The 101563-nt window shown below is 47.2% G+C and overlaps 7 protein-coding genes across 20 annotated transcripts; 5 read left to right on the top strand and 2 right to left on the bottom strand.

Annotated features, from left to right (window-relative positions):
• The first annotated feature begins 5618 nt into the window (after window positions 1-5618).
• On the top strand, window positions 5619-31572 carry LOC124485359 (DDB1- and CUL4-associated factor 17-like). 2 transcript variants are annotated; one of them, XR_006958055.1, is made up of 16 exons: window positions 5619-5926; window positions 6161-6352; window positions 6498-6601; window positions 6749-6839; window positions 7031-7167; window positions 7494-7569; window positions 7690-7779; window positions 7878-7985; window positions 8089-8191; window positions 8587-8717; window positions 9595-9707; window positions 9808-9895; window positions 10112-10195; window positions 10497-10652; window positions 11148-11904; window positions 31477-31572. XR_006958055.1 is itself a non-coding variant. In XM_047046940.1 (15 exons), the coding sequence occupies exons 1-15, from the start codon at window positions 5903-5905 to the stop codon at window positions 11262-11264; spliced, it is 1614 nt and encodes a 537-aa protein (XP_046902896.1). In that variant the 5' UTR covers window positions 5619-5902; the 3' UTR covers window positions 11265-13460. The 2 variants fall into 2 exon arrangements, 1 of the variants encoding a protein (XP_046902896.1); XM_047046940.1 differs by lacking the exon at window positions 31477-31572 and having other exon boundaries at window positions 11148-13460.
• On the bottom strand, window positions 22062-30403 carry LOC124485363. 2 transcript variants are annotated; one of them, XM_047046944.1, is made up of 2 exons: window positions 30271-30403; window positions 22062-24651 (listed from the first exon to the last, which is right to left on the bottom strand). In XM_047046944.1, the coding sequence occupies exon 2, from the start codon at window positions 24585-24587 to the stop codon at window positions 23235-23237; it is 1353 nt and encodes a 450-aa protein (XP_046902900.1). In that variant the 5' UTR covers window positions 24588-24651; window positions 30271-30403; the 3' UTR covers window positions 22062-23234. The 2 variants fall into 2 exon arrangements, with proteins under 2 accessions (XP_046902900.1, XP_046902899.1); XM_047046943.1 differs by lacking the exon at window positions 30271-30403 and adding an exon at window positions 25341-25472.
• Window positions 31573-34059: 2487 nt separating the features above from the next.
• On the top strand, window positions 34060-37323 carry LOC124484896 (DDB1- and CUL4-associated factor 17-like). The gene is given in 10 exon segments (XM_047046014.1): window positions 34060-34065; window positions 34275-34364; window positions 34463-34570; window positions 34673-34775; window positions 34862-35007; window positions 35690-35802; window positions 35905-35992; window positions 36207-36290; window positions 36592-36747; window positions 37207-37323. Coding segments are annotated over 10 exon segments (1011 nt in total).
• A 262-nt stretch (window positions 37324-37585) lies between these two features.
• LOC124485375 (plasma membrane ascorbate-dependent reductase CYBRD1) lies at window positions 37586-40112 on the top strand. The gene is made up of 4 exons (XM_047046959.1): window positions 37586-37961; window positions 38465-38673; window positions 39003-39157; window positions 39282-40112. Exons 1-4 carry the CDS (start codon window positions 37769-37771, stop codon window positions 39568-39570), a joined length of 846 nt encoding a protein of 281 aa, XP_046902915.1. The 5' UTR covers window positions 37586-37768; the 3' UTR covers window positions 39571-40112.
• Window positions 40113-42376: 2264 nt separating this feature from the next.
• On the top strand, window positions 42377-62045 carry dync1i2a (dynein, cytoplasmic 1, intermediate chain 2a). Of its 11 annotated transcripts, XM_047046923.1 has the most exons (19): window positions 42377-42450; window positions 43547-43664; window positions 44605-44716; window positions 45413-45503; window positions 45958-46032; window positions 46862-46921; window positions 47355-47470; window positions 52641-52733; window positions 53577-53739; window positions 53882-53981; window positions 55220-55345; window positions 56776-56922; window positions 57142-57255; window positions 58572-58708; window positions 59421-59565; window positions 59880-60020; window positions 60250-60439; window positions 60488-60565; window positions 60614-60854. In XM_047046923.1, the coding sequence occupies exons 2-19, from the start codon at window positions 43557-43559 to the stop codon at window positions 60682-60684; spliced, it is 2067 nt and encodes a 688-aa protein (XP_046902879.1). In that variant the 5' UTR covers window positions 42377-42450; window positions 43547-43556; the 3' UTR covers window positions 60685-60854. The 11 variants fall into 11 exon arrangements, with proteins under 11 accessions (XP_046902879.1, XP_046902884.1, XP_046902883.1 ...); XM_047046928.1 differs by lacking the exons at window positions 60488-60565; window positions 60614-60854 and adding an exon at window positions 60984-62045 and having other exon boundaries at window positions 60250-60375; XM_047046927.1 differs by lacking the exons at window positions 60488-60565; window positions 60614-60854 and adding an exon at window positions 60981-62045 and having other exon boundaries at window positions 60250-60375.
• On the bottom strand, window positions 61994-82103 carry LOC124485353 (calcium-binding mitochondrial carrier protein Aralar1-like). Its single transcript, XM_047046933.1, has 18 exons — window positions 81963-82103; window positions 81399-81452; window positions 78749-78891; window positions 78381-78496; window positions 77405-77544; window positions 75876-76022; window positions 74486-74624; window positions 73971-74064; window positions 73058-73142; window positions 70495-70579; window positions 69035-69193; window positions 67717-67769; window positions 67440-67520; window positions 65301-65441; window positions 63710-63848; window positions 63075-63233; window positions 62755-62845; window positions 61994-62656 (listed from the first exon to the last, which is right to left on the bottom strand). The coding sequence occupies exons 1-18, from the start codon at window positions 81972-81974 to the stop codon at window positions 62443-62445; spliced, it is 2052 nt and encodes a 683-aa protein (XP_046902889.1). The 5' UTR covers window positions 81975-82103; the 3' UTR covers window positions 61994-62442.
• A 1254-nt stretch (window positions 82104-83357) lies between these two features.
• On the top strand, window positions 83358-95809 carry hat1 (histone acetyltransferase 1). 2 transcript variants are annotated; one of them, XM_047046947.1, is made up of 11 exons: window positions 83358-83431; window positions 84045-84116; window positions 84227-84302; window positions 84498-84618; window positions 88731-88910; window positions 89759-89880; window positions 90470-90574; window positions 90968-91074; window positions 91947-92098; window positions 92595-92711; window positions 94668-95809. In XM_047046947.1, exons 1-11 carry the CDS (start codon window positions 83410-83412, stop codon window positions 94833-94835), a joined length of 1242 nt encoding a protein of 413 aa, XP_046902903.1. In that variant the 5' UTR covers window positions 83358-83409; the 3' UTR covers window positions 94836-95809. The 2 variants fall into 2 exon arrangements, with proteins under 2 accessions (XP_046902903.1, XP_046902904.1); XM_047046948.1 differs by having other exon boundaries at window positions 83409-83478.
• Window positions 95810-101563: the final 5754 nt, after the last annotated feature.

The following is a 101563-nucleotide window of genomic DNA, read 5'->3' as shown; positions in this document are numbered from 1 at the left end:
CCTGTACAACCTGCCATTAATGGATTACTTCTTCACATCTTTGAGCTCAATATTCTAAACAGACAAATATGACAGTGCAGCAGAAAAGCATGGAGCATGGTTACAATGGTGGATGTGGTTTTCTGAACTTGCTCTGCATCCACACTCTTTGCATTACTACTTTCTTTCCTCGGTTCACCTGTAGTCGCCTGTCCTCAAGATTTTGAATTTCCTCTAATCCCGAGTTGGTAAATAAACGGTGGACTTCATCTATGGAGAAACAAGGAGAAGAATACCATGATTGTAGATTGGAAAAACACTTTTAACTCAGATTAGACAAGTGTCAAAACCATACGATATATACTTCTACCTTTTGTAAAGAAATAAACACAAGTTCCATCTCTTCGTATGTAGAAATTCTCAGACAAGCACTGGCCTGTTGTACACAAAAGACACCACTTTTGTAATCAATATTACAAATCCACAGTTTAAAAACTCTGTGTGTGTAAGTGTGTGTGCATCAAGTAAAACACATAGGAATCAATAACATTCTCCATACTTTGTATCAACACAACACAAAGAGGTTTCACAATGCAACCACTGTGCAGTTTCCCAACAGTCTTTCAAAAACCGTTTCAAAGTAGAGATGTACCTTTCTTCAACCTGAGTTGTGACAAGTCATATCTGCCATAGTCTCGGAAGAGGAATGTCCCTCCATGCTTTAGGAATCCAGACAGTCGATTCACAACTCCTTGAACTCTGTCAATCAAACAAGCAGCATGATTCTGATAGTTTAATCGCAATATACAGCATACAGTGCATCCGGAAAGTATTCGCAGCGCTTCACTTCACATTTTGCTGAAAAGTGGAAAAAGTTTCATATTTAAAGAGATTTGCAAAAGATTTGAACGAAAATATAAGTATTCACAGACTTTGCTCAATACTTTGTTGAAGCACCTTCGGCAGCAATAACAGCCAAGCCTTTTTGAGTGTGATGCTATAAGCTTGGCACACCTATTTTATGGGCAGTTTCTCCCATTCTTCTTTGCAGGACCTCTCAAGCTCGATCAGGTTGGATGAGGAGCATCGGTGCACAGCTCTCAGATCTCTCCAGAGATGTTCAATCGGGTTCCAGTCTGGGCTCTGGCTGGGCCACTCAAGGACATTCACAGTGTCCCGAAGCCACTCCTTAGTTATCTTGTGTGCTTAGGGTCGTTGTCCTGATGGAAGATGAACCTTCGCCCAGTCTGAAGTCCAGACTGCTCCTGAGCAGGTTGTCATCAAAGACGTCTCTGTACATTGGGGCCTGGTTTCCTCCAGACATGAAGCTTGGCATTCAGGCCAAAGAGTTCAATCTTCTGTTTCAGAGAATGTAGTTTCTCATGGTCTAAGAGATCTTCAGGTGCCTTTTGGCAACTCGAGGCTGGTTGTCCCATGCCGTTTACTGAGGAGTGGCTTCCGTCTGGCCACTCTACCATACAGGCCTGATTGGTGGAGTGCTGCAAAGATGGTTGTCCTTCTGGAAGGTTCTCCTCTCTTCACGCAGCAACGCTGGAGCTCTGTCAGTCACCATCGGGTTCTTAGTCACCTCCCTGACTAAGGCCCTCCTGTACAATCCTGTCACGGAGGTCTACAGACAATTCCTTGGACTTCATGGCTTGGTTTGTGCTCTGACATGCACTGTGTCAACTGTGGGACCTAATATAGACACGTGTGTGCCTCTCCAAATCATGTGTAATAAACTGAGTTTACCCCAGGTGAACTCATATCGTGTTGTAGAAACATCTCAAGGATGATCAGTGGAAACAGGATGCATCAGAGTTCAAATTTTGATTGTCGTGGCAAAGGCTGCGAATAATTATGTACCATAATTTTCTGATTATGAACCGCGCCTTTTGTCGCATTTTTCGACCCTGCGGTTTATATAACGGTGCCGCTAATCTATGGATTTTTACAGCTAACGGTTAATACATGGGAACTTCCTCAATCAGCCATCTCTTTCCCGACAACTAATTACATATGGTAATTAAACATTAAAACACCTGCGGTTTATAGTCCAGTGCGGCTTATATATGTACACATCATTCAATTTAGCTGCTGCGGCTTATATAACGGTGCGCTTTATAGTCCGAAAATTACGGTACATGTGATTTTTTCGTTTTTAATTTTTAATAGATAAAATAGACACAAATAAAATACAAACCTTTTCACATTATCATTATGGGGTATTGTGTAGAATTTTAAGGGAAAATAATTAATTTGATCAATTTTGGAATATAGCTGTAACATAACATGTGGAAAAAGTGAAGCGCTGTGAATACTTTCCGGATACACTGTATCAAATTCAAATAAGCCAACAATATATGTAATAACAATAAATCCACCAAAATCAATAGTAATGTCCTATATAGAGAAAGACTGTAAGGCTGATCCTGTGTCTGAAACCGAGAGGTGAGGCATGAACTGGCATTTAGATTAAGCTTGAGGAAAGTGGGGTTACACCATGGCAGGGGTGCGTATTGTGGGAATTCTTTGAGTGTGTGTGTTTATGTGTGCACATTGGTTTGTGTGTGCATGCATGCATGCCTGGGTGTGTGCAGAGGAGGGAGGGTGGATGCGGGCAGCTGGCAGATGATAAATGGTAGTAGGAGCTCCTGTCTTTGTCCCCTAACCTTCACCTACCGCTCAGGGTGAATGGAGGAGAGCACAAAGACCACCAGAATAACATCCAGGCTCAGCGGAGGGACAGGAAAAGAGGCCACCTCATCACAAATGTCATGGACAAAGGCATGACACACTGACTGGTCGTAGGCTGGGTGTTCCTATGCAAGGTATAATAGATTAAAGGACACATGACAATACATATCTGCATGAAGGTAATGATCCAGATGTTGGGTATGAATATGGAAACAGTTCTGTGGATGGTCTCTTGGATCGCTCACAACAAAACCAAAATGATGTCATGTACAATAACAGCATAAAGCCACATTAACCATCATATTTTTGGTAGAAAATGAGCAGTGGCAGTTGTACACAGATGGATTCAGGTTAAAGGGGATGACTTTTCAACACCAGCAGACAAATTATTTGACTGAGAATCACAGGAGGAGTTTCTATGGAAACAGAGCAACGTCTCCCCTGCCTTCCCACCACAACCTCCACTATCAAACACACACACACACACACACACACACACACACACACACACACACACACACGCACACACACACACACACACACACACGCTGATTATCATGCAAACATTGCCTAAAACTACAATGGTGTGTCGCAAGCAATGCATCTGAACCGTTGTGGAGATCCTAGATTTAATTCTATGGTGAAAATGCACAAACCTATTTTTTTATTGTGTGATAGTTAAAGCTCATTTTCACCAAGTGAACGTGTGTGATAGTTAAAGCTCACCTTCACCAACTGAACGGCACGAGGGGAGAAATCACAGCAGTAAAGAAAAACTCCTCTATCTCTGTGGGAGAAGAGAAACACAGAAGGCATGGAGACGTGACACGTATTCAGCTGGATTATATTCTCATCGATTGAAAGGTTAATATAGATATACTTTGCATACACGTGTGTGTGTATGGTCAATTATACATCTATTAGTTGAAGTTGATTACATAAAAAATGAATTCTGATATATTACATATCATTCCAATGCCCAGCAGCACAAAGACTTAAGGAGTAGCTGTTCGTAAATATACAACTGTTTTCCTTTCATTCAAGAGTCCTTCATAGGTGTATACCAGAGGTCAAGTTTAATGACTTCCTCCTCATTATTTTCTTGTCCTGGCCTTGCTGAATACTCAGGACAAAATGTTCTTTGCAAGATGACGTTATACTTTGGCACCAGTCATATGCTAGGCAAAGCACGTATTCATCTAATTCCTCTCCAGTTAGACAGGATGCATTAAAGTAAAAGTAAACAATCTTTCAACACAGGATTCCCATTGTTTTGTACCAATTACGGAAAATCTGCCACAAATCATTATTAGGTTTTACTTACTTTATAGAGCCAATGATGGGAAAGACACTATTACCAGCACCACAGCCAACCTGATCAAAAATGGAGTGTGCGTATTAATATCCCACATTCATCTATAAAAATCTCACCCGCCCAAGCTTCTGTTATTTAGCACCAAACAAAAACGCACCTCTAATATCCTGAGAGATGCATGTCGGCCTGGAAAAGAGTCTGCAGCCTCTGCAGTTGGTCTCTCATCTTGGCAACAGGAGGGCTGGCTTCCAACAATCTCTGCATAATTGGCCGAGGGAGGATGCTTCTGCACTGTGTGTGTGTCCCTGTCATACTCTCTGAGGTCTGGGCATGGGGCAGCCTGCCCAGGGTTACACTCTCTGGGGTCTGGGCATGGAGCAGCCTGCCCAGGGTCACACTCTCTGGGGTCTGGGCATGGAGCAGCCTGCCCAGGGTCACACTCTCTGGGGTCTGGGCATGGAGCAGCCTGCCCAGGGTCACACTCTCTGGGGTCTGGGCATGGAGCAGCCTGCCCAGGGTCACACTCTCTGGGGTCTGGGCATGGAGCAGCCTGCCCAGGGTCACACTCTCTGGGGTCTGGGCATGGAGCAGCCTGCCCAGGGTCACACTCTCTGGGGTCTGGGCATGGAGCAGCCTGCCCAGGGTCACAGTCTTCTGTGCCAGTCCTGTCTGGTTCCATGGGGAGGAGCTCTGGGAACTCCACAAACAGCCACTTGCGATCTTTGAAGAACTTGTTCTGATGCCTCTCGTAAAAGTGTTCCCAGTACGTAGAAGCTGCTGTGTCATATTTGCCTGTGCGTGTGTGTGCGTGTGCGTGTGTGTGTGGGGGGGGGGGGGTCAAAAGAGGAAACATGAAGTAGGTTGAATGAATCCAAATCAAGAAGGCAGAATGTGTTTTTAATTACAGCATTCTTGCCTTGCTCCTCCACAGGAATTCTGGGGCTTGAATTTTCTTCTGCTCTCTGGCGAGCCTGTTCTGTCTCCTCGTCGGTCCACTGCACATGGTCCCTGTTAAGCACATGTCAGCAGGCTTAGTTTGACTGTTCAGCAAACATGTTACACAGATTTCAAAGTACTACTCATTTTGGCTTTTTGCCCATCCATGCACTAATTATAACTCTGCACAAAAGTGGACAAGTGGACACAATAGGATTTTGTTTTGGTATGGTTAAGTATTTGATTAGTTCCATTACCTTTGCATTACAATGTCATGTGTTGTAATGTACTACATGCACTTTACGATATCAATGGATCATCTAGGAAGACTAAACGTGTTAAAAATGTTCTAAAATACCACATGTTGTGCTGAAAAACGTCATCGGAGTTGGTAAGAATTCTTGCTCCAAGGGGAGCAGGGGGTCGTCCTCTCGTGCTGTTCAGTCTTCTCAGAAACATCGCGACTGATGTTCGGGACAGGCTTCGGAAACCACGCATTTTGTCTGTCAAGTTGACCCAAAAAGCAAGTAATCTGATAACAGACTGCAGGACATTTCTGAAGACAAATGGGTTTGTGCAGGGTCTCTGTTAATTAATATCATCATTAACACAGGTCACCATAGGTCTGGCGACAGGTAGTGGTACAATACTGTAACTTAATGGCAGAATAAAAGAGCCTGACAACGTATTGGGTTGAGGCAAAATAGAACACATCTAAAAATATTTTTGAATGTGTAAAATGTAATTGTGCTGTTGTCAAATTAACCATGTAACAGTGGTGACAAAGGCAAAACGTTTGTAAATTGACAACATTTCATTGGATGCCTGCCAGAAGACCTATGCACTCGGATAAGGAAGTGAATTGTTAAAAACACTGTGACTACAAAAATGGAGAGCATCTGTCAAATGGCTAGCTAAAAAAATGAGACATGATCCTTTAAAATCCAAAAATTACATATTTGGAGAATCTGCGCGATGTCGACTGCAACCAGTTGTCAGGTAGCCTACTTTAAATGCACCTTGCGATGCTTCGACTGCGTTCCAAACGGTACTCTAAATACGACTAGTTGCTAGTTATCTTTGCTGTAGTTTTTACAGTGTCCTTAACAGTTTGCAGCCTGTATCCTTAATCGATCGAAAGTGTTAATGGTGAATCCAGACAGCTACAGTATTTTATTCTGAATTGGCTGAATGTAGTGTACAATAAAACATTGCATTACCTTTTGTTTTTAGCAACCTAGCCAGCCGGCGGATTATCGTGTTGTTCAAGACCAGCCCTCGTGTACTAAACGCCATCTAGTGCTGCCACAACGTAAAAGAAAAATAAATGCGATTGACCTTTTGAGCCGGAGATCCCGAGGCATACCAGATTCTGGGACGTTGTCAAGACACAACCTGAATATTCTGAGGGGTATCGTGCTTCAGGTATGTGCAGGGTCCCAAATACTGATAGTACAGTAATAACCCTACTCTTGATACACACTCAAGTTTGAAATGATTTACCCAGTGATGATGGTGTGAAGGCTACAATTGTGATGCTTACAAAAATATTATTTTTTGTAAATTCCAGGACAGTCGAAACTTCATCAAGGTCTGGACCAAGACATCGAAGTCTACAATACGTTATGAGAGCGGAAAGATCTATTTCGAAAATTATCAGCGCTGCTACAGTTGGTAATACGTTTGAACCGTAGAGAATTATTTAATTTCTACTATTGTATTGAATCATGTTGTATTATTTTCTAATAATTCCAGTAGACATGGAGTGTGGGTTATGACCGAGGTTCCTGTTTGGACATTAAATGACCCCTCTCTCCTCAGCCTCCCATCTGAACCTCAGCTCCTGTACGAGTTACCCAAGCGGGCCAAAGCAGAGAAAATCGAAGATGCGCTATTATGTCAAAGTCCACTGGTAAGGGAGGATTTTTTTCACTATTCTTAACTAGTCAGGTTCCTTCAATAAACAGCTCATAACAGCTCTGCATTCCCCAAGAGGTCAGACAAACCTTGTTCTGGGAGTCCTGGTCACAGATACATGAGTGAAGATGCCTGTCTGAATGTTTGTTGTCAGCCGTACCGTTCTAAAATGTTTCCCCCTCACAGGACAAAGTGTTGCCTACACGGTCTGATCACAAACCAAGTCTCTTGGCGTTGACAGCCAACAATTGGCTGTATCGCTTGTCAACTGAAACGGGTGAACAGCTGCAAAAAATCTTCTTGTCCCCACATCATAAGTTCAGGTAAAACGAGTTGGGAATCAGGTGCTTTTCACGTGACTTGTTTGGATCTTTATTACAGTACATGCATAAATTCAAGTGAGCTTTTTGATGTTATAAACAAGAGGTCTTCAACCCTGGTCCTCAGGGACCCCCTGCCCTACATGTTTTAGATGTTTCCCTGCGCCAACACACCTGATTCAAATTAATGGGTCTTTATCTAAGCCTGATAATGAGCATTCATTTGAATCAGGTGTGTTGGAGCAGGGAAACATCTAAATCATGCATGGCAGGGGGTCCCTGAGGACCAGGGTTGGAGACCTCTGTTATAAACGTATCATCTTTGACAGATACATCAACTGGGATGTGGACCAGGAGACGTTCTATGTCAAGTCCACTCTTAAAAAGGCACCCTTCACCCAGCAGGTTAGTACTCCATCAGTCAGATGTATGTATTCTTCTATAATTTATATCTCATCCATTTATTGTATCACTTAATGCTCAGTGTGATACTACAATAATCTTTTCCTCTTCGCCTCCTAACAGGCAGGACTCAACGAGAACACCCTGGTACACATGGCTGTCTTCCATGTCTCACCACTGCAACTTGTTGGTTCTCTGGAGATAAACAAGAACGTAGGATTTCTTCCCCTTCATAGATTTCACTCTCTCGATTTTAACAAAAACCATGGAGTTGTGTTGTGATTTTCATTCGTGTGGCTTTGTCATTACAGGTATTTGGGAACACTGTCATAGATGTCAGTCTTTCTCAAGGAGTACTAGCTGTGTCTCACAGCACAAAGGTCGTAAAGCTCTATAGTTTTGAACACATCTTGAAAAAGGTATTGATTAAAACAATAACTTTGTTTTTTAAATATGGGACCATTTTGGCTGTTCGTACTGTATGACAGCCAACACTGTTTACTATGTATTTTTCTCTGCCAGTTTATGATGAAGAGATGGGAGCTTGGAGATCCATGCCACTTAAAGAGCACTGACGTTGTGGGAGATGCACCTTGTGGTATTCCAGTCAATATTGACATCAAGGGTAGGTTATGTTCATCTGTTTGTCGGATGTTACGACCATTAGAACTTCATCCCTCCATCAGTACTCTGTTAGAATTGTAATCAAGGGACAAAATGCCCTGTTCTTTACTCTGCAGAAACAGAATGCCCTCTTCTTTACTCTGCAGAAACAGAATGCCCTGTTCTTTACTCTACAGAAACAGAATGCCCTGTTCTTTACTCTGCAGTAACAGAATGCCCTGTTCTTTACTCTGCAGAAACAGAATGCCCTGTTCTTTACTCTGCAGAAACAGAATGCCCTGTTCTCTGCAGAAACAGAATGCCCTGTTCTCTGCAGAAACAGAATGCCCTGTTCTCTGCAGAAAAAGAATGCCCTGTTCTTTGCAGAAACAGAATGCCCTGTTCTTTACTCTGCAGAGAGCCCACCTGTGCTGTTTGAGGTGCCGTGCTTTGACAACGGTATTCAGATCGGAGGCCATCCATGGCACTACATCTACACCTCACGCCAAGGCGCCCACCACATCTGCTCACTGAAGGACAAAGCTCTGGTACTGTCTGTGTTGCTCTCTAGCATGATGGGGATCTGTGCTGCTCCCCTCAGCTGATTGGATGTTTGGTTGCAAGTGGGTCAAACCCTGTTCAGTGAGCCACTTCAGGAAAGACACAGATGGTGCAGACAGTTATTGTCCTTAGCTGCCAGGAGAGCTGTTGTATGATGGAGGAACATACTTTAACCAGGATTTGCAGCAAGTATCTAGATTCTGTAGACATTTTATCATGGCTAAAGAGTGTTCCTATTATGTGCCTAAAGTGATACACGTGAGAAATGGTTGCTCATGATCATGGCTGGAGAGTACTTTTATATTCAGGAATGTTATTCACACACAAATTGCATACTGACATGACAGGACTTTCTAAAGGCCCCGTCAAACCATAAAGTTCTGGTCAACGTTCTCTGAACGTTCTAATCGTTTACTTTTATATACAGGAATGTTATTCACACACAAACTGCATACTCTGCTTTATATAAAAAACATCTCATGTCTTAATGTGAAAGCAACAGGTTGCAATTTGAGATAAAATCTGTGTCCATCATGACATGACTTTCTAAAGGCCCCGTCACACCATAACGTTCTGGTCAACGTTCTCTGAACGTTCTAATCGTTCAATTTCGAGCATTCTAGGGCGGGTGACTAACGTGTGACTATTGCATGCGGTCTCTGCCGGGATTGACGATTAACGACAATAGCGTCACCAGTGTCCACACAACGCTCTTCTAGCGCTATACCAGCGACCATGGACGATTACCATTGTTTCCTCTAGCATCATAGAACGTTGACCAGAACGTTAAGGTGTGACAGGAGCTTTAGGAACATTGTCACTTGTGTGTGATGGTTTGAGTTTGTATTGTATTCTACAAACAAGGTAAATTTTCATGGAATTCAAGACATGAAAAGTTGCTCTCTGGAGTCCGACTGGATCTACTTTCACCCTGATGACTCGGGCAGAATAATCCATGTTGGGCCTAGCACCATTAAGTAAGATAACATCACTTCCTGTCCTCTGTGTTTACCTGCTATCTGGTTATGGATGGGGAATCATCAACTGTAAATTGCGTCATTTTCATTTTTTCCCCAGTATGCTGAAGATCCAAGGTGGGCTAGAGACTAACATGTCATCTCGAGTAGTTCAGGACTTTTCCATCACAGCGCACAGAGATAACAGAGTGAGTTGAATCTCAGAAGATTCGTTTTTAGAGTCTAGCATATTGTCTGTGTCAATTGCATATGTTAAAAGATGCAGCCTTATGTAAAATATAATATATCCACCATGTAAATATTAATTGTTAAAGATCTTTAGTTGAGTTTTGCACTGGATAAAAAAGTTTTTTAATCCTCCGGAAATGGATTTACTCAAACCTTTTTGGTTGTGTTTTTACCAGGCTGCTGCCCAGGTCACTGTGACCTCCTCGGGCCGTACGGTGAAGAGGAGATTCCATCAGCTGGATGATGACCCAGAACAGGAGGTACAATGTCTGGCATTGCCTTTTCATCCAATATTAAGGACAGAAAACTGTAATGGAAATGATGAATACAAACTGTCTGACATGTTACACTGGCTCAAGTAGACAGTATTTCTGCGTTCTCTGGCTGTATTTGCAGTATAACATTCAATTGAATTGTTCATCCCTGTTTTCATAATTGGTTAATAATCACAAATTCCTTTACATTTACAACACGGGGACCCCATCTGCAGTTGGCTGTTCCTGCTTAACCTTTTCAGAGTTAAGTCTTACTGTTGACTTGCCTTTTGCTGTAAATCTATAGACCTTCCGGATAGTTGAGTTTGAGGATGAACTGGACCTCCTGGCAGTCGTGGAGGTGACCAGCTGTGCTGATGAAGGAAGAGCGCAAGTCCGTCTCCATGACAACCAGAGTGGGATGTTACTGAAGAGGATCCCTCTCATGGAGTCCTGGGACGAGGTGAGCGCTTCAGTGCATGCCTTTAGATATCACGAGTGCAGTGCCCGTGATGTGCGTTTAGATATCACGAGTGCAGTGCCCGTGATGCCCCTGGCGTGATGTAGCTGGTGATAAAGAGGTTGGTTGGTTTATTTGATGTTAACTTAATTGGAGTTTGTGCGTTTTCCGTAGTGCAGTGCCCACGGCTAATTTGTTAACATATTTAAATGTATTGTTGCGTCTATATATTCATTTTTATTTGTTACGGAACGTCAACACTGCATGTTCTTGAAGCCTGAGCCATATACTTGTCGCATACACTGCCCGGTTCTCCAGATAAGAACCACAGACGCACTTAAGAACACACACAGATTCCTGGAATTATAGTTAGATAGCCCCTGAATGCTCACACTGTACAAAACGTCTATCTGTCCTTGGCTTTGACTTTGCTTTTGATATCATGTTGCTGGCCTGGGATTAGGATTTGCAATAATGGGATTTTTTGTTTTGTTTCAGACCTACAGGCATGAACTGTTCTTCGATAAAGACACAATTGTTCACATTGGACAAACAAAGACCAACTTCTGCTGCAGTGTTTACAAAATTAGACACGGGACGGAGGAGCTAGATTGAAATGAGACTAGTCTGGACTCTAGACTAGAATTAAGGATTATAAAGACACATTTCTGGGTGTTTCACTTTTGAAAACTTGCCATGAACTACCTTTTCTAAATATTGAGTTATTGATGCTTTTGATACTTTTTAATTTTTTGCAAGAATTGTTTCTTTTACGTGCCTGATGTGTTGCCACGTGCAGTTAACTTTATATACGACGCGTAACTTTCCACGCCCCTAACTGTTGACATAAGCCTACTTTTTAGGCCAATGCGGCAATTTCGTAACAAGTGAAGTTACAAAACATCGGTTATGTGGAAGAGAGACGACGACAACGATCCCCTCGCCCCCACCCCCCCCTCATTTCCCTCGGTTAACCTCTTAAAATTCCTCTGCTTTGAGACATCACTTTTGAGTCACTTCCTCCGTTAAGCCAGTGGGTTCCTGGCGCAGACGCTGTCAGAGATGGCGATGGAGAGTTTCAGGCAGTTCTTATTCACTCTGTGCGTTGCTGTCTCTGTTGGGTTTGTGGCTATAATTTTTGTCCTGAGATGGGTATTTCACTTTAAGGAAGGTTTGGCATGGGATGGAGGACTCGCCGAATTCAACTGGCATCCGGTTTTAGTTGTTATTGGTTTTATTTTTATACAAGGAATTGGTGAGTGTAGTAATAAATGGGAGTCAGGTGGCTGAGTGGTTAGGGAATCCGAAGATTGCCAGTTCGATTCCTGGCCATGCAAAATGACGTTGTGTCCTTAGGCAAGGCACTTCACCCTAGTTGCCTCTGGGAAATGTCCCTGTACTTACTGTAAGTCGCTCTGGATAAGAGCGTCTGCTAAATGACTAAATGTAAATGTAATAAATACCAGAATACTATAAGGTGAGTTTCCCTTAGTTACTACCAAAAGTTAGAGAGAGTTTAAGATTTCTCGAAATCTAAACATTTTCTCAGTTACATTTGTGAAACGAAAATTGTAAAGTTGATTCTGTGCAACAACAAACCTTGAAAACTGATCAAAATTGGCAAATGCCACGAGTACTTTCAGTAATTCCTTCCAAGACTGTGTTAAGTGTTTTCAAGAGGATTTATGCAGATTCTATAATTCCCAAAATGTTATTCCACAACTAATTAATTTGCATCACAACAAATCTACTTGAATTTGCTTGTGCCTAAACTCCTGATCTACTACGCAACATGTCTTCAGTCTGGTGTTCCAGATGGTTCCAGTGGGAATGTGGGGTACACAGTTCACTCTGACCATCAGCAGATTCCAGCCTGAAGATGCTGCAGGTTATGACTGTCAGCAGTGTACTGAGTATCCATTCACAGTGTGTGCAGGAGATGATCAGAGCGCTCAGCAAACTGATCTGAGACCAGGTGCAGAGCTGCTACAGACGACTGAACTCAGCTCATGGTAGCAGCTCTTTACTGCTCAGCTCATGGTAACAGCTCTTTACTGAACTCAGCTCATGGTAGCAGCTCTTTACTGAACTCAGCTCATGGTAGCAGCTCTTTCAAAGGATGTGCACATGCTCTCAGTCTCACCAGTACAGCATGTTAATATAGATCTCACACCTCCTCTATTTTACTGACAGGTGTCCATCACCTCAGTAATTTAGAAACATCTAGGAGATCCACCCTCGTTTCCCCTCATATTCACAAGCAGGGGCAGTTCTACACGGGGGCCTACAGGGGCCAGTGCCCCTGTAAAAATGTCCCTGCCCCCCCCCCCCCCTGTGGCTCCCCTGAGCTGACTGAATAATTAAGATGTTATTTTTCTTCGAGTAGTCATTTTGAAACGAGGAAGGGACATAGCAGCCTTTGAGTGAGAGAAACATATCAAGGTATTGAGAGAGCTGAGGAGCTTGAAGAGGGAAAGCCAGAGCTGTTTCTATGATTTTAATGTAAAGCAAAATTAAAGTATTTAATGTTTAAATATCATTTGTTTCCGTTTTTTAATGTGCCCTTCTGATTAAACACTGCCCCCCCCCCTTAGCCTCCCCAGTAAAATGTGTCTAGAACCGCCACTGTCCACAAATAAGATGAATACCCATCATACACAATCTTAACCTTCACCTCCTTTACAATTGGTTTGATGTCTGGAGAAAACAGATGCAACAAAAGCCTTAATATTGAGGGAATTACAAATTGTTGATTGGTGAGTCGTCTTTGTCTTCAAGTCTCCCCCTTCATTACATAGTACACACACATGAAATCCTATATTGACATGAACATGAATGAGTTTTTCTGCATCTTGTAGAGATATAAACTCCTGATATTAAATCATTACAATGATGTATTCTCCCTTCATCCAGTGTGGGACATATGTGAAGCTTTTGGTTGAGAGGAGCTTTTGTTAAAGTCCTGATGAAATAAACACCCTTTTTTTGCAATAGAAATCTAACGTTTCTTGATGTAAGGCAACTCTGATATTTCTAGTCCGCTCAGCTCATAGAACCAACACCGGCTTTCCTTTGGCTGAGCTATTAGCCCGAAAGCTAACGTTATGCTAGCAAGATTCAAAGGCAATAACATTGTGTACGGTGTTAAGGCGTGTCAAACTGGGTAGTGGAGATGGATACAAGGTTAAATACCGGACCAAGTTATTTGTAGTTTAATAATAAGAAATGATGCAATCACAAGAATACACAATGAAAACAACACACCAGGATGTTCTTAGTCTAATACAGTGAATCAGTCAATGATGCCAATGCAGCTTCACAGAAACAGAGTCACAGAATAGAACAAACGAAAGCCTTCGTTGAGAAAGTGGTCGTGACAGAGATCAGAGAGAGTTCTGCCCATACCAAGTTCTGTCTCCCTGTCCTCAGGAGACAGGTCTTGTACCCCCCAGAGAGGGAGTGCCTTTGATGGGTGATTGGTCAGAAGACCATAGGGCGGGGCTGTGATAGTCCAATTAAATGTCCAGGGCGTTCGTGGTGGCACATGGTGGGCAGTCCAAGGGTCTGGTGTTGTTCAGAGAGGGAGGGAGCGAAGAAGACCCACAGGTATGATGCAATCAAGCAGGGGGGGGGGGGGGGGTTCTCCAGGGTAGGGAGTAGTTTACCTGACGTTTACGAGATCATCTTATCAATGACTCTCTTCGCTTCAACCTCGTCACCAGCAATAACATGAACAGCTGCACGAACTGGAGCAACAATTAAATTTCTCTCTGAATATTCCACCCAAGAATTCCCAGCACTCTCTGCACACGTTTTGGCAGCATCTGTAGCTCCTACAACAGCGCAAGAACCAGCTGCAACTATCTTCACAGTGCTCTCAACAACAGTGGCAATTTCCCCGATCACCGGAACTGACTTTACTGCACCCATTCCTGTGATCATAGAAAACAAACTATGAGACACACATTGAAACATTAAAACGTGAAAATTACCATACGATAGTGGGTTTAGTTAAACCCATATGATCTAACCTAACTAGTCAGTGAAACCACGACCCCTGGGCTTGAATCTCCCGGGCCACACCAGGGTGTCATCCAGAAAGAAACCAAGCTTGGAGACGGGCAGTGGGCATGATTAAAACCGGATCACTAGTCAAACCAATATTTTGAAGAAAATGTTAGTCAAAAATAGGAATCTTGTTAATTGGCTACTACTAACCCGACCCCGAAATAAGTCACTGGTAACCGGGGTTTTAACAGCATCAGCTAAGCTGTCTAAATTTTATACAAACCCGTTGACCTGTTGAGGGAAAAGGATGAGCTTGGGGGTATATCGGATCATATTCGTGCTGGACGTTTCCGTGAGGGATGGGCAATAACAGTGAAAGTGCCATAACTCACAATCTGCTCACGCTCACTAAAACGACATGTGTGAGTGTGTCAGCGTTCTCACACTATTTTCTCCTTGAATTTGCAAGGAGAGAGGCAATAAGCGATGTTCCAATATTCCAAGGGCCAGCATATATTCCAGCATGTGGAGAGATATTATTGCCTCCATTCTTGATAGTTTGAATATATTTCTTTTGAAACCCATATCAATAATATAATTAAAACAGATTGTTATCATATCAAGGCGTTTGTCTCTCAGGCTGACACTGAAAGACAGTGCAGGGGTGGACTGATGGAAAACAGTGGCCCGGGAGTTACTGTCAGACCGGCCCACTCACTCAATACACGGTGCACGGCCCACTCAGTACACGGCGCGTTGCCCACTCAGTACATCGCACGTATCGACTAGTCAGTGGCCTACTTGGAAAAATACCCATACGTTTTACATTATTTTGGATGATTACAAAAAAATTACATCATATGTTTTTTTTTTATAACATATGATGAATAATAAAATGATACTGGCTATTGTAACACTTCAAGGTAGGTATAGTTTGCTAGATGAATATGCTTAACTCTGGGCTAGTATCAGATGGTTAGGCCTATATGTATAACTACAGAGCCTTAAGGAATTAATGTCAGCAGAGAAAGACCACACATTAAAGAAACTGGAATCAGAGGATAGTATTAGTATGAACCAGTGGCGGCTCCTGAAAAAATTCTCAGGGGGGGCAATTTGATAATGATTGTGGCGACCCATTCAGTAGGTAAATTAAGCAAGACAATTGTATCAATTTGTAGTTAGCTGATTAACTCATACAGCAACATATTTTTGTTCACTAGATGACAGCACACATATTTCCCCTCTGCCGGATGGGCGATAACAATAATTTTATTTTCGATCCGATACCGTACTTTCAAGGCCCGTATCGTCAATATTGATACAGATACTTCTATGAAATATTTGATAGTTATTTACAATGCATTCTGAATGCCATCATTATTAATATTAAATAAACTGCAATAGACATTACGTGTCTGTGTTGCCTCCTCTGCTCGCACCAGGCTCTTTAGGGTGTTTAACTTTTAGATGCTTTGTCATGTTTGTGGTATTGCCACAATGGCGTATTGTTTTTTTGACAAATGTCACATGAAGCTTCATCGTTGTTAACTGGAGTGAAAGAACTCCAGATTATGCTTATTTTTATTTCAGTCATAAACGCAGCAGAGTGTGCTTTCACTGAGTGAGAGTGAGAGAGTGCGGCGCGCTGCCGCTGATGAACTCATGATAAGCACAGACACAGCGTAAGAAAAAATAGTTCCCAAGTACATTTCTATACTATACGTCCTACTACTATTATTAAAACATTCTAAAATCACTTGTTTAAAAGAAATCCCAGGTAGGATCGATATTTTAAATTGAGAATCGATCCTTTTAATGCAATGCCAGTATCGAAAATATAGATACTTTAGGATCGATCCGCCCATCCCTACTACATAGCTAGAGTAGCTAGTTACAGGTGGAAAGCTATGGAAGAAAGTTGCATCCAGGAGCCTTCAGAAGCAAACATGATGTGGCTCCACATTAAATGATCCCACTTTTTCATTATCCACACGTCTCAAATGTTGTATGATGTAATAGTAACAGGACACATGACCAACATTAGGAAGGGGGCAACATATAAGTCAAAACTAACAATAGTCATTGACTGATCTTGAAAGCGTCAGATGGCTGAGTGGGTAGGGAGTCGGGCTATTAATTAGAAGGTTGTTGGTTCGATTCCCGGTATGCAAAATGACGTTGTGTCCTAAAGGCACTTCACCCTACTTGCCTCGGTGAGAATGTCCCTGTACTTACTGAAAATCGCTCTGGATAAGAGCGTCTGCTAAATGACTACGGTAAATGTACATTTAAATTTGTGACACCTTTGATGAGAAAATCGTCCAACATCGAGTGAAATTCTAAGACTGAAATAACGCGATTAGAAAGTAAAACCCCTAGCCTATTCAGCCGCAGACATTAAATGTACACAGAAAACTTCTGATTTAGGAAATTTGTAGCAAATACTTACTCAAAGTATCCAGGTGAGATGAGATGAGCAACTGGTGTTTCTAGCAAAACTTCAGCAATGAGTAGCAGAGCAGAACTAGGATCTATGCAGTAGTGAAGGATTCTTTGTAACAAGAAGCTGTATTTAAATATAAGTGGAGGGGGTGTTGTTCAATGTTAAACATTAATTGTCATCGCAGTTATGTGATTTACAAGAAATGGCTATTCCTTAAGTGAAAATGAAAACAATCTTTATCTTGAATGTTTTTATTGATTAGGTTGATTGTAACTTAAAAAGATCAACCCTCGCAAGGCACCTGGCCCAGATGGTATATTAGGTAGCCCTCAGGCTCTCTCAGCCTGTCTACTACTCTCCACCTACTTCAGAAGGACCACCATTGTCCCTGTGCCCAAGAACACCAAGGTCACCTGCATGAAGGACTATCGCACGATTGCACCAACCTCTGTCATCATGAAGTGCTGTATGCATGTATGGACGGGGGGAATGCCTGGATGACAAACAATTCTGCCGACGTGCACCCCAAGTACGGATGTGACCCTACAAGCTCACACCCAGTTATATTACCACAAGCCTTAGGTGTGGCCTTACCCTCACACCCAGTTATATTACCCTAACCCTTAGGTGTGGCCTTACCCTCACACCCAGTTATATTACCACAAGCCTTAGGTGTGGCCTTACCCTCACACCCAGTTATATTACCACAAGCCTTAGGTGTGGCCTTACCCTCACACCCAGTTATATTACCACAAGCCTTAGGTGTGGCCTTACCCTCACACCCAGTTATATTACCACAAGCCTTAGGTGTGGCCTTACCCTCACACCCAGTTACATTACCACAAGCCTTAGGTGTGGCCTTACCCTCACACCCAGTTATATTACCACAAGCCTTAGGTGTGGCCTTACCCTCACACCCAGTTATATTACCACAAGCCTTAGGTGTGGCCTTACCCTCACACCCAGTTATATTACCACAAGCCTTAGGTGTGGCCTTACCCTCACACCCAGTTATATTACCACAAGCCTTAGGTGTGGCCTTACCCTCACACCCAGTTATATTACCACAAGCCTTAGGTGTGGCCTTACCCTCACACCCAGTTATATTACCCTAACCCTTAGGTGTGGCCTTACCCTCACACCCAGTTATATTACCCTAACCCTTAGGTGTGGCCTTACCCTCACACCCAGTTATATTACCCTAACCCTTAGGTGTGGCCTTACCCTCACACCCAGTTATATTACCCTAACCCTTAGGTGTGGCCTTACCCTCACACCCAGTTATATTACCCTAACCCTTAGGTGTGGCCTTACCCTCACACCCAGTTATATTACCCTAACCCTTAGGTGTGGCCTTACCCTCACACCCAGTTATATTACCCTAACCCTTAGGTGTGGCCTTACCCTCACACCCAGTTTTATTACCCTAACCCTTAGGTGTGGCCTTACCCTCACACCCAGTTATATTACCCTAACCCTTAGGTGTGGCCTTACCCTCACACCCAGTTATATTACCCTAACCCTTAGGTGTGGCCTTACCCTCACACCCAGTTATATTACCCTAACCCTTAGGTGTGGCCTTACCCTCACACCCAGTTATATTACCCTAACCCTTAGGTGTGGCCTTACCCTCACACCCAGTTATATTACCCTAACCCTTAGGTGTGGCCTTACCCTCACACCCAGTTATATTACCACAACCCTTAGGTGTGGCCTTACCCTCACACCCAGTTATATTACCCTAACCCTTAGGTGTGGCCTTACCCTCACACCCAGTTATATTACCCTAACCCTTAGGTGTGGCCTTACCCTCACACCCAGTTATATTACCACAACCCTTAGGTGTGGCCTTACCCTCACACCCAGTTATATTACCCTAACCCTTAGGTGTGGCCTTACCCTCACACCCAGTTATATTACCCTAACCCTTAGGTGTGGCCTTACCCTCACACCCAGTTATATTACCACAAGCCTTAGGTGTGGCCTTACCCTCACACCCAGTTATATTACCACAACCCTTAGGTGTGGCCTTACCCTCACACCCAGTTATATTACCACAAGCCTTAGGTGTGGCCTTACCCTCACACCCAGTTATATTACCACAAGCCTTAGGTGTGGCCTTACCCTCACACCCAGTTATATTACCCTAACCCTTAGGTGTGGCCTTACCCTCACACCCAGTTATATTACCCTAACCCTTAGGTGTGGCCTTACCCTCACACCCAGTTATATTACCCTAACCCTTAGGTGTGGCCTTACCCTCACACCCAGTTATATTACCCTAACCCTTAGGTGTGGCCTTACCCTCACACCCAGTTATATTACCCTAACCCTTAGGTGTGGCCTTACCCTCACACCCAGTTATATTACCCTAACCCTTAGGTGTGGCCTTACCCTCACACCCAGTTATATTACCCTAACCCTTAGGTGTGGCCTTACCCTCACACCCAGTTATATTACCCTAACCCTTAGGTGTGGCCTTACCCTCACACCCAGTTATATTACCCTAACCCTTAGGTGTGGCCTTACCCTCACACCCAGTTATATTACCCTAACCCTTAGGTGGGGCCTTACCCTCACACCCAGTTATATTACCCTAACCCTTAGGTGTGGCCTTACCCTCACACCCAGTTATATTACCACAAGCCTTAGGTGTGGCCTTACCCTCACACCCAGTTATATTACCACAACCCTTAGGTGTGGCCTTACCCTCACACCCAGTTATATTACCACAAGCCTTAGGTGTGGCCTTACCCTCACACCCAGTTATATTACCACAAGCCTTAGGTGTGGCCTTACCCTCACACCCAGTTATATTACCCTAACCCTTAGGTGTGGCCTTACCCTCACACCCAGTTATATTACCCTAACCCTTAGGTGTGGCCTTACCCTCACACCCAGTTATATTACCCTAACCCTTAGGTGTGGCCTTACCCTCACACCCAGTTATATTACCCTAACCCTTAGGTGTGGCCTTACCCTCACACCCAGTTATATTACCCTAACCCTTAGGTGTGGCCTTACCCTCACACCCAGTTATATTACCCTAACCCTTAGGTGTGGCCTTACCCTCACACCCAGTTATATTACCCTAACCCTTAGGTGTGGCCTTACCCTCACACCCAGTTATATTACCCTAACCCTTAGGTGTGGCCTTACCCTCACACCCAGTTATATTACCCTAACCCTTAGGTGTGGCCTTACCCTCACACCCAGTTATATTACCCTAACCCTTAGGTGTGGCCTTACCCTCACACCCTCTGCAGCCACATCCATATCACAATAATACATACCAGAATACTATTAAGTGAATTTCACTTATGACTCACTTATTTCACTTACTACCTAAAGTTAGAGACAGTTTAAGATTTCTTAAGAAGTCGAAACATTTTCTCTGTTAAATTTGTGAAGTTGATCCTCTGCAACAAACCTTGAAAACTGATGCGATTTGGCAAATGCTGCGAGTAGATTCAATAATTCCTTCCAAGACTGTGCTAAGTGTTCTCAAGAGAACTTATGTAGATTCCAGAATTCTCAAAATTGTATTTGACAAGGCTGGAGACTAATTAGCTTGCGTCACAACAAATCTACTTGAATTTGCTTGTAACAGTGTAACCTTGGCATACAAAGAAATAACAGTGAGTATCAAACCTGTAAGAGACTAACCTCATCGGAATAAGAAAATGTGGACTCGACCTAACTTTTATGATGGAAGGGTTGACAAAACAGTTCAACAGACCTTTACACGTATTGTGCAACCTGTTGCACCTGTTGTTGTGATTAAAGAGTGCTCCCTACTGGCAGACAGAATACATCAAAGTTTGGGTCTCCTGAAATCAACACTGTCCTTACTCGGCATCTGTAATTCCGCATTTGAGCGTTGTGATTGGTTACTGGAACACTTGCTGTGGACACATTTAAGGGTTGTGAACAAAGTGGCCCTAAATTAGATAAGTATAACTATTGTTGAATGAATAGATCAGGAGACGTTTTATGTCAAGTCCACTCTTCACCCATCAGGTTTGTACTCCATCAGTCAGATGTATGTATTCTTAGTAGTATCTCCTCTTAATATGCTGGGTTAGGGTTTCTGTACAGTTAGAATAATTTGATGCTGGGATATACAGAGCAGACAATAGAGGGGGTGCATTTCATGACAGGCTTAATGCCCCCCCTGCTAACTCTGACTAGGAAAGTGTCACTTGCCTGAAACTTACTGTGGTTACTCATACAATCTTAAATATTATAGTATATAACCTAATGCAGCAAAGCTACACACCAGAAAAAAATGGGCGAAAATGAAAAGACAAAGCATATTTTGGATTGTATCTAAGCCTTAGACAGCCTTATGGAGTCAGGCTTTGACTCTAAGCAGTACTACGTCACATTTTGTGGGTGGGTGTTTTTCTGTCTCTACTTGAAGTCTCTCCTCTTAATATCCAGGGTGCTGCAGGTGTCTGGTTCCCTTGTGTGGCCTCATAGGTCACTGTTGTTGCCTTCGTCGTGAAGGAGGGTCTTTACAGATCGCGGGTACAACATGTGGCGTGGGTCGTTTTCTGTCTCTTATAGCGTGACCTTTGCCGTGACCTTTGACCTTTGCCCGCAAATGCCGATGGCTGTGGAAACATCAGTCCTCATCACCACATCCATTGAGCACATACACACATATTAGGCAGCCCTCTCACTCTGTCCCTTTCTGCCCCCCTAGTCTAGACTATCTTTGCTGTGGGATGCTGCTGTAGTCTCGACACCTGATCTACTTGTAGAAACCCTCAGCCTACACGACCCACCCCCACCCCACTGTCATGCATGTATTCTACCCCATGTATGATAGCATGCCCGTCCTGATACGTGTATGATATCACCTGCGATGTTCCTGATTGTTTCCTCTCCCCTTCTCCTCCCTCTCCTTCTGCCACCAGCCCCCCCATCCCCCTTCCTTCTTCTTTTATCCCTACCTCTTTACCCGGTCGGCTCCAAGCGGATTGACCCCCTCGTGTGCTGCGGTTCTCCTTAAGGTTTCTTCCTGAACGGAGAGATGTTTTCTTTGCCCCTGTTGCCATTGTGCTCTATGGAGGGTTCAGGCACTGGGCTCTGTAAAGCGCCTTGAGGCAATTGTATTATTTAGACGCTATATAAATACAAAGTAATTGAATGTAATTGCATACCCTAACAAAACAGCAATACAATTACTGTATGCAAATGAAATGAGTAAGCTTTTTATTTTTGTCTGCAGTTCACAGAAAGCAACAAAACATATACAATACATATGGTAAAATATGAAAACACAAAGCATATTTAGGTTTATACCAGAACACAGTATGTATGTGTAACGGGTGTGAACCTGTGAAACTCACTCCTCAGGTATGTAATGGGCTACCCGCGTCAACGAATAGCTAGCTTTTCTTTGGCGTAGCTGGTAGTGGTCGCGCTTGGCAAGTCAGAGGTCATGCATTCGAGCCCAGCGAGTGGCGAACGACGCCTTGTAGTGACGGAGCGTGGCCACGTCCATTACATACCGTCACATATGTGAACAGGTAAGTGTATGTGTCTATCAGTCAGCATGTGTGTGTGTATGTGTGTGGGTGTATTTCTCCCTCTGAGTAAACGTATGTGAGTGTTCTGTCTCTTCTCGAAGCAGTCTTGAGACACAAGCTGAACTTTTGAACATAACTTGCTGATGCCATCACACATTGTTGCTGTCTGTGAGCTTCATCGTATTACGTCAGTCACAAGTTGAGAATTCAACCTTTAAGTTACAACTGTCCCTGTGCTACAACTGCACCGTAAAATATGATCAAATAGTATAATACATTATTATATGCGATAATATTTGGAGAATATATGGTCTTGCATTTTTTGGGGGGAAATACACACAAAATAAATCATGTTTGTTTTTTGTTTTTTTTACGCTTAAAATTGTGTAAAATCTATTTTGCCCACGTATACTTCTCTGGGCTCTACATAACACGACATGCCTTTGAAAGAATAGGTACTGTGTAGGACACACGTTTGCAGAAGAGGGACCAAGAGGAAATAATCCAGAGAGAGTAGGACAATATCAGGAAACTGAAGCATATATATAGTTCCTGTTTTGCACAGCACAGCACAACTCAATTGTTATTAACGAGTCATTGTTTTTCTTTTGTCCTGATAAAACGGATACCTTTTAAGCCTGAAACTTGGTACATCCGGTCTGCATTTTTGTTTTTTTCGCAGCTACAGTCATCACTTTCTTCACAGGCAACACACACTGCAACCGCGCCTAAACCATACTTAACAGCGCTTTTTATAGCGGGCACGGAAGTATCCAGAACGAACTGACGTGTAGGTACAGGCATCCCATGAATACCATCGGTGGGCACATCTCCCATCAGAAGGTCGAACTGTATACAGTTGTCGCATCTCTTTATAGCTGTGATCTGCCCATTATGAGACCTGACACTAGTTGTACGAATATTAGCTTTGGCTCCGTGAGTACCCAGATTCTCAATGGCATGATGTTCAGCACAAGTATTTATACCTCGATTCCTAACTCTTGGCTCAATATTCATATCCATCTCATTTGCAGTTTTTTCAAGGATTCCTTTCTGTCTTGGGAATTCACCGTAATGTCCTTTCCTAGCATTTGTTTTACTGGTGTATCCACTAGCTTCGCCTTTAGAGGCATACTCATTCATTCTGATCTCTTGTCTGCATCGTTCGTTTGTCCCGTAAGCTTCCTTTCCCGTTTCCAGGTGTTTGGCTTTCGTGCAAACGTGGTTATCTCCATTCACTTTCTTCCTTATTTTATCTAACTTCTTGCCAGTGTCAACAACATCCTTGGCGGCGTCCTTTCCAATTTTGCTTTTCAACACTTTCCTTTGCTTAGAAGCTTGATTCAGCTTCTTGGTGGCTTTTGCTGCACCAGCTCCGGTAAGAAAATCTCCGGTAACGGAGTATGCCACATTTATTGCTGAGTTGATAACACCGTGACCATCTCCCTTTTTATCAGATTTAATTGCCTGGTCGACAGATTCTATAATTCCATAAGGCTTATTTTCAATAGCAGATACCGTTGTATCGTACACAACTCCACCTGATGCGCCCGCTAGTCCACCAAGAACTAATCCTCCTCCAACTCCACCAGTTAGAGCTCCAGCTCCCACCACAGCCAGTGTGCGACTGGCACCTTTCATGCAATCATGACCATGTTCCGTATCCCCAATTGCATAGTGAACTACACCCTTTACGTGCCCTAAAACTGGAGTGCTGTCAATGACATTCAGAGAGGATTTTCCCATCTTCACCAGGACTCTCTCCGCTTCAGCCCCGTCACCAGCAATACCATGAACAACTGCACGAACTGGAGCAGCAATAAGACTTCTCTCTGAATATTCCACCCAAGAATTCCCAGCATTCTCTACAAATTTTATGGCAGCATCTTTAGCCTCCTGGTCGTTTAGTATCTCTCCTGCAAGAGCGCAAGAACCAGCTGCAACCATCTTCACACTGCTATCTACAACAGTGATGATTTCTCCGACCACCGGAATTGTGCTGCACCCATTCCTGTGAACACAGAAATATAAAATATGAAAATCACCATACAATAGTGGGTTTAGTTAAACCCATATTATCTAACCTAACTAGTCAGTGAAACCACGACCCCTGGGCTGGAATCTCCCGGGCCACACCAGGGTGTCATCCAGAAAGAAACCAAGCTTGGAGACGGGCAGTGGGCACAGATTAAAACCGGATCACTAGTCTCACTAATATTAATCTTGTTAATCGGCTACTACAAACCCGACCCCGAAATGAGTGTTATGATCAGAGACCTATGCACTTTTGTAAATCTCTCTCTTGGAAGTCGCTTTGGATAAAAGCGTCTGCTAAATGCATAAAAAAAATTTTTTTCAAATAATAATAATTGGGTTGGCAGTATTTTTTATTGCCACCCCTTGCCACCCCTTAGATCCGCCACTGTACACAACGTTTGTTGGATATAACTATTTTGTGCTGAAAGGCAGCTTACTGTTTATTTACTATTTCTAATGTCTCAGGTGACCGTATTATAAAAGCAATAAGGTACGAGAGGCGTACTGTATCGTCAATAAAGTATGTGTTCAAGGGTGTTGTTAGGCCCGACGCGCAGCACTTCCGCTTCTGGTTAGTTACTATGAAGTAACTTTGGAACATCACATTCTCTGTTAATGTATGTGCACAATGACACTGTGAAGGAATATTGTAAAATCACTTACTTTAAAGTCTGCTTTTCAGTATAAGAATCTGCTTTACCGATTCTTGTAGTCACAAAATGGATCCTGTCCTGTGTAAAATATTTAGACTTTCACTTTCACTTGTGCCTCTCCCCACGTCTCTCATGCATGCCCGACTCAGACTCAGACTCGGCTCCAGAACTAATTCAATGGCGGGGGCATTTTTTTCACAAGGGGGGCACGCATTTACAAAGCATGTATGAGAGTCAAAATAACAGCAGACCTGCATATTCTACATGAACGTGTAGCCATCTTGATATTTAATTTATAGCCAATGCCAGTATTTCTTATTTATACTTTATTTATACAATACAAAATACTGATTCAAATACAAAATACTCAATTTTTGAAGGGGCACAGCATTCCATTAGGGGGGGCATTGCCCACACCCCGCAGAACACAAACCATACCTATCCACAGGGGTGTATTAGTCCTTGAGTAGAAATACTTTCTTACTGTACTCAAGTATTATTTCTGAGTATCTGTACTTTTATTTAATGTTTTTTTATACATACTTTTTGCTTAATACTGCTCCACTACATTTTCCATATATTGATGTAACCTATGTAAGGAATAATGCACTGGAAGCAAGTCAGTTATGAGAAAAAAAAACGTAGACAGGGGGATGCTACCGTTGTTATTTTCCATAACTCACTTGCTCCCAGTGCATTATACACTTATATCACAGCTAACTTGCCAAAGTAATTTATGCATATGCTGTAAATTATGTTTAATGTGAACCAGAGGCGTTGTTAGACATAAAACTCTACTGGGGCACAGGCCCCTAATTCATATCCCTTTTTTTATTTCAAGCTTGCTGCGCTCAATGCATTACTAGGCTATAGAAAATCCCCTTGCTTAACCCTCTCTACAACAGTACAGGGATGCAAATTTGATATCAGCTTTGATAGGGACATCTCTCATTTAGAAACTATATCTTTAGTTTTGTAATGTTTTCTTAGCCTACCTCAATTCTGACTTGTGTGCTGAGTCCGACACCTGGGAGCTATTCCAGAAAGCAGGTTAAGTGATATACCTGGGTAAGTTAACTCCCCAGCTGAAACCCAGCTTTGTAGTAACATTGCAAATCAGCTGTTGGGTTAACTTATCCAGTTATGTTGCATAACCTGCTTTCTGGAATAACCAACTGGCGTTTTTTTTTAATGCATTTAGCAGACGCTTTTATCCAAAGCGACTTCCAAGAGAGAGCTTTACAAAAGTGCATAGGTCACTGATCATAACAACGAGATAACCCCAAACATTGCGGGTAGCCAAAACATGAAGCATACATTGTGAAAAAACAGTCCCAAAGGGAAGAACCATAAGAGCATGTAGTGAAACAAGTTACAATTAAATAACATGAACCTCAATCTTCCATGGAAATATATTATTTTTACATTACAGAACATTTCAATAAATAATATTAATATTACTGTTGAATTTAAACTTCAATATTCTAGCCTATTCATTTACCATAGTGAGTACTGTACCCCCCTACTTTGGGTTTGATTCGCCTCCAGGAGGCCACCCAACAACTTCCTTCTGCCACCCCATTGCCACCCCGAATGAAAATCTCTGGATCCGCCCCTGAAAAAGGGTCTAACGACGCCCCTGATGTGAACTTATGTTATTATAAATCATGAATTAATACAGTGCAGAACTATTGTTTTATCTTTTGTTGACCTTAATGAAATATCATTATCAATCTCAACAGGTATATCATTCATCTAAATCATAAGAAAGTTTATACATTTGGTACTTAAGTGGGATATGTAAGATATGTATAGAACGCCTGACTTTATTGGGAAAATAAGAATAATTGATGGATGCACTTGGGAAAATGCCGCCCCCCTCTTCATGCCGCCCTATGTCGCCTGTAGGAAGGACCGGCCCTATGTCGCCTGTAGGAAGGACCGGCCCTATGTCGCCTGTAGGAAGGACCGGCCCTATGTCGCCTGTAGGAAGGACCGGCCCTATGTCGCCTGTAGGAAGGACCGGCCCTATGTCGCCTGTAGGAAGGACCGGCCCTATGTCGCCTGTAGGAAGGACCGGCCCTGGAAATATGAATGGTAAAAACTTGTTGAAGTTTGTCCTCTTTCCTGATATCTTGCAATGACTTCTGGGAAATCAGAAGCGTTCTCGCTGGCCAATTCACCATCCGATGCATCCTCGATAAAAGGAGCGGATCATGAACATTTCCCGGTATTTTTGGCGTTCTTGGTGACTTGTGTCAGAGCCTGTTTAGGGAGAGCCTGTCCAATCCCTATTAAGCCCCATTGTACCAAATTTGTTTGCAGTTCCACCAGAGTTCCACTGGGGGTGATCGCGAGCAAGTGCAAAATTAATGGGAGTCTATGGAGCTAAACGGGTAAATTTGTCAATTTCACCTGATTGTCGTTTTTGCATGTTCAACCTGGATTACAGGTCGAAAGTTGAATGAACGAGTACTTATGTCCTTTCGATTTCTTACAAGGTAAGTCGTTGTTGCCCATAACACGCTAGCATTCTGCTTACGAATGCTGATTGGTTAGTGAAGGACTGACTACGACCAGAGATCCCGCTTGATGGCATCCGAAGCAGAACCAGAATGTGAGAACATTAGCAACATTAGCAACAGCATTAGCAAACCAAAACTTTTTCTAACATGTCAGCTGTGTTGTTGATGCCTCGAGAGAAAAATGGAAGTGACCAGAGCAGGGGCGTAGCCAGAATTTTTTTTGGGGGTAGGCCTAGAAAAATATGGATAGGCATCTTTTCATTTTTTTTTTACTTATTTACTTTGTGATGTGCACCCGGAGCATAAGTTTTCGGCAATATTTTCGTTTTTGGGTAGGCCTTAAAACAAATTGGGTAGGCCTGTGCCTACCCAGGCCTACCCGTGGCTACGCCTCTGGACCAGAGCTTGTCGTGAAGCAGTAGCCTATCTCTGGTCGTACAATGTGTATGACGTCATTCAAATTTTAAAAGTATTTTTAGAACAAAAAAAGCGACTTTAAAAAATCTAACACCCAGCAGTGAGTATTTTTTTTTTTTGGTCTCCCTTTTCAAATTCAACATTCAAATTACTAGACAAAAAGATAGATGATATCTATCGATTTTGAGGGGTATAGCTCCATAGACATCCATTCATTCTGCACTGGACTGTTAGCGCCCTCATATGGAACTAGGGTGGAACTGCAACCAGTTCGGAAGTTTCCCAAGTGGCAGTGCTCCAGCCTGACGTTTTTACATGTTTTTCTTCTTCTAGTAGTTATCATGAAACGAGGAAGGGACATTGCAGCCCTTTTTGCCCCAGTAAAAAATAAAGTTAGAAAAACATATCAAGGTATTGAGAGAGCTGAGGAGCTGGAAGAGGGAGAGCCAGAGCCGTTTGTATGATTTTAATTTTAAAATGTGTCTAGAACTGCCACTGGCCGGCCCTGCTGATAACACTCCGTTGGGCTGTGACTCGTGAGTAGTTACTGTTGATCATCTGTCCATCATCTATAAAGCCTGCCCTGAAAATTTGATTGGTATACGAACAGCTCTTGTTCGGGCATAGTTTTTCCCCAACCGAACAACCCCAGACCCAACTTCCAGACCAACATTTTCATAATAGACATTCTCTGCTCTTATCTTCCGCCGCTGGCGCTGTATGAGACACTGGTAGTGATTTGTGACTGACTGGTGAACTGAGGAAATATCCTCGATTAAAAAAATGTGCTGCCAGATGTCAAAAGAAATGCTTCGTTTAACAAGATAAATTAAATGTCAATCAGCATCCAATTGCCAGGGATAGCAAATGAAATTTTGGGGTGGCACCTGGGGTGGCCAGTCCGATATCAGGGGGGTCCAGTGCAGGGCCGTAATCATAATATATATTGGGGGGGACACATCCCCCCCAATATTCAAATCTGGTCAAAATGTCCCCCCCAATGTATTAATATAAACATATAAATAAAATATAAATGTGCTACGCTCTGACAGTCAACCACGCACGCTGTCCGAAATTATCATAAAAAATGTAATCATATTCATAACTACACTTTAAAAGTTTTCAGAGGGGACCCTCAGATTTAGTCCCCCCCAATGTTGACTCCATGGCTACGGCCTTGATCCAGTGCCACCCCGGCCACCCATCTGCCTCCTCGACTGGTCATGCCTTGGGTCAGAGAACTGTACATTTTCACGTGCACGCGCACTCTACAGGCATGAACTGTTCTTCGATAAAGACACAATTGTTCATATTGAACAAACAAAGACCAACTTCTGCTGCAGTGTGTAGTCTGCCAGAGCGGCTTCAAGGTCATCCGTCATCATTCTGCTGGACCTTTCTGCAGTTGAATATGAAGCAAATGAGTTTGCTCTGCTCCCAGAAGGCCCTCTCTTATCAGTCCTAACGTCTGGTTTTCGTTTGGTTAATATCTCTTTATCTAATGCGAGCGCCTGTCCTAAAATGGATGGAAGACGGATTTGTTTAATTTATAGTAGGCTACTCTGAACTTAGGGTGTGGGTGCTGAAAACAATTCACCGCCAGAACAGTAGGTGGAGAAGAACATAAACACAGAGAAATTCCTAAATCCTAAATTTCCCTCGGGATTAATAAAGTAGCCTATCTCTATCATTGTGGGAGATTCCTATAGGCAAGGCAAGGAAGGGCGCTTGAGGTCAAATTTTAGGCAAAAAATGGTTGATAGTTAACTGCTTAGTTAAAGAAAACTGCGCAGAAACTCCACTAAATGGCCTTCAGTGTGCAGGCCTTTAACCCGAACAAAAAATAACATTGGGACCTTTGACGAAAAAATCGTCCTACATCGAGTGAACTTCTTAGACAGACATGATTAGAAAGTGAAACCCCCTTGCTTATTCAGCCGCATACATTAAATGTACACAGAAAACTTATGATTTAGGACATTTATAGCAAACACTTACCCAAAGTATCCAGGTGAGATTAGATAAGAAACTGGTGAAGCAAAACTTCAGTAATGAGTAGCAGAGCAGAACTATGCAGTTCTGGAGGATTCTTCGTAACGAGCAGCTGCGGAGTTAAGGGGGGCGGGCGCTGGTTGAGGACGGAAAAAAACTAAAACCAGAACCGTAACTAACCAACTACATTACATTTAGTCATTTAGTAGACGCTCTTATCCAGAGCGACTTAAAGTAAGTACAGGGACATTCCCCGAGGCAAATAGGATGAAGTGCCTTGGACAAGGACAATTCCCTAATGTTAAGATAATTTATTTATCAAGTAATGCACAGAGTCGTCGGATTCAAAGAAAGTACAATAGTTTAATGCTTGCCTGCAAGGAGACAAAGTCTGATCGCAATCCAAAGTTTGTGTGATGCACAAATTGTCAATGAAGACCATGTATTGGTGAGAAGTCCCCTCCTCTGCATATCAGCTGTCAATATGATCGATCCCAGAGGTAGTGCTCGTGCACGTAGAAACTTACAGAGTTTTCTCACCCTAGGCTTGACCATATGATTCACTCAACACGATAAGGTTAAACACATTTATTGCACCTCTAGTATGCTAATGGTCAACCTAGGTCAGTTTGTTTACGTAAGCCTAGTGTCATCTATAGGTCATGGAAGGAGGGGGTTCTCTGCTGGCAAGGAATGCACCAATATGTTCAGAATGTAATGTTACATCCTAAATTTGTCCGACACTTAACTGCTCAGCCACCTGACTCCCACTCTACTTGCAAAGGTTCTAAATGGCATTGCACCTTCATACATATCTGAACTCTTAATATGTTATCAACCACAAAGGAACCTTAGATCCTCCAATGCCAATCTTGTGTGCCCAAAGTACTCCACAAGCAAAGGGGAGAAGCTGCTTTTATGCATTAAGCACCAAAGCTGGAACACCATGTATATCCAACAGGTCGTAACCCGCACGCAGGCCAGTAATTGTGCTTTTTCTGATAGCAAATGGCTTTACAACTGCAAAAAGCAGGTCATGGCTTTTATGGGCCCATACCATATATAATAACATAGAGAGTATCAAACCTGTAATAGACTAACTTCATCAGAATATTTTATTTTCTCTTGGCCAAACATAGATGTTTTGATTAATATTAGATTGACGTTTACAAACAACAGACATACTCAAATTTGAAATGGTATTTCTTTCAGCTATCATTGTATACAGACTGCCATGGAGCTGGAAATGCAGCAAGTTAATGATGAAGTTTATTCATGCTGGCCTCAATATACTGGCCTTTGGCTTTGCTGCTGCATCCATGGAAGCAGTCTTTGACTGGAAAGATCCCAAGTATAAGGACTCGGCCCCAAAAGCAGTGTTTGTGAATGTGCTAGGAGTGCTCACAGCACACTTAGAGGGTTGACCTGGAGGCCAGCGAAGATGCCAGGAAGAGAAATGGAAAACTAGAACACCCAGGACCGGCCAACTGACCGGCCAACTGACCGGCCAACTGACTGGCCAACTGACCGGCAAACTGACCGGCTAACTGACCGGCCAACTGAGTGCCTCAAGAAACCCACCTGCTGGTTCTGTCTGTCTTGCTTCATGCTGTCTCTAAAGTGTCTACTGTACTACTGAGAAAGTACCAAAACTAAAAGGAACTCCTGTTTTACAAACCTTTGCCTATTTAGTGAGCTCCTTGGAATTGTTTCCATCCTTTCCAGAATATTTGCCTTTGAGCTTTTAATTGAATTATTGATGTATATTTCAGAAGGGACTGCAGTATGATAAATAATAATTTCACAGCCCATATCATCAATGCATTTAATATCAAATCACATTGATACCTGGCAATATACACACAAAAGGTCAATTTACATAGCTTATCATGTGTTTTTTGTTATCTTTTGTTAGTATTTTTTCAAATTGTATTACCATGATTAAATGGTTAGAAATGTACAAAGCCAAGCAAAAGTTAACAATATGATATTTTCTTCTATTATTGTTATAAGGTTCTTGTAAAGAGTTTTTTATTATTATTTAATAAACAGTATATTTTACTGAAAACTGTTTACATGCAAGTCATGTTTGAATCAACATTTAAAGTTGCAGATCCAGGTTCCTGTCAGTCATATTGATAGGCTGCTTTTTTGGAGATTCATTTGAAGAGTCCCTTGGGACACAATCATCAAGTTAATCGCCATTTGTAACAGGTACAAGTATAACAGGTACAAGTATAACAGGTACAAGTATAACAGGTAGTAGTATAACAGGTACAAGTATAACAGGTAGTAGTATAACAGGTACAAGTATAACAGGTACAAGTATAACAGGTCGTAGTATAACAGGTATAAGTATAACAGGTACAAGTATAACAGGTAGTAGTATAACAGGTAGTAGTATAACAGGTAGTAGTATAACAGGTACAAGTATAACAGGTAGTAGTATAACAGGTACAAGTATAAAAGGTACAAGTATAACAGGTAGTAGTATAACAGGTAGTAGTATAACAGGTACAAGTATAACAGGTAGTAGTATAACAGGTACAAGTATAACAGGTACAAGTATAACAGGTACAAGTATAACAGGTAGTAGTATAACAGGTAGTAGTATAACAGGTACAAGTATAACAGGTAGTAGTATAACAGGTACAAGTATAACAGGTACAAGTATAACAGGTAGTAGTATAACAGGTACAAGTATAACAGGTACAAGTATAACAGGTAGTAGTATAACAGGTAGTAGTATAACAGGTACAAGTATAACAGGTACAAGTATAACAGGTAGTAGTATAACAGGTAGTAGTATAACAGGTAGTAGTATAACAAGTAGTAGTATAACAGGTACAAGTATAACAGGTACAAGTATAACAGGTACAAGTATAACAGGTAGTAGTATAACAGGTAGTAGTATAACAGGTAGTAGTATACTGGACCTTGTCCTTCTCCTCTTGACAATCCCTCACAGCCTATTTACACATCTTAAAAATTATTTACAGCTGTTTGCAATTTATCATCAACATGCATCATGTTTCAACAAACAATATTTCAGACTGTTGACAACTTAGTAAAGCATTTTGTTATCCTTTTAATTGAACGTGTAGCTTGTTGTGATTAAAGAGTGCTCCCTACTGGCAGACAGAATACATCAACGTTTAGGTCTCCTGAAATCAACACTGTCTTTACTCGGCATCTGTAATTCAGGAGACGTTTTATGTCCACTCTTAAAAAGGCACCTTGAGCGTTGTGTTTGGTTACTGGAACACTTGCTGTGGACACATTTAAGATTTGTGAACAAAATGGCCCTAAATTAGATAAGTATAACTGTTGTTGAATGAATAGATCAGGAGACGTTTTATGTCAAGTCCACTCTTAAAAAGGCACCCTTCACCCAGCAGGTTAGTACTCCATCAGTCAGATGTATGTATCACTTATTGCTCAGTGTGATACTTGTTGGAGAAATTGAAGATGTAACACATTTATCCTGTATAAGAATGATTCTGTGTTCAGCATTCCTTGTGTGTAGAGAGAAGTCTACCCCCAAATCTGGACTTTGGGTAACATGAGGCATATGTAAACAAGGTGACCTGGGCTGACCACTCTCTCTTACTGGAGAGGCCATAAAAGATGTCTGGCCTTATCTGTGTTGGGTGAATCATGTGGTCAAGCTTACAGGGGTCAAAAGGCACACACACGCACACACTCAAACACGCACGCACACACGCGCGTGCCAGGTCTATGCAAGGAGCCAATGAAGAAGAGCAATGGAACATTTGCATGCCTTTGTCTTAACCAATGACTGTAAAGAGCGGTTCTGGTTAAATAGGTAGCTAGCGCAACATGCTAGCGGACAAACTTGTAGCACAATGGGGTGTGATGTTTGTCTCCTTGTGGGCCGGCCGCAAGCAATAAAGCTTTCTTAAACTTGTTCACCGACTGACTGTGCAAGGCTTGATAGATTAGTATTTCTGACATACTATAAGAACCTTTTCCTCTTCGCCTACTAACAGGCAGGACTCAACCAGAACACCCTGGTACACATGGCTGTCTTCCATGTCTCACCACTGCAACTTGTTGGTTCTCTGGAGATAAACAAGAACGTAGGATTTCTTCCCCTTCATAGATTTCACTCTCTCGATTTTAACCGAAACCATGGAGTTGTGTTGTGATTTTCATACGTGTGGCTTTGTCATTACAGGTATTTGGGAACACTGTCATAGATGTCAGTCTTTCTCAAGGAGTACTAGCTGTGTCTCACAGCACAAAGGTCGTAAAACTCTATAGTTTTGAACACATCCTGAAAAAGGTATTTTGAGAAACAATAACTTGTTTTTTAAATATGGGACAATTTTGGCTGTTCGTACTGTATGACAGCCAACACCGTTTACTATGTATTTTTCTCTGCCAGTTCATGATGAAGAGATGGGAGCTTGGAGACCCATGCCACTTAAAGAGCACTGACGTTGTGGGAGATGCACCTTGTGGTATTCCAGTCAATATTGACATCAAGGGTAGGTTATGTTCATCTTTGTGTCTGATGTTCCGCCCATTAGAAACTTCATCCCTCCATCTGTACTCTGTTAGAATTGTAATCAAGGAACCGAATGCCCTGTTCTTTACGCTGTGCTGTTTGAGGTGCCGTGCTTTGACAACGGTATTCAGATCGAAGGCCATCCATGGCACTACGTCTACACGTCACGCCAAGGCGCCCACCACATCTGCTCACTGGAGGACAAAGCTCTGGTACTGTCTGTGTTGCTCTCTAGCATGATGGTGATCTGTGCTGCTCCCCTCAGCTGATTGGATATTCGCTTGCAAGTGGGTCAAACCCTTTTCAGTGAGCCACTTCAGGAAAGACACAGATGGTGCAGACAGTTATTGTCCTTAGCTGCCAGGAGAGCTGTTGTATGATGGAGGAACAGACTTAAACCAGGATTTACAGCAAGCTAGTATCTAGATTCTGTCGACATTTTATCATGGCTAAAGAGTGTTCCTATGTGCTTAAAGTGATACACGTGAGAAATGGTTGCTTATGATCATGGCTGGAGAGTACTCTTATATTCAGGAATGTTATTCACACACAAACTGCATACTGACATGACATGACTTTCTAAAGGCCCTGTCAAACCATAAAGTTCTGGTCAACGTTCTCTGAACGTTCTAATCGTTCAATTTCGAGCATTCTAGGGCGAGTGACTAACGTGTGACTATTGCATGCGGTCTCTGCCGGGATTGACGATTAACGACGATAGCGTCACCAGTGTCCACACAACGCTCTTCTGGCGCTATACCAGCGACCATGGACGATTACCATTGTTTCCTCTAACGTCATAGAACGTTGACCAGAACGTTAAGGTGTGACGGGGGCTTTAGGAACATTGTCACCTGTGTGATGGTTTGTGTTTTATTGTATTCTAAAAACAAGGTACATTTTCATGGAATTTAAGACATGAAAAGTTGCTCTCTGGAGTCCGACTGGATCTACTTCCACCCTGATGACTCAGGCAGGATCATCCATGTTGGGCCTAGCACCATTAAGTAAGATAACATCACTTCCTGTCCTCTCAGTGTTTACCTGCTATCTGGTTATGGTTGGGGAATCATCAACTGTAAATTGCGTCATTTTCATTTTTAACCCAGTATGCTGAAGATCCAAGGTGGGCTAGAGACTAACATGTCATCTCGAGTAGTTCAGGACTTTTCCATCACAGTGCACAGAGATAACAGAGTGAGTTGAATCTCAGAAGATTCGTTTTTAGAGATTAGCATATTGTCTGTGTCAATTGCATATGTTAAAAGATGCAGCCTTATGTAAATATAATATATCCACCATGTAAATATTAATTGTCAAAGATCTTTAGTTGAGTTTTGCACTGGATAAAAAGTTTTCCAATCCTCCGGAAATGGATTTACTCAAACCTTTTTGGTTGTGTTCATTCCAGGCTGCTGCCCAGGTCACTGTGACCTCCTCGGGCCGTACGGTAAAGAGGAGATTCCATCAGCTGGATGATGACCCAGAACAGGAGGTACAGTGTCTGGCATTGCCTTTTCATCCAATATTAAGGACAGAAAACTGTAATGGAAATGATAAATACAAACTGTCTGACATGTTACACTGGCTCAAGTAGACAGTATTTCAGCGTTCTCTGGCTGTATTTGCAGTATGACATTCAATTGAATTGTTCATCCCTGTTTTCATAATTGGTTAATAATCACAAATTCCTTTACATTTACAACACGGGGACCCCATCTGCAGTTGGCTGGTCCTGCTTAACCTTTTCAGAGTTAAATCTTACTGTTGACTTGCCTTTTGCTGTAAATCTATAGACCTTCCGGATAGTTGAGTTTGAGGATGAACTGGACCTCCTGGCAGTGGTGGAGGTGACCAGCAGTGCTGATGAAGGAAGAGCGCAAGTCCGTCTCCATGACAACCAGAGTGGGATGTTACTGAAGAGGATCCCTCTCATGGAGTCCTGGGACGAGGTGAGCGCTTCAGTGCATGCGTTTAGATATCACGAGTGCAGTGCCCGTGATGCCCCTGGCGTGATGTAGCTGGTGATAAAGAGGTTGGTTGGTTTATTTGATGTTAACTTAATTGGAGTTGGTGCGTTTTCCGTAGTGCAGTGCCCACGGCTAATTTGTTTACATATTTAAATGTATTGTTGCGTCTACATATTCATTTTTATTTGTTACGGAACGTCGGCACTGCATGTTCTTAAGGCCTGAGGCATATACTTGTCGCATACACTGCCCGGTTCTCCAGAAAGAACCACAGACGCACTTAAGAACACACACAGATTCCTGGAATTATAGTTAGATAGCCCCTGAATGCTCAGACTGTACAAATAGTCTATTTGTCCTCGGCTTTGACTTTGCTTTTGATATCATGTTGCTGGCCTGGGATTAGGATTTGCAATAATGGGATTTTTTGTTTTGTTTCAGACCTACAGGCATGAACTGTTCTTCGATAAAGACACAATTGTTCATATTGGACAAACAAAGACCAACTTCTGCTGCAGTGTTTACAAAATTAAACACGGGATGGAGGAGCTAGATTGAAATGAGACTAGTCTGGACTCTAGACTAGAATGAAGGATTATAAAAACACAGTTCTGGGTGTTTCACTTTTAAAACTTGCCATGAACTACCTTTTCTAAATATTGAGTTATTGATGCTTTTGATACTATAATATTTTGCTAGAATTGTTTATTTTACGTGCCTGATATGTTGCCACGTGCAGTTAACTTTATATACGACGCGTAACTTTCCACGCCCCTATCTGTTGACATAGGCCTACTTTTTAAGCCAATGCGGCAATTTCGTAACAAGTGAAGTTACAAAACATCGGTTATGTGGAAGAGAAAGACGACGACAACGATCCCCTCGCCCCCACCCCCCCTCATTTCCCTCGGTTAACCTCTTAAAATTCCTCTGCTTTGAGACATCACTTTTGAGTCACTTCCTCCGTTAAGCCAGTGGGTTCCTGGCGCAGACGCTGTCAGAGATGGCGATGGAGAGTTTCAGGCAGTTCTTATTCGCTCTGTGCGTTGCTGTCTCTGTTGGGTTTGTGGCTATAATTTTTGTCCTGAGATGGGTATTTCACTTTAAGGAAGGTTTGGCATGGGATGGAGGACTCGCCGAATTCAACTGGCATCCGGTTTTAGTCGTTATCGGTTTTATTTTTATACAAGGAATTGGTGAGTGTAATAATAAGTACCAGACGACTATTGAGTGAGTTTCCCTTAGGTAGTTACTACCAAAAGTTAGAGAGAGTTCAAGATTTCTTAAGAAGTCGAAATACTTTCTCAGTTACATTTGTGAAACAAAAACGGTGAAGTTGATCCTGTGCAACAACAAACCTTGAAAACTGATACGAATTGGTAAATGCTGCGAGTAGTTTCAGTAATTCCTTCCAAGACTGTGCTAACTAAGTGTTCTCAAGAGGATTTATGCAGATTCCAGAATTCCCCAAATTGTATTCCACAAGGCTGGAGACTAATTAGCTTGCGTCACAAATCTACTTGAATTTGCTTGTAACGGTGTAACCTTGGCATACAAATAAATAACATATCAAACCTGTAATAAACTAACCTCATCAGAATATTTTATTTTCTCTTGGCCAAACAGATGTTTTGATTAATATTAGATTGACGTTTACAAACAACAGACATACTCAAATTTGAAATTGTATTTCTTTCAGCTATCATTGTATACAGACTGCCATGGAGCTGGAAATGCAGCAAGTTAATGATGAAGTTTATTCATGCTGGCCTCAATATACTGGCCTTTGGCTTTGCTGCTGTGTCCATGGTAGCAGTCTTTGACTTCCATAATGCCCAAAACATCCCCAATATGTATAGCCTACACAGCTGGGTGGGGCTAGCAGCTGTCATACTATACTCAATACAGGTAACTTACCTTCAACATATTTCTATATGATAATAAATATATACGTTACTTATTCAACACTTCATACTTTATTCAAAGATTTATGTCTGCATGGAAATGTAAAATGTGGACTCAACCTAACTTTTATGATGGAAGGGTTGACAAAACAGTTAAACAGACCTTTACACGTATTGTGCTATGTGTGTATATATAATACAAATGTGAGAAAATATGTAATTTGGATAAATGGGAACCAATTCATCCTTTCAGCTGAAACGTGTCATGACTTTCTGCCAGTGCTCTTGGCTTGACGCCTTGTCCTGACATCTCTCTTATCCTACAATGAGCAGCTTGTTCTGGGACTCTGTGTGTACCTGATACCCATCACACCTCTATCCTGGAGAGCTGCTCTGATGCCCATGCACATCTACAGTGGCCTCTTCATCTTCACCAGCGTCATAGCAGCAGCCCTCATGGGCATCACAGAGAAACTGATTTTTGGCCTGTATGTTGTTTTTGTTCAAATACATACATTTACAAAATTGGGACATAAAGATTTCAAAGAACAAAGTAATCTTTATGTAAGTCATCTTTAGTAAAGACTAACATCTGGCTCTGTTTCATCTTAGGAAAGATCCCAAGTACAAGGACTCGCCCCCAGAAGCAGTGTTTGTGAATGTGCTAGGAGTCCTCATAGGAGTTTTTGGAGCAGCCATACTTTGGATCGCCACTCGGCCTGCTTGGAAGCGCCCCAGTGAGCAGGTCCTGCAGCGGCTGCATACCAACGCTGGACTGGCAGCTGGCCCGGGAGCTGGTGCTGCCGCCCTGTCACAGCACACTGAGAGGGTGGACCTGGAGGCCAGCGGAGATGCCAGGAGGAGAAATGGGAAACCGGACGACCCAGGACCGGCCAACTGACCGGGCAACTGACCGGCCAACTGACCGGCCAACTGACCGGCCAACTGACCGGCCAACTGAGTGCCTCAAGAAACCCACCTGCTGGTTCTGTCTGTCTTGCCTTATGCTGTCTCTAAAGTGTCTACTGTACTACTGAGAAAGTACCAAAACTGAATGGAACTCCTGTTTTACAAACCTTTGCTTATTTAGTGAGCTCCTTGGAATTGTTTCCATCCTTTTCAGAATATTTGCCTTTGAGCTTGTAATTTAATTATTTATGTATATTTCAGAAGGGACTATATAACATGATAAATAATAATTTCATAGCCCATATCATCAATGCATTTAATATCAAATCATATTGATGCCAGGCAATATATACACAAAGGTCAATTTACACAGCTTATCATGTATTTTTTGTTTGTTTTTTTACAAATTGTATTACCATGATTAAATAGTTAGACATTTATGAAGCCAAGCAAAAGTTATTCATAAGATATTTTCTTCTACTATTGTTATTAGGTTCTTGTAAAGAGTTTTTATATTCTTTAATAATAAACAGTATATTTTACAAGTCATGTTTGAATCAACATTTAAAGTTGCAGATCCAGGTTCCTGTCAGTCAAATTGATAGGCTGCTTTTTTGGACATTCATTTGAAGAGTCCCTTGGGACACAATCATCAAGTTGATCGCCATTTGTAACAGGTACAAGTATAACAGGTACAAGTTTAACAGGTAGTAGCATAACAGGTACAAGTATAACAGGTACAAGTATAACAGGTAGTAGTATAACAGGTACAAGTATAACAGGTACAAGTATAACAGGTAGTAGTATAACAGGTACAAGTATAACAGGTACAAGTATAACAGGTTCAAGTATAACAGGTACAAGTATAACAGGTACAAGTATAACAGGTAGTAGTATAACAGGTACCATGATTGGAACCATGATTACAGGCTTTCTGCTGTGTGGATTAGGCGGTTGGCTTGTGTATCGGAAAGTCAAGGAAACGGCTGCAGCCATCAAAAGCCCCCTTAGGCTGCCCGACCTGATTGAGACGGTGGGCAGAGCCGTTGGAGCACTGACTGTGAACTTACAGCAGAATAGGGAGTACAACAGGGATAAGTTCGCGGCTCAGCAAAGAAGGTTTGAGGATCTGGAGGCCTTCCTGAAGGGTGGACGTGAAAATTGAGTCGCATCTACTCGTCTAAACATCTACACCAATCTCATCTACTTTCGGCCCCGTAACCAGCTCAGGCCTTGGCCAAGGCCGTTGCTGGAAAACAACTCCCCTGGAGAGCGCTGAAGCGAGACTATCTTGCTCTTCCCTTCCCACTCCCCCACCATCAACATCTGTGGCTTGGTCTCTACCCGGGTCATGACCAAGGACGTCTCCTTGCCAACACTATCTGCATAGAGAGACTCGGACTGATTGTGGCCTAGGTCGAGGGCGCCAACCCAGACCTACTCACACACTAACTTTCACCTACTACAGATACCACCACCCCCCCACCCCCACCCAACGCCTTCGATTGCTTTTCCCTGGGTGGCTGGCGGGTCTGTGTCCAGCGCCTATTACGGTCGCAGGTCCAGATGCTGCTGGTCTACCCCACCGCCCTTTCCCATTGCAAGTGTTTGTAATGTTGTGTTGTTAATGTTTGTGGGCTTATGTGCTGAGGTTTTTGCCTGTTCCCATACTGTACTCCTCTAGGAGCATTGTATGGGGGTTGCCTTTTTCTCTCCTCCTCTCTCCTCATGTTATGCTTTGCTGTAATCTTTCTGGTGGGCGCCTTTGATGGCTGCCTAGGTAGGCTCTCCTGCAAAATCAAATTCCGTGTCTGTGCAAACTTTCATGGCCAATAAACATCAATTCATTCAATTCAGGTACAAGTATAACAGGTACAAGTATAACAGGTAGTAGTATAACAGGTACAAGTATAACAGGTAGTAGTATAACAGGTACAAGTATAACAGGTACAAGTATAACAGGTAGTAGTATAACAGGTACAAGTATAACAGGTACAAGTATAACAGGTTCAAGTATAACAGGTACAAGTATAACAGGTACAAGTATAACAGGTACAAGTTTAACAGGTAGTAGCATAACAGGTACAAGTATAACAGGTACAAGTATAACAGGTAGTAGTATAACAGGTACAAGTATAACAGGTACAAGTATAACAGGTAGTAGTAAAACAGGTACAAGTATAACAGGTTCAAGTATAACAGGTACAAGTATAACAGGTAGTAGTATAACAGGTACAAGTATAACAGGTACAAGTACAACAGGTCCAAGTATAACAGGTACAAGTATAACAGGTACAAGTATACTGGAATTTGTCCTTCTCCTCTTGACAATCCCTAGCAGCCTATTTAAACATAAAAATGTTGAAAATGTTCATCCTCAAAACAACTGAGAATAACTTCAGCTAAAAATAACAACAAAGATAAAAGAATATCAACGATTAACAATATGGAAAGCAATTTATCATTAACATGCATCATGTTTCAACAAACAATATTTCAGACTGTTGAACGTGTAGCTTTTTGTGATTAAAGCAGGGGTGTCGAACTCCGGTCCTCGAGGGCCGCTGTCCTGCATGTTTTAGATGTTTCCCTGCTCCAACACACCTGATTCAATTAAAAGGGTTGTTATAACGACCATTCATTCGAATCAGGTGAGCTGGATCAGGGAAACATCTAAAACATGCAGGACAGCGGCCCTCGAGGACCGGAGCTCGACACCCCTGGATTAAAGAGTGCTCCCTACTGGCAGACAGAATACATCAAAGTTTAGGTCTCCTGAAATCAACACTGTCCTTACTCGGCATCCGTAATTCCGCATTCGTGCGTTGTGTTTGGTTGCAGGAAAACTTGCTGTGGTGTGGACACATTTAAGGTTTGTGAACAAAGTGGCCCTAAATTGGATAAGTATAACTGTTGTTGAATAAATAGCAAGCGCATTAAGTTGCCAATAAACAAATGTGTAGGTTACATTTAGAGCTAATCGTTGTTCAATATTGCTGCAGGAGTCGAAGGCCAACCCAATTTGTAAACCCACAACTGGCTAATTAGCTAGCTGGCTAACCAGCACTAGTATTTTTAAATTATTTGTTATACTAGCGACTTCACTTGGTTTTGTGACACTTTAACATAGACACGTAGCGTACATATGACAGATTCCAAATGACTTCAACGTTGCCAACAGCAGGAACCCCAGGTATCAGGACGATAGATACCCATACCGTAATGTGTACTCGTACCAAATGGGTTTTGTGAGCTAACGTTAGCTCGCTAGCAGCTAGCTAGCTAGTATGCAGCACTTGGGTGGGGCTACTTCGAAAGCGTAGTTAGCTGTCAGCATAACATTCAGACAGCCAGCGAAGATGATGATGCGGTGCCGCTAGCACATCCTTGTTCGGACGGAGGTGAGAACGCCTAGTTGATAAACAATTGTAGCCTATGAGCATCGGCATCAATTGTCGTTGTCGACTAGACTCACTTTGCCAATCAAAACAAACATTTCTGGCTAGCCTGCTGCAGTTACTGTACGTGGGAGCTTTTTGGCTAAGAATGCCTAGCTAAACACCTGACAGTAGTAGCCTGGTCAACGCTAAAAGCCTAGCTAAAAGCCTAGCTAGGTTGAAAACGGAAACAAACGCACCAAGTGCCAACTTTGTCCAACTCTAAAACTGCTTTATCTCAGTTTCTTTGTATCCTTCGGTCAGATGCGAATAAGTTGCTGGCCATGTTGTTCTAGCATCCCGGTGAGGCCTAATACAGTCTGAAGTACCTTGACAGAAGAGCACTTTTCAGACCAGAACCCTGTTCATTGTCAAGAATTGTACTATGTTGCTAGAGCTCGTTGTTTTAGATCCAGCATTGTGTCAACTAGTGGACTGTAAACGGTATGCAAGTGAATGACAAGTCAGCAGTGCCCCATTTGAACAGGTTTGGTGTGAAATATCGATTGTTTTTTTTAATGTGTCCCATAGTTTTGCCATCATGTCGGACAAAAGTGAGCTGAAAGCAGAGCTTGAACGGAAGAAACAGCGCCTGGCCCAGATCAGAGAGGAGAAGAAGAGGAAGGAAGAGGAGCGCAAAAAGAAAGAGGCAAGTCCAGCCTGAACACTATTACAGCCTGAACACTATTACAGCCTGAACACTGTTACAGCCTGAACACTGTTACAGCCTGAACACTATTACAGCCTGAACACTATTACAGCCTGAACACTGTTACAGCCTGAACACTGTTACAGCCTGAACACTGTTACAGCCTGAACACTATTACAGCCTGAACACTATTACAGCCTGTACACTATTACAGCCTGAAAACTATTACAGCCTGAATCACTATTACAGCCTGAACACTATTACAGCCTGAACACTGTTACAGCCTGAACACTGTAACAGCCTGAACACTGTTACAGCCTGAACACTATTACAGCCTGAACACTATTACAGCCAGAATCACTATTACAGCCTGAACACTATTACAGCCTGAACACTATTACAGCCTGAACACTATTACAGCAAGAATCACTATTACAGCAAGAATCACTATTACAGCCTGAACACTATTACAGCAAGAATCACTATTACAGCCTGAACACTATTACAGCAAGAATCACTATTACAGCCTGAACACTATTACAGCAAGAATCACTATTACAGCCTGAACACTATTACAGCAAGAATCACTATTACAGCCTGAACACTATTACAGCCTGAACACTATTACAGCCTGAACACTATTACAGCCTGAACACTATTACAGCAAGAATCACTATTACAGCAAGAATCACTTTCATTTATACAGCACCTTTCTTACACACAAAGCACATGCTTTACAGATGAAAATAAATGAGGATTATAATGAAATGCAAATATAAAATACAGATATACATATAGAAATGCCGGCCAGTCACCTTGCCTAGACATTCACCCTGGCATGGCAACATACGGCAGGCTAACAAGCATCACCTCGGAGCCTCGTAAGCTGCTCCTGATCTGAGAGGCCTAAAGTCTTCCATCGCGTCCTCCTGTGTATCAGGCCGACCAGAAGAAGGATGCCGCCCCGCACCCGGACGACTCGGACCTGGAGAAGAAGAGACGCGAGGCAGACGCCCTGCTCCAGAGCATGGGCCTCACCGACACACCTGCGGGTAAGAAACCCACGCCTCAACTGCAGCTTACGGGACTAAACAGGCTGAGCGTGCTGCCTTCTCTTGAGGTGTTTGGGAGATATGGGCCGTAGAGATGTCTGCCTTCTGTTGGACATGATGCAGCTTGATTGGGCTTGTCTTGTGGTGCGCTAAGCCAGACATCTCTGTGGTCGATATATCCAAATCTTGGCAACTCACACCAGAATAATCTAGATGAATAACCAGCGTTACAGATAAGAGGGAAAGTATTTGTTTTTTTCTGAGTAAACTGTCCCTTTTAAATCTTCCAACTACAATAGTCAAAAAATGTGGAAGAACAATTTCCCAAGCAACCACAAGGGGACAGAAGTGATCCATTATAGAACCTAACGGTTGTGGTCGCTGCTAAACAACAGGAAAAGGGGATGGTAATGTTGGGAGTCATGCAGTCATACATACTTATTTTAGCAAGTCATCCATTTGGTCTAGATACATTTTTACAGTTCAATCTTTAACAAGATTCTACTGCCAATGGCACAAACTAAAGCCATTTTCTCTTTTTATTTTCTCTTTTTATTTTATTTTACCAGTTTACTCCATATCTGCTCCATGTTTAGCTGTTTTTCCTCTTCTTGATTTTGCCGACTGCCCCTCTATATTTTGTTGCACCCATGTGAATCGTCCTGTAACAGCGGATCTGTCTGTTTCTCCGTTCAGCCCCCCTTTCCACGTCACCAACCTCCAAGTCTGTGGGCACGCCGAGCGAGGCAGGGAGCCAGGACTCGGGCGATGGCACCGTGGGACCCAGGTAGCAACACCCCTGGATGTTTTTATGACCAAATGCTTTACTTTCTCTCAGTTTACAGTCCCCCATCCTCAAAGCACGCTGCCGCTGTAATTGTGGCAGCAATGCACCTATTTATTTTAAATGCACAGGTAGATTTGGGACTGAAGGCAAATGTTGATATAATTTTAGCCTTTGTGTCTCACAGGTCTTCACATGTAGGTCATCGTCTAAAAACAATAGTTAGTGTGCTTTTTTAAATCGTTGTCTTTTCAATATTGTGGGGAGGTGAATTTGAAAGGTAAAGGTGTATTTTAAATCATAATAGCATTGCTGTGTGCCCATGCTACAGTAGTAAAGTTTTTCCCAGAGTAGGTCATGTACTCAAAACATGTTGCTCATTGCGACTGTCAAATTTGAGGTACAAGTCACTAAACTAACCTATTTGTTTTCTGTTTGTTTGTCTCAATGGGGTCAGACCTCTGGAGAGCAACACTGGCCAACCTCTGTACAGTTCAGCGTTGCACACTAAGAACTTGCATTTACAAACCATGTACGTGGAAAAAAAACCTGAAAAAAAAACCATGCTGAGATTTATATCGTCCCAGAAAAGGATGACTAGTTTATGCTGTGGGTGTGCATGTTTATTGAGTGTGTGTTCTGTTGAATTAGCACAGTCCTAAATGAACAATGAACCAGCAGGGTCCTGGGGAGCCTGGGGAACTCCTTAACCCCTAATTAGAGCCTCGTCCCTGGGCTGAAACTGGAGCTCCCCCAGTGTCCCACCAGGCCCAGGGAGTTCTTCCTCCAGCCCAGGGCCCTACGTGTTGAGTCATTTCCCTCACCAGCATGGCCATTTCCTACACACATGGAGGTCATGTTTTCTGCCTCAGGGCTCTCTCTCTCTCCCCATCTCTCTCTCTCCCCCCCTCTCTCTATTTCATCTGTTGCTCACTCTGTTTCCCTCCCTCCCTCCCCTGTTCCGATGGTGTGACATAGTTCCTGTTGCCTCAGGCCTTCAGGCTCTTCAGTTAAACATGCCATCTCAGTCAAAGGGCCTGCTTTACATGCATTATAACCCCCCCCCCCCCCCCGATCCACAGGACAAAAATGATTTAATAAAACACTGAATGTTTAAATAAACCATGAATCTTCAATGTTACATATGGCACGTACAAAATAATCTGCACGTGTTTTTATTTTATTTTCCTTCCAATATTTTGAATGGAATGATCCTTGGGATATGATATTGAGTGAACTGAACAGACGTTTCTTTGGGAGCAGTGAGCATGCTGTGTGTATAAGTTGTAACTGGTTTCCTCTCCCTGTTTTGTGGCTGCTCTCTCTCACTAATGCTGCCTTGTTGCTGTGCCACTAACCAGGACTCTACACTGGGACTCTGACCCATCCACGCTCCTGCTTCACTCTGATTCTGAACTGGGGTACTGAAGGCTATCTTCTCCTTTCTAATCATTCTCTGTCTCTCTGTCTGTCTCTCTCTCTCTCTCTCTCTCTCTCACTTTTTGTCTGTGTGTCTCTGTCTCGCTGTTTCTCTCATTCGGTCACTTTCTCTCTCTCTCTCTCTTTCTCTCTTAACTCAAGCATTGATGCTCCTCTTGACTATCTCGCCATTTTAATCCTGATTTAAAAGCATCCTTTTTCCTGATTGTATTGTAAGCTAATGACCAACCACCCTTCTCATCTTCATGAATAATCTAAAGATTAAGATTTAATGGCGGTGCTTGAGACGCCCGTAAAAACCCCCCGAAAACAACTGTGTACTTATGTTGTGTCTAGCACTATCAGTGTTTGCTTCGTCATGTGCTGTTCTCCTCGACCCCCTGGAGAGTGTCTGAAGCTGTCGTGTGCTCCTAGGTGCAGCGCGGCCAAGCTGGGCATGGCCAAGGTCACCCACGTGGACTTCCCCCCCCGGGAGATGGTGTCCTACACCAAGGAGACCCAGACCCCGGTCCTGACCCAGCAGAAAGCAGGTGGGGCAGGCTCGCCGCCGGGCGGTGCCGTGTGTCGCGGGCGGCCGGCGAGCCCGTGTGATCACACCAGTGGGGGAGCGAGGACACAGAGCGGGAAGGATAGGGCCTGGAACGAGCACGGAGATGAAAGCCAGGGGAAATTGCAGGGGCCCCGGGAAACATAAGAAGTCAAAGGAGAGATTAAATTCACACACGTAGGCTTGCCCCCTAAACCCACCCTCCCCCCCCCCCCCCCCCCCCACCCCATCAGGCCCATACACCCCCCGCTCCAATTAACATGCAGTATGAGAGGGCCAGTAGGGAGCTGAGAGCCAGTAGATTGGAGAAGATATTGAAGCTCTTTGTGTGTGTGCCCACCTAATGCATCTGAAGCATGTCAATATGTAATTGCTACACAGTAGCTTTCATGTGGTTGGTCTGTACTTATCTTCAAAACCAGAATATATCTATATCTATATATCCCTTAGCATGTACATGTAAAGCACATTACGGAAAGTTGTAAATACATTGACTGCTTTTGGAGTTGCTCGTAGGAAGTTCTTGGTATATATTGGGCTTGCAGTGTGTTAGCTGTCAGAGTTACGGCAGTAACTGAGACTAGCTGTAAACCAGTGAGTTGGCCATAGTCTTAAGGTACCAAATCTAAAACTGAAGATTCCCCTAAAGAGGACATGACCAGTTAATGTAAACAATATGAAACTGTGGCACAAGAAACTTTATCACTTATCACATAGGTCCTTGCCCATTTATTCGAGGTCCTTGCCCATTTATTCGAGGTATTATGTTTGGTTTGGGTGCTCAGAAAAGTGTTGTTGTCCATGAAATGGTATGTTGTGTATCTTCATTGAAGCGGACAAAACAAAGCTTGGCTCGATGCTTTGAGCTCTGGTCTTGGTGCTAAAAAAAGAAAAAGAAGAAGAAAAGTCTTCCTTCACACTTTGTTGACATTGTGCGGTTGTCATATCCATCCAGGATGGAAGCCAGCCAGGTGACAGAGCTTTATCACGGAGGACAAACGCTATGATTCCTCTGGAAGGCCGTGAGCGAGGGCCAGGCGGTGAGGGCTGAGAAGCTGGCCCCAGCCGCGCCGCGCCGGCCGTGGGCTCCACATGCAGGCCTTTGTGAGACCGTGTTAAACAAGGATGGTTTCTGCCGGCTGTTCAACACTAGACCCCCATCACTCCCTGCAACTATGCAATCATTTCATCAACTCTCTCTCCCTCTCCTGTCTTCTCCGCTCAGCGAACAGGCACATAACAAAACACACTCAGTGACATTGTACGTTGTTTCGTTTTTTTTCCCCTTCTTCTCCCTGGCGCCTCCGCGCCATCACGCCTGGCACTCGGCGAGTCGGCGTCCCCTTGGCGACTCGCACCCCTCCTGCGCATATTTGATGTCGGGGGGGCGGCGACGGGCTGGCGCTCTGATTGAGCGATTCATCATGTTGTCAAGAGGAGGCGACGGCGCGACACTCTCAAGGTCGGCGGGCGGCGATGGGAGCCACGGCGGCGGGGCTCCCTGCTCGCCCGGGGGCGGGGGGGGGGGAGCGGGGGTTGGTGCCGCCACCCACGCCGCCGTAAGAGAGAGCCCCAGAGAACGGAATTAAAGGTGTATTACTAATCCTTCCGTCTGGATACGGATCAGCGTGTGTTCTCCCGTTCTGGATACGGATCAGCGTGTGTTCTCCCGTTCTGGATACGGAGAGGCAGTCTGTAAAGGGGAATGGTTGAATTGGAAGCTATGAGTCAAGTGACAGTGTAGCGGTAGTCATTTACCTACCAGATGGTTCCAGTTGCGACTCCAACGGTATATTTATTTGCCTGGTATCACCAGATCACTTCGCAAAGGCTTATTAGTCTGGAACCTCTCAGTTCATTTTTGGATTGACAAGGGGCGTCATAAACAAGCGCAGACCCAAATGTCTCTGGATAATATTGGACAGAAGACCAAATCAGAGAGACAAAACGTCATCTTGGTTGTTTTCAAATGTATTCGATTTTTTGAATGCCTCGACTGCACTCCTCTGTACAACCATCTTATTAAACCCGCCCCCTTTCAGGTAAACGGTTGTGATTGGCCCGACACTTTCCATGCCGGAGGGAAATCTGTGTGATTGGGAGAATGGCCAGACACACTTTCCAGAGCAACTTAACCCTGAGCTGGCAGATTGGTCTGGTTCCCAGAGTTCATACTTACAGGACTTTAAACTAATGCTGAGTCTTCTGGTTTGCAAGCCATTGAATGATTGGCTGTGATTTAGGCCAATAGTGTGCAGGAAATGTCTGTGGCTGGTGACTCCAGAACAGGACCCATGTTCCGACAGCAGCGCCCAACTTAACGCTGCGTCAGTAAGTGCTGCTTAACAAGAGGACACGGGGAACTCAGAGTGTCTGTCTGGAGCTCTTTAAAATAAAAGATATAAAAAAGGCTTCAGGACTACAAGTGTAGGGAGCATTTGAGTAAATTTGAAATTTAATTAAATTTGATTGTTTTAATCACAGAGAATTCAGAAGAAGGTCAAAACTTTTAATCAGTAAAGGGTCTCAACAGCCTCTTGTTAAAAGTGCCTCTCTCCCAGCATAGTCACCTTTTATACCCTCGCACTTGATGATTAGAGGTTCTGTCTATTGTTAGATGTAGTCTCCTGCCACAGACTTGGTTTCTGCAGGAACAGAGTGCCCCCCCCCCCCCCCCCCGGCCCCATCGGTCTCACCCGCTTTTCATCCGCGGATTTTGAGTTTGGTGTCGGTAGGAGCTTGAGAAGAAGGCTGTGACCACCTGTGTAAGTAGAATAGCCTCCTCTTTAGTGCTCTTCTATTATGTAAGGACAGAGAGGGGGTCAGCAGTGTTTAAACTGCTGGTGAAGGTGTCAGCGCTCTCTGAAGCGTGCCGTGTCACAGCTGACTGGGTCTTGGATCCACCTGCTTGTCAGAGGACTTTAGTGCTACGCCCCCTGTGAGCGTGGCAGGTCCACTCAGAGAGACACGGAGCGCACCATAATCACCGCTCCAACATCACCGCTCCAACATCACCGCTCCAACATCACCGCTCCAACATCACCGCTCCAACATCACCGCTCCAACATCACCCCCGGAGGGAAATATGTTTTAAACCAATGCCAGTTTGTTGTTAGAATTTGATTGAAATCTATATATGTTTTGTTTTTATTGCTGTTTTTATCCGTCTCTCTGTTTAGCTGGTCATACATGAGAAACGTTCGAGCACTTCCAACATGGGGAATCCAAACATGGGACTCAGTAGTTTAGGCAAAGGCTTGTTTTGTGTGTTAGTTTGGGTGAGTCGGTGGTGGCTGCGGCGGTCGGAGATGAGCACACCTGCAGCAGGGAGTAAAGGTCATTAGTTTTGTACTTGAACAACACTGGACCCATGTAGGGTTTGCATTAATATATTGTCCATTGACAAAGACCTGTGATTATTCCCACCCCCCCCAGCCCCCCCCCCAGTGGGCTTCCACTCCCCACAAAAGCTTTTATTTCTTAAGTGGTACAAAAGCCATAATTGGACCTGCTTTGAGGGGAGGTGTCAGTGTGCAGGACATCGCTGATCCGGGTGAATTCTGTTAAATGTTTCTCTCTCTCTCTGCATGGTGCCCCCCCCCACTCCCCCCCCTCCCCCACCCCCCAGTAGGGTCACAAGGATCACTAGCTTTTCTCCAAATGGCCATTTTGTCTGGCAGGTGCATTATACCCTTTATTTTCAGATTGTCTATCTGCTCCTAATGCCTGGCAGGTTGATTGCTCTGGCTGCCTCGGCGGGGAGAGGCCTGACGAGCCTGGCCGAGCCCAGCTGAAAGACAGTGATTACTGTTTTCCTTTAAGCCTGATTGAGGCCCTTGAAAGGAAAGATTTTAACCTTCTCCTTTTGGTTCCAGACTACGGCCCTGTATTGAAATGGGTTGTGTCATCAGCCCAGTTCTGTAAACTAATCAGAACAGCAGATCTTCATCCTCCCCTCCCCCCCCCAAGCGCCATCAGAGAAAGGAAAAGAATCACTTTATATAGACAAAGTGACAGATGACATTATCATTTAGATTATCTCAGTGGAGAGGAAATGGCGGCGGGAAAAGCAGTCACCATAGATTTGTTTTACATAGAATGGACCCTACATAGACCCAGACAAATATTTTCTCCTACGCCTGAATCCATTTCTCCTGATTTTATGCATACATGAAAGGAGCAGCCTATGTATGGAAAGCAGGTTTGGGATGTTCGTCTGAGAAAGCGCTCTTGTGTATGAGCCAGTGTGTGGATTGCCAGCTGGTCCATCCTACAAGCTGTATTTTGTTGTACATTCTCCGGGGTTGAATAGCGCCTCGTAAGACCCCCTACCGAGACGATAATTGCGCAGGCTTGCTGTTCAGGCAGAGGCTTGTCTAGGGTCGACCAGGCAGAAAACCTCTGTGCCATCCTCATGCCACCTTTTCAGGACGAGAAGACAATCCCAGCAGCGCCATCTGCTTCAGAGCCGCTCAGTCAGCTGGTTGGGCCGGGGGGCCGGGGGCCGGACAGCTGCTCCTCGTCCTCTGGCCCGCTGGCCCCGTCCTGCTGGGGGGGGGGGGGGCTACTGGGTAGTGGGACAGGGAGATGGCTACACTGACAACCACACTCCCTGTTGAATGGCTGGGACTCATTACCGGGGCTGGGGATGGGGTACAGGGGGGAGGGAGGGAGGGTGGGTGGGGGGATGGGACCGCAACGCGACAAGACGCCCGCTGGGTCGCCCCCCACCCCCCTACATACACACCCCCACACACAAACGACAACCTCCAGATCCTTAGAAGCTCAGGTCTTTTCTGAAAGGTGACATTGTGTTGGCAAACCAAACAAACGCCTGGTGGGACTGTTCCATTCCCTTACCCAGAGTATCCTGCTGAGGATGCAGTGTGCTGGCTGGAAGACAAAAGCAGGACTTTGGAGGGGTTCTAAAGGCCAGGATCACTGACTGTGCAGCTGAGAGGGACTGGGTTGGGAGCATGGTGGTCAATTGATATGGAAACATTGATTTGAAAACACCTCCACAAAGAGTGACCATTTAAATTGTCCCAGTTGAATATTGCCGTGTTTTGTCATAATCCTATACAGGAGTTAGACTTGGAATCACTCCTGCTTTGCCAGGTTGACTTCACAATGTGTCTCTTGTCATCCACCAGAGGAGGAAGAGGAGGAGGAGGAGAGCTCCCCCCCGCAGGCCGCGCTGGAGACGCAGAGCGAGCCCCCGGTGCAGGAGGACGAGGAGGAGGAGGGTACGCCGCCTAGTCTCACCACGCACCACTGCCCCACAGGTTCAGAAGGAACCTGCTGCTGCAGCCTTCAGCTGCCACTTGTCCTGGGTGTCTCCACGCTGCTGGCCTAGCACAGACATAGCTTACAGGGCATTTAGTGGACAAGTGATTTCTGAGTCGACCTGTCTTTCTCCCTGTCTGCGTGTCTGCCTGTTTTCTTATGTGTCTCTGTGTTTGTCTCTGTGTGTGTCTGTCTCTGTCTCTCTCTGTGTCTCTCTTTGTGTCTCTGTGTCTCTCTCTGTGTCTCTCTCTGTGTCTCTATCTCTCTCTGTGTCTCTCTCTGTGTCTCTCTGTGTGTCTCTCTGTGTGTGTCTGTGTCTCTCTCTGTGTCTCTCTCTGTGTCTCTCTGTGTCTCTCTGTGTGTCTCTCTGTGTCTCTCTTTGTGTCTCTCTGTCTCTCTCTGTGTCTCTCTCTGTGTCTCTCTGTGTCTCTCTCTGTGTCTCTATCTCTCTCTGTGTCTCTCTCTGTGTCTCTCTGTGTGTGTCTGTGTGTGTCTGTGTCTCTCTGTGTGTCTCTCTGTGTCTCTCTGTGTGTCTCTCTGTGTGTCTCTCTGTGTCTCTCTCTGTGTGTCTCTCTGTGTCTCTCTGTGTGTCTCTCTGTGTGTGTCTGTGTCTCTCTGTGTCTCTCTGTGTGTCTCTCTGTGTGTGTCTGTGTCTCTCTGTGTCTCTCTGTGTGTCTCTCTGTGTCTCTCTGTGTGTCTCTCTGTGTGTCTCTCTGTGTCTCTCTGTGTGTCTCTCTGTGTCTCTCTGGGTGTCTCTCTGGGTGTCTCTCTGTGTGTGTCTGTGTCTCTCTGGGTGCATCCAGCTCCCCCACACGAGCTGACTGAGGAGGAGAAGCTGCAGATCCTGCACTCTGAGGAGTTCATGACCTTCTTCGACCACAGCACGCGCATCGTGGAGCGGGCCCTGTCCGAGCACGTGGACATGTTCTTCGACTACAGCGGGCGTGACCTGGAGGAGAAGGAGGGGTAAAGGCCCCTTACCAAACACTAGAAGCCATACGATCAATGTCTTTACACACAAGGCTTAGTGGTACACCAGGCGTGAAGATGGATTCGATACAGGTTACATGAACCCTGAAGTGATTGTGTGTTTTCTTTTCACCTCCAGGGAGATCCAAGCAGGAGCCAAGCTGTCTCTGAACAGGCAGTTCATGGACGAGCGCTGGTCCAAGCACCGAGTAGTCACCTGTCTGGACTGGTCCCCTCAGGTACCCCCCTGCTCCCCCTGACTGGTCCCCTCAGGTACCCCCCTGCTCCCCCTGACTGGTCCCCTCAGGTACCCCCCTGCTCCCCCTGACTGGTCCCCTCAGGTACCCCCCTGCTCCCCCTGACTGGTCCCCTCAGGTACCCCCCTGCTCCCCCTGACTGGTCCCCTCAGGTACCCCCCTGCTCCCCCTGACTGGTCCCCTCAGGTACCCCCCTGCTCCCCCTGACTGGTCCCCTCAGGTACCCCCCTGCTCCCCCTGACTGGTCCCCTCAGGTACCCCCCTGCTCCCCCTGACTGGTCCCCTCAGGTACCCCCCTGCTCCCCCTGACTGGTCCCCTCAGGTACCCCCCTGCTCCCCCTGACCCAGAGAGACTGCCTCTGATCCTGGATGCAGCTTGCCTGCCACCTCCCTCTGTTACCGCCGTTGTGTCGGGAGTTTAACCACACTGTGTATTTAGCCAAGACGCTAATGCGTTTAAACGAGTTGCCATGCCAACGGCCTAATTCTTTATGATTAACCGGCGTGTATTTGACATATTTACGTAGGGCCACAGATCCCCGAGGAACAGGGAACTTGTGTCACGCCTAAATCGTCACTTAGTCAGCGGCCATAATGACTTGTTTCCCTGGACTTCTCCCTTCGTGTTATTCCTAGTTTTTCAATGGCTTCTGACACTGATTGAACACCAGCTCATTGTTCCTAACAGCGCCCGCTAACAGCGATATCCATTCCCGTTTGAACCCCAAACGGGTGTATTCACAAACTGTAAAGCTCAGTTTTAACAATATGAGAGGCAGCAGAGGTTAATGGTTTGTTTACATCTGGCGAGTGTTGGCGAGCAGGCCTCCTCCAGCCCCGCTCTCCAGCTCCGCTCCGCTGAGCCGCTCTGCTGACAGCGTCTTTTAGGAGCGACCCGGGGCGCCACTTTCAACGCTCTCCAGCGCCGTGCGGTGGTCAGCTTTACTGCAGGGCTTCCTCAGAAGTCCCGTCCTTAAACGTGAATGCAGAGTTCTTGGATCGGATACAAACTTTATTTACCAGACTGCTGTTAGCGAGAGAGAAAAAAAAAAGAAGTTTCCCGGCCATAAATCTTGTTGAAGGAGGGGCGGTGACGCGCTCTGCCAGGCATGCCGCGGCAGAGGCTGAGGCAGGCGTGTTCACACGGAGCCTGGCCCGCCCGCCTGGGGGCCTGTCTACTTCCTCCTGATGTTCATTGGGGCCAATGTGTCTGTCACCAGTATCCTGAGCTGCTGGTGGCCTCGTACAACAACAACGAGGAAGCTCCTCACGAGCCGGACGGCGTGGCGCTGGTGTGGAACATGAAGTACAAGAAGAACACGCCCGAGTACGTCTTCCACTGCCAGGTACTGTCCCCCCCCCCCCTGGCCGTAGAGCCCCCTCCTGCACGCTCTGCTCCTCCACCTCTCTCTCTCTCTCCCCTCCTCCTCTCCTTCCCCTCCTCCTCTCCGTCCTCTTCCTCCTCCCCTCCTCCTCATGGGTGGTTCTCTTCATGACGAGTGTGGCACGCTGCCAAGCCCTCCTCATTTTCCTCCATCTCACCCTCCCCTCCTCACCCCCTCCTCTCCCCTCCCCTCCCCTCCATATCACCCCCTCTCCCAGCATAGCTCCCTCAGCCAACCCCCTCTGGCCGATGCACATTGTGATTTCAGCAGGCTGGCATCCACCTCAACCACATCTATCCACAAACATGTGTTATTGAGGCGCCGTGGATGAGCCTGGGCCCAGGACTAGTCTAGGATCCAGACCTAGGACCCAGGACTAGACTAGGACCCAGACTAGGACCCAGGACTAGACTAGGACCCAGACTAGGACCCAGGACTAGACTAGGCCCACGACCCAGGACTAGACTAGGACCCAGATCCAGGGCCTAGGACTAGAGTAGGACCAGGCTCTCTTTAGGACCCAGCGGGCAGGGCTGTCCAGGGGCTGGAGTCCTGATCTGCTACCAAACAAGGGCTCTGTGTCGAGCTCCGCTTGCAGGAAGCTTCTTGGCTGCTCTGCTTGATTCTATTGAGCGCCCCCAGGATCCCTGCCCGCGACAGGCTGAGTAGAACCACATGTGGTGCCTCCACAGAGGCAGTCACTGGCTCCGACTCAGGGGAATCAAACCCAGCACAAGTGTGAACTCATTTCTCCTCCATGGATCCAAGTGGGCGGGAAATGAGCTTTTCCTCACCAAACTGTCACTTTTTCGGAGGAGGGGAAAGCAAGTCCCTTGGCCAGATGAATGTGAACATGTGATTAGATGTGCAGGGTACAGGGAGATGGATACGGCTGCAGAAAAGCAAACAAGCCACCCAGAGGCGGGGGAACGGCGGCGAAATGAGAGAGCGACATCACGCATGAATAACGTCAACATAATCCACCCGTGATATATCCTGGTGAGAGGAGCTTGGAGGACTGGGCTCGGTGTCGTGGCGAAAGGTGCGAGTCATGGAAAACACGAGATTGTTCAAACTGAAAATGAAAATAAGCAGGGGGCCGGCGCACCGCAGCACTGCCCCGGGCGGGAAAGCTTGTATATTATTACTAGCGTGTGTGAAATTGGGGGCCGTTTTCAGAGCACGTTGCTGATTGGAGGTGACAGAGACGGACATCGCCAGAGGTCCGCCGCTTGACGGTCTGCGCTCGTCCGCTGGAACGACCTGTAGCCCCCTCCCTCATCCTTCTGCTGCCAGCCACCCCCCCCCCCCTCTCACACACACACACGTATCTCTTCTATTTGAGTTATTTCTCTGCCACACACCAATCTCCTTCTCTCTCTCCATGCCAGTCTGCAGTGATGTCCGCTACCTTCGCCAAGTTCCACCCCAACATGGTGGTGGGGGGCACCTACTCTGGGCAGATCGTTTTGTGGGACAACCGGAGCAACAAGAGGACCCCCGTCCAGAGGACCCCCCTGTCAGCAGCGGCCCACACGGTAGCTCCTCCCGCCTCCCCCCTGGACCGCCCAGCTCCCCCCCCCCCCCCCCCCTCCCCCCCGTCACCTACCTGAGAATGAACAGCTCTCAATGTCCTCATTAATGCGTATTTAAGCAAGCGTAGTACAGAGGAATGAGCTTGTCATCTGTCATCTCTCTCTCCCCCCCCCCTTCCTCTCTCTCCCCCCCCCCCCTTCCTCTCTCCCTCCCTCTCCCAGCACCCAGTGTACTGTGTGAACGTGGTGGGCACCCAGAACGCCCACAACCTGATCAGCATTTCCACAGATGGGAAGATGTGTTCCTGGAGCCTGGACATGCTCTCTCAGCCCCAGGTACTGCTGCTGCTCTGCTGCTGCTCTGCTGCTGGAGCTTCTGCTACTGGAGCTTCTGCTACTGGAGCTTCTGGTACTGTAGTGACTGGTACTGGAGCTTCTGCTACTGGAGCTTCTGGTACTGGAGCTTCGGGTACTGTAGTGAGTGGTTCTGTAGCGACTTGTTATGTAGCGACTGGTTCCGTAGCGACTGGTTCTGTAGCTTCTGGTACTGTAGTAACTGGTACTGTAGTGACTGGTTCCGTAACGACTGGTTCCGTAACGACTGGTTCCGTAGCGACTGGTTCCGTAGAGACTGGTATGAATCTAATGAGAACTGTTAATCCCATCATGACAGGTGAAGCTTGCTTGGGTAAGAACAGAATAGTTTTAACTGCACCTTACCGGGACAGGACAGCCAAACCTTGTGTCGTCTGTTTATGTTGAGCTGCCCATTCATAACAAACGTCAAACATTTGGACTAGACCAGATCTGTCCATTCAGCAGTGTTGTTTAGCTGTTCCTACGCTCCAGCCTTTACTTTCTCATGTAAGTCATTCCTCAAAGTCAGGGAAGTGAGTGATGCCGGCCATGCCCTTCCAGAAGCCCTGCCAAAGCCCCCATGGCAAATGTTCATCATTTTATAAAGTGCTCGCTGAATTTAGAACGTGCATCAATACCTGTCAAGTGGACTTCCAGGCTGTGGCTGTCGACCAGGAGTGTGTGTGTGTGCTGGCCTCCACAGTGTGTGTTTGCCTGAGTGTGTGTGCTATTCTCCACAGTGTGTGTTTGCCTGAGTGTGTGTGCTGTTCTCCACAGTGTGTGTTTGCCTGAGTGTGTGTGCTATTCTCCACAGTGTGTGTTTGCCTGAGTGTGTGTGCTATTCTCCACAGTGTGTGTTTGCCTGAGTGTGTGTGCTATTCTCCACAGTGTGTGTTTGCCTGAGTGTGTGTGCTATTCTCCACAGTGTGTGTTTGCCTGAGTGTGTGTGCTGTTCTCCACAGTGTGTGTTTGCCTGAGTGTGTGTGCTATTCTCCACAGTGTGTGTTTGCCTGAGTGTGTGTGCTGTTCTCCACAGTGTGTGTTTGCCTGAGTGTGTGTGCTGTTCTCCACAGTGTGTGTTTGCCTGAGTGTGTGTGCTGTTCTCCACAGTGTGTGTTTGCCTGAGTGTGTGTGCTATTCTCCACAGTGTGTGTTTGCCTGAGTGTGTGTGCTATTCTCCACAGTGTGTGTTTGCCTGAGTGTGTGTGCTATTCTCCACAGTGTGTGTTTGCCTGAGTGTGTGTGCTGTTCTCCACAGTGTGTGTTTGCCTGAGTGTGTGTGCTGTTCTCCTCAGGACAGCCTGGAGCTGACGCTGTTCAAGCAGTCCAAGGCGGTGGCGGTCACCTCCATGTCCTTCCCCCTGGGAGACGTCAACAACTTTGTGGTGGGCAGCGAGGACGGATCGGTCTACATGGCGTGTCGTCATGGAAGGTACGACCACAAGAACCCCCCCCCCCCCCCCCCCCCCCGCCCGGGGTCCGCTCTGTCCCTAAAGACCACATCCCGGAAAACTCTGGAGGATTATTGGCCCTAAGCCTAGCAAACAAATGTCTCTCCATCCATCCCTCTCTCCATCCCTCTCTCCCTCCCTCTTGTTTGTCTTGAGCCATCACATCACCCCCCCACCCCCCCTTTACTTTTTCTTCTGGGCGAGTTCTTCTCTCGGGGTGAGGGAGATTGTTAAATATCTGTCTGTCCCGCTGAGACGGAGTTGGGGTTTGTTTCCACGGCGCTGTCGTTGGGGGGTGGGGGGGGGGGGGGTGTAGAGGACTCAGGGCGTGGCCAGTGTCCTGCAGTAAGCTCACACACCACCGAGAGGGGGTGGTCGCTGGGCTTCGCAAAGGCAGAGTCACCTCCGTAATTGAGGGGGAATTTTCCAGCTCATTTGCAATGGTATGATACTTTCATCCCAGTTAATAATGCAGAAGCATCACTCACGCTGGGTGTTTACCTCTCCGAGTCATTATCAGAGGCCCAGTCTGGTGGCGCGGGGCTGAGAGCCTCTCCCCAACCCTGGCCCTGCCCGCTCAGCCACACCAGGCACACCGGCACTGCCCGCTCGCCACCCTCACCCTGACGGAGATGGCTCATCCGTGTTCGTCCATGGTCAATCACGTCATGCTGTGTGTGTCCGTCCCCACAGCAAAGCGGGCATCAGTGAGATGTTCGAGGGCCACCACGGGCCAATCACGGGCATCGACTGTCACACGGCGGCCGGGCCGCTGGACTTCACCCACCTGTTTGTCACTTCCTCCTTCGACTGGACCGTCAAGCTGTGGAGCACCAAGGTAGTTCAGCTCCCCGGTCGCCTGCACAGCTGCTCTGTCAGGGGCCAGACACTGCCATGCGGCACTGGATCCAGGTTACCTGTTTGGTACTGCTATGGTGGTTACTGCTATGGTGGTTACTGCTATGGTGGCCGTTTGGACAGTTGTGTGACTTTTTTGGTTTGACTTTTGTTTCTTTCTTTGAACTTTTTTTTTCGGTCTCTGTGTCTCTCTCTCTCTCTCTCTCTGTCTGCCTGTCTCTCTCTCTCTCTCTCTCTCTCTCTCTCTCTCTCTGTGTCTCTCTCTGTCTGCCTGTCTCTCTCTCTGTCTCTCAGAATAACAAGCCGCTGTACTCGTTTGAGGACAACTCTGACTATGTGTATGACGTCATGTGGTCCCCGGTCCACCCTGCTCTGTTTGCCTGTGTGGATGGTGTGGGCCATCTGGACCTGTGGAACCTCAACAACGACACAGAGGTACAGGAGCGTTCCCATCACACACCCTGCACACACACACACCACACACACCCTGCCCTCCCTCTCTCCCCTACACACACACACACACACCCTGCCCTCCCTCTCTCCCCTACACACACACACACACACACACCCTGCCCTCCCTCTCTCCCACACACACACACCACACACACACTGCCCTCCTGTGGGATGTGTGTGGGCTTGACGGCTGCTGCTGCCGGCGTTGCAGGTTCCCACAGCCAGCGTGACGGTGGAGGGGAACCCCGCCCTGAACAGGGTGCGCTGGGCCCACTCCGGCAGAGAGATCGCCGTGGGAGACTCGGACGGACAGATCCTCGTCTACGACGTGGGAGAGGTGAGTAGAAGAGCAGGACTGGAACACAGACCGCTCTGCATGGCAGGTCACAACGCTCCATCAGGACTGGAGCACAGACCGCTCTGCATGGCAGGTCACAACGCTCCATCAGGACTGGAGCACAGACCGCTCTGCATGGCAGGTCACAACGCTCCATCAGGACTGGAGCACAGACCGCTCTGCATGGCAGGTCACAACGCTCCATCAGGACTGGAGCACAGACCGCTCTGCATGGCAGGTCACAACGCTCCATCAAAGCAGACACAGTATATATATTCCGTTTTTGAAATGTTAAGAAGGTCATGGTGAGAGCCAGTAGATGACGACACTTGAACCCAGACTTTGGGTGTTCACGGTCCTGGGAGGGTACATCCGCTGGATCCGTAGATAACAGACGCAGCGTTGGCAGGTCGTGCTGTGAGGGCCACTCCTGTGTGTGTGTGTGTGTGTGTCAGGCCAGGACGGCCAGGCTCTGGGTCCAGGAGGCAGCTCCCCCCCCCCCCCCACCCGGGCAGCTTGCTAGATTGCCTGTGATCTCTTGGCCCCCGGAGATGGATGATGACTCATCAACCTTGCCCTCCTCCTCTCCCCCCCCCCCCCTCCAGCAGATCGCCGTTCCCCGGAGCGACGAGTGGACACGCTTCGTGCGCACGCTGGCGGAGATCAACGAGAACCGTGACGACGCCGAGGAGCTGGCAGCACAGCGGCTCGCCGCCTGAGCCGGTCGCCGCGGCAACGCCAGCGCGGGGGGGGGGGGGGGGGGGGGGGCCGGGGAGGGGCCTGTTACCGCCGGAGATGCAGCCTCGTTCAGACTGAAGGGGAAATACTTGATGGGGCTCAGGAGGGGCCTGGTTATGTGAAGACCTTCTGGTTAAGATTTAAACACACTATGACACTCCTGCCTTTTTGTGTTGGCTGATTAAGCCCTGGTCTAGGATAGGATAAGTAATAGGGCTATCAACCTCAGACACAAGTGGCAAAGCCATCCTCTGCAATACAAACGAGCTATTCACCTTTCTTCAGTAGTCCCGAACCAGAAGCCTTAAAGATAGAAATGTTAACATACATGTATCACGTGTCTGTATCCATACTGGTGGCCATCCAGTCTCAAAGGACGGCTTCATCTGATCTTCTCCCCTGAGGTCGTGTACCCGAGGTCGCGTACCCGAGGTTGTGACCTGTGTCTTCGCTCCTCCACCTGACCTGCTGGATCCTGTCACGTCTGCTCCACACAGGGAAGGAGATATCTCATCCTCCACCACAATCCTGTTAGACTAGACGAATGCCAAATGCCCCCTTGTTTGTAAATTATAAACCGATGTAACTTTTCCTCAATCTGAATGTCTTTCTTTGTACCGATGTATTCCTCTGAAAAGTGACATTTGTCACTGAAGATGTCACCCATCTGGTTGACGTTTAGAGTTTGTGATGAATAGCTTCTAATGCCTGAGTTTATGATGCCGTTTTGGGGGAGGGTATGATATCTGCTGAGTCAATCACATACTGTAGTGTCTCTTTACTGGATGTCAAATCTAAACTAATGCCTTTTTTGTGTCTGCCTTCTTGTAGAAGGTCTACCGCAGTTTCATACATCTCGGAATGTACTTTTCACACAGTATGAACCTTTGGATGATTTATTTCAACAAAATACAATAAATACATTTAAATTATTTGAAGACCCTTGTCATGATTTCAAAATAGAATACTTTGAAAACATCTGTACAACCATTCAAGTTTCTTGTATATATGATTGTCCACCCACACGCACACACACACACACATATATATATATGCTTGACTTGGAAGAAATGCTGTAAGGTCTCCCCTTTCGATGCCATAATGTGTCTCCACAGAGAAGTACAATATGTACAGTAACATTGTGCAAGCTATGCAAAGGAGAAAAAAAAAGAATATCCTAAAAGCCCTGTTCATGCACCATTCAAGGTAGGAGCCATTCAAATGCATATGAATGAAGCCCAGGCACTGCTCCATTTGAACCAAACCTAATATCCTCGGCAGCCCAACTCCAGGAGCAGGCAGGCTGCGGAGCCGTGACGAGCAGTCCGTCTACGAGGCCGCGGGGGCGGGCTCCTCTTTAGGCACAGCTTGGCTGATTGCCACCCCTCCGGAGGACTTAAACTTGGGCAGGTGCAGGCCAAACTTGTTCTCCATGCCGGCGAAGGTGGCGGCGGCCAGCCGGTAGCCTCCCGGGTGGTCTGCGCTCAGCGGGGGCAGGTCTGAGATCCGGGACCCGGGAGTGGGCTCGGAGCCTGAAGGCCGGCTGGAGACGAGAGACACGGAGGAGCGCAATTAAGAGATCACGCCAGGAAGGTAATGACACACTCGTGTAGCCCGCGAACACTCGTCACATGTACTTACTGTCCCCCGAAGTCGATATAGAACCATCTCTGCAAGAGTTCATAGGTCACCAGGGTTACGCCAAACTGTGGCGAGGACCTGCAGACGCGAGCTGGGAGGAGGGAGGTGACAACGTGGGATTTCACATTTCTTTGATGGCTTCCAGAGAGCAATTATGCAAGCGACAGTGGGCCTCATTTCCCAGTCATGAAACCTCTCATTTTGAGGAGCCTGTTTGTGTATTTGTGTGTGGCGTGTGGGTTCGTCGTGTGCACGTTGCATCAACGTGTGAACGTGTGTGCTGTGTGTGTGTAAGGATCTGTGTGTGTGTGTGTGTTTACCTCCAGCTCCCTTCCAAAGAGCCCGGTACCCCTCCTCCTGCAGGATCTTCCTGAAGCAGTCGATGACTCCGTTGTACGAGGTCTGGCCGGCCCGGGCTGCCACCTGCAGTCTGGTCTTGATGACATCAGCAGGGGTCACCAGAGAAGCCGCTGGAATACCTTAGGAAGTATTTCAAAACCAACGTAATGAGGCCCCGTTTCACTATGCAGAAGTAGTATCACATTCTTGGGGAAAAAAACAGTATCAACAGGGTGTCGAGTAAGGGCTGAGCTACTTCGAGGGTGGGTATTTGACACGCATAATAAGGGTCAGAATATCTTGGCTTTCCAGAGATATAGGCAGTTAATATGATGCAGTTTGGAGATCAGGAAAGTAGGACCAACGTGTCCCTGACCTCCCCTGACCTGGAGCGGCTGGTGTCAGAGCTTGTGGGGGTGTGGAGGTGTGGAGGTGTGGAGGTGCTGGAGATGTGGAGGTGCTGGAGGTGGAGGGGTGGGGGTGTGGAGGTGCTGGGGGTGGAAGTGTGGGGGTGTGGGGGTGTGGAGGTGCTGGAGATGTGGAGGTGTGGGGGTGTGGAGGTGCTGTGGATGTGGAGGTGTGGGGGTGTGGAGGTGTGGAGGTGGGGGTGTGGTACCTGCGATGGCCCCAGCAGTGAGCAGCTGCAACGCTCCCAGCCTGCCCTCCTCGTCTGCCAGGTAGGTCTTGGTGTGGGCGTACACCGGGAAGTAGATGGCTGAGAAGGGCACGTCCCGCAGGAAGCAAGCCTTGGCCCCCTGCAGACGTGCGCACAAAGGGATCCTTTACACCTCTGGCCCTCTACCCTGGTCCTCCACCCTGGTCCTCAGGGACCCCCCCCCCCCTCCCGTCCTACGTGTTCTAGATGTTTCCCTGCTCCAACACTCCTGAGGCTAATGTGTGGTCATTACCAGGCTGAGGCTTCTGAGCACGGTGACGACCCGTTTGAATCAGGAGTGTTGGAGCAGGGAAACATCTAGAACGTGCAGGACAGAGGGGGTCCCTGAGGACCAGGGCTGACGACCACTGCTTTACAAAGTATAACCAGCATACAACAACACCTGTGAGAAAACCGATCTTTAACGATACTGATATTTTAAGATTTAGGTACACTCCCATTTATTTCGATTTTGAAAATGTCTCCAGTACTTTTCCCTTCAAGTGTTCTTGGACAAAGTGAAAGTAGATTGAACCCTAGATATTATACAGATGGATGTGGTATTCTGCTGTCTAAAATTCCATTGCATCCAAGTCACTCATGTTCTTCAACAGCATCCAGCCGGAACATTTTCCTCTCGTAAACCCAAGAAGTCTCAGCTCCTGGCGAGGGTTTGGGCGGGGGCTGAGATGGACTCTGCGGCTGAGTGGATTATCTGGCCCGAAAGTTGCCTCCACCAACTGACAGGGGAGTTTGTGGTCAGAGAAGGAGCCAGAAGGCCCCCAGGCAGAGCTGCACCACCAGGCCCCCTCTGAGCTTGGTGGTCAGAGCAGGAGCCAGAGGGCCCCCAGGCAGAGCTGCACCACCAGGCCCCCTCTGAGCTTGGTGGTCAGAGCAGGAGCCAGAAGGCCCCCGGGCAGAGCTGCACCACCAGGCCCCCTGAGAGTTCTGCACTCAGCCCACACCCTCCCACACAGCGAGACAGTACTAACATGGGCTCATGGTCTACCGGCCTCAACCCACCAGAGGAAGCTGGTCTTTTTACAAGCTCCACGCTGTCTGCTACTCATTAAAATACGGAGCATGCATGAGTCTCGATGTAAGTAAACCCACAAGAACTTGGAAGCGAGCACTGGTAAGACATAATCCCTCCCTAATTTGCTGTTGGTTGGGCAGCGCAACCTTTTGCATGTTAAACACCATTTCGGAGGGGCATGATATAACCCAGTCAGTCAGTTCTAAAGGTGCAGTCGTCTTGCCGCATACGGAGCGTTCTAAATTCGACCTTTCACGTGAGGAATATGTCTTAAACAAGTCTTACAGCTTCTGTAAAGCCTTTATGGATTTACAGCAAAAACGTTAAAAACCCAATTAAAGAGGTAGATATTAAGCAAATTCTTCAAATGGCCATGTGAAGGAGCCCTTCTGATAGGAACAGGTCGTGAGTTCCACAGTTTAGGAGCGGCTCGTGAACAGGCCCGTTCCACCAGGGTGTTCAACCTGTGTGTGTGTGTGACGTACCCATGCCGCCGGTGCAGAGAGGACGACCCACCTTGTAGAGGCCGAAGAAGCCCAGATCTCGCACCACGTTGAGGGCGCTGACCCTGGGGCCCGTGGTGATCTCTCCAGCCACCTGCAGACGGATCTTCACGATCTCCAGAGGGTTAGTGAAGATCACCTGGGAGCCTCCGGCCTGCAGGACACAGCGGAACATACCGGCTGAGCTGGAGCAAGCCGACGCATATCAGCATGACTCGATTACAGGCTGATTAATAGCCAGTGTTTTCGAAACACTCGCATACGTGAAACGCAGACTTTGAAAATCTCTCGCCGACAAATGAGTCATTCACATAGCCGTGGTAGACGTATCCTCATGCTTGTGTTCCCTGCGTGCTGTTAAGGATGAGTTATCTCTTAAAACATCCCAGAGGTCACCCCGCGGAGACGATTAGGACTGAGGAGGTGCCGGCATTTTCGCCCCCATAGGCATTTTTTAATTAGCTTGGTAAACGGACGCACAAAAGACACTTCTTATTCCGCCTCAACCTCATGTCAGGCTGTGAGAGAGCGTTCTCGACGGAGGGGAGACACAGGGCAGGCATTGAGAGAGGCACCCGTGGGGTCAGGATAGGACCAGGCCTGGGGGGCCAGGAGAAAACCTGGCTCATGGTTGGAAGGGGCTTGACCCCGACACCAGCCCTCTGCCCCCGCCCCCCCACCCCCCCGAGGCACCTCCTGTGGAGGGGTGAGCGGCCCAGCCCCGCCTCGCTCAGCACACTTCCCCAATTCAGGCTCGTTCCCAGGGGAGAGCGCTGAATCACCCAGGTCCAGGCCGGGAGCCCCCTGGGCACAGTCCTCTCTGACTCAGGAACATTTATCACCCTCCCCAAATCGAATCAGGCCCCGGGATGGCTGCGTGCTGACACACGGGGCAGGGGTCTTGTCTGTAAACATCCGAGCCCCGGCCTCAAAAAAGCTCTGGCACATTTCGTCTTTTGAGTCAAAAGTGGAAGGGGAATATCCGCTGCCGTGGAGATTTATGCGTTGGGTCTCCTCCGCGGTCTTCTCTTTTATCTTCCCAGGCTCTCCTCTCAGTCGTAAGGTATAACGTTACAGCCCGCCTCACTGGCAGGACATCTGGCCTTGGGAATGTGTAACCACTTAACGTGGGGAGACCATGTACACGTATGATGAGCTGGGAATGCGTGTGAGTTCTATTCAAATGAATGTAAATCATGAGAAGGTGCTCGGCTCAAGCCAAGGATTCAAGAAGGGCATCTGCCGCGGTACTTTGTGGGAGCTAAGAGGTTTACTATGGAAAGTTACAAAGTGGATGTTTGTTGTTGTGCTGGAGTGTGGAGCCCGTGGTGTCAGGGTGCCCGTGGTGGACCAGGCCTCAGGTATGGGATGCTGTCAAACTCAATCACACCGAGTCAGAGCCAGCTCCATCCAGGACCCTGCAGGGCTTCTTCCTCCAATTACCTCCTGACAGGGGTCGCGACCCCACCGACCCTGGCCTTCCACAGGCAACCTGCAGGCTGTCCACTCCGGCCTGGCTGATTCACTTCAACACCCCTCCGTCACCGGAGAGACAGAGCGAGGGAATTATCGCTTTAATCCGCCAAGGAACTCGCCAAATGTTACAGCGTGGCAAATTAGCTGTGGTAAAAATAGTCTCTTTTTTTGGCGGACATCATTCCTCAAATGGTCCCCAATTAGGGGGTTCAGGGACCACTGAGCACCTTTATATCCAGGCCCCCCACTTAGGACGTCCATACACAAGTGGGAAATGGGAATTATTTCATGCAGTCACTCACTGAAGAAATGCAATTATTCAATATCGGGCATTTGAATTGGAAATGAAAAGCATGTAATTGTAATTACATTCCAGTCAGAAGGAATGAGTTTACATTGGGACCACAAAAATGTTAATGTCTCTTGGCTTCAAATCTGTATTTGCTATATTCACACTCAGACCAAAAAAAAATCATAAGTAAAAAAGAAAACCTACATATATCTTCTGTTTAAACAAAAATCGTGATTCATTTCCCCCGACATCAAAATCAATTACATTTAAGCGATTCAATATAGCAGCTGCCAACTGACTGTCTGCTTTGCATGAAACTCCACAGCCTTTCCAGCCTTCAACTCTTAAGGAACAACGACATCACCAGACCCAAACGATACTTACAGTCGCACCAGCTAGCACCTCCGCAAACAACGGGATGGTGTTATCCTCCCCAGTGAACTTGTCTCTCACAAAGTCATTCATCTGGAAAGAAAAGAATCAGACACCAAAGAAAGATTAAAAAAAAGGAAAACAAGAACAAGGCTGATATATGAGTGCAGGCTTGTCTGGCGTTTGGGAAGTGCATTCCTATGCATGCTACTGTGTCATGATGTTTACCATACATAGTGAACAACTGCCCTCCGCGAGGCAGTCTGAGGTAAATACTGGAATGACTTGCCGTGAGTTTAATAGCTTTCTCCGGGGCGACACCAATGAGCTGGGGTAGGAGACCTGCAAAATAGGATTCATGGAGACCATTTAGATGACCTGACAGAGGAGGAAGAATCCCTGACGCCAGATGAATCCATCCATTGACAGTCACCACAATGCCATCTGCATGATTCTTGTACGGGTAAGATAAACCCATCAATATTTACAGATACGGGCCCTGATACATCTGATGCGCCAAACTACAATGCTACCATTGAAGGGCAAACAAAACCCCTGAAAATATGACACTACCAGTGTGTATGGGATGGGCCTTGTTGTGGCCTGATCACACTGAGGAGGAGGAACAGAGAGGGCTGTGTCGGGGGCCAGGGGGGAGGCCGGGGGGGGGCGTGCTACAACGGTGATAACCCCTGTACTGTTTCACCCTCCCGTCCGTCAGCGAAGCCAGATCAACTTCTGAAGGAGCTGCTGACTGACTGCTGCTGGCGAGCGGCCAGAGAACGACCGAGCGTGGCTGTCTCTCTGTCGATCTCGCCGGCGCGGCCGGTGGAGATAGAGAGGAGGAGGGAGGAGGGAAGGAGGGGAGGAGGGAGGAGGAGGGAGGGAGAGCCAGGGAAGCACAGACAAAGAGCTGCAGTGAGCGAGGCAGCAGTAGATGGCAGTCTAGGCTTCCGTCGTGTGTGAGGGCAGCGTCGTGAGGGCTCCATGTCGCTCAGCCTTCAGCAGTGTTTACCACCACACTGGGAAGCCTGTCCTGGACAAGGGCTACTACACCAGCTCTGTCTGTGTCCTCCTCTGGGACTGCTCCCGACAACACAATCCCTGAGCTCCTATTCACCACGCCGCAGCCAGGGCAAAGGTTTCTGCTCTCAATTAGCAGCCCATGCCGCTGATATTAGCACACGAAACACAGCTCCCTTGCCTAAAGGAGTTTTCCAGGAACTCGCCAGCAAACTGGCTAAACTGGAGGTGTAACTCTGGATATGTCTGGTTGTGTGTTTCCATATCCATGCATGCATGTTGCATGTTTGTCTTCACTACTCTTGACACATGACTATGTTTAGCCTCTGGTCTGCGCCTCTCTGTCACCAACCGTCTCTGGAAGAGGGGATCCCTCACTGAACTGCGCCTCTCAAGGTTCTCTTCCATTTGTTCTCAGTGTGTTTTACTGGGAGTTTTCCCCTGTCTTCCTTGAAGGTTTAGGTTGGTGGAGGGGCAGTTCTACAGGCGTATGTGAAGCCCTCTGTGGCATTGCTTGCAGAAAGGGTTACTAAAACGAGATTTGATCAGATGAAGGGGCGAGAGAGAGGAGGCGAACGTGTTACCTCTGTAGAAGCCGAAGAAGCCCTCGTATCGCAGCACTTTCTTGGCGCAGTCGAAGCTGTTCTTGTACATGAGCTCTCCCACGAAGGAGCTGGTGGAGCGCTGGTTCTGCATGCGCGTCTTCACCAGGTCTATGGGGTACACGGCCGTGGCTCCGGTCGCTATGGGACACACGCCGCAGAGACACGCACCACACACATGCACACACACACACCACACACACACGCACCACACACACCACACATGCACCACACACACCACATACACAAGCGCCAAACACACATCACACACACACACACATCAGTCAACAACTCAGCAACAACAACATCAGTGGTCACAGTCTGGTCACAGTCTGGTCACAGTCTGGTCACAGTCTGGTCACAGTCGGCACAGTCACAGCTAATCTAAGATCTAAAATCTCAGGAACACAATGTATCTGTGACATGACCGTCATTGTTTCAACAAGGTCTTCAAGTGACTTCACCGCTGGATTTCACATACTGTCTCTTTAAGCATTTGTGAGGGGAAAAAATGACAACAATTTTGCAGACACCTCTATGGGCAGTGTATATCTAATGACTGGTGTACTTCAGCGATCAAAATAAATAAAGAAGCGAGATGTGTGCAGGTACCCCGCTGAAAACAGTCATTAGGCCCAGACGGACCAGGGAGGAAGCGTGTGCAGGCTGCAGCGAGGAGAGGGTCGGGGCTGACTGTACAGAGCTTCTGCAGGTTGTCCTAACTGCAGCTCTCAGACACCTGGGCATGTCATATCCTGTCGAACATCAAAGAGCTCCGTAATGACTCCCTCTCTGAAACATGCAGAGAGCTTTCTGGACCCAGAGCGCTGGCCTGGTGAGACAGGTCTCATTATCACCATAAAGAGGCAGACGCTCCCCCCCCCCCCCCCCCCCCCCCTTCTCCACAATGGCTCTCTAACCCTGTCCACTGGTCATTCAGGACTGATCGCCCTCCTGAGATGCAGAAGAATAGACTCTGGGGGGTCCAATAAAGACAGGTGGGTCGCCGTAGAATAGTGGATGCTGGCTGCAAAATCACACATACACACACGTACGCGCACGCATACAAACACGCCGACAGACAAATCATCAGACATACGAAGAGACAGACAGACACAGACGCTCGCACGCACTCACACATTGAGTCAAGACTCTGTCTCGGTGGCTGTAATGTCAGAGGCTCCTTGTATCAGTTCCTTCCAGTGTAATTACTCAGAGATTCCAGAGTGCGGTTCCGGAAGACTTGTGTCATTCCAAAGCTCGGGGCTCCAAAGACAGCCTGGAGCCAGCGGAGGAACGGCAGCACAATGCGGAGCCTCACATCCCGAGCCCTCTCTCCCCGCAGCACAATGAGCGGCCCCGGGGCCCCAGCGAGCCAGGCCGGCCGGCTAGGGTTACCCCCCTCCCCGACCAGGGGGCTCGGCCCCAGACTTGTCACTCACCTCCAGCCAAGGCGCCCAGACCGAACCTGTAGGCTGACTCTGCCGCCTGGAGCCAGACGGGTCGAGAGCCCTCCCCGTGAGTGTGCTGTGGAGGAGAGAGGGAGGGGGGGGACACATGGTCAAATGAATCTGGAGAGAGACGGGGGATCAGAACACCCCGGAAGAATCGAGCGACTATTAAACTGTGGCGAACCAGATACATTGAGGAAACAATAATACTCTGGAGCTCTCAACAAAGAGGGAGAGCTATGGAATGTAGACATCTCCCGGTATAAATCTAATTCATATAAGCCAGTATTGTATGTCACCATCACTGGCTCTGGGATATGGCTGTCTGGCCAAAGATGAAAACTTTTTCCAACCGTTGATTAACATAAAGCCTGTGAAAGGGTAAAGGTTTTCTTTTACTTGTACTACAAAGCCTAATTTACAGTTATCTATCTGATCTGGCGATTGTTCCTTTTTTTTATGTGGGAAGTGGAGCCGCACAGTTGTTACTAAGGAACAGAGTAACGCTGCAAGCCCTTCCCATGTTCTGATAAGCATCGCCTGTGACTTCTAACGGAGCCTCAGCAAGCGTGTGGGTGTCCACGGAGGGTGTAGTTAGGAACCTGTCCCAGACCAGACCCCCTCCTGCCCCCGCCCCCATCCAGCTGCTTCCTCTGCAGGGCCTGAGCGCTAACGAGATCGAGGCCGCGATCAAAGGGTCTGAATTACCCTGCTTCCATGGAGGGCAGCCCCAGGAATGGGTCTGGGTCTCTCCCTGCTCTGGGTCTCTCCCTGATCTGTGTCTCTCCCTGGTCTGGGTCTCTCCCTGGTCTGTGTCTCTCCCTGCTCTGTGTTTCTCCCTGGTCTGGGTCTCTCCCTGGTCTGGGTCTCTCCCTGGTCTGGATCTCTCCCTGGTCTGTGTCTTTCCCTGGTCTGTGTCTTTCCCTGGTCTGGGTCTTTCCCTGGTCCGTGTCTCTCCCTGGTCTGGGTCTCTCCCTGGTCTGTGTCTCTCCCTGGTCTGGGTCTCTCCCTGGTCTGGGTCTCTCCCTGGTCTGGGTCTTTCCCTGGTCTGTGTCTCTCCCTGGTCTGGGTCTCTCCCTGGTCTGTGTCTCTCCCTGGTCTGGGTCTCTCCCTGGTCTGGGTCTTTCCCTGGTCTGGGTCTTTCCCTGGTCCGGGTCTCTCCCTGGTCCGTGTCTCTCCCTGGTCTGGGTCTCTCCCTGGTCTGAGTCTCTCCCTGGTCTGTGTCTCTCCCTGGTCTGGGTCTCTCCCTGGTCTGTGTCTCTCCCTGGTCTGGGTCTCTCCCTGGTCTGGGTCTCTCCCTGGTCTGAGTCTCTCCCTGGTCTGTGTGTCTCCCTGCTCTGTGTCTCTCCCTGGTCTGTGTCTCTCCTTGGTCTGTGTCTCTCCTTGGTCTGTGTCTCTCCCTGGTCTGGGTCTCTCCCTGGTCCGTGTCTCTCCCTGGTGTGGGTCTCTCCCTGGTCTGGGTCTCTCCCTGGTCTGGGTCTTTCCCTGGTCTGGGTCTCTCCCTGGTCCGTGTCACTCCCTGGTCTGGGTCTTTACCTGGTCTGGGTCTCTCCCTGGTCTGAATCTCTCCCTGATCTGTGTCTCTCCCTGATCTGTGTCTCTCCCTGGTCTGGGTCTCTCCCTGGTCTGTGTCTCTCCCTGGTCTGAGTCTCTCCCTGGTCTGTGTGTCTCCCTGCTCTGTGTCTCTCCCTGGTCTGTGTCTCTCCCTGGTCTGTGTCTCTCCTTGGTCTGTGTCTCTCTCTGCTCTGTGTCTCTCCCTGGTCTGTGTCTCTCCCTGGTCTGTGTCTCTCCCTGGTCTGTGTCTCTCCTTGGTCTGTGTCTCTCTCTGCTCTGTGTCTCTCCCTGGTCTGTGTCTCTCCATGGTCTGGGTCTCTCCCTGGTCTGGGTCTCTCCCTGGTCTGTGTCTCTCCCTGCTCTGTGTCTCTCCCTGGTCCCTGAGCTCACGTTCCAGGACTGAGAGGGGGACGTCCAGGGACCCCAGGGGGAGGCCGGAGGCCTGGGGGCCAGAGGCCTGCAGGACTGAGCTGTGTGTCGCTAGAGGAACTGGCAGGAGCTAACTCAGTCTCTCTCCCCCTCCTCCCCCCTCCTCCCTCCCTCCTCCCCTCCTCCCTCCCCCCCTCCCCCCCCCTCCCTCCCTCCCTCTCTCCCTCCCTCCCTCTCTCCAAACAGACCTCTCCGAGGGCTCCTCACACTGGCTGGCTCCTGAAGACCCACACTGATAAAAGCCTTCTATTAGTCCCTCAGATGTGTGATTGCGTCTGATGTATACGTCTCCCACTGAATGAAATGGGACGGCTATACAGAGAGGGGGGAACATCGCAACAATCCATTCCTCTTTTATACCGATAATTGGGGGGACTTTTATCCTAGAGTTTTAGTAATGCACTTCACACGAGGCGAGAAACATGGGCACTCTGCTAATTCAGGCGGCGAACACTCTCCGGCTCGCTGCTATCTCCTGACGAAACGGGGAAGGAAACAGGAAATGCATCAGGTGAAAAGCCTCTTTCCAAACGAAACAAAGGGAGGGAAGAGGAAGTGACATCACGGTTACCTGTCTCTGGCTCTCCGCCAGGTGATAGGGCATGGAGCCCTCCTCCAGAGGAGCTATCCTCTCGATGTCGCCCAGGTTGAGCCGTCTGAGGGGCACAGCGGGGGGGGGGGGGGGGGGCACAGCGGGGGGGAACAGCGACGTTAAGCCAGGAACACCCAGCCCTGTATCCCTCCCACGCAGGTGATGTCAGACTTTCCGTCGGCCTTTAACTGCCTCACAACTTGGGAGTTATTGCTGCTTTTATACATGCTTGTATAAACAACAGACAAACAAAGCTGGAGAGATGCCCTCGAGTTCCCCAGTACAAACACAAGGGTTTTGTTACCGAACCCCAGTTAGGAGCAAATATTCCCCACTGGCCAAACGTCTCGTAAAGTCTGCAGTCCCGCTGTGTGTTTCTCTCCTAAATCAAGTCGTGGAGCCACTGTTGTTAAATGGAATGGGCAATAAGAAGGACTTTGCATCCAATAAATATGGCTGTAACATTGTTATTCCATTCACAGATTCGTCCATACTGAATAACTACTTTACCTACCACTGCCAGTTTATTGAATTAATGTGTGGGATTGTTACAAAGCCAATATTCTGGAATCATCAAGCGTGCATAGTAAACAAATAATGATCTGTAATGATCTGATGTGTCCTTGCGGCTTGCACGCCCTCCTTACCCAGAGTGAGAATGGAGCTCGCACTCCCTCCTTACCCAGAGTGAGAATGGAGCTTGCACTCCCTCCTTACCCAGAGTGAGAATGGAGCTTGCACGCCCTCCTTACCCAGAGTGAGAGTGGAGCTTGCACGCCCTCCTTACCCAGAGTGAGAGTGGAGCTCGCACGCCCTCCTTACCCAGAGTGAGAATGGAGCTCGCACGCCCTCCTTACCCAGAGTGAGAATGGAGCTTGCACGCCCTCCTTACCCAGAGTGAGAGTGGAGTCCAGACAGCTGGTACAGAATGTCGATCTCCATGGGAGTGATCTGGCCAAACCTGTTGGCGGCTTGAATGAACTCCTCTGTGTGACAGGAAGGATGAGGAGAAACAGTTAGGGTTAGTCCTTCGCTCCGATGGGGTCGTCCGGTGTGTGCGTGGAGGGGCTGGTGGTGGAGGGGGGGTTCTGGGGTGACTGGTTTAGAGGAAGGCTGGATGGTCGAGGGTGTTTCAGCTCCAGGAAGGGGAACCATGGAGATGGGTGGACAGCAGATATGAAGGACTGAACAAACACTATGCAGGGGGGAAAGGCCTCAACGAATGACCGTACGTCACAGTAGGTATTTACCTTGTTTACTTAGAGCTAGGGTTAAACCTTTCCCGTGTTTTCTGCCCCCCGTGCTGCCGAGAAAGGTGCAACGTATGATGTCACAGCCTCATGTCACACACGGACCAGAAATGACAGACCGCACGTCCTTGTTTTAGCCCTGCCCACGGGCTCGTACCTTTCGTGACAAGCGTGTCCTTGTAGGAGCCGGCCAGCGTGCTGTAGATCTTGCGGATCAGCTCCATGTTGTTGAGCAGAGAGTTGAAGGCGTTGAAGTAGGAGAAGCTGACCATGTGAGAGGTGCTGCCCCCGGCTGCCTGGAGAGGAAACACGCACACACGCACACGCACACACACACGCACACGCGCACACACACACACACACACACACACACACACACACACACACTGCTCGGAACACTGGCGACTGATCTCCCGACGAGGCCCGGTGGCTCAGTGGATTAATGCGCACCATGTAGGCCGAGGTTCGACTCCGTCCCAGGCCCCTAACCGCATGTCTTCCCCTCTCTCTCCTCACATCCTGTCTCTCTCTCCTCACATCCTGTCTCTCTCTCCCCACATCCTGTCTCTCTCTCCCCACATCCTGTCTCTTTCTCCCCACATCCTGTCTCTCTCTAAACACATCCTGTCTCTCTCTAAACACATCCTGTCTCTCTCTCCACACATCCTGTCTCTCTAAACACACATCCTGTCTCTCTCTAAACACATCCTGTCTCTCTAAACACACATCCTGTCTCTCTCTCCCCACATCCTGTCTCTCTCTCCCCACATCCTGTCTCTCTCTAAACACATCCTGTCTCTCTCTAAACACATCCTGTCTCTCTCTAAACACATCCTGTCTCTCTCTCCCCACATCCTGTCTCTCTCTAAACACATCCTGTCTCTCTCTAAACACATCCTGTCTCTCTAAACACACATCCTGTCTCTCTAAACACATCCTGTCTCTCTCTCCCCACATCCTGTCTCTCTCTCCACACATCCTGTCTCTCTCTCCACACATCCTGTCTCTCTCTCTCCACATCCTGTCTCTCTAAACACATCCTGTCTCTCTCTAAACACACATCCTGTCTCTCTCTAAACACATCCTGTCTCTCTAAACACATCCTGTCTCTCTCTCCCCACATCCTGTCTCTCTCTCCACACATCCTGTCTCTCTAAACACACATCCTGTCTCTCTCTCTCCACATCCTGTCTCTCTCTCTCCACATCCTGTCTCTCTCTCCCCACATCCTGTCTCTCTCTCCCCACATCCTGTCTCTCTCTCCACACATCCTGTCTCTCTAAACACACTATGTCTACCATGAAAATAATAAAGGCAGAACTGCCACCCCCCAAAAAACGTTTTTAAATATATATATAATATATATATATATACATACAGTACTAGTCAAAAGTTTGGACACATTCTCCCATTCAAAATGTGTCCAAACTTTTGACTGGTACTGTATATATATATATCATTTTTTAAAGAATGCTAAACACAACAGTAACATGCACAACCTGCCCCAGACAGACCTCCCCAAACCCCCCCGTCTGTCTCTGACTCACAGACACCAGGTTCTCCTCCACAAACGGAGTGAGCATGTGGTGTCTGATGGTGGCCATGATGTCACTGAAGTCCAGGGCCGAGATGGAGCCGCTCTTGCTCTTGTCGTTGCGGCCGAAGGCCTGGCGGGCGTGCTCCAGCTGCAGCTCCTACGGCGAGAGAGAAGGGTCACACCGCTCACGCAGGGGGAAACCAGGGGGGGAAAAAGGCAAACGTGGAGAGACGCATCACATTAGGAGTGGGCAATCACGTGGGTTGGAACAGAAGAAGAGAGTACGGAGGACGAGGATGTGAGTGTTGGACAGTGCTGAAGGCATGGCCCGGCATCAGACGTGACAGCGTTAGTCCACGGCGCTTGTAATCACCGTCGACTCTGCGGTGATTGGCTAATGAGAACCCTGTCCTGAGGACTCCTCTCCCGGACCAGGCCTGGTGGGTTAGGGTGTCCGGAGGTGGAGTGGGAGGTGGGGGTGGAGGGGAGGGGGTATTCAATGGGACAGCCATGCAATCAGAGAGGGAGGAGGGGGGAGACTAACCTATGACCGCTGTCAAAGCTCATCACGTACTACCAGACAGATGTAAAGGACCCAGCATGCCAGAGAACAGAGTCGTCTAGTACAGTACTGACACAGATCCTCTGATAAACTACATTTCTAGACCACAATCTATACCCAAAAATACTGTATCCAAACGGACCGTATTGACAAATATAATCCTACAGTATAACGTTTTTTTGCTACAGGTGCTATTCCATTCCAGTGTCCATTTGTAGACAATAACAATACATTTGCAAGTGCAGCTGGGCTTTTACAGGAACAATGCTGCTTCCACAAGGTGGCAGGACTAATGCTGTTTGAGAACTCACAGGAGTTTCACCTCCTCTCCTGTAGCACTTCCAGTAGCTTTGTCAAATACATACTGAACAGTAGATTTGGGGGCTGGCTTCCTTTTTAACATTGTCCCTAAATCTCTCTGTTGAAGACGATGCCATGACGTCCAATGGCAGCTCTAGTCACAGGGGCCTTTACTGTTGGGAAGGCCTCGTCAACCATGATTAACCACACTTTGGTGTGAGGGATTCCATACCTCCGAGGAACCACCTCGGGAGCCTTCCACTCTCAGACCACCCAACTCCTCAGTTACCCACAAGACACCATTCCAAACCAGCGACTTCCTGGTTCACTGCTCTCTGCATGGCTCCAGTGAAAGCCTGCTCTAACCAGAGGACTATTTCTCATGTTAAAGAATCAAACTGTTCCACTTTATAAAAGCTCTTTTACTACCTTGTTTTCATCATGCTTACTGAAAATCGACCACCAACCACCACACACACAAAAATTATCCTTCACAAAAGGAATTGTCGGTAGCTCAGGTGGTAGAGCCTTTGACAGCGGATCAAGAGGTTACAGGTTGAAATCCCTCCCGTATGTTGTTGAAGATATAAGCGACTGCTAAATGAGTATGTTACATCATTATTCTAAGGACTTTTCATTGTATGTTTGGGCTCTGACTGCACGGAGGACACACGCACCTGCAGGAACTGGGTGAACTCCAGGTAGCTTAGGTGTTTTTTCCTGTCATGACCGAAGTGTAGCCTGATGAACTCGCAGTCCCAGTTAAAGGGGATGTGATGGTGCACTGTCGTCTGGCTGAAGATATCACGCGCGTTCTCTGGTGAGAAAAGGAGAGCAGAGAGGGGATATATCAGGGAGACTGAAGGAAGAAAACGACTACCAAATTTCATCTTTCTCTCGTCTCATTTCTAAAGAAAACACTAAGTGGAGAAAACCAGTCGATATGCGCCGTGGGATGAATAGACCTGTTGACAATCCCCTTGGCTGTACACTGTGACGGTTTCTAAACAGATTCAGGACATTCTCTGTCTGAGCCCTGCCTTCATTTTCTGATGTCTTTATGGTGCCCCCGTTCAACACAAAGAAACCTGCTGCAGGCTTTTTGTGAGCCTGGGCCGTCTTGGTCAGCCACATGCTGGATTCATGTCCCCCCCTCTATTGGTTACGTGGGTTAGAACAGGCTGTTCCCTACCACTTGCTCGCTATTCTGCTCTGAGACCGTGGCGACAGCCGACCACCGTGGGGCTCCAAGGCCTGCCGTGGACCAACACACTCCTGCTCTGAGACCGTGGCGACAGCCGACCACCGTGGGGCTCCAAGGCCTGCCGTGGACCAACACACTCCTGCTCTGAGACCGTGGCGACAGCCGACCACCGTGGGGCTCCAAGGCCTGCCGTGGACCAACACACTCCTGCTCTGAGACCGTGGTGACAGCCGACCACCGTGGGGCTCCAAGGCCTGCCGTGGACCAACACACTCCTGCTCTCTCTGAACGCACACTGAGGGCGAGGGCAGGGGCTACACACACACACACACACAGCCATTGACACAACCTTTTCAACAACAACACCGATATTCTACAGCCCCTACCGGCCCCCGGTGTTTTCTAGGTGGTTCTAACGTCGTGAGCGTAAACTGACGTGATGTACTGACCAAACGAGATGTCTCCTGTTCCACTTTTGTCAAACAGCTGAAAGGCGACTATGAACAAGGCATCCGGGACGCACAGAACTGACTCAAAGGCCAGAAACTCCTGGAAAGATATCAATCTGTTTGGACAGGAAAGAAAGTCGGGGGGAAAAAGGGGTACGTCTTTACAAAGTGCATCACTTCATTGATTACATGCACCACACATCTCGTACACATCTCACAGAGATCTTAGGAGGTCAATTATAATCAGTGACACACGCATTACAGCACCTATATAGCCAATCACAGTGTAAACATCATCGATGTCAATCATGAGCATCTTCTGCTACGGATGTTTCTTGGCGAGGTCCTCCACAACTACAGACACCCACCCGTCTTTGGTGGTGTCAGCGACCCCGGCGATCAGCTGCACGGTCTTGGGGTTGTGATGCGGCTGAGTGTGCAGACCCAGGAAATTCTGCACAAAGTCTTTGGGGGTCATGTAATGCTCCCCCTCTTCCACCACGCTGGCATACTGCAGGGGAGAAAAACATGCTCCTGTTCGATTGACAACAAGGCCAGATCCACAGATGCGCTATAAGAATTATCATAAAATCAATCAAACCGGCCTAAAATGACACAAAAGCTTGGCAATTTCCCAACAGCTTCCAATTAGATGGTATAGAATACCGCACTGCAAAATAGTATTTGTTTATTTCACATAATACAGCAACTGTGTGATTCCCAGGTAAGGATATGGATAGAGAGCACAATAGAAATGTGCGGTAGAAACCAGTTGATGGGTGCTTTGGAATAAAATCAACAGATTCTACTTTGTATCACTGCTCTCTCTCTCTCTCTGATGCACTCTCTTCTTCTTGCGACAATAAAGCTTTTGTTCTGAAGCAGTGTGTCAGTCTCTGTCTGAATGTCAATTAAATTGATTTTTGAGTCACTTGGTGTACTTTAGATTTATTTAAGTTCTATGCTTTTAGACTTTCAGTCAATGATCGACTCAAAGAACCTGAGTTCCAACCATCTGGGTCTTGCACAGAACAATTTGTTGTATTCTGTTCAATTGTATCCATTGCTAGGACATGCAAGGATAACTCAGAGGGACAAAATGTAACTACTTGCTATCAATATGCTTTCAAATGTTACAGATGTTTTATGTGAACCGTGTCTCTGCAGGTTACCCTGATCACGTTTATAAGTAAGTATGTTGCTTTAAAGCAGGACACTTCTTTGGGCACAGTATGTCTTTGTATAGCGGAGACAGTGGTCTTCCAAACATAACCGTGGAACCTAAACTCTTGCATGTTCTCAATGCACATGCCCCTGTCACAAAACATACAGCCACTGCACTGTGGTACTAAAACGAGCCACTCATCAAATACCAAAAGGTCATTTTTAGAGTTTGGAAGGGGTTGGGTTACAAGCTGGAACAGACATAGCTCTGGTCAAGCAACATGAACCAGCAACATAAAGGCCATGCTCTGCGTTTCCAGCCAAGTTCAAGCAGGCAATGGGAGAGAGGGCAAGGAAAAGAGGAAAAATGGGGACAGATAGTGAAAGACAGAGAAGACAGAAAGAGAGAGATAGTGAGAGAGAGAGTGAGAGACTGTGAGAGAGAGTGTGTGAGAGAGAGTGAGAGAGACAGAAAAATAGAGTAAGAGAGAGAGAAAGAGAGAGAGAGAGAAAGAGTGAGAGAGAGAAAGAGAAATAGAGTAAGAAAGTGAGAGAGTAAAAGTGAAAGAATGTGAGAGTGAGATAGAGACATTGAGAGAGAGAGAGAGAGAGAGAGAGAGAGAGAGAGAGAGAGAGAGAGAGAGAGAGAGAGAGAGAGAGAGAGAGAGAGAGAGAGAGAGAAATGGGAGGCTGGCAGGCTGGAGGGAGGGGGTGGGGGTAGATTAGACTTTTCAAGAGAGTGCATTTGAGACGACAATTCACTGCACACTCTTGAGTTAATGTTTTAAGTGAAAGTATTAATTCCAACCAATTTATGAACTCATTTCACCACAAAATAATTAAATGTCCATTCACCTTCATAGTGGTCTCAAGTGGTTCTTAATCAAATTAGGCAGGTTGGTCAAAATGGCACTTTTGTTTATTAATTAACGCCTCCACCGTATAATGTATTTAAGACAAGTAATTGCAAGGGGCATACATTTCTATGATTGATATCCCTCTTCAAGTTGCCTTCAGGTTAAGTAATTAAAAGTCGTGTGCACATTTGAAGACCTAAAAACCGTTCTAGCTCTGATCGAGTCCATCGCTTTATAAACTATTGTTTGTCTCACGTTTCTTCTCCAACAACAGCCAAGAACAGGAGTAGAGTCTGCAGCAATGATGATGACGTGTGCCTTGGAAAGCATGCAAGCATACTGACATACATAGGCCAAATGACTTGGGTCTTCTGGATGTCTAAAGATCCATACAAATGTCACTCCACCCTCAAAGACGGTGAGCAGAGAGAGATTCCTTGTTGAAGGAGATCCAGAATGAGTCCAAGCATGTGTGTGACCTCTCCTCTATGTCCCTACCAAAAACTGGACACGACATTCAGTAGACTCTATCTGGTGTGTAAATGTGAGTCTGTGTGTGAATCTGCCAGTTTGTGTGTGTGTGTCATGTGTGCACGTGACGTGTAGTTTGTAACGTTTGAGTGTGCTAGAGATTAATAAAAAAAAGAATAAGTGTAGGTGTTTCCAAGGGCGCCGCCAGGAATTTTGGGCCCCATGAAATATTTTCTTTAATTATCATTTCTATTAGTTTTTCTTTTTTCTTTTTCTTTTTTAATCTTAGAATCGTCCTAACCTTTCTCCCCTATACGGCACCCCTGGGAGTTTTAACTGTATCATGGCAAAACAAAGTTCTCATGCAATGTTATTCAAGGTTATGGTTTATAATAAACTAGTTTACACTTGAATTACACTGTCAATGTCATTCACAACTTTGTTTATGAATAGCGTGTTAGTCTGCAATTGCAAACATAATACATAATACAAATAATGCAATGCACAATAAGTTAAGGAAACTTACCTTAAGAAATACATTCTTTAGCTCTTGGGGGTCGGCTCTTTTGGTTTCTTGTACCTGATGATACAGATGCAAGGTTTGCAAAGCGTATAGGCCTATCGATACAATGGGATGTACTCGATTTACATCGAAGTTAAGCACAAATCAAAGCTAAATCTACAGTCTTGAGGCATTCATTATTTTCTACATTTTCCGCACTGTCAAAGTGGATCTGTTTCGGATGTAAGGCAGTTGAGTATAAATCCGCTAAGCAGGAATCGCTCTTGTCATGGACCTGCCTGTATTCTAACACGGAACAAATATTTACAATAGAGTACAAAAAGTTGTCAACCGAGAAATAACTGTCAAGTTCACTGATACATTACAACAAGTTAATAATTACTCTTTAGGTTACCGAAAGCGATATGCCGGTTTAAAGATGCTCAACCTGGACTGCACAATTGAATTAAAAAAAGTTTTAACGAGTTCGTTCGCATCAATAAAGAGTAGTTGTTCACATCCACTAGAAATTAGCAACGTAAATCGCACCAAACTTATTCAAAAATAAAGAAATATTAACGGAGTCACCTTGACAGCCATGCTGGGTGTGACGTCACGTGGACTAGCGCAGGCGCTTGTCAAATATGTATTTTGAAGATGACCGCATGACAGCTGAATGGAAATCTAAACCATAAAGTCTTCTCTGTGTTTTGTGTCTTTGTTGTATCCCTGTAAAGTCCACTGAATAACACACCACACCGTATGAGTGGTCCCAACGCCGGACACATTCCCTGCTCACTTGGGTCATGTCAGGGCGTGTCGGTTCAAATTCAATATAGGCTAAATTATGTTTTTGACAAATTTGTTGCATGAATAAACTCACTGATGATCACATAGGGTGCACAAGCTGTGTAGCCTACAGAGTACCATCATGCTTGATCAAATACATAATGAAAATGGTGAAAAGATGAAGCACAACAGTAAATGACAAAATTATGTTAATTCTGAAGTTGCAATAATCAGTGAACAGAGACGATTTTAGATGAATTAAAATACAGTGGGCAGGTTCCATTTTTGGGTTATGGTTTAGAAGGACCAATGCTCTTTTACGCTCCCCATCACCGCTGCCTACTAAAAGACTTCCAGTTCAGAGATCAAACTTCATGTTTTGCCTCCATCCTGCACTCTTTCTCTGGACTCGGGGAGCATTGTTTTCAGGTTAATCTAGTGCTCTGCAGTAAACTAGGCTAGGGGTCAAATGATAGCGGCTTAATCGTGACTGTGTGGGTCATTCATTGGTGCCCCTGGGAAACAGAATTGCCATGAAGGGATGATGGCAGCATCTAAGAGCCCATTCATTTTATTGAGCTATCACTGAGCGGTAATCCACTTTTCAAAAGACAATTTTCAACGTTCAAATTCTTCATGTAAGTCTGTGGTGGACTGTCCTAAATAGGATCTTTTCAGGGTCAATATTGTTTGTCAGAGTGGTTCTCAGTGATCTTGTGTTGTTGTCCCCTGTAGGCATGTTCCCAGATGATAAAGTACATGTAATCATAGCCATTTTATATACTTTCAAGTTCATAATGTCACGCAGGAGATGGCATTTCTGTCTGACTATATTCAGTTTGACAGTAATTGCAAACTCACATTAAGGATACTAAAACAGTACAGTTGAGGCTTTTCCAAACTAACTATTTTGATTAAATCATCTAATTTTGTGGCCCACTGATCGTTTGTAAAAATGTTCACATAACAATAGCCCCCCCTAAAAATATATATATATATATGGATTTAAACATATCAGAGGCTGGTTCAAATGTGTAAGTGTTCTAACATGTTGTGTTTAAGGGGAAAGGGCAATATTGATCAAGACAACTGCAACCCTCTTGTTGGATGGTGGAACGATAGAACGACAACGATGTAAAAACTTGATGAGAAAAGCAACGGACCTCTTCCGCAAACGTCACACGCAACCTGGAAACACGTGGGTCGGAAGTGCTTTAGATTTCGCGGGCCGTCAGTGACAACACAGATGCAGTGTGCAGAAATGGCGGGTATGTGACGAATACTTAGAAGCTAAAATACAATATCTTTAGTTACGGTAATTCACTGCTGTTTCAAAAGTTAACTTGTTCATTTGCATGTGTGAATAAAGTAACTGTCTGTCACAGACATAACATCTAGGCTAGTAGTTAGCTTACTGCCTAGCTAGCCAGCTAGCTGCTAGAAACAACAACAGCACAAGGCTAGCTGGCCACAACGGTATAAGATAACCATAGTAACAAACACATGAACTATAACTGTGTAATTACCCATCATAAAGGAGCCGGTTAACTTAGTACTTTACTAGATTATCGGACACACTGTTTGGTGAATGTTGTAGTTGGCTAGGTAGCCTCCTCTGGCCATCGCGTGTTCTGTGTCAAAATGCACCGTAGCTCAGGACGATGGCGTGTTCATCGGCTGTGCTGCGTGGAAGCCATAGCGCTATTTACCCGACTAGATGGCCCTGCTTGAGAGTGAGACATATGTCCCTTCCTTGTCCAAAGCTGGACAAGTATCTACTACTTGATGCTTCAAAAGTAAACTCACTTACATTGGCAGAGTTTGCCAGTCAATTACCAAGATACGTTTGAATAGCTGAATTATTGTTTTTTGTGTGTGAAGGGATGAACGCTATGGAGAAGAAATTGGCGGAGTACAAGTGTGACACCAATGAAGCGATATGCCTGAAGCTGGGTTTGTACCGTGAAATACATTTGCTGAAAAAAAACGTTTGCTCATTGCAAATGCCATCGATCGATTTAGTTTATTATGGTTCAAGAGGTAACTTTGTATTTCTCTTCTAGTTCGCTTTCCAGAGGATGTGGATGACGAGGGTACAACATTCCACCCTGAATTCAGCCACCAGCTTTATGGTGATGAGTATGTACTGAGCTAAACCATTATATCAATGTGCATGTCAAAACAAGGGTGGCTCATTCTAATCAACTGGAACATTTACTTCACAGTTTACTGTCTGTTACAATATATCACAACACTATTCAAGCTGTTTCAGTTGAATCTGTGAAAGGTTCTTATTTACATATGTGGCCATGTGTGTTTTTTCTGTCTCTTCAGCGAGGTGGCTTTTGGATTTAAAGGCCTCCAGATTCAGCTGTACTATAGCGCAGGAAACCTGAGCACCCTTTTCAAAGTGAAATATTCTTCCAAGGTCACAGAGTCGTTCGACTGCGTGGAGGTAGGTGTGTCACAGTCGGCGTCAGTGTTTTTCTTGTCGTTCAAAAGGGACGCTTCAGTTCCCCTCCGGTGCCTCTGACTGACTGTAGATGATGTCTTTGCTGTACGTATTGAAAGCTTCAAGAGTGCGTTTTTATGGTGTGAGAGTGTATTTCTGTCAACGTGAACACGTCTACTCATGTCTTCTCTTGGGGGTTCCTAACCTCCTACTTTAGATACAGGTGAGGCACTGCCTCCTTTGGGGCACTGCCTCCTTTGGGGCACTGCCTCCCTCTGGGGCACTGCCTCCCTCTGGGGCACTGCCTCCCTATGGGGCACTGCCTCCTTTGGGGCACTGCCTCCCTCTGGGGCACTGCCTCCCTCTGGGGCACTGCCTCCTTTGGGGCACTGCCTCCCTCTGGGGCACTGCCTCCCTCTGGGGCTCTGCCTCCTCTGTGGCACTGCCTCCTGGGGCTCTGCCTCCTCTGGGGCTCTGCCTCCTCTGGGGCTCTGCCTCCTCTGGGGCTCTGCCTCCTCTGGGGCACTGCCTCCTCTGGGGCACTGCCTCCTTTGGGGCTCTGCCTCCCTCTGGGGCACTGCTGTGCTTTGAGACATGTTTCTTGGTGAGCTGGGCTCAGTCTGACCCTCAGGAGTGGTCCCATTATTGAGTAGATGTGTAAGAGATCTCATGTTTTGTTAGACCAATCCCAGCCCTTCGTAGGCCCTGGCACTAGGACACTAATACCAGCCCTGCCTCTCAGAGGGGAAGGCCTTTTCAAGGCTTTGTTCAGGGGTCCCAGGTCAGCCATTGAGTTTAGTGGTGATGTGATTGAGTCAGCAGGAAATGGAATGTGGACCGGTTGGGTCTCTTGTAAGCCTGTTTGTATGAAGATGCACGTCTCTGGATGGTCCAGAGGGCCTTTATTGTGGACGATTTGAAATCTTTCTATATACATGATGCCTTGTAGGACATTAGGGTTATTATAGTATTAGGTATAATAGTGCACTGCAAACAGTTGATCTCTGGTGTCGCAGGCTTGAAATGTCGCTTTGGATAAAAGCGTCTGTTGAATGAACATATCATAAAGCCGCTCTAACTAAACAGGCACTGCTTGGATGGAGAAGCTGTGGCATCATTCAGATGCCCGTCTGTTTGCCTGTCTGGCTGCCTGCCTGTTTGCCTGCCTGTTTGCCTGCCTGCCAGCCTGTCTGCCTGCCTGTTTGCCTGTCTGGCTGTCTGTCTGGCTGCCTGTCTGGCTTTCTGTCTGCCTGTCTCTGTCTGGCTGTCTGTCTGCCTGTCTCTGTCTGCCTGCCAGCCTGTCTGGCTGCCTGTCTGTCTGGCTGCCTGTCTCTGGCTGTCTGTCTGTCTGGCTGCCTGTCTGCCTACACCGGGCCTGGTGGGGTCGCCCCCCATACCCAAGCCTCGCCGTGTGCACACCTCGTTAAGGGTCTGAGTGCAGCTGCTGTGAAGGTGGAGAGCCAGGGAGCAGCAGAGTTCAGGCTGCGTCTGAAGAGCCTGTGTGAGGGGCATGCTTGACAGGGTCTGGGCCCCTGCAGCTGGTGAGAGAGGGAGAGGGTTAGAGGGGAGGGGAAGGAGAGGCAGGCTGGGAGAGAGGGTTAGAGGGGAGGGGAAGGAGAGGCAGGCTGGGAGAGGCAGGCTGGGAGAGGCAGGCTGGGAGAAGCAGGCTGTGAGAGGCAGGCTGGGAGAAGAATGCTGGGAGAGGCAGGGTGGGAGAGGCAGGGTGGGAGAGGCAGGGCGGGAGAGGCAGGGTGGGAGAGGCAGGCTGGGAGAGGCAGGCTGGGAGAGGCAGGGTGGGAGAGGCAGGGTGGGAGAGGCAGGGCGGGAGAGGCAGGGCGGGAGAGGCAGGGCGGGAGAGGCAGGGCGGGAGAGGCAGGGCGGGAGAGGCAGGGCATATTTTGGCATGCAGCTGCTTTTCTAATAGCAGACTCTTGTCTGCAGCCACCTTTAGCCCCAAACCTCCCCAGATAGTATAATGATGGCCTGTGAACAGAGCAGTTGGGTACATTAATCTGGGTTTCTTTCACATTTTCGCTTGGATGAAACACACTGTTGGGTGTTATGGTGTAAGTCAAAGGAGTATGAATTAGTTAGTTAGAATTAGTTTAAATGTCATCTTGGTTGTTTAGGTGTCATTCCAAATGAGTGTTTTTTGTTCATTTCTCAACAAAGTTAAAGTTAGGAATTAGTAAAGATATGATACTAGCCTTCACACCTAGCTCTTTAAGCCTCCTCACTACTCCATGACAAACATTTTGAGCACCTCAAATTAGGTAGGTACACTTAGACAATTATTTCCCGGGATAAAACATTTATATCAAACAAAAAGTTCTAAAGATACTTTATTAAGTCATATCTGAACAATACCAGGGCTTCTATGGTAAGGGGTTGTGCAATTTAGCGTCTAGTGTGTGGGAGAGTGCAGCGGACAATGGGCCTTGTTTGTTCATGGCCTTTTACACAAGCTCCTTATTCCTCAGAAATGCAGTTGAACAATTACAATGGTGAAGAGGCCTTCAGCTGCAGGTGCATTACTTCCAGTTGGATATTAGCTGATGCCTGAAAGGAGTGGCATTAGCTGTGTGTTGTATTAGCCTTTTGTAGCGCATTTTGCTCAGGCCTTCTTCATGTCCCTGTTTTCAATGCGGAGCAGCGAGGGTCTCTGTACAGAACTAATGCCCATCACGCATGGACACGGTGTGAAAGGGCTGCTTAGCAAGTTAATACAAAGTGTTCTCATGTCAATCCTTGTGGAAATGGATACAATGCAAACATTACAGCTGAACCAACCACACATTCTACTGAGTAAAAGGTGCAGAGGGGAGGGGCTCTTTGTCCCCCCCCCCCCCGGGCTCTTTGAAAGGCGGGGGCAAATTCATTTGATTGAGTTCCCCTTCCAGGATTAGAGCAGAGAGCCCCTTTATTGATGCCCACGGTTTGTTAAGTTGAGATCAATTCATTACATTTTATTGCCCAGTGAGAAGCGGGAATACGTTATTGTGGCGACTTCATCAAATATTCATGGTTTAACATAAGTAGTACATGTATTGAATTAAGTGCTCTTTCACCGAGGGGCTGGAAGAAGGGAGAGGGGGGGGGGGGGGGGGCTCTGTTCCTGCTCCGCTGACAGTCTTAATTGCCTAATGGCTTTCCTTTTTGTGGCTCAAAAATATGTATTCTTCCACTTTAATTCCTCGTGTGCAGTGTCAATCAGGGCCGAGGCCTGGCCTAATGACGGAACAATGGCAACTTGTGCTATTATGTCCTGTTTGCAGTTCCGCCGGAGGGTAGGGGAAAGGACAGAAAAGCCTGGTTAAACAGCTCAGTGTATTATCTAAAAGGGTTTTCTTTTTACCAATCAGTATTCACACAGCCTGACTCATATTATAGTAATGTGAGCTGGTTTCCCCCTCTAGTCAGACATCAGACAGAAAATAAGGCTTGTTTGTAGAATTAGAAATAAATGGATTGATGTGTTCATGTTTTCAGTACATATTAAGCGAAGGCTTGGGTTGTTCACCGGCTGATTCTCTGTAAGGGCTGGACAGGTCAGACAGACGTCGAACAGGACAGAGGCTGGTCTGGAGTCTGGTGACAAACTGGGGCCACGCCACATCGAGGTTACACTGCTAAGGTTACCAGTGTGTTAGTAGTACCTACAGCAACAACATGGCAAATGTTTGTGAACCAGCACACCCTCACCTTTTAGAGACACACCTGTAGTCAGGTATGTTACCAGCATGTACAGCAGAGTGCTAGCCAAGTAGTCACGACGACCCATGCCCACAGCCTGGGGGGGACCATCATCACCAAACAGAATGTGCACAACAACCGTGATTGATCGTTATTGGGATGACGTTCATCTCAATTATCTTGTATTGTTGGGAGCCAAAATTCTAATTGAAAATCAAATGTGATTAATTGCCCAGGCTTGGTAACTGTCAGTATACTTTGTTATGTTTTTACACAAAGTGGAACTTAGTTTAGGCTTTCCTTCCTCCATGCTGCCTTCTTAAACGTTTTATCTACAGGTAGGTTCCTCTGGTAGTTGATGTAACCTCAACATGAGGTGTTGCCGCATGTTGTCATGACAACTGGTCTGGTTCCTCCGGCAGCCTGACGACGTCGAGGGCAAGATCCGTGACATCATCCCCTCTGGCTTCACCTGCAACACGGACGACTTTGTGTCCCTGCTGGAGAAGGAGGCCAACTTCAAGCCCTTTGGAAGCCTGCTCCATACATACACGGTCCACAGCGAGGAGGCAGGCCAGGACCTCACCTACCAGATACACAAGGTACACCTGGGCCCCGCTCCGCCCTGGGCCCCCCTCCTCACCCTGGGCCCCGCTCCGCCCTGGGCCCCGCCCCGGGCCCCGCTCCGCCCTGGGCCCCCCTCCTCACCCTGGGCCCCGCTCCGCCCTGGGCCCCGCTCCGCCCTGGGCCCCCCTCCTCACCCTGGGCCCCGCTCCGCCCCGGGCCCCGCTCCACCCTGGGCCCCGCTCCACCCTTGGCCCCGCTCCACCCTGGGCCCCGTGTGTCTGCACGCCCCCCCGACTCACCACACACCCACACCCATCCCATCTCACCAGATGGGTTATCAGCTGGTTTCGTTTGTTCCATCGAACAAACGCTTAAGTCGAACTAAAAAAGCTGAACTGTTTACTTCACTGCTGTAAAGAGTGCAGCACTTTGCACAAAGCCTCGCTAGGTGAAACGGTATGGAAACCATGGCAACACCAGTACCCTACAAGGCAGTAGCTGTGGTACATGATCAGAAATGTAGTCAATTCAGGAGCCAGCCTGACACGTCATAAATCTGGGAAGTGGGAGTGGGGAGTCATATGGCTGAGCGGTGAGGGAGTCGGGCTAGTAATCAGAAGGTTGCCGGATCGATTCCCCACCGTGCCAAATGACATTGTGTCCTTGGGCAAGGCACTTCACCCTACTTGCCTCGGGGGGAATGTCCCTGTACTTACTGTAAGTCGCTCCGGATAAGAGCGTCTGCTAAATGACAAAAAAAATAAAATAAATAAGTGCTCCACACGTTGGCTTGCCGTGCTGGCCAGGAGTGCCCGACTGGGCGAGGTGTTTTCCAGGCTGTGTGCTGATCCCCTGCCCCCCTCCTCGTGTGTCCTTCCCCCAGGCAGACATCACCAGCCCGGGGTTCAGAGAGTACCACGAGCGCCTGCAGACCTTCCTAATGTGGTTCATCGAGACGGCCAGCTTCATCGACGCCGACGACGACCGCTGGGACTTCTTCCTCGTGTGAGTGGGCTCCCCGCCGCCCACGCCACTCTCCACGCACCGTTTACTGTGTCATCTGAAAAACAAAAGCCCCCTTTTTGAGGCGCTCGCAACCAATTACCCAGTTTGATTATATCCCCCCCCGCCCCTCCCCTCTCTCGAATATAGCAGAATTGTTGATCTGGCAAGAGTCTCCTTTGTGCCCAAAGCCCTTTTCATTTTTCTTTTTTTTTCTTCTTTCAGGGGCAAGAGCTGAATTGAATCCTCTTGTCTTTTGAAACACTGAATGACGTCTCTAAACAGTAAAAAGAGCCTCTGCCAGTGTTTTCTTTACTCTGGTACCTATTAATCGCCACAATGGGCAAATGGGCTGAAGTGATTTGGAGGGCCTTGATCCCTCCTCCACCCCCTCTCTTCCCCTTTAAGTTGCAGTGCTCCAATTAAGTGCATAATGTATTCAGGTTGTAGCAGGTGTACCAATCGGGCCGGTCTGTTCCAGCATGCTGACACTGGGTAAAAGAGGCTTCCAGGAGAATGGCAAGGGCCAAACTGGACGCCGCGTGGGAGTGTGCCTGTAATTGACCTGCTTGCTTTTGTGTTTTCTCTGCAGATTCGAGAAGTACAATAAGGATGGGGAGACTCTGTTCGCAACTGTTGGCTACATGACAGTTTATAATTACTACGTGTATCCAGACAAAACCAGACCACGTGTCAGGTAATTACTAGGGTAGCACGTGCCGTCCCATTCTATTGTACCAAAAAGGAGAGGAAAATTATACATTGCCGTCGACTTGTCCTAAAAAGGAATCCCAAATTACTGGCTTATATATCCAACCCTATTTTGTTTCATATTGAAGCCAAAGTGATCAGTATCTGGGGGGGGGGGAAGACCTTTTGTAAAGGAGCATTTGTTTAATGTATTGATAGACATGGCAGGATAACAATTCGTTCCGTTTGCCACCCTGAAGTGAGATGACTTCTAATATTTGTTGTCAGTTCATGAACCGCCCCCCCCCCCCCCCCCCCCCCCATGGCAGAGGACCTGGTGTTAGCGTGGAGCGCTGGAGATGTGACGGCTTGTGTGTGTGTGTGTGTGGTCCTGATCCAGCCAGATGCTGATCCTGCCTCCGTTCCAGGGCGAGGGTCATGGTGCCCAGCTGCTTGAGGCGGTGCACAGGTTCTACTGCACCCTACCCAAAGTACAGGACATCACAGGTGTGTGTCTGTCTGTGTGTGGGATGTGCATTAAAGCATGTGTCGAACTATTGGATGTCACATCATTTGCTATTTTGAGTACAAAATTATCTAAACTTCCCACACAATCACATACCTTCATCAGTGTCCGAAGTTGCGCATGTCTTTTGTGAAATCGCCCCACTGAATTCATTTATTTGGAGAGTCTGGTTTGGGAGACCTGTTGAAACCAGTTACACAGAAATAATTACTTCTCCCAGAAGGATAGAATGAATACCAAAGCAGCACCCTTTTCAGAGGGGGAACCCCTTTCTGTGTAACGCCTTCCCTCTGAATGTGGCCTCTGAATGGTGGGTTGGGTCCTGCTGAAGAGAGGTCTTCTGAAGGTCTTCTGCTCCGGCTTGAAATCCTCTCACTGCAGCTTCACACTCAATCGCATTGAAAAGTGGAGGTTGGAAATATGCAGATTTCGAGCTGCTTTAGCCGAGAAGTGCTAGCCACGTGCAAACACAAGCTTCCCCTCGCCCCGGCATAGCTGGAATGATTTACTCGTGTCAAGGAAATCGCTGGATTTCATACCCTGTGCGCTTTTTCCTCATGCTTGAATGTATAGGCAGTGTTTGAGAATTGTTAGTTATAGAATTGTTAGAATAGTCTTTTTAACAGGAGCCTCTGGCCTTCCACGGCTCTCTCTCTCTCTGTCTCTCTCTCTGTCTGTCTCTGTCTCTCTCTCTCTCTCTCTCTCTCTCTCTCTGTCTCTCTCTTGCTCTCTGTCTCTCTCTCTCTCTCTGTCTCTCTCTCTGTCTCTCTCTCTGTCTTTCTCTCTCTCTCTGTCTCTCTCTCTGTCTCTCTGTCTCTCTCGGTGTGTGGAACGTGGTGGCGCTCGTGTCCAGCGGAGGACCCCTCGGACAGCTACGTGACGCTGAGGGACTTTGTCCTGGTCAAGCTGTGCCACGCCCTGCCCTCCTTCTCCACAGACAAGCTGGCCCTCGGCTTCTCTGACGACATGGGGACGGAGGCCCGCGACAAGCTCAAGATCAACAAGGTAGGCACGCTCGCCGCCCTCCTCACACACCACCACCCAGTACCAGGGGGCCCACCACCATGGAAGACCCTCAAGACGAACCTGTTCCTGGGCCCGTGCTCTCAAGTCCTGACTCACCGGTCCTGTGGTTTCTCAGAGGAACGGGTCTTTTTCTGACAGGGCCCCATGCGGTCACTGGAGTGGTCTCTGGTTTCTCCTACTGCCACCTAGCGTTGGCGGGGCCGCTTCCACCGCGGGGCCCTGTAGCGTGGGGCTGATTATCCCAGCCCGACTTCCTGTGCGGTGGTGGGCTGTGAGGCGTCTGTAGACCTGGGCTGACAGAGGAGAGGGCTGCAGGAAGGCGTTCAGCTGGAGCTCCTGTGTGGAGGGACGTCACCTGCAGCCGCCGCTAACCGGACACTAAACAAAATGTGATGATGTTTAGAAACAAAATGTTTTTTGTTTTGTTGAAATAGTTGTTTTGAAGCGTTTTCCCCCTCTCTGTTTGCCGCCACAGAAGCACGCAAGGCGAGTGTACGAGATTCTGCGTCTGAGAGCGACGGACATGAGCGACGAGACCAAATCCAAAGATTACCGGCTGGAGGTCAAGAAGAGACTTTTCGGCCCCTACAAGGTACGGTAGCTCTACGGGAGAGCCGGACGTTAGGAGAGCCGGACGTTAGGAGAGCCGGACCTTAGGGGAGCCGGACGTTAGGAGAGCCGGACGTTAGGAGAGCCGGACCTTAGGGGAGCCGGACCTTAGGGGAGCCGGAAGTTAGGGGAGCCGGACGTTAGGAGAGCCGGACGTTAGGAGAGCCCGACCTTAGGGGAGCCGGACGTTAGGGGAGCCGGAAGTTAGGGGAGCCGGAAGTTAGGGGAGCCGGACGTTAGGAGAGCCGGACGTTAGGAGAGCCGGACCTTAGGGGAGCCGGACCTTAGGGGAGCCGGAAGTTAGGGGAGCCGGACGTTAGGAGAGCCGGACGTTAGGAGAGCCGGACGTTAGGAGAGCCGGACGTTAGGAGAGCCGGACGTTAGGAGAGCCGGACCTTAGGGGAGCCGGACCTTAGGGGAGCCGGAAGTTAGGAGAGCCGGACGTTAGGAGAGCCGGACGTTAGGAGAGCCGGACGTTAGGAGAGCCGGACGTTAGGAGAGCCGGACGTTAGGAGAGCCGGACCTTAGGGGAGCCGGACGTTAGGAGAGCCGGACATTAGGGGTTCCTGACGCCCCAGACACGGCCTCTCTCTTCCCTGCTCCCTGCTGCAGAATCAAGCCCTCTCATCCCAACCTGTGCTGCATAGCAGCACGTGTATCACTTAGTACTTACCCGGTAACGTCCTCCAGCGCCTAGACTACCACCAACACGTTGTTTCTGCTGGACGGCCTGTCTTTAGTACATGGACATGTAGTAAACATGTTTATTAGCATGTTCATTATGCTGCGTACAGTAGGGGGGCCCAATTCCCAACATGGGTCTTCCGGTTTTGGAAGCTTATAACAACGTTTTCTGCACTCTTACATGTTGCCTTGAAGAATAATGAGGGAGATTATTCCTCGTGGAAATTGATAGAAGGCCTCATTATAGGACACACAATAGGACTTGCTAGGTGTCCAGACTAGCTACCCCACTATCCAGCTCTTTCCAGCCAAGTGTCATTATACAGGATTTGCATGTGATTGGGGAAAGTAATTTATGTGCTTGCTAGCGGAACACAATGCAAGCTGTTAGTCGCAGAAGCTGCTTTCCTCCGAGTTTGATCGCTGGGACGTAGTTGTGCTTTTCAAGTTTCGCCCAACAAATTGTACTGTTCTACTAAAGCTTTGTGAGAAATCCTTTTAAGATTGCCTTTTAGTCCAGCTGCGCTTGTCATTATGTCTGCATGTTGTCCTTTTGAGTCGCCGAGAAGATCTACTCAGTAGTTAATACGAATCGTAAGGCCTATTTGTTTCTTAATAACACCAGGTTAGCCTACATACTAATCGTGCCCCTTCTTCTCCTAACTTCTCCATTGTGTTTTGTGTGTGTGTGTGGAACTGTGCATAGCCACCATTACAGGATTGCTGTCAGCAGTGTTACCACATTTCTCGCCCCCCAAAAAAAGAATCTGTATCTGACGGGGAAAAAAACCCCGTCCGTGGGGAAAAAGGAAGTAGGAATGAGTTGGGAGCGCAGAGGGGAGATCTGGTGTCCAGATGCTGTCCCTCCTGGGGAGATGTGGCTTGGGTGAACGGCAGAACGCTCTGCGGAGGGAGAATCCAGCCCTGCTTCTCTTACCTCCCACGTCCCCCGAGACAAGGGAACAGAGTGTGTGTGTGTGTGTGCTAGCATATATTTGCGCTGGCCCCAGAATACATGACAGAGGAATCTTGGTCCATGTCCAGTACCCTTCAGCACTCCTGCAGACCCCATTTCAGAGTCCTTTGTCTGGCTCCCCCCTCCCCTCTGAGTCGGAGACGTTAATGAAACGCAGGCAGGCCTCCACGCTGAGGAACCCCACTACAGACTCAGCGTCTGTCACCGCCCAGCCCCGACGGGGAACCGGAGGGCTTTCAGGGCGTGTAATAAACCCTGTGTCTCCGTCCGCTGTTGCAGAAGAACCAGAGAGACCTGACCAAGATGATGAAGTGCCTGAGGCCGGAGGAGCTGGCCTCTCACATCAGTCAGATGGACACCCAGCTGCAGCACGACGAGCTGGAGAAGAGCTACCAGGACCTGCTGGTGGAGTACAGGAGAGTCATCGAGAGGCTAGCGCAGGCCTGATCACGGGCCTGGGGCTGGGGGCCTGGGGCTCTCCCACACAGCAGGCGGGGTAAGACCCATCCACAGAGGGCCTGTGTGGGTGAGGACTGGAGTTACACCCTCCCTCCCCCGTTTGACATCATTAAAAGATCTTGATCGAAAAGTATTGTGTTGATATTGAAAAGTAGAATCGGGAGTGTGTTTTCTTCGGTGGGGGGGTGGGAGGAGGGAGAAGAGGTGAATGATCTGCCCCCATACTGGAGTGTGTTTTATTCGGTGGGGGGGTGGGAGGAGGGAGAAGAGGTGAATGATCTGCCCCCATACTGGAGTGTGTTTTCTTCGGTGGGGGGGTGGGAGGAGGGAGAAGAGGTGAATGATCTGCCCCCAGACTGGCCTTCTGGGGATGTGATTGGTTAACAGAAGGCCTTGGGGTTCCTTCCACTGATGTTGATGGATGTACAGTACAGGATGAACCTGCAGCTGGGAGGTCACGTGTGTCACGTGACATCACCTGTCCCTCGTGTGTCACGTGACATCACCTGTCCCTCGTGTGTCACGTGACATCACCTGTCCCTCGTGTGTCACGTGACATCACCTGTCCCTCGTGTGTCACGGGACATCACCTGTCCCTCGTGTGTCACGCGACATCACCTGTCCCTCGTGTGTCACGGGACATCACCTGTCCCTCGTGTGTCACGCGACATCACCTGTCCCTCGTGTGTCACGCGACATCACCTGTCCCTCGTGTGTCACGGGACATCACCTGTCCCTCGTGTCCAATCACACTGCCTCAGCTTCAGCGATTGCTAATCATGACCAGCTGATAGGATCACCATCCGCCCAGTGAGAAAATGCTTCCTTTTCATAGTGATACAGGGACCCCCCCCCCCCCCAACCACTCAGAAAAACACAAGAAAAACCTGTTGTCCCTTTTTCTTGAAGACATGTTGGTTTTGAAGCACTTCATAATAAAATATTCATGTTTTTGTACATTCCTCAAATTGGTGCTGTCTCTTCTTTGTCATGTGATTCACATTTTTGGGTGATTATCAACTTTAAAATGTGGCATTATTATGTGGAACTATTTCTGCTATAATTGTTGCTACAATATTTTGCAAGATTTTTTTCCTCTCTAATCAAATACAGTTGAAACCAACTTAGTTGTATGTTTTCAAGTATAGTGGTGTAGTGTGGATTTCCGATGGACTGAAACATGCATTTATTCAATATCAGTTGCTGTATTTAGTCAAATCAATTTAGAGATGTAATTTTCCTCAGGCACCCTCTTGTGGTTAATGCAACTTCTGATTGCCACTGATGTTGAGTGTTAGGCTAATGAGCGTTGTGGTTTTCAATTTGAAACCTTTTTGCCACTGCATAGCCCCACTTACGTGGATCACTGTGATGAATAGCCATCTCTACACACTTTAGAACATTGTCGCTCAATCAAGGCCACAAGGTTAATTTTCAATTTTTTTCCACTTCAGTTGAGACAAGTAAAACCTCAAAATACTTGACCAGCTCAGATTCAGATTGATTATATCCACTTATGTCCGCCAGGGTATCATCTCTATTGGGGACTGTATTTTGATGTAATGATCTGCGTTTAAAGCAGCTACTGCACTAGAGCTGCAGGAAGCTGACCTGACTGACAATGAGCGTTTGGGCTCCGCGTAGCTGGAGGTGGTTTGTGACATCGCAGTCATCCTGCTGCCCCTTCGACCTCACCCAAACACCACCCCCAGACACCACCCCCTGACACCACCCCCAAACACCACCCCCAAACACCACCCCCAGACCCAAACACCACCCCCAGACACCACCCCCAAACACCACCCCCAAACACCACCCCCAGACTCAAACACCACCCCCAGACTCAAACACCACCCCCAAACACCACCCCCAAACACCACCCCCAAACACCACCCCCAGACTCCACCCCCAAACACCACCCCCAAGTTCAAGTCTTTTTTTTATTTGTCAGGTACACAGAGCAACACAAGGTTAGACTGGGCACTGAAATTCTTAAGACAAAACAAACACCACCCAAACTCCACCCCCAGACACCACCCCCAAACACCACCCCCAAACACCACCCCCTGACACCACCCCCAGACACCACCCCCAAACACCACCCCCAAACACCACCCCCTGACACCACCCCCAGACACCACTCCCAAACACCACCCCCTGACACCACCCCCAGACACCACCCCCAAACACCACCCCCCAAACACCACCCCCAAACACCACCCCCTGACACCACCCCCTGACACCACCCCCAAACACCACCCCCAAACACCACCCCCTGACACCACCCCCAGACACCACTCCCAAACACCACCCCCTGACACCACCCCCAGACACCACCCCCAAACACCACCCCCCAAACACCACCCCCAAACACCACCCCCTGACACCACCCCCTGACACCACCCCCAGACACCACCCCCAGACACCACCCTCAAACACCACCCCCAGACACCACCCCCAGACACCACCCCCAAACACCACCCCCAGACATCACCCCCAGACACCACCCTCAAACACCACCCCCAGACACCACCCTCAAACACCACCCCCAGACACCACCCCCAGACACCACCCCCTGACACCATCCCCAGACACCACCCCCCTAACCCCCGAGAGCTGTGATGCTCGGCAGGCCAGGGTGGAGTCGTCAGTCGTGAGGCAGCGGGGCCTGCTGCTTCTCTCCAGACCACACAGCTTTGTTTAGAGAAGCCTTAATTACCCCCTGCCCCCCTCCTCCTCCCCTGCCCTCCCCTGCCCCCTCACCACCACCACGGTCATGCGGACCTCGGGGACTGTTCCAGACCCTCAGGGTCCCACTGCACCTGCCTGGAGCCACGGACAACCCTTAAGAACAATCCCTCCCAAATCGTCAAGTTAATACACCCCCTTTACAGACAACTCCATGGGAGGACACATTCAAAATAAATGGTATACATACTGGGTTAGGTCAGAGAGGAAGTATTGCTATGTTTTGATAAGAGTCTATTGTATTACACGGTTATGATGAATCCGATTTTCTCCCATGCACTGTGTTAAAGTGGAACTCGCTGGGGCATTTGGGATAGAAAATAACCATGTTTAGAGTGGAGGCTCATTCAGGCACCTCAGTAAAGTGTGATATTGGACATGTCTATTGCAGGTTATTCTCCTGCTGCAGTCAATCAAGCATTCAGGTGCAGCAGATTGAAACGTAAAGGTGGCAGAGCAGAAAAGCTTCTGTACATGGCTGTGATAGAGGGTCTAGCTGGGTTCCAGCACTGCCTGTCCATCACACGGCACCGGGCAAGACAGACAGACCAGGCCGCCTTGTCTTGCCAAGCGGTTTGGATTTCAATCTGCCTTCAGAGGCTTTTTGTATTTTTACAGACAGAGAGAGAGGAAAAAAGACATTGGGGTTTTTTTGTTGGTCGATGGGGGGGCATTGCGCGGGGAATTCCACCAACATTTATTTGACGAGTGCCCTAGTTCTGGAACATTCTGGAAAAGTCGTCGACACAAAAGGATGTTTTACTTTAATTAAAAGACTGAATGAACCGGTCATAAAGGCCATTATCATGTCCTGACCTATAGTATAGCTACTTGCACTGTATCAAACTAAACTTCAGGCTCTGGTTTCACTTGTTGGCATGCGTGCTGTCTGGTGCAGTGACCTGGTGGCGCCTTCGGTGCCCTCCGCTTCCACAGTCAGGGGCCTTGGACCCCGGCCCAGCCGCTCTGAGGGAAGCACAGAACCTGATACCTGTGTTGAGGAGCGGCAGCGTCTTAGCTGCCGGGTTCCCAGAAGACAGAGAGGAGAGGCAAGTCGGAGCCCCTCCGCCTTGTTCTTCTTATCGTGTTCCCGGCTCTTTTGTCCTCGGTTCCCCACATGCCCCGGGGGCCCAGAGCTCCCCTTCCCTGTCGCCAAACCTGCCCCGGCCCCCTTTCTCCGCTAAACGAGTCCTCTTTAAGATCATGTTTGATGCGCTGACAAGCACAACCAAAACACTGTAAAGGAAACCAGGTTTGACATCTTTTAATTGTGTGTCAGAAAAAAGAGTGATTGTGGGTCTAAGTTTGAGATCATGCTGCTGATATGGTAATTTGCTCAAGCGAAAGATGTGATGAAAGCGCTGGTGTTGATAGCATAGCAGCAGAGCTCCCTGGAGACTGCACCACAGCTTACCTTCTCCATAAACATGTCAGGAAATCTCTGGCAGTACACTTATTCACACGTCTTTGTTTCAGTAAATTACCGATAGTTTGAATCAAAGCGAAATTGAAGACCGTAGACCAGTAGCATGTCTTTTATCTTATTGTGTGAAAGTAAAATGTAGTTGGTTACAAATAAGCAGTCTACTTTATTATTGAAATAAAAATGTATTTATGACTGACACAGAAAGAGGTGCTAACATTTGAGTGAATAAATGTGTTTTCCGTGTACTCCTTGATTCCTTCCACAGTGAAGAAGCAGAATGTTTGGCTCTGTTTGTAGAAAATGCTTCAAACATTTCATCCTTCTGTGATTTGGTGATTACATCTGCATTGAATATGTTATTGTTAGTCTTGGATAAAGAAACTGACAGGTTTTCATAGCTAACATTCAAATGGAGTGATTTAAAAAAGAGCAAAAGAAAGGCAAAAATAAAAAAATACTACAAATCCAAAATTCATTGTTAAACTGGATTTCTATTTAAACAATAATAAGAAATCAGGGCCGTGCATAGTGCATAAGATTTGGTTATAATGATTGGCATTGATTGAACAGTTCCTGTGCCAGGCTTGTTTTTTTTTGTCACAAGTGATGTATGTTGGTAGTGCTGAAAATATAAACAAGTCCATCCGGCATCACAGCTCGATTAAGAACCTGTTTGAAAATCCAAAGAGGACTTTATAGCGGGCCGGGCGGAAGGAGCTGTTTGAAATATTTCAGCTTTTTGTCGTCCTCATCCGATATTCCCATTTCTTACAGTCCTTTCCCTCTCGTTTCGTCTTGTTTTATGCTCTGCTTTGGAAATGGACTTGAACAAACGACCAGATGCAATTAGAAGGAACACGTGTTGTCATTAATGACGTGAACTGCCGTTGACATTTGGCTTCCATTTACTCCACGTAGGCAGCGCGATGCCACGTGTCACGATAAACATCAACCAGGAAGCGGGCATGAAATATTAGAAATGGTGTTTGGATCTGGAGAGGAAGGGCTTCCTGGACGAGAGCGTATTCATCAGGAGAGACAGTCTTAGTGTGGCTCGTGTTTCGCCGGGTCATTCATCTCTCTAAACGAGCTATGCTGGAAGTTAGAGAAGCACATTGTTGCTCAATGTCGTTTTCTAATTCAAACTGTCCCATTAGACTGTAATTGGGGCAGCACTATATGGGTTTGTGCTGGAGCCGTATGGGAGCAAGGAGGAGTCAGACTGAGATGTTATCAGGTCAAGGAGACAGGAAGCTGGTAATCTTGTCAGGTTGAAGATCTGGGCTGGGCAGTGGGACTGGGCTTGACTTGTCTGCTTCAACAGTTGGCCTGTAGTCCAGGCCGCCTCCTCTGAACTGCACTTATCTCCATCTTTAAGCCATCTTTCCAGTAGAGCTTGGCGCAGATTCAACAGCAGAAGATTTTCATATGTTATTAAATAGGCTATGTGCTTGTTTAGGTACTAATTTAAGGAGCACTTTTTTGGTCGTATCTGAAATGTGGTTACATGATTGAGTATTGATGTGCAGGTGTAGCACAAATGACTATTTAATGGAATCAGTACAAGCTAGATCGCAAGCGACAGATTAGAGAACAAAGTTAACAGTGTACTCTATATGGCCATAGGCCACGCAAGAGGCCAGTCCGACTGCAAAATGTTTGTAGTTAAACATTTTGTTTTTCTCTGATGTCGTGATGTGTTCAGTTTGCAGTTTGCCGGTCAGAACCACAAGATGTGATTAAGATATTTAGCCTGACTGGAGGGAGTGTTGTGGTCCTAATCTGTTCCTGACTGATCTACTGACCTGCATGGGATTGGGTGAATTTCGATGGGATGCAAAGAAAGCCTAGTGTCATGTCGATTCTATGTCTGGTGAAGAGAGCTCTGAGGTAAAGGGTGTGACTGGGGTTCAACAGGAGGATCAAATGGAAGGTTGATTCCCCCTCTTCACAAGGCTTTGGATAAATGTGTCTAAATCAACGCGTTATTGTAAGTGGTAGTCAACATTGTAAAAGAAAACGTTACCCCACGCGCCAAAACACAATAAGCTCTAGAACCACAATAAAATAAGTGTTCGTTTAAAAAAAATTACGGTTATTATTATTCACTGTAAAAGTGAATGTACAGTATGACCAAATGTGAGTACAGGACCACAGAACCCCTGTGACATCACGCTCTCGTTGGATTCTCCCGTTGAACCCAGAGCTTAGTAAGGAAATAGGAATGCTGCTTATGCGTGAGGAGACACTGAAATTTGCCAGACGCTCTGTGCTAATTAGGGCCAAGTATTCCCTCTTGTATGGAGTGTGAGAAACCACGAGTGCTCTGCTACCCAGCTAAGGAGACCTGACTTGGGCCCAGATCAGTGTTTGCACTCCAAACACTTTAACATTAACAAACACTGCTTTGTTATTTGCTTTGTAAGACGGGCCTGTTACTGCAGAGCAGGAATCGGTGGTTTGGCCTGTCACGGACACGAGAAGAGACACAGAGACCAGCCCTCTGACACGACAGGTATTTGGGTCCTCACACATAGAATCT

This window comes from Hypomesus transpacificus, chromosome 23 (genome assembly GCF_021917145.1).
Source record: "Hypomesus transpacificus isolate Combined female chromosome 23, fHypTra1, whole genome shotgun sequence".
Lineage (NCBI taxonomy): Eukaryota > Metazoa > Chordata > Actinopteri > Osmeriformes > Osmeridae > Hypomesus > Hypomesus transpacificus.
Note: the sequence above shows the minus strand (reverse complement) of the source record. Positions and strands in the feature narration are given on the sequence as shown.

Coding starts and splice junctions, on each gene's coding strand:
- LOC124485359 (XM_047046940.1), top strand. CDS start 5,903: ATGTCGACTGCAACCAGTTGTCAG. Junction 6,353..6,497: donor TGAGGGGTATCGTGCTTCAG/GTATGTGCAGGG, acceptor TGTAAATTCCAG/GACAGTCGAAACTTCATCAA. Junction 10,196..10,496: donor ATGATGACCCAGAACAGGAG/GTACAATGTCTG, acceptor GTAAATCTATAG/ACCTTCCGGATAGTTGAGTT.
- LOC124485363 (XM_047046944.1), bottom strand. CDS start 24,587: ATGGTTGCAGCTGGTTCTTGCGCTCTTGCAGGAGAGATACTAAACGAC.
- LOC124485375 (XM_047046959.1), top strand. CDS start 37,769: ATGGCGATGGAGAGTTTCAGGCAGTTCTTATTCGCTCTGTGCGTTGCT. Junction 37,962..38,464: donor TATTTTTATACAAGGAATTG/GTGAGTGTAATA, acceptor TATTTCTTTCAG/CTATCATTGTATACAGACTG. Junction 38,674..39,002: donor TCATACTATACTCAATACAG/GTAACTTACCTT, acceptor TACAATGAGCAG/CTTGTTCTGGGACTCTGTGT.
- dync1i2a (XM_047046922.1), top strand. CDS start 43,557: ATGTCGGACAAAAGTGAGCTGAAAGCAGAGCTTGAACGGAAGAAACAG. Junction 43,665..44,604: donor AGGAGCGCAAAAAGAAAGAG/GCAAGTCCAGCC, acceptor CCTGTGTATCAG/GCCGACCAGAAGAAGGATGC. Junction 44,717..45,412: donor CCTCACCGACACACCTGCGG/GTAAGAAACCCA, acceptor TTCTCCGTTCAG/CCCCCCTTTCCACGTCACCA.
- LOC124485353 (XM_047046933.1), bottom strand. Junction 78,497..78,748: donor GCTGACACCACCAAAGACGG/GTGGGTGTCTGT, acceptor CTGTCCAAACAG/ATTGATATCTTTCCAGGAGT. Junction 67,521..67,716: donor AGAAAGCTATTAAACTCACG/GCAAGTCATTCC, acceptor TTTTCTTTCCAG/ATGAATGACTTTGTGAGAGA.
- hat1 (XM_047046947.1), top strand. CDS start 83,410: ATGCAGTGTGCAGAAATGGCGG. Junction 89,881..90,469: donor CGCTGGGACTTCTTCCTCGT/GTGAGTGGGCTC, acceptor TTTTCTCTGCAG/ATTCGAGAAGTACAATAAGG. Junction 92,712..94,667: donor GACTTTTCGGCCCCTACAAG/GTACGGTAGCTC, acceptor CCGCTGTTGCAG/AAGAACCAGAGAGACCTGAC.